The sequence below is a fragment of the Dreissena polymorpha genome, chromosome 4 (genome assembly GCF_020536995.1).
Source record: "Dreissena polymorpha isolate Duluth1 chromosome 4, UMN_Dpol_1.0, whole genome shotgun sequence".
Lineage (NCBI taxonomy): Eukaryota > Metazoa > Mollusca > Bivalvia > Myida > Dreissenidae > Dreissena > Dreissena polymorpha.
In genome coordinates, this window is record NC_068358.1 from 35,912,304 (window position 1) to 36,056,482 (window position 144,179).

Genomic DNA, 144,179 nt, shown 5'->3' on the forward strand with positions numbered 1-144,179 from the left:
GGTTGAGGAGTCGGCCTGGTGCCTTGCTGGATATGATTTATGAGTTTGGCAATTATTGTATCAGACAGTTGAGATTGTCGCCAATCTTTCGAACTCAAAGCATATGCTTGCATGACGTCGTCCGGAACAGTTGATTCTTGTTCAAGTTTGGCTATCACATAAGGATAAGCTATACTTAAACATAAAGGTGTTTCTTCGACGGTAGCCATCACAGCTGTAGCCAATGCAGTTATAACATCTGTATCCACGGTTATTCTGCTGAGTCCATCCGCAAGGGCATTCTGACGTCCGGCGCGATAGCGCGGTGTAAACTCGTTATTAGCCAATGCTGCCATCCAACGCTGACCAGTGGCGTCCAACTTAGCAGTAGTGGTGACATAAATGAGAGGGTTATTGTCAGTAACCACTTCAAACTTGGTTCCATATAGATAGTCATGGAATTTTCCGATATCGCCCACTTCAAAGCGAGGAATTCCAGTTTATGGGCTGGATAATTCTTTTCAGCTGGACTCAGAGAGCGACTGGCATACGCAATCACCCTTTCCTTCCCATCTTGCTTTTGATAGAGGATTGCGCCAAGACCTTGTGAAGAAGCATCAGTGTGCACAACGAACGGAAGTTCATAGTTTGCATAGGCAAGAATTGGAGGATTAACCAACTGCCTTTTTAACTCATCAAAAGCCGATTGCTGCTCTTCAGTCCAGACAAACGGAACTTTCTTGGATGATGCACGTGGTTTTTGTTTGTCCCTGGGTTTGTTAGTGTGACCAATCAACAGGTTGTTGAGAGGTCTTGCAATCTTTGAAAAGTTTTTAATGAACGCCTGTAATATCCCACAACCCTAGGAATTTCCGGACGTCCTTCACATTACAAGGAATGGGCAAATTCTTCACCGTTTCAATTTTTTCTGGGTCGGTACTTATTCCCTCTTTGGACGCAACATGGCCGAGATAAGTTATTTTGCTTTTGAAAAAATCACATTTGGATGGCTAAATTGTAAGATTATAGGAAGCTAATCTGGAGAAAACCTTATCCAACCGCTGGATATGACTTTGAATATCGTTGGAAAAAATGACGATGTCATCCAAGTAGATGAGCAGTCTCGGAGATAAAGATCTCCCATGCAACGTTCCATCAATCGTTGGAAGATTGCGGGGGCATTGCATAACGCAAAGTGCATACGGTTGCACTCATAAAATCCAAGGCCTCACACCTGAAACGCAGTCTTCTCCTTATCTTCGTCCTGAAGTTCTACCTGCCAATATCCGGCTTTTAAGTCTAATTTAGAAAAATATTTGGACCCTGATAACAAGTGTAAGGTGTCTTCAATTCGTGGTAAAGCATAACTGGGTTTCTTCGTTCTTTCATTAAGTTTCCTGAAGTCGATGAAAAATCGAATTGTACCATTTTTCATTGTCACAATTACACAGTTTGAAGACCAAGGACTTGTTGATTCTCGAACTGCTCCAATGTCCAGCATTTCTTTCAGGTGTTATCTGACTTCATTAAATACTCCAGGTGGGATTCTTCAGTATGGCTCTTTAAAAGGAGTATTATTGTTTAATTTGATAGAGAGCTTTACGGTTGAGGTGTGTCCAAGATCCGGGGGATGTTTGGTACATATTGCATCATATTTTTGGAACAGCTTGTATACTTGATTTTTCTCATCATCGGTCAAATCGGTTTGTTCTAAATTTACTCCATATTGATCTTTAATATTTCCATCTTCAGCTTTTCTTTTCTTTTCAGTTGCTGTTTTAGTCTGTATCGCTGCAGTCAATGGCTCGAAAACGGGTGCTTCTCGTAATACGTGTACTTCGTTTAATTGGCATAGGCTCTGTCTTGCCTTAATCTTAATTGGTCTTGCTGTCACGTTGCAGATTCTTACAGGTATTCGTGCGTTTCGACCGGCGTTATTTACAGTGACCACGCGTGGACAAACAATAACACTATGAGAGTGTTCATCTTCCAATGCCTCTGTAATTGTTGCGTCAGTATTTTTTATCTTTCTTACAAATCCGGTAACCGTTCTGGTTTCCATTGGATGTAAGGTTATGAGTTTCGTTGCTGTCACTCTACCGATATACGGATTGATGAACATCATGACTGCTTCCCATATATCAGGTTAGTTATATGTATTTCTGCATTGTTGAATATTACGAATTAAATTCGTTCCTAGCAGAACTGGAGCTACACCATGATACTGTGAAACCGGGATAACCAATAAAACGGTAAGTATTGGTGTAGAGGTAAGTTCTGTTTCTATAGATGTTTCGATGTACCCAGTATATGGAACCTTCATGCCATCTGCTCCTTTTAGATCTAGCTGAAAATCATCCATAGAATTTAATTCATGTTTGTGATCCATGTTATTATAAAAGTCTTCAGTGATTGAGCTAATCTGTGAGCCACTGTCAATCAAAGCTTTAACTGGAATTCCGTTTATTTTGATGTCCGTTAAATTAGGTTCTCCAATCATCCTATCCAGTATTGTTTCTGTAGCATGATGTTTATCTTGAAATTTGTCGGGGCATATGTTGTTCCTGCCGCTCTCATCAGCCCCCGCGATCAGAGCCTCTGTTGGTTTAAATGTGGTGTTTAAGGTTGTTGTTCTGTCGGATCTTGTCTAAAGTACCCTCGAGTTGGATATTGACCTCGATAACTTTTAAACCCCCTTCCTCTGTTCATGTTTCTGTAACGACCTATAGTACCTCGTCTGTAATTTGGTTGGTCGGAAGTTCGATGTTCACCACGTGACTCGGTTCTGTCATGTGATGGTTCTCTCTTGACAGAGAACTGTGGGACATTAGGCTTTATGACAAAAGGCACTTTAGGTTCACGTACTGCTTTTGTGCCAGTGTCCAAATCATCTGCACAAAACTCTCCCTCTAGAGAACTTAAAGTGCTTTGTTTGTCCAACAGACTCTCTTCTAACTCTTGCTTTTGCTGCAATAGTCGTCTTATTTGTTGTTGCTTGAGCTTTCTCTTAGCCGCTTTTAATTTGTTTTATTTCTACTTTCAATTTCATTCGTCATTTGTATTTCTCTCTGTTTCATGGCTTCTATCTCCTTCTTTAATAGTTGTACTACTTCACTTTCAATAATATACTCGTTATCTGAGTTCGTGTCATCACAATCTGTATTATATGTAACTCCCTCCTTTTTAATTCTGGCCTCAGAATTTAATCTGTATATTTGATCCACATTTTTATGTATCTTTCTATGTGATATTTTCAATTTGCTTTTTCCTCTATCTTCATAGTCATCATGATTATTATGTATGTTCGGTAGTTCATAACCACATTTGTCGGTAGTGTAGTCTCTCTCAACTTTCAACCTGTTACGATCAGGTATAACATGCTCCTTGGCGTTGGTGTCCAGCCATTTCAATTCCTTGCCAATGGTGTCTGTGGTACTCTCTGAACAAGTCTCTGAACGTTCCGATTCACTTTCATGGTACCTAATGCCCTACTGATACTGCTGATATCATCTATATGTCCATACTCATCTACCGTTATTATAGATCTGCTCATGTTAGCGTTGTCTTTATATCTCACGTCATCTCTTTAATATTCATATGTGTTTATGTCCTTAAACTGTGTATCATAACCACATGCTCCTTCTTGTTCCATGCTATCATCAGCATCTTCCAACGCATCAAATCCTTCAATTTCTGGAATCTGGTTTTCCAACTGCCTTCTTTTTTCTTTCATCATTTCAATCTCTTTGTCTTTACGTTTAATTCTGATTTCTTCACATTTGCGTTTTTGTAGATATTCTTTTTCTTGTCGAGCCTTTTGTCGCATTTCAACCACTCTCTTTCTCTGTTTTTGCAATTCTGCTAATTGTTCCTCTTCAATCTCTTTTTCTCTTTGTTTAATGCTTGCGAGCTTTGTTCTTTTCTGATAATGTCTCCTTTTATTATCAATATCTAATTTCAATTGTTCCCTTCGCATCAACCTTTTGTCTCTTTCAGATGAAGGATTATCCATGATTTGGCTCCTTTACAGCCAAGTATCACTAAATATTTAGAAACTTTAATTTAATTTAACTTCACTTGACTTCAACACAACACTTCACTTGTACACTTCACTTGTACACTTCAATCGAACACTTCATTTGAACTCTTCACTTCACTTAAACATTTCACTCCATTTGAACAATTTACTTCATTTGAACAATTCAGTTCACTTAAACAATTCACTACACTTCTCTTGAACACTTCACTTCAATTATACACTTCAATTCAATTAAGAACTCACAATTCAATTCGCAATTCAATTCACAATCCAATTCACAATCCAATTCACAATTCAAATCACAATTCAATTCACAATTCAAATCACAATTCCATTCACAGTTCCATTCACAATTCCATTCACAATTCCATTCACAATTCAATTCAATTAATTTAATTTAACATAACCTAATTTAATTTAATTAAATTCAACTTAACTTAACCTAATAAAATTTAATTCAATTCAATTCGATTTAATTAAATTTAATTTAATTCAATTCAATTCATTTCAATTCATTTAATTTAATTTAGTTTAATTTAATTTAAATTAACTTAACTTAACTGAACGTAATATATTTAATTAATTTAAGCACTCAAATTTATCAAGCTCAATAAATTTATTTTATTTTAAAACCTACTGAAATCTGATTGTATAATCAGATTTGAATGAAATCAAATCAAAGAAATTTATTTTAACCAAATTTAATTAAAAGTATCTAAATTATATTTTAGGTTAAAATGTTTTCAATATAATTTTAATCAAGATGCTTAAGTACAATTCAAAATCTTGAAGTCTTATAATAGATTATTTAAGTGGCAATTGTTAATTATTTTTGTATTTAAATTATTGTTTTGTGATAAACTAAATGAGTTAATTTAATTTAAAATTAGTTTTATTTGTTCAATGTAAATTCTGTTTATGTATCACATGTTTTAAGTTAAACCTATATTTTAAATCATAGGCCGCTAATGTTTGTTCAATCTAACCAAACATATGGCACACTACTCCAATTTCAACATTGTACACACACTAATAAGAAGTGCACATATACGTAACAATATAAAATATACTAGGTATATTTTACGCAACGCAAACGGTTTAAAATATAGTGCACTATGATCACAGCCATGAAAAGATCAATGCAAAGCACAGGTTAGGGCTAGCAAAATATTACGCTTGGTAGAAAAAAAATGCTCGCCTAAAACGTGATTCATTGAAATGTCTTTGAAAATGTGGTGTATGCCTAGCTATATTGAACAAAGATGCGTGTTACTTATAGTTCAAGATACTTAATATTAGGAAAGAAAACCCATTGTTTTGGTAAAAAGTTATTTTGACAGAAATAATTAAGTACTGTAAGAACATATTTGGCGAGAAATTAAAAAAACCTTTACATTACATGTACATGTACTCTGGTACTTAGCCTTCCGATGCATGATTCCAATAGGTAAGGCAATACCGATAAATAACTACACAATATATTTTGTGATGCCTCCTCTACCTCACACTGTTTCATTAAGTCCAATCCAATCTCTGAACCTGTTCAATTGATAAAGAATTGAGCCATCAACACACGTGTGCGTTACTGCAGGAGACTAGACAATCAAAAACAATTATATTGATAAAGACTTGAATCCATCACAACACGAGGAGCTAATGAACATTCTTGAGTTGCATATATACATATTTTCAACATAATAGACAGACATAACAAGTTGTGTCATCGATATCGTGAACCACATAATATACCTGACCAAAGAAACCCATTCAAATAAAGATATAGACGTATTCCACCATTAGAATAAGTTAGACAACATTTAGTAAATTTGTTAAGTAGTGGCGTCATTAGAATATCAAAGTCCCCATGGGCATCTGCTGTGGTAATTTGAAGAAAACGTTCTGAGCTATTCGAATGTGCATCATGGGGTTCCCACCGTTGATCGCTATTGGTTCCACAACATTCTTGCGACACATTTTCTTAAATGGCTACTTTTCGAAAATCCACTTCTTTCGTTATTATTTCCTAACCATGACAAAACGCTCTGTTTACCCGACGCTTTACGGCAGTCGTTATGCTATTGTTTTCCATGATGTAAGCGATACTGCTGTAATACATGGAGCGTGGTATCGGCCGAAAAGTGGTATGTAATGGTTGTAATAGCGATTATTTATGGTGTTTTTACAAGTTATCTTTATTGGTCGTCAATTTTATGGCTTCAGAGTTAAGAAAACCTTTAAATAGACCGACTTTGCGCTTAATTGCGAAGTGTTTGTCACAATAAACGAAGTAGGCTGTTAGATTTACAACAGTGGCAACCAAAAGGTAAGTATCGATGGTTCTTAGCACAATCGGTGTGTGTTAAAACAATAATTAAACAATTTATATGGATTGGTGTTATATAAACGTGACATAATATTCCCTGTTTCTCAAAATGACAAATTAAGAGTGTATTATCCTTTATCAAAAGCAAACTTTAGAATCAGATGATGTGTAAACTCCTTCAAAAATGCAAAAACAATTAAATCACCAACTAACAGAATTTCAAAGACCGTTAAAAATAAGAATTTCCGTTCCATAGATATTGTACAAACACAAAATCTTTGCTGTGTTAACTCTTTATTTCTTCAATACTTAATATTTTATTTACTACAGGATGTACTGTTTTTTAAACGGCGAACATTGTAAAGCACATGCCAACTAAATATTAGATTTACTGTACACAAATGCATAACTTATTTAAATGTGTTTTGTTCTGGACACTATGAAGAAGGTCATTTCCTTTTGAATTTTCAGAAAACCAGATAGCTGCTGAAGCATTTAAACTCCAGCAACATATGCAGGCTACTCAGGATGTGTCAATCAACGAGACTTATAACTTATTAAATGCCCTGTTATTGAATAAACTCATAACATTGATGTTAGTAAATAAACGTATTTAACGTTCTGTAATTAAATATACTAATTAAACATACTGTAAAGTATATAGTTTGTGTTTGCATTATTATACTATGATCTTATGCCCCGATGTTGCCCAAGTTTTGCGTCCACTTTTCGAAGTTGGCGGAGGTTAGTGGCGGCAACTTTTTAAAGCCCAGAGGGAACACTGTGCGTGAACTGTCGGAAATGTAATGCATATTTATTATACATGTATTATACAATAAATAAGTATCAGCGTCAGTTGGCTCACAATTAAGCCGCTTTTTTTTAAACATTGTACAGCTAAATTATTGCTTCATATGTTAACCTTCATCAAACATAAAGCAAATTAACTCAACATTAATCCGCACATAACTATAGTAACGTGTTAAGTGTTAAGTGTCCTTGTTTGTTGTTTTCTCGACATTAGATATTTAAAAGCTTCTTTAACAAATAACATACTCAAGCATTAGTTAAAGTAAATATACATGATATGCAACCTTTCAGAGTACTTTTAGCCTCAACATATGGAAGATATCTGCTTGCTCGTTTTAATTAACAACAAATTCTAACCGCTTGAAGTAAATGTGTGAACAAACGGCATCAGCAAGAGATTCCGTTCCTTAAGCCCTTTATAGTAGTAAAATATTAATAACACCTATTAGAACGTTCGCAAAATACTGGATCAACGCCATTATTCCTGAACTATTGCAAATTATGCAATGCCACCGAGTGTCAGTTCATACACATATAGCAAAATTATATTCGACTCAGCGTGTAAAGCTTTTAATGGTAAAGATAGGCAGAGATTCACGGCTGAAAAATACACATGCATAATTTTGTTATAATTTACTTAACGTACTATCAGTGATTTGGATGGAGGTTTAAAGGTAAGCAACAACTTAGCACCATTATTGTCCCAACGTCTTAGTATCAGTGTTGTTCTAGTATTAACGTTTTGTTATAGTTATGTTTGATCAGGCATGGTTAACGGAAGTTACGTTAAAGACAACATGTGAAAATATATCGCAGTGAAACCTCTCCAACCCCAAAGACTGTAGAAACCCGATCGTTATACGAACCAAACATCTGTGTCGGTCTGGGTTCGCCCTATCTTATTAAGCTCAAATATTTCAGCAAAACTGCACAAAACGCATAATCAAAAAAGTGTTGTCCTACTATATACTTAAATATATTACACCAATGTCTCGACTACGGCATAACATCGTTCTCTTGAAAGAACTGTCAGTTCATATTTGAATGTTAAACTCCGTCATTAAAGTTTTTTTAAATAAATAATGACTAAATAGTCATTTAAATGTATGATCGGGGATGACAAAGAACTGTGGTTAAAAGGGGCATCATAGGTTTTTTAACTAACGTGTTCGCATCGAACAAAATTCACGAAACTACGCATGCAACTTATCGGGGTTTAAACATGATGGGTTGTGTTTCAAAATCAGGAATTGTATTTTTTATTCTAGATGACAGTCTGGTCATTAATCAAAACAATTATGTCCCATACGGACGAATAGATTTTTTTATATAGACGACTTGACGATTTCTATCGAGGTTACCAATCTATTGGACGTGGGTTCATAATCGGTTTGAGAAAAGTTTGAAAACTATGTTTATGGAATGTTCTTGATCACAGCTTATTCCATAATATTTCAAACTAAACGGTTATGTTACTCAAACATATAATGAGATGATTTCTCGAAAAGAAAACAGCTCCCTTAAATAAAAATGTTATCTATGCGATATTAGGTTCGAATGTATTAATATGTTCAATATAATATCAGTTAACTGCGGCTTAAAACAATCGTGTGTAGCACATATGTAATCATTTTTATTCCTCTCGCATTATTTATTTCTCCTATATGTACTCCATTTGAGCAGCTGGATTTCATAACGTCGCGTTTTATATATCTAGTTACATTTTCTTGAAATGGAAAGACCACACTTTCACAATTTTTCATATCTTGGTAATTGTGTTCAGGCGGCTCTGTATGACACTTGAAATCAATCATTATGAACTCATTTTGTAAGGCGTCTTTGGTAATTGAATTGCGTCTCGGATAACAAAAGGAATGATTAATTTCGTTTTTATTTCCGGAAAGATAAGTTATTGAATTGTTTCTTCCGTTGTAAGGTCTATCTTGCAAAAGATGCAAACTCCGCAATGACCAGTATGCATAAAAGAAACTAAAGTGTGTACAGTTGACTGCATATAAATCGAAGTCTCGGGGATCGAAACAAGCACTTGGAGCCCAAATATTTCTTATACACAATTTTGTGAAACAGAACGGAATCTCCAGAAGAAGAGTATTCATGCTGTCTTCTCTCTTAACTATATTGTCAAAGTTAATGCGCCTGTAATTCCTAACAATTTCGGACTCAAATATCATTTTATGACGTGGTCACTGACTCTAAAATATACTATACACTTTGACCGTATCGGTGACTGTCGTACCTATTCGGCCCATGCTTTCTTATAGCGCATACTATAATTTTAGATTATCGTGAATGACTAGAAATGTCAGTGTTCTAGTTGTTTTGCAGAGAAATACAATAAATAATTCGTATATTATTGACAGTGTTCAATGTTTTAATATAAAACTCATGGTGTTGGTTATCAAGTGAATCTAGCAACGAATATGAATCGGACTTATAACACATTTTTGGAAGTATTCATTTCAACGAATCTACGCTGTAATGTGCTACTTACTTGAGTCAATTTCCTTTTCTATCAATAGCTTTAGAACATTCATCGAAATACGTATTGTTCTTTTATTAATGGTTTAATGTGCTGCGATAATGAAACACTTTCATATATGTTACTACGTAGGACATCCCAACACTCGTTTTGTAGTTTACGTGTAATCTACCGAGGAATATAAACGTGATAATTCAAAATAATGGTACTTAAAAATAGCCCTACTCGCCTGTATATGCACGACCGTATAAATGACAAATAAGTTCTTTTGTCGACTGTTGCAAACTCCACCCATACAGTTACACGATTTTACAGGACACATAACTTAACTTAAAAAGCAATATGTTTTGTCATACAGTTCAAACAAACCTCAACATTGTAATATTTTACAAGACATAATTAAATAATAAACGAGTATATTCACCTTCCTATAGTGTGATGCGGTAAGTCATACCATCTGCCCTTAGAAACAAATATTGCATAATGCGTGCATGTAATGCCTTAAACTCGATCGTGTTATCATCTAGTAAAATCTAAATGCTTTGACTCAAACAATTATTTAGTGAAATGGTAAAAAGCTTTCATCAAAAATAGAAGAGTACTGTTGCTATGGTATTGTATTTTAACAATTTTATCTGAATATACCAATACTCCGACACTGCTGAATGGTGATTTATATAAAACATCGGTTTCCCAAACAGAACATAATAATTGGACGTAATTTTGTTCAATAACAGGTTAGCGGATTTGCTACCACTGCGCCACGCAAACTTTTAATTTTCGTAGCGAAACATATCTCTAAATGAGGGTGAAGTAACTTTCTTGATAATATTGCTTAAAAGTGAGCGGCATTTGAACAATTAAAACAAGTAATGCAGGGTATGAAACGGTGAAAAACCTTCCTCGGCATAGACGTCGCTTTCTTGACTATCACGTGATTACCCCCTCTGTAGAGTAAACGTTGAAGCAATTTGCTGATAAAATTAGTTAAGTCCATTGGCAAGTCAATGGATTAAAATCTAGTGTAATCGTATTATTGACGGAATATCAATGGTATGATTGAATACATAAATATATCAGCGAAACAATATGCCAGATGAACAGCGAAATAACCTAAATCAACCGTGCTTTTGTCCAAGTAATATAATGTTGAAAGGCGTCATATTTCTCCAGCCATGTTATGCTCCAACTGCATCGTATTAACATACGTTTCTAGAATGTGCACTATCGGACTGGAATCGTCTTCCAGGAGTGTTCAGAATGCTTGAATCGAGTCATTTACACAAAAATACAAAACATATTTATCGACTGATTTAAAATCAATTGGTTTCTTATTGAGAGAGAGCGCTCTCACTTTGTACACACACGAAGTACTAAAATTGTAGTGCGCTTAATGAACATCTTGTCATGCGAAACCAAGTGTCCTTGCCTTTTTGCCGATGCGGAATAGTGGGAGACACCATTTCATAATTCCCTTGAGTGCCAGCTCTTCATTTATATTCACGCAGAACTTCGCGATTGGAAATTCAGAGTAGATAGGTAATCTACATTGTAATTGTACAATCGTGTGATATTTTTTGTAAGCCTGTATTACGCGATTTTATAGTATCTTTACCACTTGGTAAAATCAGTTTACAATAAACGGGACGATCAATACTGTAGGCTTTATCTAGTACAGACGATTTTAAGTTCAACATTTTGTTTATTAAATGTATAACAAGCGTGGGAATATTGACGGGAATATTTAATTAAATTAAATTAAGAATCTTTTATCAACCAAATATTGTTTACTGTATTGAAATTCATTACGACCACAAATAGAACCAGACACTAAATTCACGCGTTGTTAAAGCACTGGTCATTTTATTTGTGGGCCTAAATACGCTTCGAACCACCTAGTCTATATTTAAACATAACAAGCTAGTCCAGGATTAAACATCAAAACACACGCCTTAATAAAACTAAATCTTGTAGCGTTGCGTATGTATTCATATTAAATTAAAGTACAACCTGATGTTTATTCAATTTAAATAAAAGTGTTATGGTATTATATTTATATTCACAAAGTATATACAGTAAGACTATCGGTTAATTGGCATATGCCATGTTTTTGTGTATAATCATCTTTATGATAATTCAACGTTTCACTTTAATTATATTAGTTGAACAACTATATTGTGTAGATCATTGCTTAAAATTCCAAAAATGTGTTTAATATAGCGAGACATATATTCATATGGATAAGCGACTTCATGATGTTTAAGGAAAATCAGGTCAAGTTCAAACCACATGCAGTGGTCTCATTTGAAAATGTCGAAAAATCAACACATTCTACACCTTCCACACAACCTATTAAATGACCAAGTGTATCTTGTATATCCTGTAAAAATTGATACATGCTTGGACCAATGTTCTATTGTGATATATAAACAGAAGACGATTAAAACTATAAATCCTCCTTCTTATCGATTGTATAACCTAACCTAAGCTTTTGCAGCTTTCAACAAAATAAAATCACTGTGGTTGGACAGGGATTTGAAATAACAATAACAACATTTTTTAGCACATAAATGTATAACTAAAAGTAAAACATATCAATTGTGCTACTCTTCATACCTGCGTGCAACTCCAAAACACAAATAAACATAACGTGATACAGAGAAAATAACAGGATACTGCCTGATCTTTTTGTAATATATCAGGCAAGGCAAAGAATAATATAACGGCAAGGCTTGCCGAGATATATTACAAAAAGATTAAGCAGCAACCTGTTTTTCTGTTTATCATACATCTACGTCCCCGATTTTAAAGAAATAATGAAAAAATCTAGCGGGAAAGAATATGACCTTTGTCGTTTGACGTGTTACCAATGACGTCATGAGCACGCGCGCTTAAAATTTGTAAAAAAATGTTTTTTGCTGTTTTTGTTGCATTTTGCGTTTAACATATATAAAATCTTGATATCAAATTGTTTGTTTTGTTAAATCTGATTCGATTTTACTAAAAATTATTACTTTATATTTGATTCCGAGTAATATGAACATCCTCTACACATGAATGTTATAAGAACTTCCGGTTTACCATGATATACACAAATAAATCAGACAACGTTATATCAGGCAGATAACAATGCGGTGGTATGATAAATATTAGTATGGTGTACACAAGTGCATACATGAATTGCCATATCGAAATAGACAATGTAAAGCCTCGCCTAATGTGTTGACGTTAGGGCTACGGATAGTCTCTAGCCTTTTTGAAAGGTTTCGTTGTGGAAACATCTTTAACATAAAGTAAATATAAATTCCAAGCAAGATATATATATATATATATATATATATATATATATATATATATATATATCGAGAAGGACATTAAAAAATATCGTACGTATAATATTTGACCTATTCATACAATAATTTTAGAGTAACTTATTAAGCATGTACATATAACTTCACATATATATGTACTCATTACATCACACTGGTCTTATTTATTATGTGGACCATGCGCTGTGTAAGGGGGTTGGATTATGCATGTGCGTTAAGTGTCGTCGCAGATTTGCATGTGCAGTTCGCATAGGCTTATCAGGGACGACACTTTCCGCCTAAACTGGACTTTTGCTAAAAAGAGACTTTCTTCAAACTAAAATATCATATTAGGAGGACTGCCCAGGCTAATCTGGGACGACACTTTACGCACATGCCGTTAACCCGTTTTCACAGAGCGAGGCTCGGATGTATCATCTGAACCTAAAGTTTATTTATGGTTGAAAAGCTATACATTAAACATTGTTAACGCTGACTATAATACGTTCATATGAAGGCTAAAGCATACTATTAATTATTTGGTAATTGTTTGTTTAACATGCGCTAGAACGTAAATCTCATTTACAAGATAACACACTTTTAACTGACCGAGGCGAATATATAAGAGTACCTTTTACGTCTTAACACATGTAAAGTCCGTTGTGATAACAGTCCGCTCTTCTATTCCAAACGTATATGAAAACAAGCAAAGATGTAATGTATATCCTTGTATCACGCAAGCGTCTACTTAGAGCTTTGACAATCGCTATATTACATTTGATTGTATTATTTGTTTGGACAGTGTTTGGTGTATTACGATTTTGTTGATATTCAAAATAAAAAAGAAGAGAAAAAAACATGAAGTACGTTACCTTACTTCAACAGAATACAACATATGTTTCTCTCAGGCATAGATACATGTACTTGTATTCCGTATAAAAGTACCAGAAGATAAGATGAATTAAATGTTGTATATGTTTATGAACTGCAATTCACGATTCACTTGTCAATTACTATAGTGAAATATTTGGCGAGCTTTTTAAAGGTACGTACTCATTCCTTGAAGACTAAAATGCCAATGATATCGTCTTGTGTTCACATAATTAACGTTTGCGATTTGCAAGTACAGCCAATGAAAAAGGATAACAGTTATGTCTTACACATGTTTTCAGCAAGAAGTATTTGTAATGGCTTAAACACATTAAAATTAAATACACCTCAATTTTAAGTTGTTTTCTTTTATAGAGAAGTCTGAAACAGTCATTTTAATATAAGAGAAGAAAATGAAGATTTGTGATGATTTATTTATATGAATTTTTATTTTTCCATTCTGTTTAAATACACTTTAAAATACAATGAATACTGTACATGTTTTATATGACGCTTAGCAAATATACAACATACCAGTAGAAAGTCCATAGTGCTTCTCTTTGCTACTAACCTTTATTATGCCACCCCCATATGTTTAATACCATTACGACGGATTTGTGTTCCGTACTTGAATCGATACAAAACATACTAATACGTCGGATGATAACTTAAGTGGCATAATACGCATTGGATTTACGAAACATTCTTGCGCAAGTTTGTATTTTCTGTCTGAATCCAGAACTTCGCTTATATCGTTTTATTCTATATTCAGTAGCTTAACTTGAAAGTATAATTCGTATATATGTAAATCATTCAATCAAGATATGCAAAATGTTGGAGTGTGGACAAATATTCGTGGCGTTTTCCTTAAACTTAAAGCGACACGAGCCAAGTGAGTTTCAGTAAGCGTTTTACACTTAGAGAACGTTTGTTTTAATTTACAGTTGCTTGCAAAATTAACGAATCATGGGGATACATGTATTATGTAATCTTTACGCTATAAATCAAGTTATTATTGACATAGAATAGTTTGAGACTCGGCGTGCCGTTAAGCTATGTTTAACACCCAAAGCGTTTGGATTACTGACGTTAAAAGCATTACTTTAATGATAACGTGTATGGAGATACATTACTACTATATCATAGAGTGTTTGTTTGCGATCAAATAATATAACACACAATAAATGAATTGAACCTTGTGCAGCCATATCAGTGCTTCATAATTGCCCCAATACTATAAATAAACAGAAACTGTCTATGAACTTGGACTATACTTCTATATGTCGGTGTGTGGTCTGTTTGTTAGTTCGCCGAAGACTATTTGCCAACCAAAATAATACAAAACCTATTTGTTTAAGGGAACCATGCATGAAATTGCATGAAATTTCATCCACAAATCTCATCTTAAGCAAGACATAGCTGTTGTCTCGATGTATTGTTCCAGTTATGTGTATTTACATACACTAACTGAACACTGCTGCCTTCAAGTAATTGTATTAACTCGACCACAAAATAATCTGCATTAGCGTTAAATAAAGGTCTAAAAAATAAAAGGTGTGGTTCAGTGTCTGCTTCGATAACGTATTCATCTTCAGCCGACTTCGACACTAACCCCCGATCACTGGGGTTTAATTTGTCTGTTTACATATGGCGCCGAAGGCAGCCACGGCACATTGACTTATTCCCTCACAGGTACCCATTTATACACCTGGGTGGAGAGGAGCAAGCGTGGGAGTACAATGTAGCTAAGACTAACCCTTAATAATTGTTAACACAACATATTAACTTTTCTAAATATCTTCTAAAATGCCAAAACAATTGACTTGGAAAGGTATTGTAGATTACTGAAATAATTCACGACTAACAGTAATAAATCGCACACGTTATTGACATAATCAATGCATTCGTGTAGTATGCAGTTTTAATGCCACTTTAATGCCTTTAAGGCCACTGTTTCTACTGACGCAAAATTAATCCCCACAGATATAACAACTGACTTATGACGAAATTATCTTGTAAATTGTACTGTTAACTTATGTAAGACTTTTGCTAAAAATTCAATATTCAAATATATTAAAACGTTTAATATTAAATTTTAATGACACTTTAAAAAATGTTTAGCTTAATAAATGACAAAATGTCTTGACTTTGCATTAACGCTCTTTTTCTCGACAAACGCATATTTGCAATATTTGCTTTTAAGTTGTACTTCGTCTGTATGAATGAATACAATTTACCTACAAAATTGATTGTTTAAGTTCAATTTATATCGGAATTGGGACCATATTCCAATCTCAAAAGCATGACGACTTGACAAGTTTTTATAATCATAAACATATGCATTATTTTATATATAACAGTGTCATTTTGATATTTGTAAACATGTTAAATATAAAATAATATAGAAGTGCAAACGAGTTAAATATAAACAAACAGTGAAGATGGCGTCCAAAAGGTTTGCCAGAATGTATTAAGCTGCTAAAAAATTGCTCCTATAACCAAGATCATACTCAATTGTTCTGATTAGAATAATGATTACGAAACAATAAGACAATTATGTAGCAACTAGTGTTTAATAAATGCTCGATTACATGAACTCCAAAAGTGCATATGCAGAGAATAGTATTACTAGAATATATCGACCAAATTGAATCCTGACAATTGGAGAAAGGTAAATTATCTGTGTGTACAGTAACAGCAACTTCGTCTATGGTATGATTTGCGTTATGAAAATACACCGCTGTCATAAATGTTAAAAACCATATTCTATATCAATTGAAACACCATAATACGTATAATTTAACATTTGTTCACCAAGGTTATGATAAGGTCACATTTGTCAAACATCATGGTATAAAGTAGGTTGTATACTTGTTTAGCTTATGAATGTATTTGGAGTCGTTGTCTAGCATAGGATGGTATTCTTATGTGAATATAAGTTCAGTCCCCATGTTTGTCTTTCGTACCAACAATTACATAACGCAATACACTATTATTCTCCATCTTTCCTTTCTCATCGACAAAGAAATTTATCCAAATGCCATGTTAAGTCTGATAATTGGAACATTGTATGATGTCTACATGAACCTGTTGACAAGCGCTAAAGAATGGACATGGTAGTCGCGCATGATTACATTAGCATCCAATTTGTCGAACATGGGCCACCACTTATACATACACATTATATCATTTTTAGCAGTAGAGCGTAAGACAAATTTGACGCTTATGTAATGGGTAAAAGGGTGTTAATCACATTAATGCAAATCTGAGGGTTCTACATCTTATGCTTGATTATATATGCACGCCTGTATAGGAACACGTTTCACATTTGCATATTATGCTTCCGTGGTTGGCGGTTAGCTTGCTAGCGATTACGTAGCATTAACCGACTTTCCTTCCCTAGTTGTCGAAATGGTTTTTCTTGTAATATACATTTCCTCTGGTTCAAGATTTCCGAAGCATGCTGAACAAATCAGATTGTTTCCTTCAAAACTACTTATATACAAGCTGCCTTATTGCCTTACAGTCTGCTGGAGTTACCTACGTTAAGCATTTCGATAAATGTTCCCTTACCGGTACCAAAATATCCAGCCAAAGTGTTGCATCCACAGATAGCGTTAGTCGGTCGCGATATTTCTATATTGGTGGCAGTTTTGCGAAGCTCTTGTACAGCTCTATCTTTCAATTATGAGTTCATAATGACCAATACTTTGTTTCAGGACAAACAAACAGACGGCTGTATCATTAGCTACCACAGAAATGCCAGTTTGTTCTACTTCTACAGCATCAACCATTTACCTTTTTTAACTGACTAAAGTCATTTGGATTGTTTTTAAGTCAGCTCGATGGAATACGACCTTTATATATTTTAGTGGGCGTATCATGATCTTCTGTAACAACCAACCTCTGATTTTGAGTACACAATAGGTAAAATTATTTATCCATGCACAAAGCTCAACAAACCAGAGCGATCAGCTGTTGTTTGTTCTCAGTTACACCTTGTTTAACATTCTGAGGTGGTTCAAACATGTCACCCGTTAGTTCGACACCCTTGACAAATTGGATTGTCTACCTTACCTCGCGACACTATTGGTGCCAAACTCAAAGTATCATCAAAACATTACGTAGCAATCACATTTATTCAGATTTTGTCTTATATAAGACTTAAAGTTATCAATATTATCATGTGCCTTTCCATCTTACGGCCAGTGAATGACGCACTTGACAACAGATCTATCTATTACTGAACATGGCTATCAAACGCTCAGACACTGCTACTTTAAATTACTTCCTTACCACCTATTTAGGATTTCCTATTCTGAATTCCCCTGCTGTAAACACAGCAGTAGGTACTAGAGTAAGTACGTCGTTTAGAATATGGTTAATGTCATTTCCCTAGAACTAGCTTGTAAGCAAATCACTCTTGGATTAATCAGATCGATGTCATACACTTTGGTGTCTGCAACACTAATGTGCTTTCTTGACACAGCCTGGATGTCGACTTTTTTAGAGTAACCCATACACAATGTGCGGCAATACGTTTTCACATTTTCACATTCCATCATTTGGGTTTTCCCAAATGTGAGTGCTATTGTTCTAGTCATATTGTTCACAAGACTGTGTGAATGCTTTGACGGACTATTACATTCTGTCAACTTTTTCAGAATACAAGCTTTATCATAAGCATATGTATTTATCCTCGCCCGCTATTCTTCTGTGTGTTATACATCAGTGTCCACCATATTGGCACTGCTCTTTCTCTCAGATCTGTTTGCATCATGTTGCAAATAAGAAGAATCAATTTTAGAACATTGAGAGTTTCAGGTTTTAGAGTTGAACCTATAATTCCCTTCTTGCTTTGGCTATATCTGATAAAAGTTTTTTCTAAGAACATGTTGCTCCATATGGCATTCCATACCCCTGGAACATGTCTCATGACATGATTACCCTTTGAGAACTTGTCCTGTGCGCTTTAGGCATTAGATAATAGAGGCTTTGCTGATGTCAAGTGCAGCAGTCAATCACATTCTCTTTATGCTCGAACAAACATCATTATAAGAAATAATGCCTTTATAAAACAATCAACACACAATTTAGTAGACGTACCAGTGACAGATACTTTGCTGCTAACATACATGTCTAGATCATCAAATGTCTGAAAAGTATTCTTAGTGAACACCTTGCGCATCAATTCCTCTGTCACTATTCGTAATGCCCGTACAGTTTGTGGATATTTCTCCCATTTAGGATTTTGGAAATTCCAGCAAATGTTCACTCAAACAGCTCGTCAACCACACTATTTGAAATAAGCGTTCACACTGACAAAAAGTCATCTCAAACACGTTTCACTAAACTAATGGAAGTAACTTTTGTGAACTGCTATTTAATGTATTTGGAACATAATTGATAATAGATATTAATTTATTTTCGTAGCAAATGCTTAGCCGATGTAAATCAAACGGGTGTAAATCATTTGTGCTTAACAAATACGCGAACATGATGTTCGCACCTACATGTAGTGTATTATGCAGTATTTTTGTATGTTAATTTTGCCTTCTTAGTTTTCTTGTCTATTATCTCTTCTTGTTTATGTAAAACAATACATTTAAGGGCTTTTAGTCGGTAATGTTGAATGGTCTTTAAAAACTACCAATCCGAAATAAAATTTGTTCAGTTTGTATGGCATGATATTTCGATTCAATGTATTTAAATGGAATTTATATCTGCAATTTTTTGAATAACCGATCATATTGGCAGCAATCTTGTGTATAATCTGGAATTTTATTTCCATTGATTCACCTTTCCCCATCACAACTTCATTCTATTTCAGGCTGAAACGATCTAAAATAATGGATAAAGTCATGATTATATCACCACATACGTTAAAATGCTTGAAACGGCGGCCATCTTGGACGCCATCATGGAGGTCTCAGAACTCCCAAAGATACCAGCCCGGCATCATTTGGATTCTTCATCAGCATCATGTTCCCTAACAAAAAACATAACATTTACTATACACCATAATGTCGTGTATATGTCATTATCTATTAAACTTCAATATATACATACAATAAGAAACCATTATCAAATGACCGAGAGATGACAATCATTTAATATTTATTTTCGGTGCGAGAGGTTTAAAAATGTTTCGCACGTGAAATTAGATTTAAACTAGGCATTCGATGGATGTTCAAGACAAACGCATACATATGAAACTTAAACTTAACGCTTAGGGAGAGTCTTTCATAGTTTTGCTATACGAGGGTTAGGGAGAGTTGATAATTCATTAGGTTAGCACTATAGTCACACAAACAAAATATCGATTTTTTTATGGGAGTTTATCACTTGAACTTGGCTGAATCACATAGCGTGTGTAGCGCTCTGATAATACAAAAAGGGCATTAAATGTAATATTTATCAGTGCTCTTGTTTTTATTATCTTGAAAACTACTCTAAGCGTTACTGTTGTTTTATTGAAATCAGTTAATGACATGTTTATTTTCTCTAACAAATTCCTTTGAACAAAAGTTTTCCTTTGTAAAATTTAGCTCAAATGCTTAAATTAGAAAAACAATTACCGGTTCTGATGCATTTTTGTAAACTGTGTTTTGAAACAAGATTTAACTTTTAAATTCAATTTATTGAAAACGCATTTGAAATCCTTTGAACTCATATAAGCAGTTGGATTTCAAAACTGTTTGCTTTATACATCTAATTTAATTTGCGAGATATTTAAAAGCACAATATTTATGTAATGTCAATTTTTTGAAAATTGCGTTACCGTGGCTCTACATGACATTACAAATAAATCATAAATCCTTTTTAGACGTCTTCAGTAATTGAATTGCGTCTAACATTACATCAGAACTGATTGAATAATATTTGGTTCGCCGAAAAAATAAGTGGTTGCTGTGTTACGTCCGTGTTATCATTTTTGCATACAAGAGATGACAGTTTCGTAATTCCCAGTATCATTCATTTTGTTAAACAGCATTATGTTACAAGCGACTCCCGATTGTTTGATATTGCGGGAACCGACAACAAATCCTGTAGCTATCCGAAGTTCAAGTGACACGTTTGCTAATGTAATGTGTTTACTTACATTTATTTCCAACAGATTCGAGTCTACGGTGGAAGATAATTCATTATGCACAATCCTTGAAAAAAAATCAAAGTCAATATGCCGACAAAAACGATATTGCCGACAGTATTAGCATGGTATTTCCTTATCCCGAAAATACATTAAACATTTACATTTGCGATATGTAAATTATCTGTTTAAGACAGGATTATTTTCAGATTTGTTCTCCCTAGTTCAAGTATATACAACGAATAATCAATAGCTTCATTTTATTTAATGTCAATACATTGTGATTTATACGTAAGATATTAAAAGTGATTGGTAGTCATCAATTCACGTATGTATGGGGCAGGGTGGAAGATACCGATCCAGACATTAATTTTGAAGAAAGAGGACAACATTCATTTCATTCTGAGTGTAAACATCGGCCACCAGGATTCGCGCTATATTTCCCAAAGGGGATCTGAACTATTTAGAGAACTAGTATTACATTAGCACGGCATCATATAATTAAATTAATCCTACCTGGTACTCAAACGGTCCTTTAACACGATTGTATGTTAGTATGTTTTAAAGTACAAGGGCCCTTTTTCTTAATGTATTAATTGCTTTCCTGATGTTAGGCTGTACTTTGGGTTTAAACCAAAATGGAACCAAACGGGAATAACTGAACGCTCAATAACAAACACATTGTAATATACATGTTTGACAATAAAAGAGTTTGTTTTTCTCAATGTCTACAATAATTGCTTAGTTCTGTCTTTGCTATTTCAATGATTATTAGTTTTGTGACATATTGATTCTTTAAAAATTAATAATTTATATCAAAAGCGTGTACGTTTCGGTATTAATGTAACTTTACATCATTTAAACAAATAAATGTTTACCTGTGCTAAACAATCACGTACATTGAGACTCTCAATTAATGTGTTGAGGAAAGACGAACGATCTTATTACGAAACATGCCATCTAGTTCCTTTAAGTTTGACATGTGACTACTACTACTACAGTAACTACTACTACTACTACTACTACTACTACTACTACTACTACTACTACTACAACTACTACTACTACTACTACTACTACTACTACTACTACTACTACTACTACTACTACTACTACTACTACTACTACTACTACTACTACTACTACTACTACTACTTCTACTACTACTACTACTACTACTACTACTACTTCTACTACAACTACTACTGCTACTACTACTACAACTACTACTACTACTACTACTACTACTACTACTACTACTACTACTACCACTACTACTACTACTTTTACTATTATTACTTCTTCTACTTACACTACTTCTAATGTTATTTACACTTCTACTACTACTGCTGCTGCTGCCGCCGCCGATGCTGCTGTTACTACTACTGCTGTTACTACTACTACTACTACTACTACTAATGCTGCTACTACCACTACAACAACTACTTCTACTACTTCTACAACTTTTATTATTACTACTTCTACTACTACTTCTACGACTGCTACTACTACTACTACGACTACTACTACTACTACTACTACTACTACTAGTAGTAGTAGTTACACTACTTCTACTGTTACTTACACTTCTACTCCTACTGCTGCTGCTGCCGCCGCTGATGCTGCTGCTGCTACTACTACTACTGCTGCTGCTGCTACTACTATTGATGCTTCTGCTACTACAGCTACAACTACACAAACGCTGATATAAGCATCAATATGCTAACAATGGCCACTCGTTTTTGTCAGAGAAAAAAACAACACGAACAAACAACCCTAATCAGATGATTTTATTATACGTTCCACAATTGTCTTGTCCTCGCATTTCAACTCGCAGACTGCGCAGGCTAATCTGGGACGACAATTAACGCACATGCATTTAATCCCCTTTACACACAGCACGGCCAATATGTTCGTATTCTAAAAGACGAATATTGTTTAATTTCTTCACAAGAAAGCTATATGTGGAATCTCATGAATCGTATCAAGTAGCGTTAACTCGATTCTCACTATGCACACTTTGAAATATTATTAGCATCGTTTTAGGAAAACAAATCTTGATGAATTTTTATGAATTGACATCCTAAAGTAATCAATAGGTCCGCACATGATAATCTGGGATGACGCTTTCCGCCTTAACTGGATTTTCGCCTAGAAGAAACAATATTAAAACCAAACATAGCATACAAGCGGAAAGTGTCGTACCTTATAAGCCTGTGGGGACTGCACAGACTAATCCGGGACAAGACTTTTCGCGTATGCATTAAATTCAGGTTCCTAGATATAAGATATATATTTGAAAGATTTATCATATTGTTTAATTATGTATTTAAGAACGGGCTACATATATGTCCTATTCTTCTTCTCGCGGGTACAAACTGGTCATAGCGACGTCGTACCTTCACTTCCCGTTTCGAAAAGTGGAATGCTTTACGATTAAACACTCACTTTACGGAAGCAAGTAAACTCCGCAGACGATGGAAAAAATGACGTTCAATAGAATCCGCAATTTCGCATGACAATGTGTTATTAGTTTATGTTTTTGTGGCATTATGCACTTTCTTGTTGATTGTATAATAATACACAAGATAATTGCAAGCGGCAACAGGTCAGTGTAGCATAATTTTGCGACGTGACAAGAATTCAGTTTAAGTCCTTCTTGAAACTTTATTAGCATTTACGAAATCGATCCAAACTACGGGGAATCGATGGTTATAGTTCGCATCATATATCGAATATGAAACTTATATTGCCAAAACAAATTGTTACTCCCAAAAATATGTATTGCTCTTTACAGAGTATGATTTAATAAAAATATATGTGATTTAATACGAGACTTCAAAAATTTCATGGTTGTAACTAAATTAAAAATTCATGTCAACGTAACCCTTCGCATTGCGGTTTGTTAATTGTGAGGACCTAATTCGAATCAGTCGATTTAATGGCTTATACTTGATGAGTGCATAATTGAAGAAAGCGTCCAATCAACTTAAACTTAATGATACTTTGAATACAAATTCAAATGTTTACCCGTCTAATTTTTCTTGTAATTATTCAAGACCAATGCAATTAGTTCGGCTATAAGGACATATCTGCAGATGTGAGAACATGTACGATGAATCAAAGTGTCCTATGAGATTTTGTAAGCCTTTGATCGGGAAAAATATTTAAAAAATATGAATGTAAAGAGTGTTTTAATGCTTTTTGCATAGCATGGAATATATACCAAGTAATCAATTGTATGAGGTATATTACTGCATGTCTACATATTACCTCTACGTTTATGTAGGTCTTCAAGGAGATCCCCTTCTCTAATTAAACGCAATTGGCTTGTCTCAATTGTCTAAATTCCGAGCGTAATAGATTCCTATTATATTTTAACGGTGTTATAACGCCCATGCAAAAGTGCAGATAAAATTAAAAAAAAGACACCTCCCCTATGTCCTACCGTAGTATGCCATTTGACATCTCTTGTATTGATGGATGCTGTTATCCAAATAATACCTTAAACACGTTAAACGTCTGCACTTAATCAAACATACGACTGTGTACGCTTGTCTTTGCTAAAACAGAATATTTGAATAAAAATATTACTCCGAGTTCGATCCCTAAACTATTCCGTAATATTGTTTGCTTTCAAAATCTTTAAAACTTGTATTTTCTAGCATTATTGTTTATGTGGTTTAGAAATATACTGTTTATTTGTTTCAGTAGGGAAAAGGTCAATTTCAGGGAGACACATGCATATCAATTGCTTCCGATGTGCTAAATATCTAAACAAACATTTGCATTTAATTATTGATTATTTTATTTAAAGACCCCTTTAGATTTTGAGAAAAGTATCTCGAATGGCATATCCTGTGTAACTTTCATATTTTAATTTATGTTTAATCGGTTTGAAGACCGCCATAAAGTAGCAGATACAGGTGTAAAATGTGCAGGCCAGGGCATCATTTATATACATCGCCTCTGCAAAGCCTCACATAACTTCCGTGCACACTTACTTTTTTATTTAATAACTGACAAAAGTGTTGACAAATTCCATCAGATGAGATCCTTTTTATCCAGTGTAATTATTAATGGATACTATTAGATATAGTTTAGTTTTGAGTGCTTCATCACCAAGTAAAAGGGAAGACATACAATACTTTCAAATTGATACAAAAATCTAGTGTGAATGTATTTTAACTTTTATATACAACTTCTGAAGATACTTTTGAGAACAGTAAAAAATCTAGTTATCGAACCATGCACATCTTGGTATTTTAATATTTGCACTTTTATTGTATATAAACCAACGACTTTGATCGGAAGAGACCAATACAGAACATGAGGTATTAAGCCGAGATAATGCCTACGAATTGAATACCACAGGAACAGATTATACTTCATGTATATGTCCAGTACGTTTGTCAAAAGATCAAGTTTATGGATGATATACATATTCAACGAGAAAAAAAAAAAAAAAAATTGACGTTGATATTTGATCCTAAATTACATTACGCGTTTTATTACACGGCGCGTCGGATTAATCACATACCTATTTACATGTCGTCTTGCACAGTGCCGCTAATAAGATATCCAAATCTAATCATGTTCTTGTTCTTCTGGCTATATTCGAATATAACTAGACATAACTTAAGTTCAGAAAAGAAAAAAAAGAAAGTTCAGCTTTATTTTTGTTTTGCACATCGTGTCCATTATTGCCGATATAAAGTCTTTTTTATGTCACACACGGGCAGACGCCAGGCATCACGGGTATTCATATAGCTCACCATGAGCAAGTTTTACATGTAACCAGGTGATCTCAAAACTAAAACAGCATTTTACAATTGAACGGAAACGATATAGCGGGAGACATGTGTATCATCATTATCTTAAGTCTATGGAGAAGCATTGTTTTGAAGGTACTTCTGTGACACCAATGGCCGATGAAGGTCAGATAAACATATTTCAAACTGTAAAATAAGTATGATTTTAATAGCTCTGCGAGAGCATCATTCATTGAGAGGCACTTATAACTAGCACTATTTTTTAAATGCAGTCCGCACAGGCTAATTAGGGACAACACTTTCCGTCTTAACAAGATTTTCAGTAAGAAGGGACTTCCTTTAAACAAAAATACCATTCCAGCGGAAAGTGTCGTCCCTGATTAGTCTGTGCGGACTGCACAGGCTAATCTGGGACAACACTTTACGCACCTGCATTATGCCCAGTTTCTCAGAGTGCGACACATATTATTTCAAAGTTCAATAGCATAGTTTGGCTTATATTAAGTGATATAAACATTTGTGTCATTCTGTCATTATTCTGTGTGAATTTATAAAAAGTTACATGACAATTATTTGTAGGACCCATATTCATCATGTGTGGAAGAGCTAGATGTCTTTGAAGAAATGTCCTGTGAACAGTCGCCTGTTCGGATCAGTGATCCTGAATCACATTTTGATAATGTGTATTCGCAGTCATCACAGACATCTGAGGTTCGTAATAATGTAAATTAATAATAAGTTTGTTTAACAATCTCCAAACAATGTCAATTATTAATAAGTGTTTTTAATTATTTCCAAACAGCCTGTTTTTTATGTGATAGGAGTTACATATTTACATTGGCTTGAAAAAAATTCCTCAATTCTTGTGATATAGTTTTTATTCTTTATTTTCTGTTTCTATACATGGGGAAACTTTCTATTTTTTTATGCTCCCAAAGGGTTGCATATAGTTTTTGAACTGTCCATTAGTTCGTCTGTCTGTCAGTCTGTTAGTCCGTCCGAAAACTTTAAAATTGGTCATAACTTAAGCAATATTGAAGATAGCAACTTGATAATTGGCATGCATGTGTATCTTACGTAGCTGCAAATATTGAGTGGTGAAAGGTCAAGGTCAAGGCTATCCTTCAAGGTCAAATGTCAAATATATGCTTCAAAGTGGCGCAGCAGGGGGCATTGTGTTTTTCTGAAAAATGCAAAATGCTCATCATTTCAGACGGTTGTATTTCGGCCAACAGAACATAAGGGATTCACCGTCAAACCACAGGGAAAGGACAAAAGTGTTGGGGCCATGCCAGTGATGTCAGATGTGGGGACAGACCCTACCTGTTTTGAGTCGGAGTCATCAGATACTGAAGATGATGAGATGAATGATGCATATGTTGCTGATGACGCTGATGATGATCCTGACTGGGAGCCAGAAGACGATGCCGATGAGGAATATGAATCAGGCGATGAAGAACACGTTTGGTAAGTATTTTTAAAAATGCCATAAGTAGAGTGAAAACTTATGTTTAATATATATGTACCCATATAATGATTATTAAGTTGTTATTCTTATTTGACGATGAATATTTTCAATACGATACTTTTATTTTTATATTCCTAAGAAGATATGACACAGTCAATATGTTTGTCTATCTGTTTTCGTGAAACTTCATGCCTCAGTCATCAGGTTGCAATGTGTTGACTGATTTTGAAGTAACATGGTACAAACACTAAATATCATAACTTAAGGCAAGGTTTTGTTCACACTTAGAGGTCAAAGGTCATATATGAATGGAGTCCTGCAAAACTGGAATGTTCGCCATCCGTGCCCAATACATTGAATAAATGAAACAGGATTCTTTTTCTGGAGAAGTACAATGTTTAAAAAAAAATCTCATCGTAAGGTATTTTACTTTTCATGTCTAGTATTTTCAGATTGAGTTCAGTTATATTTTATCAACATTTTATATTTTGTATTTCTTTGGTATTTCATTGACATCATTTATTCCTGGTCAAAATGACATCAACCTATTATAATATCAACTGCTTGTGTAAAAAGAAATAATGAAGTTGGACCTAGTAACTAGTGAATAACAATAGTATAGTGCATGTGGTGTATACATGTATCTCTAAGAAGTATTATCTGTAAACTAAGTTATTAATTACATTTACATTGTCTTAACCATAATAATGTAGAATGTTTTTTCAGGGTAGACTGCAGTGAGCCGACTTACAGGCCATACTTAGTGTATGAAAGCTGTCTGCTGCCACTACTGTTGATGTGCTCTGTGTGTGGCGACAGATGCACCATCACCAAGAAGTCGACCAGAGGAGGCCAGCTAAGAGTGACAACTATATGTGGCACTGGACATTGGAGAACATGGGACAGTTTACCCAACATATGTGGAACACCACTAATAAACCTGGTAGTGGCAGGGGCCATGTTTTTAGTGGTGTCTGCCTGAGGAAATTCGTGAACTGTTTAAGTTTTATAAAAGTTCCCATTCTGTCATACAGGACGTATAAGCGTCTTCAATCCATTTACATATTGCCAGCGGTTGACAATGTGTGGAAAAAGACTCAAGCACGCCTTTTTGAGATGCGCACTGGTAAATCGCTACGGCTGGGTGGGGACGCTCGGTGTTGCTCACCTGGGCACACGGCAAAGTTCGGCTCGTACACTCTCATGGATCTTGAGACTAACCATGTCCTGGATGTACAGCTTGTACAGGTACTTATACTCTATTTTTTTTGGCTTTGTAGTTTTTCTTTAAAAATGAGCCTACTCATTCTAGTCAACTTGTACTATATGTATTGAAGCCTTGGTATGTATTATCTGTGGCAACAACAACAACTCTAGATTGGATATTTCATATTATTATGCCTTTTTGTCACATTCCAATACATTTATACAAATGCTGCAAAATGCAAATGATATTATTGTGGGTGTTTTGACTAATTTTTTGAGCTGTTGTATAAAGAAATTAAAAATAAATCTTAATTATTAATATATTATAATTACAATGTATTTTAGAGTAACGAAGTTAAAAACTCCAATGCTATGGAACTGGAAGGGTTGAAGCGTGGACTAAGGAACTTGGCGACCAACCACATGAAGGTTACTGATCTTACGACTGACAGACATGTAAAAGTTCGCTGGTTCATGCGCGAAGAAATGGAAAATATTTGCCACTGGTTTGATGTATGGCACATGGCAAAGGGTATGTATACATGCATGATATATTGCATTGATAAAGTAATTATTTTGGTGTGTGTATTCAGACCATTTGCAAAGAATTATTTCTTGAAAATGAAATTTTCATTTAAGACAACTAGACAGGCTCTAATAGTATGACGCTGCTCTATGTATTATTTGACTACTTATTATAAATATGTTGTTGACATGGTTTGCCTTTTGGTTATTTATTGCCTTCCAGACAACTTAGACTTAAATGTTGTGTTAAAGGTGTTAAAAACAAACTGCTGACCCTGGGGAAGAAGAAAGGATGTGAAGCAGTTGGAAATTGGGCGCAGTCAATCGCCAACCACCTCTACTATCGTGCTGCCTCTAGTGAGGGAAACGGTGACTTGGTTGTTGCAAAGTGGCTTTCAATTGGGAACCATGTTGTGAATCGTCATGATGGCCATGGTGACTTGTTTCAGAGATGTCTTCATGGACCGATAGACAGAAACAAAAAATGGATAAAGGCTGGTACGGCAAAGTTAAATTTGTTAAAGACATTGTAAAATACAAAATAGATCAACACCTAATTACCAGTAGCTACTTTTTCAATTTCTTCCTATACACATGCACAACTAGTAAAGTTACACGTTCCTGAAATAGCAGGGCCTTATTTGTTATATAAGCCCCTTGTGTATTTCCCTTTCTTCTTGATTATTTCTGAAATAACAGTGATCATAGGTGTGTTAGAATTTCATTGCAGAGAAGAAATAATTAATTTTTACTTTCAGATTCAAAGGCCCATAAAGAGCCCCTCTTAATAACGGAACGAAAGCGTTTCGTGGCAGATATTCGGATGCTGTCACCCACTGAGCAGACATCAGCCTTGGAGGCGCAGCACAAGGTGGTGTGTCAGTTTGCCCCAAAGTTCCTCAGCTTCTCCTATGCAGCAATGAAACAAAGGTAGGAAGGCTCCACATCCGCAAAATGAATATACTGGAATCACCATATAAGTCCATCCGACAACAAAAATGTGTCAAAAGGGCGATATTTATTTTTTTAATTTTCAATTAAGGACACTTGATGGCATTGGTCCTTGTGATATGAAGTTATACATGTGCATTACATTTCATCATACATTGAAAAAGTCAAATGTTGTGTTTCTTTTCAAGTTCGACTTTCTGTAACATTAAGCCACACAGTACCCCATGCTGTGTCTGGTGAAATTCTGTCACTATTCTTACAAACTCTATAATCTATCAGATACAATATGTAAAAATAAACTTATAGGTTTTTGTAAGCTTTTATTGCAACAAATACCTGGTATATAGCTCATTGTATCATTACAAGTGTACATTTTACTCACTGATCCTGCCCCATACCTACATAATATGGTTCTCCTTGGCTTGTGGAAACTGTTACTTCAAAATTTATATTGTATTTATATTGACCATAGTTTAATTCTAGTGATATATATCTGACAAAGTAATTGAAATAATCCTTGATGCTGTACTCAATCAAACCTCTGTTGTGTGTCTCAGTTCATATTGTAATTCATTTAAATAATGTTACTTTTAAATTGCAGACTACATCTTGCTGCTTTGCATTCCTTGGCAAATGCAAACCGCAAGCAGGCTGAGACCAGACAGGGGGAAAAAAGATACAGACTCTCCTATCCTAAGTACAATGCTGGACACCATGTGGTTAAAGCAGTTAAAGAGAATTGCACTTATGGTAATGTATTCATAATGAAGTTTATTGTATAAATAATAACCACAGATAGCAATATTGAATTATCTTGTTGAAGAATTTTGTTTTTGCACATAAAAAAAATACATTACCGCTTACAGAAATCACCTGAACTTGTCCAATATGTTGAAACAAATTTTAGAAATTATGATTCTGAAATCTGGTGATTATTCTGAATGTAAAACAACATTAAATGTATTTGCATGTTGAACTTGTTGAGTTTTTAGAATAATCTTGATACAAGTCTCTTTTTCTGAACAGATAGTGAAATTATCTAAAATATCAAAATAAATACATAAGTTTACATGCAATCTTTTATCAAAATGTTTGGTTTCTTAAAGCAATAGATTTCTGTAATACATGGTTGAAGACAACAATACAAAAAACATTCATTGTTTATTATTCTCTAATAAGAAGGAACAATTTATAAATAATTATAATTTATTTTAATATAACTTTCAGACTATGTTGATGAAGTAATGGCAGAGCTGCTTAGGATGAAAGAGGAGTACAAGAGCGATGCCAATGCAAGGGCTGCCTCTGGCAACATTCTGTTTTCACCGCCACCCCTGTCTTCATCTGCAAACAGAATCCTGAAGTCAGAGGCTGTGCAGAACCATCGTTCGCGATTTAATTAGCGAACAGGGATGGAAATTAGTGGTTGCCCGTTTTGTTGTATAGTTATCTATTACTTTTAAAGAAAGTATTGGTTACACATGACACTACATGTACATAGTACTGGGCGTGTAAAGGCTTACGATGGGAAACCAAAAAACTATAGATGGTTGTCCATGTGGGCAACCAACTGTAAAACGTTAGTTTCCATCCCTGGCGAAGCAAAATCCAATGTATGAGTCGGACGAAAATCTCTGGCGAATGGCTGCCACAGCGCATGACGGAAGAGGTCGTCGGTCCTTCTTGCTCAGACGGTGCCAAATCCAACGAGCCAGTCTTCTATATGCAATGTATCTGTATACTCTGAAGTTATAAATGTATAAGGATACCATTATGATAAATATTAGTATGTTTAGTAAAATAAAGGTGCTTTTCAACTTGACAATTACACAAGCCATGCTGTAGCAGATTCTTACTTTAGTTTACAGTTTAACAAACTTATTCAGCTTGAATATAATATTATATAATATATAGTTTACTGAAAATATGTCAGAAATCAGATTTTGTAAGCAACTTCACATCATGTTGTAGCAGGTTGTTATTGTAGTGTACCTTTGAAAAAAATAAACAGCTTGTATTTATATTTTTATTTCAAATGTTGAAAAATAATAATGAACTGGCATTTGTAAGTAACCAAAAATCATTGTGTAGCAAATTGATACTTCATTTTACAATTAGATAACCCAGTCATCTTGTATACACGCGTATTTTAATGTTGATTAAAACTGTTGTCTTTTTTATGTTATTTGTATTATTTGTATCAAAACATATTTACAGTATGAAATACAAATGACAAGTTCACTCAAAACATTGTGTTATTTAATGTCTACAGTGTTTTTTCTTTACAAACAATCTGTCCTGGTTTCATAAACATTTTTAATAATTAATGACAACTTACTCATGTATTAGTCTTTATCACCGAAGGGACCATTTACATCAAGGAACTCATAAAACGAAACTTCAATGACATCTGGATGGAGACAGTTAGCTTTGAAGCCAGTGTGCTCAGTTATGCACTTTACCCCTGCCTCGTCCATCCTTTCCATCAGCTCTGGGTATTATGTGCAGCATTTGCACTCAATCTGCACACGATATGGTGTGCAACATGAACATGCACACCTGAAAATAAAAGAAATACGTCGAATTGCAATACAAACATTCCTTCCTAATCAGAACAGGTTCAAGTATCCGTTCTAATTTATAATAATTAGACCATACAACCTAGTCATATTCAACAAGCTTGTACTGTAGAATAACAATCAAAGACTTATTATTTTATTTTTTTGCCGACACCTGCATGTAACAAAATTATATATTTACCAATCCGTATTCCCAACACGATGGTCGTCTTGGGCATCGGCAAAATTTTCCTCGCTGTCCGAGTCAGAATCAGAAAAATCTGATTGACTGTCACTAAATTCTGGCTCATACATATACGGTTGAACAGAAAACTCATCGTAATCGCTATCATCTTCCATTTTTCAACAATTTTTTAACTAAAGTTGCAAGATATAATCCATCCGAAGCCATTTATAATGCCAGCTCGTAATTGAGTCGTTATTGAGTGCCTGTGACGTCACTTCCGGTTTGAATGAAAATGGCGAGAACATCGGAATGTGTGAAAAATCGCGACTTTGTTCTATTCGTTCTCGCTAATAACACCGTATTTGAAATGAAGTGAGGTGCGAAATAGTTTAGATATGCACTAAATTCGATAAATAAAGGTGTTTTACGGGTTTTTAAAACCGCGGCAGGTGAACTTTAAATTCGCAGCAAGGTGCTCTGCGCATATTTTCCAAAACATGTTTGATTAAATTGAAAAAAAAGGTGTGTCGTTGGACAGATGTTTCCATGAGCTTTAATGTGTCAAATTGAATACATGAATGTGGAAACCGTTACACATGTAGCACATTTATAAACGTACAATAATACGCTTACATGAATGAACTCACAGAATATTACCTAGTTCCACTATATTCAAATGCATAACTAACAGCGCATTATAGTCATATCTATTGTTATTATACATGATTATATTCAATAATATAAAACATAACTGACAGGACCATGGTCGTCGATTGATATAAAATATAACAAGAATACCAGCGCTAGAGTAAAGTGTGATTGTGTTATACGTTGTCTAACCGTTTTGCTATTGGTTCCTAGCTATAAAAAGGAACGCCTTGCATAATACGGATTTTCTCTTCTGCTGTTCATGCTGCAGTTTCACTATGTGCGTTTCTGATAGATGCACCTGAATCATCAAGTTCACATACAACACATGTACAGCTCGTTACATCACATGTCAGTTAAAAGTTATGAAAATATCCCTTCGTCAATAACATTTGCCTGCAGACGTTGAATACTCCAATAAGTTAGCAAAGGGTGATACTTACTTGCAATATCATTATTGTGAGACGATTTGGAAAAGGGCGGCGCTGGCAACTAAAAACTGTAACCAATGTTATGCATATTTGTAATTTGATACGCCGTTTTTTTACAGATTCATGTAAACTTTTTTTATCGATAGCCAATAAATTAGCTATGCGTCTGGTTTCTGCTTTTTATGTTCGGCGTGGCTGTTAAATGAATTATTTATTACATTTCGTTCCATATAAAACCCAATCACCGGTAAATGCCGATTGACGATATTAACTATATCATGTCACTGAAGTAACGAGTAATCTCAGACGCTTCATATTGTTGAACATAAGGCCACGACTTTTATATTTCTTGGTTTACAAAACCGCCGACCCTAATTTTTGGAAAATGGGAAAAAAAATAAAATCGGAAAATCGTCTTTTTTATATATATATTATTCCCGACCGCACTGAAAAACGAGCGAAACGAGAAAAAAAACGATCCGGTTTGAGTACGGTTGCGAATAAAATCAAGTAAGTACAATCAACGATTGGTTTACATATATTACAGAGATCGGGATATTTTTCAATGTAACACAGTACGACCAGTCCTTTTATGGGCACTTCTCAAAAATTATTTAATTACAGACAATAGGAAAATCAGCGTCAGTAAAATGTCGACCGCATCAAAATTTATTTCCGAGTCTGTGACGCAACTATATTGTTTAACATGTTTATTATATTAAACAAACCCGATATTATAGTAGATAAAAAAGTATTACCTTGCAATTTGATAATTAGTATAAATAATCCAATAAAACACTGCCATTATTTACGATATGTGTTTAGGAATTTTGTAAACACGTCCGCCATAGTTTATAGGAACTGTACAGAAAGTTTGGAAATCGGAACAAATCGGTATATCTCGGAAAATCATTGATAAATGTATTTGTCGTTTTAATGCTTAGGGCCGAGTAATTTCGGCAAATCGGAACTCAACTTGCGTAAAATACTAGCTCAATTAACCGTTAAACTCCGCCTCCGTTCTCTGCAAAAGATTCGAAGGCGGAGCTATGCACGTGCTATAATTATAATTAAATTGGAGGATTGCAATTGAGAAACAAACGCACGATTGGTTCGGCATGTTGATTGCTAGACAAAGGAAGCCAATTTTGTCGGCGCGAAATTTGTCGCTTTATTGCTTCAGACAGCAAGCGGCTTTCCTTTGATGACGTCAAACTGTCAATTCACACAGACTGCACATTTTCGTAAGACTTTAACTGGCTCCTTGTTTACAATTCCAGTAAAAACACTTGCTAACATTAAACTTTGGATTAAATTATCAAAATAAAGCAAAAGCCAAGTTGACAAATATGATTGTATTAATTCGCGTCAGTTCAAATAAGACGTTTTGCTTTGTAAATCAACGAGTTTTCATGACAACAACAACTTTACCGCGACGACGCGGGGATCGATCTACCTCGATTTTTTTTCATTGACGATGTCATAAGTCCAATAAGAGCAAACACATACTTTGTGTATGAGTAGTTTATCTTATATAAGATTTATGCAACGGGCATCGCATTGCGTAATTGTGCGCATCGAATTACGGAAATGAAGCGCAGTTTTTCGTTTTAATGGGAGAAGAACGCATGTCATTTAATGGAGTGTTTAAAATTGCCTGATGTTACAAAAGGTGCTTTTAGGTGACTCATTTCATTTGAAGATATAGATGTGTTTCATTGCATAATTTGATTTTTCGTCTCTGTGTTAAGGTTATAAAAGATATGATGTCTTTGTTCTGATGTTATTAGTATTAACTTATTTTTCCAATGTTTTTTTTTTTTTTTTTTTTTTTCGACCGCCCGATGGACCATTTTCAAAATAATTTTTGTAAACCAATAAAAAAAAAAGTCGTGGCCTAAAATCTAAAGCATGTTTTATCATATACATAACACGATTACTCTCGCTGAGAAATTAGGTCGTTAACAGCGTTACATGGATATTTGTTTGTGAATATTCTCAGAAAAACAAAGTACATATGAAAAGGAGCAATACACATATAGAAAGCGGAAATACAGGAGCGTTTGGGGAACCTTTAAAATTCAAAACTTTAAAAAATAATTCACTGTAGACGACGCAAAAATACTCTTTTATCCGGCATTAATATGTTGACATGTGCATGGCCGTTTGCCCATTGGGTCATGTGAAATTTGAGTTACAATAATAATAATTTATAATAATAATATACTTTCAAATCAAAGTCTTACTAATGATTTGCCTTTTTTTTATATTTATAGTTAGGACACAGAAGTTATATCACTGTCCATCGAACACTTTATCGAGCAAATTGTCAATTTCAATACTTTCATCATTGTCATCCTCATCCTGATTGGTTTTATCCTCTGTCCATCGAACACTTTATCGAGCAAATTGTCAATTTCAATACTTTCATCATTGTCGTCCTCATCCTGATTGGTTTTATCCTCTTGCAACTTTGTACAGAGTATTTCCACTAGCTCACTGGGGACAATGTCACTATCAGTCCAAACATATTATATTTCATGTACACCAAGTTTCCAGCCACTCTGTTGAACATCAGGCATGCAGGGATCCCCTTCATGGGCGTGTAACCAAATATATGTTTGGTAATAAGCACGTCTGGTGTTCATGTAAGTGTTGCTTTACATGAAGGTAGAACACTATTGTCAATAGAGTTGCCTGAGTTCAGAGTATTACCTTTGATCTCCCTTCTCTAACAGAATGTATCAAACCGGACTTTATTAACATTTGAGTAATTGGCTTTCCTTTAAACATAAAAAATCTCATTTTTCACAAACAAGTCATCATCACTTTACTCCTGTCTTTCACCCAACTTGATAAAGATTCTCTTTAAACCTGTTTGTTTCTCTAGAAGCTTTACTGGACAAACTTTCCCCCACGCAACCAGTAAAGTATTGAATTGCGGGTAACACTGAACAACAGTCATTTCGCTTTGCTTTTACAATCTTTTCTTTGTCGATGATCTTCGTTTGTTTCCAGTTCCCATGTCAGAAAGGATTGAACACCCAATGACATGTGTATCGGGTGATCTCACAGTTATGGTTTTGGGTGTCATGCTTAAATTCTTTTATGTTAATGGAGTGGAAAAACATGTTTGTATCTGCTTCCTCTTGAGACGAAAACAGAGATTCATCTGGAACTACCTCAGTTATCAGCCCGTCATGGCTTGCAAGCAGACAGCATCGTTCATCATGAACACAATTAATTTGGCAATCCTAAAGTTGTTCTGCATTTATTGTCAGTGCTCCATTGTTCTAATAGTAATTTTAGAAGCTGTGTTTTGCTACAATCATGTGAAAAAATACGTTTCTAGTCCCTGGGCTATTTGGTTTTTGCACCTGACAATAGCAATGTTTGCGATGTATCTTTAACGACGTTTTTAATGATTTGACTGAAGTTTCATGATAGGTATCGGTGACAAAATCACGACCACACTTTAGAAGGTTACCAAAAACCATCTTGGCTTCTTCGTCAAAGGTATCACGCACTGATATTAGGCTGTGAAATACTGCGTTGCCATCAATGATACGGGATATATCATCATTTGGACTAAATGATGTTGGTTAAATTAGTCTCAATATAATGTAAAAGCTTTGCTTTATCTGTTTTCACTGGTATTCTTTCAGCTATTTCCAAAGACTAAGGTACTGGAGACAGTAAATAAGAAAATGTCTATTCACGATCAATACCATTCTGACTTGAAAGAAGGATCGATTGTGGAATTATATTGCCTTGATTAGCTTTAACTTTTGCCAGTTTGTTACTAAAACTTCGTATTGTCTTACTTACTTGTGATGTGGCAAATGTTTGTTTGTTTCGCGTGATAGTATCATGTAACAATACATTCTTTTCAATGAGACAATCGGTGATAAAGTCTACGATAGCAGCACGACCAATATTTACTGCCTTAAGAATGCTGGCTGCATCAGGTTAAGCAGGAACACCATATGATAAAAAATACAACTCGTTCGATCCTCCACATCATATGGGTTTCGACAATGTGTTGACAGTACGTCTTTAAGTTTAAAGGTTTTATATGTTTCATTGTATGCAGAAGGGTGGTGTTCGAGAACGTAGCTAAGGTATCTTTCCTTCATCATCGTGTGCCGTTTCACATTATGTTCAAGTACAATATGTTCTTCAACATAATTGCATATGTACTTGAAAGCTTCAGTGTGCATTGATTGGTTAATGCTTGCTTCTGAGTCTTCATGACTTCCATGGCGAGTCCCAGATCGTGTATAATTTCTGAACGCATTATGGTAAATTGCTTCACGGGAAATAACGTCTTGATCCTGAACTTTACAAAGCATCCGTTTGTCACACTTTTAAATCTCTACTAGCTTAATTGATTCGTCTGCACATTTTGTAACACGTTTAGTTAAATTTTGCTTGCAGCCCTTAATTTTGATAAAAAGTGTCACACAAAATGCACCGATCAACTGGAAACAGAAAAGAACTACTGGTAGCATCTAAGGATTTACGCCTGAACTTTCATGTAGAGGGCTGTCATCATAATCATCAGGTAATGAACATGACTTAGATTGGGTAACATTGTCTGTGTATTCCATGTTGTTTTTTTAAATCCAATAGTTCGGGCAGATTAATAGTAAAGTGGTCTGGTCTATGTTTTAAAGATGTGTCGACCATGTTTTTGCTACATCGTTAAGTTGTAGGAAACTATAATCAGTCAGTGAATGCACTTCTTCCTTTACTGTGCTTTCGAAATTAACAAAACATATTTCCCCTTATATATATTTTGGCTATGTTTTAAGTTTATGATTGTTTTAGGTTAATAGCCTTTCCATAAAGTTTCTGAAAATAGACAATTGATATAATTTCTACAACTTTACAGGCACTAGTGTTTTTCAAATACTATTACACTTCTTTTTTAAAAGACACAATTTACCTAGAAACATAGATTTCTTTTATCGAACTTTTTCTGAATTAAAAGACATTATAAAGAATAAATAGAACATGTAGCGAGGATTTCATTTATTCTAGTAGAATTTCTCTTCTGACTGTTTATATTTACTCACAAGATTAATTATATATAGAAAACAAATCTTTAATTATGTTAGTGAACAATTTAAGTAGTCTTTTATTTTAATAATTTCGCAAAAGACTAACGGTATTGACCAAATTAAACTGTGTTTCCTTTTGCACATAATATTTTGTTCCTCCCTTATGTACAGTCTAAGTTCAAATGAAAAGTGCTTTGGAATCTGTTCTCTGTACTATATCAAGGAGATACATCAATGACATTTTCTTCAATAAGCAGAGAGAGCTATATAAATGGGAACATAATAATAACACTAGGAACAAATAAATAGAGCGAATTGAGCAAATTTATCAACACCAGCCTGAAATGTGATAACTTTACTCGCATTCCTAGCAGTACACACCCTGCAGTATGCAAACCTTACTAGTTGATAAATCGTCATATTTCGGCTTAATTATAACTCATTTTTGACAAATACATTTAGATGTATTTATGACTTACCAAAACAGATCTAATAGACACATACTTTAGAAATAAATTTCACTTAACTTTTTTTGGACGTTTTGAAAGTCCAATCTTTTGCTTTATTTGTAGAAATTCTATTTGTAGAAATTCAAGAAAATGAACGGATCAAACGGGACGTGACCATTTGTAAAAATAGCTGATATTTACAATTTATGTGCATCAACGATACACTATGTAGGTAGATTTGTCATTCACAATGTCTTAATTCGACCGAACAGTCTGGGACACCAGTTATTTAGCAACAATATTGCTTCTAAAGAGTAAAAAGCAGCAGTATTGCAAATTGAAAAAAAAAGTAAAACAGGCAAAGTAAGAAGTAGGCTTTTCAAAGTCCCATAATTCTGTAACGCCCGTACAGAATTGTGAAAACTTTTGCAAGGGAATGCCCACTATCTAGAGCGTTAGCGAAAACATAACCTTGAACATTCCCCATGAGGGGGGAGTAGGGTAATATGCAGCTCAATGTCTACTAACATTTGACATTTTCAATTTAAACTTATAATTGACACATCCATATACGCATTTTGTGTAATATAATAAGCCTGCGGTATCAGGTTATAATATACGCGACTATACATACTGTAGGCTTTTCGTTGTATAGACGATTTAAATGTTAACATCTTATTTCCTGAATGTAAAGCAAAAGTTTGAATTTTAAGTTTATTTAATGTACCATCTTTTCATTGCAACAATTAAATATTGTGCACTTGCACTGTATTGCAATTCATAACGGTAAGATTTTCGCCGATAACTGCATGTTTAAACGAACCAAACACTCTATAGACAAGTGGTAAAAACTGGATAATTGTAGTGGTGGGCCTAAAGATGCGTCGATCCACTTAGTCCAGGATTACCGGTAAACATTCAAAGATGTTCCTGGATTATAAAAAACAACACACGCGTTTTATATAAAACTCAAATCATTGCTATTCATATTCTATTAAAATACAAAAATATGTATATATAGTTTTAATACAATTTCACGACGAGTGGTATTAATATTTCCAAAGTAAAGACGGTAAGAATTACTTTGAATATTCCTATGTCATGTATTTTTGTCTAAGTATGTGTATATTAATTAAAAGTTTCACTTTATATTAGTCCAAATTATTGTTGTATATGGATCATTTCTAAAATTGCATGTGTCATATAGTGTCAAAATAGTCTCAAAAGACATATATCCATATAGATTAGCGTCCTCATTATGTTTATGTTATATCTGATCACGCGTACACCACATGCAGTAGCATCATAAGAAACTGTCGAAATAATTTTGTTCTACCTCCTCTTAATGACCATTTCCTCGCTTTTCTATATAACCTATGCACTAGGATATCTTGTATGCCTTTTTTAATTTGATACCGGTTTGTCTTATGATGATATTGACAAGAAATAACGATATCAACAATAAATCATTCTTCATATTGATTATTTAACATAACCTAAATTCAACTTAAGGTTAGCTTATATTGTTTTTCTTTAGTGTTTCGTTTATTTCGAGGTTTTGTATGAGCAGAATTTTCATATTCCTTTAAACACAGGAACAAATGTGGTTTAGAAATTAAAATATTTATTTATATCTCATTGCTTATTATATTTTAACCGTTTCTATCGGCAACTATCTGTTATACATATTTTATGCATATGTGCTATGTTAAGCCTAAATGCGTTTGTATAGGGTTCTTGTTTCATTATTGACAAGATTTAGTATCATTAAATTGAATTCGTTTTACTTCACATGAGTATAATGTTATACTTACTCTTCAGAAGGTGAAGGCAGTATATTATATTTTCCTTATTGTTCACCTCATGTTACGTTGTTTGGTCGAATAAGACGAACACGACTTGAGTACGTTTTGCTTTTCCTTATATGATGTCGATTTCCTCGATACTTTAAAGTCCGCATTATATTGTAGTAAACAAACGAAACATACGTGTACGCCGAAACTGTTAGCACAAATCCGATGTGTCCTGCTCTCTGAATATGGGCTGGAATAAAACACTACTAATACAGAATAAGACTTGCTATACGCAACGAAAAACCAGACGAACGTAGGTCGGATGTTGAGCAAAAACAATCCCGGTTACGAGAAAACACTTATAAACAGGAAATTGTTACGGTTATTTTACGCCGTTCATATGTACAAATTATGTGGTTATGACAAATTTAAAGCAAAATATCATTGACATTAAACATGAAGCGAACAGGAAAAGGCTCTTTTACACATGTAAGTGGTGCAGATTGGAATCAATTCACCATAAGCAACGTGCTATATAATGTATTGGGTGGTTGTGTAAATTGTAAATTGTTGTCACATTTTAGTATGCATCTACGCCTCACACATACATGCGACTTATCCCGGCAATTAATGCTTTGACAGTGTAATTTTACTTATATTACTTGATTTCGTTATAATAACTGAGATACATAATATATCATTTAAAAAATGAACATCACGTTCAGCAGTCTCGATATATTGACATGATTTCAATAAGAAATATTTTTTACCGTTTGTTCTATCCTAAAATAACAAACAAACTAGGCCTTGATAATTACATTTCCTATAAACCGCGTACCATTTTGTTCAACATATGTGGTAAGTCTGTGAAGCCTATGTGGATTAATATGCGGTAACCGTCTAGAGCCATGCTAACAAAACTCATGAATAATTACAGTGCTGTTATCAGCAAAGTGGTGATAAGATGACATTGTGATTGGATACAGACGAATAACTGTGTAGACATCCGAATTTAACATCAAACGCGTTGTGCGTTTTGTTAGTTTTCCTCGCCACTTATCTCTTTATGACTGAAATACACGTTCGACATCTACATATAATTAACGTGTAATATTATTTTTAATTCTAAATAAAAATAATAATTTAAAGGTAAGTTATATTGAATATATCGGTGATTTCATGAAGTACTGAACGGCAATCCCACAGTATACTTGTTATCATGATTAAAGTTGACCTATCCATATTGACATTTTCCTAAACGTGTCTTTTCATAAAACATATGATGGCGTTTATCATATTGTTGTTCTGCCCAAGGTGTATATTACCATCGAAACAAAAATGCAATGGCTTTCAATGTATCTGACCGATATCGTTTAAGGAGATTGCACACCAGATAATAGATTGGTATAGTAGGTTTTAGAGGAAATGAATGTTGACTTGCACAATCACTAAATATTGTTTTCTGTTTTCTTAGTAACTCTTTAGTTGATTCAAATTAATTGTCTAAATAATATAAGATGACATGTGTAGATATAAAGGCCTTGCTCCGTTTATTGCGAGTACAACATTATTAACAGTACGTAATCAGTTCCGGTTTTCCAAAGCAGTTTGATTTAAGTATTCGACTTTTGATCGCGTAAAACACTTTGAATTTAAGTTTAAACAAATAAACTTCAGATGTGTTAATTAAATAGATTATCTATAAAGGGTAATAAATCATAGACAATAGTAATAACCCCGCCAGTGGTAAATTATTATATATTATATATTAGTTATACTCTTTTCATTGTTTACGATTCAAGTGGTTTCTAAAGCACGATTATTTCACGGTTCGTTGTTACCTTTGCACCATACACGTATTGCGCTGTTGACTTACGAGGTTCTTCGCAACAAACAAAAGAAAACGTTTCAAACAAATGCTCTTAAAAGTGTTTATAATTGGAATATTGTATTGACTGATGATTTTTGCTAATGCATAAGTTTCGTTTGCGAAAGAAGAAAATTAAATAAGAGTATTGTTTTGAAATAGCTTACTTACTCGCAAGGTAGGTTAGTAATTGGCCGTAAACGCGCATATTTACCACATGGTAAAGTGTTTACATAACAGTGCGAATTGAGCTATTCTGCACTTTCTCTATCTAACAACATAGATAACAACAACAGTCGATGGTATGAGGAGTTATTTGTCTGCATGATGTCTGAATCATTACCAATCTAATACTCATAGTGCTGACAGACCAGCGGGGTCATATGGTTTTAGTGACGTGTCAGTATGCAGATATCCCATAAAGACGAATCAACACGACGAACCTTTATTAATAGTATATTATAAAAGTGTTGGACGGGTCGAACACCCTTTCGTTATTTCTTCGCGTTTTTATTTTTTAACGCGAGTATTTTTTTAACCTATGACATATCTACATAAAATATACAATGTGAGGTAACGCAAATCTTACATGACCCCAAGGGCGAACGGCCATGCACATGTAAACATATTTGTGCCGGGTAAAATACTATGTTTGCGTCGTCTACGGTATAACTTTTTAATTTTTGAGAAGTGACAGTTTACCAAACGATCCTGTATTTCAGCTATCTAACGCTAGTATACTGGACATGTTCCTATGTTTTTTATTTTCTGAGAATATTTACAAACAAATATCCATTTAACGCCGTAAACGACACATTTGTATTTAAATGTGGCTGTTTAGCTTATTAATAATTGATTTCTCAGCGAGAGTAATCGTGTTATGTATATGAGAAGAGATGCTTCAGATTTTATGTTTAACGATATGCAGCGTCGGAGATTACTCGTTACTTCTGTGACAGGAAATAGTTAATATCGTCAATTGACCTTAACGGGAGTTTGGTTTTAATATAGAACGAAATGTAATACTTAATTCATTTAACAGCCACGCCGAACATTAAAAGCTGAAACCAGACCCAAAGCTAATATATTTGCTATCGATTATCAATAAGTTAACATGAATCTGTAAATACACGGCGTACCAACATTAAAATATGCCCAAAATTTGTTTCATATTTGTCCATATATATTTCTTAAATTTAACACATAAAAACTCACGGAATCATCCACGACAAAACTTTTGTTAGATTTAATCAAACATGTATCGGGAAATATGCGCAGAATACTTTGCTTAGAAAAAGGTGCTAGTTATAAGTGCCTCCCAATAAAAAGTGCTTTTGCAGAGCTTTTAAAATCACACTTATTTTACAGTTTGAAATATTTTTATCTGACCTTCATCGGACAATGGTGTAACAGAAATAAAGTACCTTCAAAACAATGCTTATCTATAGATTTAAGATAATGAGGATATAAACATTCCTTCCGCTATATCGTTTCCGTTCATAACATTAAATTATAAAATGCTGGTTTGGTTTTTATATGACCTTGTCACAAAATGCTCATGGTGAGCTATATTAATACCCGTGATGTCTGTCGCCTGTCCGTGATTGACATAAAAGACTTATTGTATACAGAGCGATACAAATTGTTGTCTTCAACTGCGTGTTGCAACAATCTGCACTGTTAAACAAAGATCATTTAAAACGTACATTACAAACGTCTCAAAGTAATACCTAGTTTATAAATAACAGCATTCAATGAGCTTGTAATTGCTCATTACTGCTGGGTAAATATGATTATGAACATAACTAAATTTATATCGGCAAAAATGGAAACGATGTGGTTAACAAACATAAAGCTGTTGTTTCTGTTATCTTCTTTGCACTTTAGCTCTGTCTAGATGTATTCGACTATAGTCGGAAGAACAACAAAATGATAAGATTTAGATATCTTATAAGCGCCCTTATTCAAGACGAACAGTAAATAGAAACATGATTAATCCGACGCGCCAAGTAATAGAACAGGTAATGTAATTTAGGATCAAATATCAACGTCAATTTGGTTTGTTTTGTTCTCGCTGAATATTTCTATCGTCCATGAACTTGATCTTTTGGCAAACGTACGGGACATATATACGAAGCATAAGCCTTTCCTGTCATATTTCATTCTTTAGCATTATCTCGGCTTGATACCTCATGCTCGTACTTCGTATTGGTCTCTTCCGATCAAAGTCGTTAGTTTATACAACATAGTAGTTAAAATTTCAAAATACCAGATCGGATGTGCATGGTTTGATTACTAGATTCTATACTGCTCTCAAAGATAGCTTCAGCAGTTGTTTCATAAAGTACAAATATATTAACACTTGAATTTTGTATCAAATCGAAAGTAGTGTATGTCATTCATTTTACTTGATGATGTTTCACGCAAAAGAAAACTAGATCTTGCAGTATCCATTAATAACTACAACGAAAAAGAATCGCCTCATCAGACGGAATGTGTCAATACTTTGGTCAATCCGTAAGTAAAAAGGAAAGTGTGCACGGAAGTGATGTGAGATTTTGCAAAGGAACTTGTATATAAATGATGTCCTGGCCTTTTCATTTGACACTTTAATCTGCTAAGTTATGACGGTCTTCATACCGATCAAACATACATTAAAATATGAAATTTAAACGAGATATGGCATTCGACATACTATTCTCAAAATCTTAAGGGGTTTGTTAACAAAATAATCCACGATCAAACGTAAATGGTTGTAAAGATATTAAGCACATCGGAAACAATTGATTTCACGTGTCTCCCTGATGTTGACATTTTGCCTACTGAACCAAAAACAAGCAGATTTCTACACCACATAAACAATAATGCTAGACAATACAAGTTTTAAAGATATTGAAAGAAAACACTAATACCCAATAGTTTAGGGATCAAAATGGCTCTGAATATTCTTATTCATTCCACATATAATTTATGTTTTATGCAAAGACAATTCCAAAAAGCGTACAAAGTCACACGTTTGATTAAGTACAGACGTTTAACGTGTTTAAGGTATTATTTGGATAAGGATAACAGCATCCGTCAATACAAGAGATGTCAATTGGCATACTGCATACGGGTAGTGTCTTTTTTAATTTTATCTGCACGTTTGCACGGTTGTTAAAAAACCGTGAAAATATAATATGAATCTATATCGTCTCAGAATTTGTACAATGGAGACAGGCCAATTGCGTTTAATTAGAGAATGGGATCTCCTTGTTGACATACATAAACAAAGATGTAATATGTAGGCATGCAGTGCCTCATACGACTGATTACTTTGTATACATTCCATGCTACGCAAAAGTATTAATACACACTTTCCATTCATATTGTCTAAATAGTTTTCCCGATCAAAGGCTTACATAAGCTCATATGGAACTGTAATTCATCGTACATGTTCTCACATCTGCAGATATGTCATTATAGCCGAACTAATTGCATTGGTCTTGAATGATTACAATAAAACAAATTGACGGGTACACATTTGACTTTTTATTTAAAGTATCATTACGTTCAAGTTGATTGGACACTTTCTTCAACTATGAACTCATCAAGTATAACGCATTAAATCGACTGAATCGAATAAGGTCCACAAAAATTAACAAACCACAACTTGAACGGTTACGTTGACAAGAATTCTTTATTTAGTTACAACCATGAAATGTTTCAAGTCTCTTATAAACTCATTTATTTTCTTATTAAATCATACTCTGTAAAGAAGCAATACATATTTTGGAGGTAACAATATCTATTGACAATATTAGTTTAATATTCGATATATGATGACAACTACTACAATCGATTCCCCGCAGTTTTGATCTATTTGGTCTATCCTAATAAAGTTTCAAGAAAGATTTAAACAGCATTCTTGACACGTCGCAAAATGATGTTACATTGACCGATTTCCGCTAGCTATTCTCTTGGGTATTTTTATACAATTAACAAGAAAACGCATAAAAACAAAAATAAATAACAAATTGTCATTAGAAATTGCGGATTCTATTGAAAATCCTTTTATTATGTCGTTTGCGGAGTTTACTTGCTTCTGTAAATTGAGTGTCCAATCATAAAGCATTTCATGTACGTGTTATTGTTACATTACCATATTGTCACAAACGGTTCCGAAGCAGAAAGTTTTGTGTTCCTCATTTGTATCGATGCCATGTTCGATATTATTTCTTGAAAGGAGTGTGTATACAGATTTGGGAAATCATGAGAATTACTCTTCGAAACGGGAACTGAAGGTACGACGTCGCCATGACCAGTTTGTACCCGCGAGAAGTAAAATAAGACATATATGTATCCCGTTCTTACATACATTATTAAACAATATGAGAAACCTTTCAAATAAAGTTTCAAGAAAGATTTAAACAGCATTCTTGACACGTCGCAAAATGATGTTACATTGACCGATTGCCGCTAGCTATTCTCTTGGGTATTTTTATACAATTAACAAGAAAACGCATAAAAACATAAATAAATAACAAATTGTCATTAAAAATTGCGGATTCTATTGAAAATCCTTTTATTATGTCGTTTGCGGAGTTTACTTGCTTCTGTAAATTGAGTGCCCAATCATAAAGCATTTCATGTATGTGTTATTGTTACATTACCATATTGTCACAAACGGTTCCGAAGCAGAAAGTTTTGTGTTCCTCATTTGTATCGATGCCATGTTCGATATTATTTCTTGAAAGGAGTGTGTATACAGATTTGGGAAATCATGAGAATTACTCTTCGAAACGGGAACTGAAGGTACGACGTCGCCATGACCAGTTTGTACCCGCGAGAAGTAAAATAAGACATATATGTATCCCGTTCTTACATACATTATTAAACAATATGAGAAACCTTTCAAATATATATATTATATCTTGGAACCTGGATTTAATGCATATGCGAAAGTCTTGTCCCAGATTAGTCTGTGCAGTCTCCACAGGCTTATAAGGTACGACACTTTCTGCTTGTATGTTATGTTTGGTTTCAATAGTGTCTCTTCTAGGCGAAAATCCAGTTTAGGCGGAAAGGGTCCTCCCAGATTATCCTATGGGGACTTATTGGCTAATCTAGGATGTCAATTAACGAACATTAAATAAGCTATGTTTTCCTAAAACGACGCTTATAATGTTTCAAAGTGTGCATTGTGAGAATCGATTCATCGCTATTTGGTTAGATTAATGAGATTCTACATATAGTTATCTTGTGAAGTATACGATTCGTCTTTTAGAAGACGAACATATGGGTCGTGCTGTGTGTAAACGAGATTGAGTGCATGTGCGTAAAGTGTCGTCGCAGATTACAGTGATTTTTTTTTGGCTTTTTTTTGTTACAGCCTGTGACATTTGGATTGGGAAAATTAGCGCGATAAACCATGAAATTGGGGAAAATAGCGCGATAAACCATGAAATTGGGAAACATTATAAAGATGATTATAAGAACAGAATAAAAATTGCTAAGTTCATCTTTGACAGCATTTTTATATTATAAAGTGTTGCTTTCATGTCTTCTTACAACGTTTAGTTAATATCCTTCCACATGCATATTAAACTTGCAATAATATATAGATTCTTCAATATACATGTACCAGTATGATTTAATCATAATCTCTTTAAGAGTATGAATTTGATTCAGGATGTTTTTTATAATAAAATATGATATGGTGAAAACATTAACAAATATTAACTAACATGCTTTTGTGTTCTTGCTGCGTTAATGTTGTATTAAATGGAGCTAAAATTTCATTTGCTTACCTTTAAATATCTTGCACAATTGTCATCCTCAGTTCAATTCTATTTTACCAAACTATACAGCGTGACAAACATAATAAAGCAGAATATGCATATGAATCTGAATATACACGGATCCACTAACATATAAATCAAATCATGTTTGTCTCTTTCCATTTTCGAACGGTTCTCGTCTTAAATGCTCCAATTTCCCAACACAGATTTCCGTGACGCACATTCACTGTGAACATTTCTAATAAATATTTGTTGTTGTTCATCTCAAAATAGTATTTTGCGTTTATTGACACACACATTAAATTATCTCCTAATAACCATGTGATATCCGCTGTTAATTTTAGTGTTATTTATCATTTTCGCTGCTCATCGCAAACTTCTCGTCTGCTTGCCGCCATCTTGGACGTGTGTAAAAACAGGCGTTAACAATTGTGATACATCGTCTATCGTCGGTATCCTCCGCAATATAGAGAGATATGTGTGGATAGCAACGTAAAATCGTATTCGGCTACATTCGTGAACATTCGTTGTCATTCGGCGAAGACTCGACAAGCTCGATCGGCACTCGTTCTACGAAATTAACGCTTAATGACATTGTAATCTTATTGGCTTAATTGGGAATATTTGGTCATTTTTTTTGGAAATTTTGGTGAAATTTTTGGGAAAAAGCGTCATTGTTTGCAATTGGGAAGCGGCCGAATATCGGCGGTAATTTTGGGCAAAAAAATCACTGGATTAGCCTGTGCAGTCCGCACATGCTTATCAGGGACGACACTATCCGCTTTAATGATATTTTTCGTTAAAAGAAAGTCTCCTCTTAGCAAAAATCCACATAAAATGGAAAGAGTTGTCATTGATTAGCCTGTGCGGACTACGCTGGCTTATCTGGTACGACACTTCACGCCCATGCATTTTACCCCTTCTCACAGAGTGCTGCTTATATACATTATTAAATTCTACATTCAAGTTGGATGAAATAACTTTAAACACACAGACAGGATATAATCCTATTAACACATCTAATGGCTAACAAGCTACATTTTAATAGAAGTTATTATTGGTTTTTACTTTAGAATTGTGGCATTTATCAAAATAACATACTAACATGCTTAGCCATTTGATGTACATGCCTTCACAAACATCAACGTACAATATACAGCCGGATATGAAACCATGAGCTTAACGGACTTCGAAACAATTCAAAAAAAATAATTGCTTATCGTAACCATAACGGTTTGATCGTTGTAATGAATAATAATTGTCCATGTGGTTTTATGTATTATATATTGTAAAAGTGTGCGATTTTAATGCGCTGGTCATTATCCGAATGAAGTTGAAATGCGAGAAAACAGAAAATTGTGGAACATATAATACTATCATCTGATAAGTGTTGTTGTTCGTGTTGTTGTTTTTTTTTATCGAACAAAACACGAATGGCCATCGTTAGAATATTGATGTTTATATGAGCCTTTGTGTAGTTGTAGCTGAAGTAGCAGAAGCAGCAGTTTAAGTAGTAGCAGTAGTGGTGTTAGTAGTAGTAGTAGTAGTAGTAGTAGTAGTAGCAGTCGTAGAAGAAGTAGAAGTAGAAGAAGTAGTAGTATTATGTATGTATGCATTCCTTTTGACATTGCAGACAAGGATAACCCATGAAAGTGTAAGCACTTATTTGCAATGGGGTCCTTTGGTTTTTGCTGAAGAGACAGCAAGCAGACGAGACAGTATTGAGATACAGTAGTAGTAGTAATAGTAGTAGTAGTAGTAGTAGTAGTAGTAGTAGTAGTAGTAGTAGTAGTAGTAGTAGAAGTAGTAGTAGTAGTAGTAGTAGTAGTAGAATTAGTAGTAGTAGTAGTAGTAGTAGTAGTAGTAGTAGTAGTAGTAGTAGTAGTAGTAGTAGTAGTAGTAGTAGTAGTAGTAGTAGTAGTAGTAGTAGTAGTAGTAGTAGTAGTAGTAGTAGCAGTGGAAGAAGAAAAAGTAGTAGTAGCAGCAGCAGCAGTAGCAGCAGTACCAGTAGAGAAGAAGTTATAGTAGTAGTAGTAGTAGTAGAAGACGTATTAGTAGTAGGAGTATGTGGAGCAGGAGAAGTAGGAGAAGTAGTAGTAGTTATAGTAGAAATAGTAGTAGAAGTAGTAGAAGTAATAGTAATTGTAAATATGGGTTTAATTGGTGTTAAAATCAGCTTAATTGCATGTCAAACTTAAAGGAACTTAACAGCATTCAAATAGCAAGGACAGAAATAATCAATTATTTTAGATATTGAGAAAAAGGCACACTCCTTTTTATTTGCTAGCATGTATATTACAATGTTTTTTTCATGAGCGTTCAATTATTCCTGTTTGCTTTCATCAGGAAAGTTATAAATGCGTTAAAAAGAGTCCTTGTACTTTACAAACATACAGTCGTGTGAAAGGACCGTTTGAGTAGAATTAATTTAATTAAATGATTTCATGCTAATGTAACCCAAATTCTCTAAATAGTTCAGATCCCCTTTGGGAAATTTAACGCGAATCCTGGTTTCCGATGTTCACATGCAAATGATAACTTGCAGAATGAAATGAATGTTGTCCTCTTTCTTGAAAATTAATGTCGAGATCGGTATCTTTCCCCATGCTGCATTCATACGTGAATTGGTGGCTACCAATCACGTTTAATATCTTACATATAAATCACAATTTATTGACATAGAATAGAATGAAGCCATTTAATATTCGTTGTATATACTTGAACATGGGAGAAAAATTCCAAAAATAAGCCTGCCTTGAAAAGATACTCCGACTTTGAAAGTGCTTTTCATATCGCAAGTGTAAATGGATATGCTAATTGATGAAGACTTTCTTTTCTCTGAGAATAAAGGTAATGCTTGAGTTATTTGTGAAAACAAAAACTCCAGCAGCTTAAAACTCCAAAACAAACCATGAGGCAATACCACTGATTACTCCCCCACACCACAAACGCTAAATAACAGTTATATGAAGACCAAAAAAAACACACATATAAAACATATTTTTGAACTTGTGTTTTGTTGATGGTGCAGTTTGAATGTTTTAATCAGCAAGTTAATTGAACAGATTAACAGCTAAAACACTTTATTTCAGTACATTTTCGTAATAACATATAGGAAATGTAGGAGAAGTCAGAAATGTGACATGAACATTCCCGGTAATGCTGACATGGCAAAATAAATACAAATGTTGTATATCATAGTTGATATAGCACTGTTTAAGTATATCATGTGTCTAATAATACGTGTACGTTCTAAGGCGGATTTTAGACACATACATCATATTCATGAGCTATCAATATATTGATTCATTTTGAAATAAGAAAGACATTTTACCCTTTGGTTCTTTTTTCGAGCACGGAGCACTACACAATTAAATAATCGGACGAATTTCACTAATTGATAATTGCTGGTAAACGCTTAAACGGCTAAACACTACTGCACATCTTCTTCAGAGCATGTTATGAATTCACTTTTGCAATCTTATCAATGCGTCCTAACACGTATGGTTATTTGCAAAATCATTTAAGATTTCATTTATTATTCTTCTGATTACCAATTGTTTGCGTGAAATGCTATTTTCATCCTTCAGTGACTGCTTCAAATCAAAAGGTATACAATCTCATTGTCAATGTATAAAGCGGGTTACAAACAAGACCTAGATGGTACACGTAGATAGGTAAATGGTAAAAACCTGCTTACCAAATTTTATATTCCACCAAATAATGATATTGTTTCATTGGTGTAAATACCGTATGTGAGTAACAATACTAAATTCATTCAAACAATTCAAAGAACTCAGCACATCGAAGGCTTCATTGAAATAAAAATATACAAATTATAATTGAAAACTAGTAGTCCTTATATTTGTCAGTATCAAAAATAACATTATACACGTGACACATGGATAGAATGATAACAACTGTATAACTATAATGTGTATTCAAATGACGAATAAGAATGATTTTATATAGTTCTGCTTTTCTCTGATGTGTTCACGATTGACATCAACGTTCTGTATTGTACATTCATGTGTGTATGTTTTACCGCCTCGTGATATTACTACACTAACTACCATTATATTTGGTAACAATCATCTGAAAACTACTATATAATTATATAAAACAATCATGATAAAGTGATTATTTCAACAATTGACTGCAGGGACTCTAAATTGAACACACTTCCTTTTGGAGACATTTCAATATCAGCATTAAACTTTGAATGCTGTATACAAATGATACACACAACCAAACGTAATTTAAACAATATAATTTAGACTTTCTGTTTGTTTTAAGACAAAATAAATAATGCAGAGGTTATGTAGTTTGTCTCCTAACACACAACATCTATTTAAAATACAAAAACTGATTTTCACAGAAATGTCCCTACTATTTCGTACGGCTATTTGCATTATAATTGGTTTTCCAACACGAGCTATTAACACATACCAAAAATACTGAACAAAATATTGATTTAGAAACGTACACATACATGATATGCAAAACATCTTGAACACGATTCGTTGTTGGACAAATAATTGATTGTAACAGACCGATTAAGTGTGAAATAAATACTCAAGATTATCAAGATACAAACACAATCTTGTTTTATTTCGTTTAAAACTCGTACTTATTTGCAATTATAATACTGAAACGTATTATCAAAGCATCAATTTATATTGCAAACAGAAAACACAAACATGCGGTCAAAAATCCGTTCAATGGGGATCGTGTTAGCTCTATTATACTGTATTTATCATATTTTCCAACCAGTATTAGTCGCTTCGCTATAAATCTGAAATATATTGCTTATATTAATATAAGGTATTGCTCGCTGCTTAAGGAAAATAGTGTCATTATCAGCTAACTAGTATGTTTCCTTTTGCGTTTTAAACACTTAACACATGGAAAAAGTAAAGTACATCGCCATTGACTTGTTCAGGCTATCAACGAAATATATATTCTGTGTTGCTATGATATAATTTTTTAATGCAACACTCGTAATCGGTGTATACTCATATTTATTGTATGAGTGATGAAATAAATCATTATTTTAGCATTAAGATATATGAGCACTTTATATGTCCAACATACTTTTCTAGTAGCGAAATGACTAAACTATTATAAGGTTTATTGTGCTTTTCGTCTTCTTTTTAATTTCTCTGTAAACATTAATATCGAGGTAAAATCGGAAACCTCTTTTGTACTCTATTAGTTTTATTTTGATTTTATTATTTTGTTTTGCCATCCGATTTTAGCATCGGTTCGTAATACATATTGTAACTATAAATAGTAACATATTGAAGTCGCGAATGGGATGTTATTCGCATCGAGCGGACCAACATGATCATTTTGGCCCAATGGCCGATGTTTAATATCTGGAAAGAATCGGATCGCGAAGCTTCAACTGACCAATATTGCGTCCATATTTAGTCTTAGCAAACGACGATGCACCATATTAAGCCACAAATCAACGAAAGAATCGGTCGTAATGGTTGTTATAAATTTTAACAACATTTTTTTTGTAAATGTTGGTATCGAATATTCTGATCATAAACACGATTTATGAAATCGAAGACTGGTCTGACAGCTTTATATTATTGCTGTGGGAGTTTGTTATGCATGACATACACAAAATACCAAATACGTTACTGGTTAATAAACCACGCATCCGAATCGGTGTCCCTAAAATCCTGAAAGATTAGCCTAACATGTGTTTCTTCACAGAAATCACCTCACATGAGATACATTATCAATTGCGCAATCAATGTAATGAAATTAAAAGGACGGAAAGCTTGTTTTTTTATATAAATTTTAGTGAAGGAACAAAACGGAATGATATGTTATATAAACGATAATACACGGCAGAGCTTGAGCTGACGTTTATAATCGGCCTTATCACTCGTGCCGTGTTGACGGCAATCGGCCGTGTATAGACGTCCGACACAGCTCTGCCGTCTGTTAGTGTCCATTTTATACAAACTTGTATCTTTCCAATTAGAGTGTGTATATATGTTTGCACAATTCACGCATAACAAAATGTGTCTTCGTATTATTATAGTATATGGAAATCGTAAAGTGAGTATTGCTTCAGATTATAAATGTTCTATATTTGGTATACTTAACATGTATCGAGATGTTTCAGCTTTATTCCATGTTAAGAGCATATATAACGTGTGTGTGAAACATCGCTCTGATCGAAATGTCTATTTGCTGAAGTTGAATTATCCCCAAACGTATTGATTAACAGCACTATATTAAGCGTACCTTTATGTTCAACCAATAACATCTTAAAAGTTTCGTATTGGTTAAAAATATCAGTATCATATAATCAATACAAAATATGTATTGTCAGATTTGTAATACACACAATAATAAATTCTCATAACGGAGAGCAGACCTTAAATTGAAAATAGCATGGCGTATGATACACACAAGTGTGTGACGTAAATGGAAAGCTTACATATTTCTTGTATTCAAAACGACGCATATCATGATAATACAATTGAACAATAAAATCAACATACGTCTTCTGTATTTATCATAATACATATGCAACACTGTCGGTTTAAAGCGCGATAGTCTAATAGTTTGAATTATATCATTGTAATTTCATGTGGTAGTTAATAATAAATGCATTTATATCACGAATCTGTTTTGGAAATCACTGTGTTAGCAGAGAGTAAATTAAATTTATCGCCGGTAACTCCGTTGACGAGATACCAGTTGTGATAATAGCGTTAATAACCAGAATGTTGTTTAAACATTTTGAAATCGAATGCTGATTTGGTTTTTCATCATTCAAATGTAAGTCACTATTGAACCTGTCAAAAAATCCATTCAAATCAAAGATGCTAGTTTCTAGTGCAAACAGTTATATAATTTATTTATTTTTTATCGCACCTCACGGCTAATAGTCTAAAAAAATATAAGAGCAATATCAATTAAAACAAACTCAAGCAAACATATAAAATCGAATCAAAGTTTAAAACTGAAAAACAAACATTTTGCACATACAATAATGTGACAAATCACTTAATTAACAAAATTAAAAAAGATTGAAAATAAAAGCAAGTACTGCAGTTGTATATCAAATACAGTAAGTTAAACTATTTTTGCACGAATATAACGCATTGAACAATTCCATGCATGACCATGTGTGGGTGAATAGTGCATTATGTGAGGTTGGATATTACAATGCAATTATGTGGCAGATGGCCTCTCTCTTTACCATATGTTGCCCACCATTGTAAACGTTTATATTGTTGATGTCGGTTGCACCAAGGTACGTGTGTTTGTAACTGGTGCAAACAACAACCAAAGGACTAATGCTTAATTAAGTTGCTACCTCCGAAGACGTATTATTATGCAGCTGATAAAGGACCTCCTTAAAAATGTTTTCATCTTGAAGTACAGATGGTGGTTATTTGATAAAAAAAATAGATATAATACAATTATCAAGACTGGATGCTGTTGAATTTACTTGATGATAAACTTAGCTCAGTGCTGAGACTATGTAATAATATTTTCCTCTCTGCGTCGACTTGAATAACTCCTGATTGAGGACCCTGACTGATATTCCATCATCGCATGATATGTCTAGCCTGAAAATCCAACACGAACAAGGGCGGAAAAAGATTTCGCTAGTATTCAGTGATTTCATTACCTGCTACATCTTAAGCTTAGAGATTTTTCAGGATTATAACAAAAGTCAATCTTCGGCTACTTCACACATCGCTTTTTACGAAGTTGACGACAAAATGCTATACGTCTTAAATTAAATGTGTTTTTTTTTATTATTTAAATCCAAACCAATTATTCGAAAGTTAAATGATTCAGTTCATCCATAACAATGCAAAATGAACTTATTTTGGAAAATCAATATTAAAATTAAAAAGCGCACATACGTATCTCATGCGAAATCGCAAATATAAAACATGACATAGAATATAATTTGTCATTTATAATTGTTATTAGGACAATGGAATAACCATTTGTAAACTTGATGCTTTTTGTTCAGTTAAAATTGATAAACACATAATTTAGAGTGTTGATACCGGCCTTTGCTGTTTCACACATGAGCAATACATCTTAAAACAGTTATATAAATACGGGTATCTAACTTATGAACTCCCGGTAATAAAGCGTTTGGTACTTTTTCAATGAGTTTCTGGGTCTCCAAACAGCTCGCTACCCAACCTCAGAGCAGAGATTCGGCTGGAACCAGTATAATTAGATCAAATCAAATCCCTGCCTTCATAACCAACCACGTGATGATAGCCTAGAAAATTAGTACAATACTTGTCCCGTTGTTTTTCTTTTCTTGATTTATTTAGGCATTTTTCTTTGTGTAACCTAAGCGTATACACTGTTTTAAAAATATAAAAGAATACGGTCTACGTTTCAAAGTATAATAATACTTAAACAAAAATAATAACATCCTACCAAATCGATAAGATCTGTAAAAGTAAGTATATATATATATATATATATATATATATATATATATATATATATATATATATATATATATATATATATATATATATATATATATATATAATAAATTTATTTTAAATCACTGGCATGTTAGGTTATTCCTTTTTCCGACTTTTGCATTACGTTACATGATCAATCAGCAGCGTTTCTTTCTTCAACAATCGAAGGTTTCCATTGATATGACGCTTAACATATGACGTTCAACCTGATGTTGTTTTATGACGTCGTTCCCTATTTTTAAGTCATTTTTCATCTATAGAGAGTTGCTTTCGCGTTATTAACTTAAAGCTATACATTAAATGGTATGTTCAAATAGAAGTTAAGGTGGTGTGTTCCACTATCACATGTTTGTCACATGTTAATTGAGTGTATTTAGTTAAGATTGTTGTATGCATGTTAATATGTTCTTGAATCTCGTCTTACTGATAGTTCAAAACATTCACTGTATCAAAAATAATATTTTTAAATGTAACATGTGATATCTTAACGTTATTGACCTTTCGACGATAGTTTACTAACAGTGTTTTTAGTAAATCAGATGTAGATAAATGGCTCAAGTACATCAAAGAACATAGTGGTATAAATAATATCAGCCTGTTGTGTCGTCAATAAAACAAAACTCTCAAACAAAAGATATGTAAGATTTTAAAACGTTCAATTTCGCCATCACTGGACTCCAACTCTTCCATACTTCATTAACTTGTTTGACAAAGTATCGACATTGCTAAATGGCGAATGAGTCAATGTTTGATGTGATATCCGTATAAAGTTAATGATGCGTAAACGGTTATACTATTCTTAATTGCCAAATAACATTCGTTTACAATAAACATTCTTAGCGGACTTATTTTTATTTAAGGAACAAACAGAATTTAGTTATTTTACGAACACATATCATAATACTTATATTGTTGTTTTTTTCTCCAAAAACACGTCGCCTAGTATAAATGATAAATCAAATCGAATGGAATGGAATTGCAAAAAAAAACAACAGTTTTTCTTCACATTACAATTTCTTTGCATACTTGCATTTCCTGTAAGCAAAATATTCGATAAGGTTAAGTTCTTAAGATTAAGTTAAAACTTTCGATTCAGAAAAATAAGATATAAAACAAAATTAAATGAACACAACAATATGGCTTACTAGCGCATTAAACAGAGCATAACACGATGTTCACATAATTGTTACGAAATTAAAGATGTCGCATTGTTGAGACTTTTGGCATTAGGTTCATGGCAATAAACATGATCGTTTCTTCGACTTATAGCGTTATGCAGTATAATTACAATTATTCGTATATTGTTCGCAATAGCGTTGTGATGTCTTCTAATATAATGTAATTACCATACGTTAACTATAATCTCACGACCCTTGAGGACACCAAATTAAATTATTGTTTACCTTTGGGGAGCTAACCAACTGTAAGTTTTTAAATAATGAACATGTTGAATAAAACTCGTTAAAGGTTTTTGCGTCATATATTCACCAGTGTTCGGATAAAAGATTTCGCTGTGTAGTGTAATACTACATAAAACAAAAGCCCATATACGTTAAGATAGTTATGTTGCTTGAATTGCCCTGTATTTTGTAGGCTTCTGGCCATTTCTCTTTAACACAGGACTCGCGGATGATTACACCAATCGCTCTCAATATTGTGTTGCCAAGTTCATTTTTTAGTTTTCATACATTACTGTGTTATGTTCTGGTCTGGTGAACTATATTATATTTAGGTCTGTTCAGTTTACTTGTTATGAATTGTTTCATAACACCAATGTTGGTTTGACATACATGTGTTTTAGATCATGGGTTGTTTTGTACTTATTATTAAACTGGTATGGTTATGGAAAGCTTTTAGAATCATGACACAGATTGACACTTTTCTTAATATATTTAATGCATTTTTATTGCTTCTTCGTTACCGATTAGTCAAAGAAAGTGCTCGAATGTTCATAGGACGTTATACAAAATTATGTTTTTAATGTTTCTTGTACAAGTTCGATTAATTGTCTGCCTTCCACCATTGATCGTCTTTGTCGAGTATTATACAGGAGTATTGAATTAATATAAATGGCGATGTTTGTCCATAATATATACCGTTGTATAATAAACATGCATGAAGCATATAGTCTGGAATATACAACTTGATGCAATTGTAATTTATCTATAAGAAATGTGGCTGCAATGTTTGTGCTTGTTTTTGTATACAAATATAAAAAAATATTTCTGTATTTTGCTGATAACATGACTGCAATAGCCATATAGTATTCATGTGAATATAACGTAAACTGTATGTTATAAAATGTTTGTATTGTATACCTTACAATGCTCATAACACAAATACAGCTCACACATGAAACTCACTTTCTCTTGGAATATTTTAGCAAAGTCCGTTACTACCTACCCGACTATACATGTGTTTGGGATTCAATTCAGAGCGTTTCTTCACAACAGTGAATTGATCGAAATTGTGCGGGAAACATCTTCACTGTACATTTTGTAGAGAATACATGTATTGTATATGCATGAAATGGGTACATCAATATGCAAAGCAAAAGGATAAGTATTGTATGTTTTTTCTGTATTCAGTAAATGTTCATTAAAATCATCATAAGTTTAACCGATACGTTTTGATTTTCAAATAAGTTTCAAAACAGTTCCCACGCATTATCGAACATTAATGTTAATTTATCTGGAAGCTTAATACTAATGCGGTCGCTATTTGACAACTGGTAAGTAATCCAATAATTATAACTATAACATTACAACGATATGCACATCCATTTTATTTTCTTACATCCCATTATCTAAATGGATTTTTTAAACACTGTTTTGAAAAGGTTTGCATCGAATGTTAATCATTCTGATCATACACACGATTTATGAAATCGAATAACAGGTCTGCCAGCTGTCTGTTATTATTATGAAAGTAATCAATTATGCATGACAAACCCACACTCCGAAGTACGTTTTGGTTTGTTTAAAATAATACTAATGGTGAATTAACCACTTCATCCGAAGTGTTGCCCATATAATACATATATTTTAGCTTAAACTGGTGTGTTTCGTCAAAGAAATTACCTCACACAAGGTGCATCATCAATTTCTTAATAAAAGTATTAAATGTAATGAAAATTAAAGTACGGAAAGCTGGCTCTGCGATAAATGTTAGTGAACGAACAAAACAGGATGATATGTTATATAAACAATAACAAAAGGCATAGCTCGGTCGGACGAGTACAAACGGCCTTAGCATGCGGGCCGTTTTGTCGGCAATGGGCCGAGTATAGACATCCGAAACAGCTCTGCCGTGTGCTATTTTCTAGAGGTTGTATACGGAAACGTATGATATTCTCACGAAACTGTACATTATGACTAATTGTCAGTTACCAATTTAATAAGCACTCACATTAGGGCGCATTAAACTCTACATTTACCGAAACGTTCTCACACATACGTTTTCTTTTTAATTTATTTTCGCACAGGTCAATATCAAGGCAAACAGTTTCTTAAATTATGTATACATAACTGACAATCGGCGAAATAATTGTAAAACGTCACGTAGCCTTATATGAAAGTTAACGCGATCGTAAGCGTCGTTTAGGTTCTAGACAAACATTTTCAGTTTATTGTCTTCAATCGAAAGAATAATAATTTCATTTTTGGCATCAAGTAATATATTGCTGCCATGGTGCAATCAGGGGATATTTAATTATTGTATGATCTTTGTCAAATTGAGCAAAATGAACCATTCTTATACAATATTTTCTGATATCTTTCCAATTAGTGATTTTACATATGCTTGAAATATTCATGCATAACAAAATGTGTCTGCATATTATAATAATTAATGGACATCGTCAAGTTAAGCGTCGAGACAGACATTTGACAAAACAACCAGCACCGTGTTCGGACAAAGTAAAATAAGTTGCAAAAATATGTGTTTATAAACTTTTCGTTTGGTTTAGATATGATATTCTCTATTTTTGTATTCGAAACGTTTACCCAAGATGCCTCAGTTTTATTCTCCGTCAAGAGCATCCGTATTATGTGTGAACCAACGCACTTATCGGAATGTCGAAATGCTGAAGTGGATTTTTTGTAAATATAGTATATTATGCGTAATTTTATTTGCGGCTTTTTATATCTGTACTTTCTTATAGTTTAAATACATCGGTATCAATTTAAAATATGTGTTTCCAGATGTGTAAAATACACAATTATACATTCTCATCACGGAGAGATGACATTTTATTTGAAAGAGCATGACATATGTTCAATGAATTGTCCGTTTGTGATTTGTAGTATAACATGCGCACATGCGTAGCGCTATTTAGGCTTAACACAAGCTTCTTGCTTAAAAAGAAGTTGGTATATTGTTCCAATATGCGTACAATGATGCGTCTATATATGGAGTCTTAGTTTGTGAAAACTTGTTTTCGTAATTACTTGTTCTGTGTGGTCGCGATGTAAAGGTTATTTTTCCAACAATATACCAACAAACAATAAATAAGAACTCACATCTTCCATAAGAGTATGATGTTTTTATATATTGACGAGGCAAGACTACCCAATGGTGAAGGTATTTACTGCAAGAGTGCAAGGGCTTCGATTCATCAAGCACGCAATTCTATAATTGCATCTCAATCAGGAAAGTTTTTGAATGAACTACATCGAGTTCAGAATAAATTATTATTTAATATATAAATGTTGAATTTCATGTCATAAAACAGCAGAGAATACCAGTGAATACCGCTCGATCGTCTCTCACTCTCGAGTCAATTAAGGTTTTAACATTTCAATTTGGCTAGATGACAAGACTTAATGAATAATTTAAAACAACATGCACATAAAATACTCGTGAGTGAAATGAGAAATGTTCAACAAATAAATTAACAGATTCGGAATCATGTTAGGTCATATTTATTACTTGATGATACACGAAATTTTGTGACATAAATGCAAAGCTTACAAATTTCTTATATTCAAAGCCATTCATATCATTAAAATAAGATCTAACACTAAACTCAACAGTCATCTTCTATATTATATATTCATTATTATCCATAAGCAAATTCAAACTGGGTTGAAGGCTTGATGGTCTAAGAGTTTAATTAATAACATTATTATTATTTCAAATGGTATTTAGTAATAAATGATTGATTATCACAAATCAGTTTTGGAAATCACTGTGTTAGCAAAGAGTAAATTTGATGAGTTTAACGGCGTGATGAGATACCGGTTGTGAACAGAACAGAACAGAACAATACTTTATTACTCCCAGGTATACATAGATACAACATGGGGAACATATAATATACACAGTACAAAATACATTGTTTGTTTCCGGTTCAAGTGCGGGACATTTTGGTATAGGGGGAAGTCATATTTATATAAGCAGTTTGAATCACTTAACAGTTTTAACAGTTACATTGATTGTTTGTTAGTTTTAAATTAAGTTCGCAAAATGGGAGAGATAAAAATTAACATTGGTTTTCAATAATAGCATTTGTGCTTAAACAATAATTTAGTAATAATAATAGTAATTAAATAATAATAATAATAATAATAATAATAATAGTAATAATAATAGTAATAATAATAATAATAATAGTAATGATAATAATAATAGTAGTAGTAATAATAATAATAATAATAAATATTATTATGATAAAAAAAAAAATAATAATGATATTGATAATAATACGCATAAGAATCATGCATGCACAGAATAACCCTATACATTATCATCATTTACATGAAACGATTTCATAATCAAGATATTCATATTCACAATCTCGTGTATTTTAAGCAGTGTCATAGTCATTGGTAATATACATCAACATAATGTTAGGAATAATTTAACAATAGATAATGTAAGTATACATACATAAATGCTATTCATTGTTCATCAGAGAAGAAACATCACACAATTATTAACGTGATAAATAACAGTGTTTTATTTACTGGTGTATGGTACGTCTACATAGATTATAATTGTAAGTGTTTATAGAGTCGATGCGGATCATTTCGTGGAATAGCCTCATTTGCGGACTATAGTAAATCACAGGTGACGTCACTGCACTACTGCAGTATTTAACATACGGGTCTTTGCGACCTAGTTTGAGACCGTGTACAGTTAAAAGTTATGGATCACCTCGTGTGATTATTATCGGTTTAGACAGACGCGTGTTTTTAACAGATGTCGGTGCAAAATTAATTGGATATCACCCGCGAATTGAGGTAAGCCATTTAATAGTTGGAGAGTAAGTAATATATCATGCTTTAAAGTTATACAGTAGGCGTTCGATAAACTTGCATCGTGAATAATTAAAGCAAGTGAGTTCGGAGGCATTGGCGTTTTGTTGTTGTTGTTTTTCGAAGATATAAAACTCAATGCAATAGTCTAATGCCTGATAAATTTCTTCATTATAATTCTGCTAAATTTCGAAAGCTCTTTCATTTCTAATATTGATGACGGCGTCATGATTTCGTTAAATGTTGCATGCCTTTCTATTTGGTTTCCTAAATATCGATGCCGTTCGTTATCAAAGTAAGGGCATGTCATTAAATAGTGTTTTTCAGTAGCTATTTCGTGTGTGTTACATAGGTTGCAAAGACGATCATGGAATGGAATGCCTTCATAGCGGCCAGTTTCTACAGGGAGGAGGTGGTTGGCAGTGCGGAATCTAAAGATACTTTGGGACTCATCGGGATGAATTTTAATCAGGTAAGGCTCAAACTCATGGTTACTTTTATAACTGCTGTAGATGCGCCCTTTGTTGCTTATTTGTAGTTCAGCGTTCCATGATTGCTTAAATTGATCAATTAGTGTTTGTTTTATTTGTATGTGGATGTTGTTTTGTGTAATTTGTGTTTGGTTTTGCCAGATGTCTGGTCTTCCAACAGATGTAAGGATTTCTTTAATTTTATTTAACCATTTGAAATTTAAATTTGGTTGTGACAACATATGTTGGTAAGTTAGTAAAGATATTTTGCTTTCTTTGCCTGTTATAAGTCTATTCCAAAAGGAGATCATTTTTGTTTTAATATTAATGCTTAAAGGGTAGCGTCCTAGTTCACCATATAGAAAGTTGATTGGTGTTGACCGACGGGCTTTTGTGATTTTTCTCATGAAATCTTTGTGAACCTGTTCTAATATTTCTAAATTTTCATATCCAAATATTTCTGAGCCATAGGTAAGAATGGGTAGAACAGTATGATCAAAGAGTTTAAAAGCTAAGTCGATAGGTAAATTTGCATTGTTAACACGAGTCCAAAGAAGGTGCATGGCTTTTGAGGCTTGTTCTTTTACATGTTTGCGGGCGTTTAAGAAGGATCCATTACTAGAGAATGTGACGCCAAGATAGTGATAAGTTTTTGTTATTTCAATTGTGTTATTTCCACATTTAAATTTAAAGTTCCTTGTTTGTCTAGCGCCAAAGATAATAACTTTTGTTTTTGTAATATTAATATTTAGGTACCAGTTTTTGCAATAATTATGAAACGTGTTAAGGCTGTTTTGCAGGTCAGAGGCACTACTTGAGACAATGACGGTGTCATCTGCATACAATAGGACCAGAAGCTTAAGCCACAATATTGCAGTATCTGGGTTGATAAGTTCAACCCCAACAGATCCATTTATATGCAGGTATGAATGAAGGTCATTTAAGAAAAGCGAGAAAAGTACTGGTGATAAATTTTCTCCTTGCCTTACTCCTATTTCTGACAAAAAGTACTGGGAGCATTCTCCATTTAGGGAAACGCATGATTTTATGTTACTGTACATATTTAAAAGGACTCTGAAAAAGTTGCCATTAATTTGCGTGCCTAGTACTTTATGCCAGAGGCCAGCTCTCCACACTTTATCGAACGCCTGCGAAAAATCAATGAAGGCGCAGAAAAGTTTTTGTTTGCGTTTTTTAATTATCTCTATTAATGCATGAAGGGTGAAAATATGGTCTGCGCAAGAGTAACCCTTACGGAAGCCAGCTTGATTTTCCTCTAAAATGTTATTTAATTCAAGAAAAGTGTTTAGTCTTTGGTTCAAAATTGAGGTAAACAATTTGCCCATACAGCTGAGCAGTGTTATGGGCCTATAATTGCTCGGTTCAGTTGGGCTCCCTTTGTTTTTAAAAATTGGGATTATAGTGCCTTCAAGCCAGGATAGTGGGATGATACCTGTTTGTAGGACACAGTTGAACAATTTAGTGTAGAAAGGGAGCAAGATATCTTTTGTTGATTTGATGTATTCATTTAATATGTGATCGGAAGGACTAGGTGCTTTTGAATTTTTCAGTTTTAGTATACATTTGCAAATTTCATCCTGGCTTATTTCCATATTTAAAAATTCATTTGTGTTGGGTATATCTTCTATATCATTGTTGAAACGGTTATCGTCTATTGAATTTTTATTTATCTCTTTGAAGTGTTCGTGAAAAGATTCAAGTGGTGGAGAGCTGGATTCTTTTGTTTTTGGTTTGAGACCCCTAATGAACTTCCAGTATTTTTTAGGGTTTTTGTCATTCATTTCACGTAATTTAGCACTGGTGCTTAGTTTTTCTTTATTAACATAAAATTTGATAGTCCTTTTATAATGATTGCTGGCATGTTTCAGACTTAATTTATTATCACAATTTTTATTAATATTGTATTTGGCTTTTGCTTCATGATATTGATTTCTTGATTGGTGACATTTGGACCCAAACCATGGTTTATTGTTGGGATAATTGTTTCTATAATTTAGATTTTGGTTTATAAATGTTTTTGAGGAGGCATTTTCAAAGATGTTTTGCAATTCATGTGTGATATAGTCCAATGTTTGTTGTGATTGAGGGTATGTATTTAGGCTCAGATATAACTCCTCTAATTGGGGTTTGTTAATGTTAATTATAAATTGGTCTTTTTGGTCTTGTTTCCAGGTAGGGCAGCTAGAATTGTTAGTGTTTACTGGTTTTTTGCTTTGGGGTTGTACGGTAGAGATGTCCCATGATAGCACATTGTGACCATCTGAGAATAAAGGGTCAGTTTCTATAATTTCGAAGTCTGTTATATAATTGAAGCTCTCTGCAGTTGCCAACACATAATCAATGACTGATTTGTCCCTGAAAGTAAACGCGCCAATTGTTTCATCCTTAAATAATCTGCCATTTATGATGAACATATTATTGTTTTTACACATATCAAGCAGTAGGAAACCATGAGTGTTTGTACGTTTGTCCAAAGAGTTTCTATTTAGGGGGACAGAAAAGTTTTCAAGTAAAGTATGTTTGTACAGGTCATTTTCGAGGTCAACATCTATTCCAAAAAGTTTATTAGTGTGGGGATCAGGAAGAATGAAATCTTTAAGTGTCCCTACTCTACTGTTCGCATCTCCAGCTAGGAATACATATTTATTATTAGTACAATATGAGGACAGTTCTTCTTCAAGTATATTCAATTCATCGGGAGAGTAAAAACGCGAATTTTCAGGAGGTATATAAATCGATCCTAGTATAAGGTCTTGGTCAAATCCAGTAATTGTATTATCAATTTTTACCCATAGAACATAATTTGTGGAATTTGGTAAGACATTTACATGTGAAGAAATACTTTCTCTTACATAAACGCCAATGCCTCCGGATTTTCTTTTATATTCTTTAGAGCGGTGCTTATGAAAGAAGATAAAATTTTGAATGTCCAGAATGTCGGTTTCATCAGCATGAGTTTCAGAGACACAAAATAAATCATAATTGTTAATAAAGTTTTGAAATTCAGGTATAAACAGTCTTTTTCCCAGTCCACTAACGTTTAAGCAACCAAATTTAATGTTACTGTTTTTCAGGATAGAGGCACAGTGTCTTCCCCCGGGGTCCTAGTGAGCTCCGCCCCGGTTTGGTGTGTTCCTGGATCCAGAAGTGTCCCATGGGCGCTGTATCGGTTGTTGAGGCTGCGATGAGCCAAGCTGTTGAGCCGTTTCCGGCTGGCGGTTTGGGGAATCCCTGCGAGGTGCATGTTGGGCCATTTCCGACTGGCGGTTTGGGGGATCCCTGCGGGTTGCGTGTTTGGCCGTTTCCGACTGGCAGTTTGGGTGGTCCCTGCTAGGTGCGTGTGGGCGAGGATTCCTCCTCCGGGAAGGCGATGGCGATTGTTGCTTTCGTGGAGTCCTGCGCTCAAGCACAGGGGAAGCATCGCGCTGGCTACGCTCCTGCGACACAGTCTTGTTCGAGTCGTTGGACTGGGCACGAGAAGCCTGTGACATGGCTGGCTGTGTGTGGGATCTGTTTACATTTTTAGCTGGAGCATACTGTGTGTTTGTGAAAAAATTGTTGTGCTTTGTAACACGGCTGCCTTGCATGATGATGTGAGAGTAGCGTTAATCAGAATACAGTTAATTCATTATGTACGTGAATGCTGATTGGGTTTTATTATCACCAACCTGCAATATAAAGAAGTGAAACTCCAGCTGCTGGAGCAGTATTAAATTTTCATTAAAAACAATTAGCTGCAAGTCACAATTCAACAAGTCAACAAATCAAACCAAATCAAAGGAGCTCGCGTCTAGAGCTAAAGGTAATAAAGTTTTATTTTATCGCACGAAAGAAAACTTTAACATTTCTGGGCATGTCAATGTGAGGATGAATAGCGCATTATGTGATATGGGGTAACGACATTGACATTATGTGTCAGATTGATCTTTCAGATTACCTCTCTCTTTACCATATGTTGCCCAGAATTTTGAAATTGTATTTTGTTGATTGTGTTTTGCAATATGGTTCTTGTATGCAATAAGCTATTAAAGGACTAATTCTTCAGTTGCTACTTCTGAGACTGCATATTGTGCAGTAGCAAAAGGACCTCAACAAATATATTTTCATCTTGCAGTAAAGATGGCGGTTGTTGATCAAAAATATTTTTAATAGGTTGATCATAACTAGATGATGTTCAACTTGTGGTTGCTTCACTTTGCTCAGTGCTGAGTCTATCTAATATATCGCGCTTGTTTTCCTCCCTGAGTCTACTTTACACCCCCGATACACCGACTCCGTTCGAAGTACGTTCTGAAAAATGTGACTAAACGGGCTCGAACTGTGTGAGAACGGAGTGATCGTAGTAGCAACGTGTTACGAACTGTCTTCGAACTTTGTGGACGGCCTGGAACGGAGTTGAATGGGAGAGGTGTTTCAGAACTTTGATCCTACTCAAAATGTTCTTCCGATCATCCCGTTCTACAATTAAACGTAGTAACAACGTACTGGAAACGGAATGGACGTACTAAGAACGGATAGGTCGTACTAAGGTCAGGTTAGGAACGTGCCAGAACGTAGTGCGATCGGACCGAAATTACCTGCATGATGCCACACCGATCGAGTCCGTTTCTAGTCCGTCCAATCCGTTCTCAGACAGACCGACCCCGTTCGCACTACGTCTTAAGTACGATCTTGTTTCGTGTAAATAAAAAGAAACTAAAAGATAAGTTCTTACAACGTTTGCAACACGTTCTATAAATTCTCAGTAAGTTCTCAGTACGTTGTACTCGTTTTAAGGAGTTCGCAGTAGGTTCCAAGTACGTTGTACTCGTTCAATGCAGTTGTTACAACGTTCAAACCGTAAATACAATACATTCAGAAAATGAGCATATAAATAGGGATCGTTGTCTCAAAATTCATCATTTGTGATTGGCGTCGCACTGAAGTGCGGCGACTAGTATGTAATACGTTGTTTTTTCGCTTAGGGGAGGAAAAGTTATTTTACGGATCAATGTATATATTTTTGTTGAAAGAATATATTGCATAGTGGTGATTGTTTGTGTAAATTAGTGTAAATAAGTACTGCATTTGTGCCTATTACATTTACTACAACATGTATTGCCAATAATGCAAAGCAAATTCTTTTAATTAATAACTGATCACGGGGACTGGGCAATAATAAAAGATCACAGGGACTAGGCAAATACGCGAACCGGTGAAACTTTCTAGTTTTGTATTAAAACAAAACTTCTTTGTTTCACTATCCTAACAACCACCTAGTTACTAATAAAGGCCCTATAGAGCGCGAAGCGCGACATGTATTATTAATTGTAATAATGAGTCTTGATAAGCAGCCGCTTATCAATGAGGAGCACCATGACAGCACCCCAGTCTCATTACTATCAAGTCCTCCTACAGGTTTTTTTTAAGAACCACATATAGAAGGCCGCAGGCCTGACCCGTATCTTGCCAGTGGTATGGACCCTTTGGTATGGACCTTTAACCCCGCTCACTATCCAGCGTTTAAACTTCCGGGTTCACATTAAAACCGGCTATTAATAGCTTATTAATATCTTAGTTAGAAGGTGATTTTTCTAGCGGTTCCGTAGTGTAGTTTTTACACGCTCGCTTTACATGTGAGAGGCCCAAGGTTCGAGTCCCAGTAGAATCAAATTATTTTATTTGTGTTCTATGTTAACTTTTTGGTTTGATTTAGACATTTTATTTTAAATAAATATGCTGTTTTATTGTAATCATTTTTTGTTTGTATTATGCCTATGAAATATATGTGTGAGAGAGTGGGGGGCTCGTAAACACATTAAAACTTTTACAGTGTTTTCATATCAATGAGTACTCAACCCCTATCGTAAATGAGCAACGTAAGAATAAGTTCAGAATCATCTCCCCTTGAAGTTGAGAAAAATATGAAATTACGCTTACAAGATGAAGCAGATTTTTTTAAAACCTACATAGTTCTGTTCCATTAATGAAAACAGCACACGGATGCCAGTAATAAAGGAAACCAATGTAAATAAAATGAACTATGAAATATTTGAGAGTTACAACACAAATTCATAGATACTGGTTTATTGGTAGCTATAACACAACATCATAGATAATGGTTATTTGAGGGTTATAACACAAAATCATAGATAATGGTTATACCAGTATCTTTTTCTATTTTGTTTAAAATAATCGGCCAATATATTAATACATTAATATTGACAGTAGAAAAAAAATCGTTCCATGTAACTTCATTGAGTGCCTTTTACACTAAAATTCCCGACGCCCTTTGATGCTTTGCATCAATACTTATCTTGTATTAAGTTGTAACAGGGACAATATTGGAGCTGTTAATTTTTTAAATGTTGGCTTCGTGCAAATTTATGTTAGAAGCAGAGCAGCAATAAAATGTATTGTTGGGCCGAGAAAGAATGCGGAGACGACACAGTACTTATTGGTTGTGAAATTGTTACGTCTTGTCGGCTCAAAGCGTGAAACATAAATGAGAACTGGCAGGAACGTAGTCGGTTTTATAATTGCCGTGCAGAACGTGGCTGAAACTACTTCTTAATCTTACTAAGAACGTAGTTGGACGGAGTGAGAACTGCCTTTGAACGAGTTACCTCTTCACAGCGAATAAAGAAGAACTGCGTACGAACGTGATCGAACTGGCTGAGGGCGGGCTCGGTCTGACTGGAAACGGTATACCAATGGGAACAATGGACAAATTGACCCGATTTGAACTGGATTAAGACGGACTGGCAACGGGATATGCCGGGATAGGAACGAGCTGCACGTAGCGCGAATTGTGAATGCACGTCATTCAATCATGTTGTAGATTTTTTTCTGACCAAAACTACACGTTCAAGCAAGTTCACGTCCCGTTCTGCATTTTCTTCAGAACGTGGTCGAACTGTCTAAGAACGTGCTTGGTGTATGGGCTCCTTTAATAACTCCTGTTTTAGGAGCCTGACTTATATTCCATCCTCGCATGATATGCCGAGCCTGAAAATCGATCAAGGTCGCTTGAAGGTGTCGCTCTAATGCAGTGATTCCTTTACCTGTTACATCTGAAAATAAAGCTGTATACTGCCTTTTAAGTTTTATCCAAATGGTACCAGCTATCAGCAAACGCGAAATAGTTCTCTAGCAGTTTTTTCCGAAAGGACTCCAACTCTTGGTTTAGGTTCTAAAGATATAATTCAAATGCCTGGGCTGGACAGCCGCAATTTTCTTTATGCTCACACATTTTGTGCTCGAGGACATCAGGTATCGATCTTAAAGTATACATGTATGCTAATTGAGTAATTGAGTTTCTCAATGTAACAGAGGCCAACAGTGGGCTCTTCATATTCGATATATTTTAGAATTTAACGACCAAATACCAAATGAAAATAAATCATTCAATGCTAATGACGAGTGAAGGTTATTGTAGCACATCGATTGACCAAGTGAAAATATCCTTCCTCGTAAAATAAAATAAAGAAAACGACGCCATATTGTTACAACTGTGCCCGAAATCAGCGCCTCTATGCGCTTCCCCTTCCTTCACCCTGCATTTGCATAAAACAAAAACGTACTTATTGCGTAAACGAATCACAAAAACATCTTGCTGAACATTGTTTAAAAAAAGTTGAATCGACGAAAGCATCGTAAATACAATACGGTATTGTTAAAATTTTCAAATCTCCGTCTTTTCCGGTGTTTACGTTTTCCTATTTAGCTCCACTTGATGTTGATTTTACAGTAGCGGAAAACTATTGCAAAAATTAAATGTACCTATATTAATAGCGTAGTTTGAAAGTGAATTTGTATGGAGAAAATTTTTTGTATGAGTTAAAATAAATCAAACTAGTTTCCGCTGAATGTGTATATGAGTTCTAAAGAAAAAATAATTACGTTATGTATAATAATAATATAAACACAATTAAAGGGTAACTATTTCATATACACGTGTCAATGTGGAAATTTAACTTGCTTTATCAGATAAACCTCATTTATAAAACATGTTCATCCAGATTACTGAATGAATTGTTTTAACCTCTTCTACGAGAAATTTGTTAAACATGTAACATATTGTTAAGCTCGGCCGTTTGCTTTCTGATCAATACGTGTATTGTTGTTTACATAATTTCAGCAAACATGCGATATGATATCTGGTAAGGTAAGTGCTTTTGCATTCAACGCATTTTTACTTTATGAGCAGATTTATCAAAGCAAAATGCAGAACATAATTAACTACGTCAATCTCTCCGTCTTATAATTCTAATAACGGGCCTTGAAGACTTTTGTCAATGACTTCATTCTTATCTACACACTTGTTACTTTCATGTATAATGTTTTACAATTGTTTTGCAATTATTCAATTCGTGTTGGTCTTGTCGGTGGGTTATGTTCTCTTAAAATTTAAATTCTACCTCACTTATTAAACATTGACACAAAGCCTCATCAACCTCAACCTCATTACGAGGAAATGAGAGGTATTATACGTTTTCAATGTTGACTTTCCCGTATTTGCCGTTAATATTTTGATTTTTTACAAGCCAGTCACCGGTTGTAACATCCACTTGTTTGAGTTCACCTGTTTAACGACCCCAGACTTGATCATTTTATATGTAGTGAACTGTTGTGTTGTATTAATTGTTATGTATTGTATAGCAAATATGATACTAATTTTGGATTTTCAATATTTTTGTTTTGTGTTAAAGGCATACACAGATATTTCTTAAAATGATCATCTAGTTATCTTTATCATGAAAAACAGATCATGAATTCGCCGATACTTCATGCTTCAGAAAATATGTCAATATTCGAGAAACTACTGAATTATTTAATATTGTTGAACATGTATGTTATGAACTGTGGAGAATCTGAAATTCAATAACGGGCAAAACAATGAGCATTGGGTTGCTTCATTTTTATTAACAGCTATTATAATTTATGATTATTAATTGACTTCCAGTAGAATGCAGTGTGAAATTAGTTCCAGTTTAAAATTTCGTGTCTAAAAACAAAACAAACATGAAATTATCATATCATCGCAAGAAACAAAAATTTAAGTTCCTGAATAATACAAACAATACATACATATTTGACAAGGTTACATTAATGTTTGCGTTTGCACTATATTCATGACAATTATACCAGCTAGGAAAAATGTTTACTTGGAATGCTGTTAGATTTCATTGATTGCGATATATTTTACATATTACAACGTTTTTTAAAATATATGTGTGAAATAAAATTGCTGCAAATCAATTATATGATTTCAAACTTTATTTAGTTGAAGTCAAGTTTGCAGTTTGTAATTCAAGCGAAGACTGCCATCTCATTAATGTTTTAAATGTAAAGTTATTGGTACACGGATCATTCGTAATATGCAAAAACGTTTTGTTAAGATATTTTCCAAACAAACTGATTGTATGTTTAATGAGTCGGTTATCCATAACAAAGCAAAATGTTTTAATGGTGGAAAATCAATACAGCAATTAAAAAGCGCACACACGTTTACCATGCTTGAACTCACAAATTTGAAACATTACATAACATATAATTTATATTTCTATCAGGAAAGTTGTATAACCATTCGTTAACTAAATTCTGTGTGTTTATTTTAAGTTGATTAACACATTATTGTGCGGGTTTATAACGGCCGATGTTGTTTCACGCATAAGCAATGACCCTAAAAAATGGACAAATAATTACGCGTATCTAACTTATGAGCTTTCGGTAATAAATGTTTCGTTTGGTTCTATTTCGACGTGTTTCTAGGGAACCAAACAGCTCCCTACCATGTGCATAATCACCGGCAACCACACGTACCTTCGCAGCCACTAGTTTCATCAATCAACTGTAACATTGCAGATCAATGTGGAAGCACATACTGAATAATTTATTATCGGTTTACGGGTTTGTTGTGAACATTAAATTAAATTACCGTCAAATACCTAATTAGATTACAATTGATTTCGCTTAATTTATATCAACGCGCAAACTTGTGTTAGGAAAACAATCGATGTTCATGAATGAATTTCCTTGAACGTGAATGATTTAGCATTTGTGCATATTTGCAAATATCTTGTTTCTTCTTCTTTAACATTAATTTGGAAAAAAACACATACATAAATGCATATTCATTGTGTAATTGTCAGTGTATGCATATGTCATTAAGCTTAATTCCTTTTTATAAACGATATCTTGTCAAATTACATCTACAAATTATTAACTCATTTTAAATTGCTGGCACGTAAAATACTACCTTTTCGATTATTGCATAATGTTACATGATCAATTATTATATTATCGGCGTTTCTTTCAACAAATGCAGCAAATTCACCATTCGTATGACGCTTAGCATATGAAGTTCAACTTGATGTTGTTTCATGACGTTGTTCCCTCTTTTTGGAGTCATTTAATATCTAAAGAGAGTTGCGTTCGCGTTATTAACTTAAAGCTATGATTCACTTAATACATTAATGGTATATGAAAATCAAAACAGAAGTGGCGTGTTCCACTTTCACATGTTTGGTACGCGTTAATGGAGAGAATCAACTTTGTAGTGTTTTATGCGTGGTAATTTGTTGTCAAATATCGTCATTCTGATAATTGACTGTGTCGCAAATACTATTTCAAAACGTAACATGCGATATCTTGACGTTATTAACCTTTGGGCGATATTTGATTAACACTGTTTTGAGTAAATCATTAGATTAGTTTAAACCAATTTATTTTAGCTCGATTGCATCGCAAGTCTTACGCAATGCCCTAGAGTCCGTTTCCTGGGACTAAGATCCAGTACTTGGCGTCTTTTGGGAAGATCGACAGAACAACCACACGATGGGGATCGAACTCGTGACCTTCCCGTCGCTAGGCAGACACCATATCTGCTCAACCACGGCGACTTTAAATAATAAATGTTAAATCATAAGTAGATATATCGCTAAAGAACATCAAAGGGCACACTAGTATAAGTATTATTGACCATTGGTGTCGTCGATAATCACTGGACTACAACTCAACAGCACTTAATGTACTTGTTTAACGAAGTATCGTCACTGCTAAATGGCGAAAATGACAATATGGGTTGTGGTAGTTTAAAGCAAATGATGCATAAAATGATATACTATTTTAAATACCCAAAATAGCATTCGTTTACAATAAACATTATTTACCGGCATACATTACATTTAAGGAACAAATCGAATGAAGTTATTTTGCTAAAACTTATAACAAACACTCATTTTGGTATAGAATTCTTCTAAAAACACTTACTTTGCATCATGTAAATGATTATTCAAATTGAATGCAATAGCCACATCAGTTAACCGTCACAATACTATATCTTGGCGAACTTGAATTTCCTTCAAGCAACATTTACACTGAAGTTAAATCCCTAAGAAGTAATAAAAATTATAATAAAATAATAAATAATAATAATAAATAATAATAAAAATCAATTCGGTAAAATAAGTTAAAATACAAAAACCAAATGCACAAAACATCATGGTTTATGTAACAGAGCGCATTAAAGATAGCATAACATTATGTTTTCATAATTAACGGATACATATTTTTTATTTAATAAACACATATCTATGTTTTGGAATGTTGTTGAAGCTATATCAGCAAAAGTACATTTATCAATCATATTCATCAACTTAAATGAATAAATTGTTTTCTATGCTGCTACTAGTTATTTAATAAATAAAAAAGTTTGATTCTCAAAGCATTTACGTTACATGATTTTGTTTAAGTTTGAACTTCTATTTATCTCGGTGATTTCATAAAGATCAGTACGTGTATAGATGTTTTCCCTTATTTGACTAAATATTAGTAATTACCAATTACATTTGCACGTGCATGTTTATGTGCAGTTAATTAAAGTCATATACGGTTAATTATACATTGTGTACGTCTCTTCGTTCGGTCAGACGCCTTATCCTGTTACGAAATAAAAGATTTCGCATGGGTAAGACTTTTGACATTATTTCCATAGCAATGTACATAATTGCCACTTCGACTTACATCTTTATGCAATATAAATACAATTATTCGTATATTGAACGCAATAACGTTGTTATGTCTACTCATATAATATAATTAACATATGTAAACTATAATCACACGACCCTTATGGTGCCATAACAATTATGTTCTGCCTTTGAAGGGCTAACAAACTGTACGTTTGTCAAAAATGCAGGTGTTTAATACAATTTGTTTAAAGCTATTGTGTTGAATTGTGCGTCCATTAGTCAACATTGTTTCAATAAAATATGTTATTATGTGTTATAGTACTATATTAAATAAAGACCCATAGATTTTACAATTAAAACCCATTAGCCTTTTCACCGGTTTTGCCAAAAGTGTTGGTTTTGACCGCTCCAAGGTTGTTATGCTAGCCTTAATCCTCGTAATATTGAGTGTTATAACGTTTGTATTGACCTGTACTTGCGGGCTGTTAAAGTGTAAAATACTTCCATTTAACAAAAAAAATACTCGCGGATAATTTTACACGAATTGATTTCAATGTTATGTTTACGAGCTCATGTTTTTGTTAGCATACACTATTTTCTGATTGTCTCATAACACCAATTTAGGTACGAAAAACCTATAGTTTAGATCGTGGGTTGTTTTTATAGTTTTAATGCCAAAGGCATGCTTGTGGAAAGCTTATGGAATCATGACTCTGAAACTTGTTCATATATAAGTTGTTCATTTACTGCTTCGTAAAAAAGTAGATTTCGTTAAAACTAAATGATGTTATCCAATTATCCTTGACCTTTTCATGTATTGATACAATCTCTGAAAACTTATACAATTCCATATTGATCACATGTCCTGCCTTTTTATATCTTACTAGGTCTGAACATGCATTCTCATGGTTGTATTTCTATTGTTTATTGAATAAACCATTTACATTGAACATGTAAGTAAGGTCACAACAATATATTATATGTACGACGATATTCCCATACTTGCAAAGCATAAAACTAAATTTTCTTGCACCTTCAGTGTCATTTGTTTTAACCGCGCCCGATATAAGTTTCACCAAAGGAATATTGTTCAAGTCCTTTAGTCTAGCCCATATTAGCCTCGCTCTGTAAAAAGGGGTTTTAATGCATGTGCGTAAAGTGTTGTCCCAGATTAGCCTGTGCAGTCCGCATATGCTAATCATGGACGACACTTAACGCTTGAAATATATTGTGCGTTTAAAGAAAGCCTCTTCTTAGCAATAATCCAGTTTAGGCGGAAAGAATCATATCTGAATAACCTGTGCAGACTGCACATGGTAATCTGGGACGACACTTTACGAACATGCCTTAAACCTCCTTTTCACAGATCACAGCCCATATATTTTACTTCTTTGACTGTTTATTGTGTATCATACTGTTGTACGTACGAAATTGCATATTTAAGCTATTTGGCCTTGCCTTAAAGATGTGTAAATGTTCCTTTAATTGTTCTTAATCAGCCTGCACATATTTTTGCAGATTTATTTCAGTGGCTACTGCTTTTAGTATGCAATGCCGCCCAAATGATTACAGTGGTATAAAATATGAGATTTTAGTTGGGGTTTTGAGGAAGTAAAAAGCATGAACTGTAAAAACAAAGTTAAAATTTATTACCGATCCTTTATACTACTTAGGTTATATTAAATGGGCTACACAAACGGGCGGTCGTTATGGGCTCACTATTTCAGGGATAAGCTTATTAAAGCTGCAAAAAATGGAAAAAACAGTTTGCAGAACTGTATACTGCCCTTTTTTAATCATCCATGATTGTCATTAGATACAAACTATTAACGTAAGTTTAGGGTAATCTGTTTAGACCGAGTTGTTGATACGCAATAGGAAATGAACTGTTTTAACTGTTATTAATACTCATCCACGTTTAATTAAAACACGCTTAGACAACGTATACTCAGTCAAACTTGTCGCTTGAACATTTAGTATATATACTTCAAATGTGTTTTTTTTTGGCTTTTTATGAATAAATATATTTATAAATATTTATTTTGTGCCTCGAGAGCGACACAAAATTAAATTGTCATTAACATTATGTTTCTATAAAAAAATAGGAGCATGTATACGGTTTCTTAAACATTATAATCGAAGTTGCACATTACTTTCAAGCAAATCCCATGCTTTGTGAGTTGAAATTGGTGGCGCTTCGTTGTCTCTAATTGAATATGCATGAGTTAAGGTATAGAACGCACAGCATGCTATCCGCTTGGGAATGACAACATTCTCTGGATTAGACAGCATGGCTGGCATGAGTGTTTAATGTCCGATATAACCAATCAAGTTGTAAACTTATATTGAAAAGTATGGCATATATAGCGTCGTGCTTAAATGCATAGTGCATCCATTGCAGATAAGTTATCCCAAAATAGAAGTTTTGATCGTATGTTTGTAGATTATCCGTTCAATATCGAAACATCTAATTTACCACAGTGTTAAGAAGTAACTACGTGTATTATATTTTTATTGTACATAAACTTTTTTCAGTCGACGCAAGACGGCTGCAATGATAGAAAATAAATGACTCATCAATAATGTAATACGGACACAAAATTAGAGGCAGCTCGTAATTTGGAGGTATGTATTGACAATATGACAATTTCATTGATATTCATTAACACGCAATTGCATGATAACATTGCTAACATCGTTGCTTTGAACAAATATATGTTCAGGAACATGTTTAATAGATTTAGGATAAGATTGCTACGTACGCTTATGACAACATTCTACAATTAAGTGTATGAAACATGATTATTTGTTTTAGCATAGTTCAGTGTATTCCCAAAATTAGTTAAGTCAATACTATCTCCGGCTGCATTCGATAAAGAGAACTGCTATTAAATGAAACTTATTTTTATATGGCTCGTGTAAAATCGCAGAAACGTCTGACACAGCATACCATTATTAAACACAGCACAAAACAAAAGGCAAACCCAAACCAAAACTAATTCCATTATTGTCCGATTCCATGAACAGGTCAATGTAAATCAATAGTGTTAACTGTTGTTTTGTTTTTTTGTGTTTGTTGTTTTTTTGTTGTTTTTGTTGTTGTTGTTTTTGTTTGTTTTGTTTGTTTTTTTTTGGGGGGGGGGGGTAGCGAGGGCTAAATAACGTACACATGGCCCAGATTTAGTAAAAAAAACATACACGAATGAATACCCGATGACATATCCAGTGTTTTAAACGTAAGCATTACAAGCGATCATTATACAAATAAAAAAGACAAGAGAAATGATATATGCTCGATTTGTTTTTAAGTCATTACAACTATAAATATATTGGTAACAGTACAGCAGCCGGTAACAGTACAGCAGCCGGTACAGTCAGTTTATTTTTATTGAAATAACATACTATATATTTATTAAGTAAGGATAACTAACAGACATTAATGATTAAGTAAACATGGACATCATTTTACATGATCAACAGTTGCATTCAATAACACACCTTCGTTTCTAATTTAACATGCTTGTATTTCGTGATTAATGCACAGTTTATGTAGGACAGACAAGCTTTTTTTGGCTTGGCTTGGCTTTGAGGTACATGTAGATAAAGCGGATTTTACACGTAAGTCTTAATTTTAAAGGCTCTATTAAAGTGACAAATCCAATTATTATGCATATCAACTGGTCAAATTTTTATCGGATTTCATTTACTCTTGCATAAAAACTGCTAATAACACAGCTAAGGTACAACGTTGCCAAGAATTTTGGAAGATATACCCGTTTCATAATTGGAAGAAATGTTTACATTTTTGCAACTAACGTGATGTGTAGCCTCAGAGCGGTGACATATGCTAAAAATAGCCAAAAGAAAATTCAATTTTCATTCTATTTTAAACAACTTTTTACAAGCAGAAAGTATTTTATTAGTTCACTACAAACGTTCTAACCATTTAGAAAAGACCTACTTTGTGAGTAATACCGGAAAACGTTAAAAATCATCGATATACTTTTGGTGACCTGAGTCACTTTCACTTTCTCTTTCCCGAGTAAACAGCGATGTAAATAAACGGATTGTTTGTAAACACAATTGACTTGGAGGACACTTTATTTTGAGCTCAAAACAAGTTGTATTGCTCATATTTTATTGTAATGTCCAATATCATATATATATATTGTTTTTTGATAACCTTTATAAATAAAATATGAAAATAATATTTTAAAATCGGTAAATAATTACGGATCTTCACCTTTATAGAGCCTTTAAGACAAATATAGGTAATACTCGATTTGTTTGATACGGATGTTCGTCATTTGAAACTGTAAACAAAATTAAACTTATCTTTGCATTTTTCCTCTCAATAATTAACAACATGCATTTGCTTTGTTTGATAATACTATACAAGTTTTCTTGAAAATGCAGTACAATTGGGCACGTCTACGGTTCTTCTAAACAAAGCGTAGTGTCATTCAGTTGGCAAATGTATTGTAATACAGTCCCAATCAATTATCAGCTGTCGTCTCTTTCTGTAGCTTCATGTGAATGAGAGACAAATGCATTGATAAAAATCAAGAGGTGGCCCAGTTTAAGCATGTATATGCGAATCAGATCATGTATAGTAATCGTCATCTGGATGAATTTATTCACGGGGGACATTGTCATTGGCAATCAGCCAACACTCATTTGCATGTTTTCTCTCACAACATAGAATTAGTTGTTTGGAAAAGATAAATTGCTTTTTAAAACATGTTTATCTTTTGTATCGAAGAAGGTTAAAAATTCACAATACAGAATATTAATTTAATTAGAAATTCCTTAAAGGGGAAATGCTCATGCGTTAATACTAAGATATATTAAATGATTTTTCGAAAGTGCAGTTACACATTATTTTTACCTTAAACATAGAATCATTTAGAGGACCTGAGCATGACAGTCAAATCAATGGATAAACGAATAATATTAAAGTTAGTAAAAATTAATAATTTTTTGGTAGCTATCAAAAATATTGTCAGTTTCAAATTTTATCATCAAATGTTTAGTTAATATAATAGAACACGTGAACATTACCGAGAGGCGTTTTGTGTTAATTTATTTTCCAGAGCATATTTTGTAATATATTTCGCTTTCTAAAATCACATCATTTAGAATGCAGCTTATGCAAAATAACGATGCAGAAGCTAATGAAATAGTTGTATATGTTATTAAACCAATTACGGGTTGCACATGTATAGAGGATATTTGTTCATGTCAGTGTAAGATCGTTTGTTATTTCACGATTGAAAATATTATTTTTCAATGATCACGAGTGAAATGACAAACGATCTTACACCGACATGAGCACATTTTCTGTTTCTTTTATGCCCCATGGTTCAAGAAAATACTTAACTGTTGTTTCCCTTTCGCTGAAAATTTACCATTTCTCCCGAGGCGTGCCTCACTACATTTAAAAACACAAATTGACATCATAAGTGTGACGAAATGACGTCATTATATCAGCAGAATTTTCTAGTTAAACTCTTTTACAATGTAAATAAACGGTGAAAAATCTTAAAAGAAAAAGAAAATTTGTTGGATTCGGTGGAATGTCGATTTTAATTCACTCGTGATCATAGAAAATATATCTATAATAATTTATGATATTTCAAATCTAGAAAAATGAGTTAAGAAAATTTGTTATTTTCTTCGCTGAAAAAAACAATTTGTTTATTTTCACTGCCTTATTTCACTGCAGAAATATCATATTTTATCATTAGGTATAAAAGAAACACATATCTCCTTTACTTTGACATCATGTCACTTACCGAAAGCACTATTTTAGCCGCTCTCGAAATTGAGATAATCATGCTCCTCTGAAATGTTTGATTGTTATTTAACCACACATACTTCTTGGGAAGTGTTTGTAGAAATGTCGCTTAAAGTACACTTGATTGAGAGGGCGTACAAAACATAAAAGCAGTTCATGAATGAGGGATGATTGGAACAGTCTGGTTGAGAAAGTAAGCAAATTATAAAAAATTAACATACACGCAACAGTAATTTTGAATGAAAAAAGTATTTAACATACAACTAAAAAATCATCTTATTTGCATTTACCATTTCGCTATCTTGATTTAACTATAACTTCCGTACCCGGAAATTAAACAGCTTGTATGTAAATTATGTCATTTATTATCTTTTTGAAGAAAAATATATTGAGATTGATTTAAAGCTATGCCATTTACATTATGCATACAAAAGTATAATACTTTTGTATGCGAAACTTCTCTTGAGACATCCGTTCCATACTTTAAAACATCAGTTAATGGTGTGAATAGTAAAATGTTCACATGTGCATTTGTTTTATCGCAAAACAATTAATATGATCTTAAACTATTTCGCATGTTCAATACATATTGACCGATGTTAACGTCAGCAGGCGTCTTCATTTCGCATATTGTGAAATTTCAATTCCTAAACATTTCATAATTCTTATAATAAATGTTTGGAATCTATATTTTGAAAAAAAAATTAGAAATAAGTGGCGGAAAAAATGAAATATTGTCCATGTCGTTTATTGTCATGCGATATTAGCCTCGACAAGCCTCGCCTGTTCCTACTTAATTTACGAATTATCTTTATGCCTATTCGGATCATTCTTTTTTTTGAACGAAAGCCAACACCCTAATATGTATATCATAAGTTAGAGCAGCGCAACATTCGTTCATATAAATACATATTTCCTAATCAATATGTAAGTGCGAGTCGAGGGAATCCCGCTCCGAGCCGTAAATAGAATAGTATACGTATGTACGTACATATATTCGTGTATTCTTTCCTATGTTCATTCGACTTCACAGAAACGTAACTCAGTTTACACATGTGTATGAACATGTTTGTATGAAGAAAAAATATGTCTTAGGCGCCTGTCTGATTTTAAAATCTCTAAATAATTATTCTAACAGATGGTTTATGAAATTTCAAAATTAACCAAATTATTATAAAAAGAACTCGTGTCATAGGTTTGCAATTCATTCTGAATTATAAAAAAATGGTACAATGTTATAATGTTAAAAAAAATTAATGTAAATAAGAATGTTTATATTTTCCGAGATAGAGATAGGTCGACGTCGAGGCCGTCAGAGGAAAGGCTGGATGGATAGGGGTAAAGAATAGACATCCTTTCCCATGGATGAATTACTCTCAGCAGCACTTAACAGACCTGACTGGAGGAGGATTTCTGGAAAAATGGAAATACCGAAATTTTCATAAATATCGTATCCAGTAAAAGTTGCTCGTCGATTGTATATTGAATGTCTTGTCTGAAATCAAATCAAAGTTATCGGGGATGTAAACACAAAACGTGTAGTGTTATTGTTGTTTTTTTTCATTGCTTTTTATGGTGTGTATGTAATTTATACCGCGAAAGAGCCTATAATAGAGTTTCAACAACCCTTTGCAGTATGTATACGTATTCAATCTTAAATGTGTCTGAACAATCATATTGTTAACTATTTTGAAATTTGCTATTAGTATTTCCGACACAAAAATATCGGGTCGGGGTTGCATTTGTTTTTCGCCAAGAAAAGCGTCGATACATGTTTCTAGAAGGAAAAGTCATGTCGCTATCTTATATATGGCGTCATACTTAACATCGACGTTTTATCCCAATAATTTTCTAACAGACTATTGATAAAAGCGGTAATTACGTGTTTGACGATTAGATTTACACATTTTTAACACTATTTGAACATTTATAAAGCGTCAACAGTTATAATGTGTATATAAAATGAACGATTTTTAGAAACAACACAGTCATGTGTTTTTGCAAAACGTGTTTGGCAAAACTGATTTATGTGTAACACAAGACCTATACCTATTTGTGTTAAAGGTATGAAAAACTGTTTATTGCACCTTGTCTGTAAATTTATGATCTATGAATAGCAATTTATTTCTTACGTCGTTTATTAATCGCAGTACAAAGCTTTAATATTATATTTACAATTGTTTTTAGTTTGTGTTCTCATTTTTCATGTCATTTTTTATGTCCCCTTGGGTTAAAAGGTATATTGAGCCTCTCTATATTGTAATAATTTCTGATTGCCTTTATTTAAAGTAAGTAGCGTACCACATATGTTTGTTATAAATGGTGAGTGAAAAGTTCCATGTTTATTTAATGTAATCCAAAAGTGTAAAAAACATCTTATATTTTTGAATATTTTATTTAATATATTTGATTCGAAAACATCATGATTTTACATTTTCCAGTTCAAAGCGGCGATCCAGAATGCAAAACACATTATGCTCATTAATTGTGGTGGATTGTGGATTTGATAATTGTTCAATGTGTACTTTTATGGTGATAACTTATGTTTGTTGCTTGCCTGAATGTTGTATATATTAAGCCTTTAAAAACGGTTCAAAACATTGTTGACTTTTAGAATTGAATTTAGAATTGACTTTACCTTTGTTAGGGTTTTTGTGTCGGCAAATTATCCAAGCGTAAAACGTTGTGCAGAGTTGACGTTCTGCCTCCTTAACATAATATGCTTTGCCTATAATGACAATTGCGGACCATTTGTCAGCTGATTTCAGTACAATGAATTGTTGTCATGCAGAGGCTTTGGTCCAGAAATGTAAGACCGAAGTCTAAGTTTTCTGCTAAATAGTTTAGAGTCTTCAGTCAACTACCCTCTGTCAATATTCGAAGGGTTTGAGCAAAAGTCTGACCCTTTTGAGATCGATTGATATTCTCGGTATGTGATCGTTTTACTTGATTAAATAACGACAATGTTTGTCTTGATATTATCTCTGGTTTAAAACTGCCAACGCTCGTAAATACGATTTAAACGTGTTTCCATTCATGTGGCTCGTGAACGTTTAACTTTAAAAATTAAGTGTATGCTTGTTGTATTTTTGGCACATGGTGTTTGTTTTGTAGCGAGTATTTACGACATTAGAGGCAAGTCCAGAACTGATTCAGGTTCTACAGCTTCCAGCAGAGAGCCGGGAACAGCGTGTCAACCAAGACTTTTTTCAATTGACTTGCTGCCAAAATTGATCATCATGATTTTCACCATAGGTCTGTTAAGCGATTAACAAGTTTATAACCACAATTTTAAAAATGGTTCATATAAATATTCTTATACCACTAACCATGTATTAAACAGTTTATATAACGGCGTTTTATAATATTCCATATTGGTTACCGGTTTATTATCATTAATTAAAAAAATGTTCCATATTACCAATTCCATACAAACAAGCACATACTTAGTGTAGAGTACCCCAGAAAATATCCTTAGCCATTGTTTAAGTCTAAAAGTACAGATAATGGCGTCCTAGCGTATAATTATGTGTTTCTATTTAATACTGGAATCAGTCAGCGGGAATCAAAGAATATTAACACCCCCATCTTTTATAGTTTTGCTGAATATAACGGATTTTTTTTTAAACAAGTATAATATTAGCTTATTATTGCCAATCTACCATGTTGATAGTTCAGGTCTTCCAACCGATTATAATAATATATTTCGGTGTCGTCCCGATTGTCCGACATTCGGAAGTCCAATGCGACGTTCAAGTAGGTGTGAAGGGGGGTAAGAAGGGTCAAGTTATAGGTCGGTTCACCAATCGCATTCCACGAGTATTGGACAAACATGCATGCGCTATAAATATAATAAAAGTATTAAAAAGATCATAACTGTATGCTTCTTAGATAAGATATTCATAACGCTTTTCTTTTTACTGAATGCATGTTGCATTAACTGTTATTTTAACATGTTCCCTTATCAATATTATTATCCTTGTTTAATCATAAAACGTATTTCTTTGTTTCGACCGTACATGATTTGCATTAACTTGACTTGAATAACTTGGATCTTTTCCTTACTAATAGAGCAAGCAATGGTCAAAGCGGATGTATGTCCAATAACGTAAAAAAAAAAACTTCTTTAATGCGTATTTTACTTCGATTGCATAATAGAGCCCCATTACTGAACACACAGAAGAATCTTAAACATAAGTGTAATTACGCATTTTGATTCGTGGCACCTTTCTTTGAACTGCATTTTCCAAGTTGATCAAGTTGGCCAAGTATTACATGATTTTGGTCGAATGATTACTAATAAATAATTGAAAGCAAGTGCGTTTTCTTTTCTTTAAATGTCATAAAGTTCGTACGTAAAATATTTCCAGTCAACAGTTCAGATTCGCAGTGTTATAAAGCCTATTGTTATGCAATTTTCGAATGACGTCAGCAAACCAGTTGTCATGGATATCCTTGGGATACATGTACAATTGCTTAGAAGTAAGTTCATAACAGAACGACGTTTTTATTAAATTAGAGCATTAAGAGATTTGTATCTAAGGATTATACAAGTTAAGTATTGATGCAAAGCATCAAAGGGCGTCGGAAATTTCAATGTAAAAGGCACTAAATGAAGTTACATGGAACGATTTTTTTGTTCTACTGTAAATATTAATATATTTGCCGATATTTTAAAAGAAATAGAAAAAGATACTGGTATAACCATTATCTATGATTTTGTGTTATAACCCACAAATAACCATTATCTATGATGTTGTGTTATAACCCCGTAATAACCATTATCTATGATTTTGTGTTGTAAACCCCAAATATTTCATAGTTCATTTATTTACACTGGTTTCCTTTTTTTACTGGCATCCGTGTGCAGTTTTCATTATCGGAACAAAACTGTGTAGGTTTTAAAAAATCTGCTTCATCTTGTAAGCGTTATTTCATATTTTTCTCAACTTCAAGGCGAGATGATTTTGAACTTATTCTTACGTTGCTCATATACGATAGGGGTTGAGTGCTCATTGATATGAAAACACTGTAAAAGATTTAATGTGTTTACGAACCCCACCCCATCCTCTCATACATATATTTCATGGGCATAATAAAAACAAAAAATGGTTACAATAAAAACAACATATTTATTTAAACTAAAATGTCTACGTCAAAACAAAAAGTTAACATATATCACAAATAAAATAATTTGATTCTACTGGGGCTCGAACCTTGGGCCTCTTACATGTGAAGCGAGCGTGTAACCACTATACTACGGAACCGCTAGCAAAATTACCTTCTAACTAAAATATTAATAAGCTATTAATAGTCGGTTTAAATGTTAACCCGGAAGTTTAAACGCTGGATAGTGAGCGGGGTTAAAGGTCAATACCAAAGGGTCCATACCACTTGCAAGCTACGGTCCAGGCCTGCGGCCTTCTATATGTGGTTCTTAAAAAAAACCTGTAGGAGGACTTGATAAAATGAGACTGGGGTGCTGTGATGGTCCTCCTCATTGATAAACGGCTGCTTCCTTTATCAAGACTCATTATTACAATTAATAATACGTGTCGCGCTTCGCTCTCTAGAGCGCCTTTATTAGTAACTAGGTAGTTGCTAGGATAGTGGAACAAAGAAGTTTTGTTTTTATACAAAACCAGAAAGTTTCACCGGTTCGCGTATTTGCCCAGTCCCTGTGATCTTTCCCCTGTGATCAGTTGTGGATCAGTTATTAATTAAAAGAATTAGCTTTGCATTATTGGCAATAAATGTTTTAGTAAATGTAATAGGCACAAATGCAGTACTTATTTACACTAATTTACACAAAAAAATCACCACTATGCAATATATTCTGAGAACAAAAATTTATACATTGATCTGTAAACTAACTTCTCCTACCATAAGCCAAAAAAAAACGTATTACATACTAGTCGCCGCACTTCAGTGCGACGCCAATCAGCATGTTAATACAGTAAAACGTGTCGAGCGCTTAACTCAGAGAAGGTAATAACGAGCCAAACAAGATTGCTTATATGCCGCTCACTTTCCGGCACAAAAGTTATTATTTTTTATTGCGTATTAATATTCGCTTTTATCACGCCCTTTCTCGCCGTAAAATCTCATAGCAGGAGCTGTAATTACCAGCTAAAAAATTTCGCAGCGAGTAAAGTCGAAATATAGAGCGAGTAATGACTGTTGAAAGGGCTGCAAAGTGAGCGGACTTAAAATAAAAGTAATAATGGTATAAAATGGCGAACAATACCTCTCTCAGCACTGACATCGCAAACTTATCTATCACGTGGTTATCCCCTCTGTAACTGTTCGATCAAAAGAGCCTATGTTTATTTCTTCTTCGTGAATATTCCTTGGTACAAATATCTAACGCTCTCTATTTTCTTTTTTTTGTTTTGTCTCTGAAAACTTTCCACATCTAATGTCTAACTAACAAATCGATTTTTGTTTTGTATTATAAACATATGTCTACAGATAAAATATTAAATATAGTGTGCTTGCACGTACATTTGGTAACTAAGAATATGTATACAACATTATATTAATGAATTTTTTTATATTCAGCATGAAAAACAGAAAAAAACACCCACAATGAACTGTTTTATCGATTATTCAAAACTGAAGATTCAAATTGCAAAAGAAATAGCCCGTCCTTATTATTAACTATTCTGTTTTTTTTTCTTTTTTTAAACACCTTTCACAAACAACCAAAGAAAAAATACATATTAACCTTTTTTAACCAAAAGTAAACCACAAGGTCAAATATATATATTAGAATATCTTGTATATCATGTTTTGAACATTATTGCTGCTACATTTTATCACTTTGTTTTAATGATTATATACATGTATACATTGTATGTTTTATATTGAATAACAAAGGATATCTAAAGGAGAAGAAAAGATATAAGAATATACAATTTCGCTGTAATCATATTAATATTAGCAATCCAATATTATGTTTGTAATTTTATCTAGCATGAAGTTATGTATATGTTTGTAAAACACAGGCGTTCTCCTAATTTTGTCAACGTGCCATATTCAAACTTGCAGGTAATGTTTCTAATAATATGAATCCTTGCACAAGCGATTTTAAACATCTTACATGAACAATTACGATTTGTATGCCACTTTTTTACTCGGACATTATTTTACCAATCGGTTGTCATGTTTTATACTTGGTGTGTACCATCGGTCAGCTTTCTCCTTGTAAGTGTTGTTACTTTGCTCTGACCACATAAGGTCAGCGTGGACATATGAAGCACAATCGCTTTAAATATTTCCTCTGAAACAAAAAAACAACAACAACACAGAAACGTTAACTGCTAAGCAGTTAACATGGTACGGCGATCTTCTATTTCGAATCACGATCATAGGTTCAAACGTTGCCAGACCCCGTAGGTCACTTTAATTATATTGGACTATATAGTAACATGTAATTATAATGTGTGGGTTATACGATGCGATATTCATATTATATTTTAAAGGCAACCTACATTTTTTAAATCTCTAAAACAATGTGTCTGACAGCAAAAAGAAATGAGACGAAAATTAGTTTTCAATGCTAATGTGTTATATAGTACGGCATAGATACGAATATGCCTAAACAGTGTAACATATAAATATATAAAGAGAATATTACATGTACACATATTTTCGATGAATATTAATTGTGTACATTAAACGTAACATTATTATACAGAGCAATCCAAGGCGTCTTTAAACACGGTTTTCAGCTTGTTTTCAATTTTCTTTTATTTCAGTGCAATAACCTCAGGACCGGCGTAAGTTCTAACGACGTCTAAAATATACAAATATTTAAATCAATAGAATTCACAAGCATCTCTCTCCAAAGGGATTTTGTCGGTAACACGAAATACGCATGAATTACTTGAGAACGAATCGCTGAGTGATTCTTGATTTGAGAGTTTTGCATACGAAGCAGCAATTATGGTTTCGTTGGAAGGCACACACAAACTTGAAACAACTTTCACAATAAAACAATAATTAATTCAAAACACAGCATTCAAATCTTTGCGTGAGACCAACATATCCTTCAGAAAATACATAACACATTAATAGTTATTTTTCAATCAGTAAAGCATGTATGAAGTATTTGAACAATTTTAAAAGTACCTTACATACGAGTTGTGTGTTGATATATAATATAAAAGAAAACATGTGAAACATACGCGTACTGTTATAGTTATAACTCCTATTATTCTATGTAATATAAACATAGTGTGATTATACGAGAAGCATACTAGTGTTATCAGATATCGTTGTGATTATGTTATAATACAAATTAAATATCGCAGCGTTTAATGTTATCAATCAAAACGTTTCTTTGTAACAATTGTACAAAGTAACATCTATTGCTGTTATAAACATTTTTATCCATTTTGAATTATAAACACTATTTAAAAACACCGATCAAAGCTCATACTTTGTGTTTACAAGAAATATAAATGTATGTAAGGTCTAGAGCTACTTATTCCATTAAACCGTTGCAATTTCACGATTCCATTACCGCCGTTCAAACACGAACTCATTGTAATGCTGCCACTTCGCCTCTTCTGTGTCCATGCCTGGTTTGATTTCGCCGGCGTTATTTGTTCCCGACGCACAGGAAGCCACCAGCTGGAAACCTTCCTCCTGTAGCATGTCAAACGCTTGCTCCAAAAAAGAATGCTTCAAAAAGAACCGGCTGGAATACCGGTCTGAGCTACCCCTATCCGGATCACGGCTCTCGTTCAGAGTGTCCTTAAAGACCTCGCGACATAGTGACACGCGACCGCAAATAATGATGCGACTCAGCTTCCGGAACTTTACATCAGCAAGACCGTCTCGACCGAACGCAAATGTCCCGCGGTAGCCAAGAGTGATTAAACCGCACGCTTTGCCATTTTCGTTTACAGGACTGCCGACGGAATTGCTCCTCTGAACGGGTTCATGAGCTGTGTTGTTCGTTAAAGGATTCAGGTACCCATCGCGAGAAATAACAGATAAATATTTTGACATATCTGTTAAGTAAAAAAAGTCAGCTTCTTGTCGAAGACGCTCGCGTTCATGAAAATTCTCTGGAAGAACAAGTTTCTCGTTACGTAAATAATCCAAAACATATCTAAACAACACTCCGTCCCTGTCAATAAAATATTTACCTTTAGCATCTTTAATTAGTGTGCTCCCTTGTTTACCTAAGAATGTTTCTCCAAGGACGGACTCTTTCATTTTGACTAACGTTGCAAGCGTTGTTGTGTAAAATACTCCACCCACATTCAACTCTACAATGTCTGGAAAAATAGCTTTCTGACCACCGTTTGTAGACATGTTTAGATTTTGAAGAATATGTTATTATAAGCTAAATATTAAGAATGTCATTTCAGTCCATCTTCTAAACAAATTCCTAAAAGTTCAAACATCTGATATTAAATATGATACCTTATCATAATGTAATTACTCTGATACTTCAAAATATTTCGTTATCGAACAAATCCGTCGTTCCGATGTACAGCTTAGATTAACTGCACTCAAATATCACAGCGAGCTGGTGTGTATCTGACATCGGGAACTGCTTTGGAAGATGTGCCTCGCTTTTATCGATACAATGCGCGAATACGGGTTTTAAGCTACGTCAACTCAAACAATATCGCCTTCATTAACAAAGCACACTGCGGTTGTGCTTTTCCAAATCGTTGGATAAGACCAACACACAAAAACACACGTTTTATCGCTAGAAATACGTTTATTCTATTATGTATGATATTTGTAATTAAAATCGCGCGATGTGTATTCCCCGAACAATATGTGACAATATATGTGATAGACCGGCTTTATAATATCCGTATTTAATTAAATTCCCAATGCGCTCACAGCTCCTTTTGAATTCAATAAAAAGAACAGCGGATATTGATGCGTATGGCTTTGTATATATGTGATCGACTTAGCAACATGACTATATCAATCAGTACTTTATTCAGTTTACCTTTTTTGCAATTTTAAAATAATTAATAACAATGTGTGTCGTTCTTGTTTAAGGGGAACTGCATTAATGAATATAATAAAAACTGGATTGATTGCATCTCCCATACCAAATCCTTCGGATTAGTTCTGCTTGTGATGTATTTGGCTGTTAAATATCCTTAACAAGATAATCTCCATAAGAAAGACCGCATCTCAAATATTATCGTTATCATAGACACGATGCCGGCAAATAGCACTTATATCGATTTAGAATTGTAATACCGTAAGAAAATATGTATAGTAAGCAATAATAGAATCAATCACACAGCCAAAAAGCTTTTTTTTTCGTTGCTGTTCTTTCAAAAGGTCTTGTTTTAGATGATTTATGATTTTTTATGAGGTTTCTCAAGCTACAACCAAGTGATTCATGATTCAGGTGTCCGAGCATTTTTGATAAGCCAACACTTATTTTACTTTTAAGTACAATGGTAAAATGTGCTCTTTCTGTATGTCGTCACCAAGACTTAGTAACTCGATCCCACGACATATTTACTTGTATGAACGAGACATCTAACTCGGTTTCATGGCTAAGTAAGTCGAGTTAACGAAATACTTTATTGGAGAAACATTCTAGTTAATCGTGGTCCAACTTGGTTACTCATGGGTACGACGTACTTCACTTGTGGTAGCGACTTGTTAAACCGATCAGAATACAGGCATACTGTAAAGCATTTAAACATCAAATTTAGTTGTTTTATGTTTAAAACAGACATACGCCTTCGTTGCCTAAAGTCTTATTTAATAGGCGCATTGCTCTTTGAAATGGGGGTTTAACGCATGTGCGTAAAGTGTCGTCCCAGATTAGAAATGGATATACGTTCAGCCTCGATCTGGAATTCTGCAAGTCACGGGACTTCGCCCACTTATCAATTTTGACAGATTGTGAAAGAGTCTATTGTAAAGAAGAAGGACAAACTAAGTTTTAAGTTGACGTTTGAATTTGAAAATGAAAAACACAAAAATCGAATTTCAAATTGAATGAGTTTTGCCCTAAATTAAGATTCTATCTACCTATGTTGAAACCGGAAAAAGAATTCGTTGTGAAGGTATTAAGCTTCGTTCCTTTTTCAACAATACATCATTTACAACATTCGACACTTCAACAAATGACAAAAATGACGACTTAGTGCAGATAATTTTATAAGCTATTTATTGACTGGATATTTCGTTCTTTAGTATGTATGCATAATATTGTAGAAGGTTCTAAAATGGGAAATAACAACACATGTGTCCACGCGCACTGTTACGGCTGATGCACATGTAATTATAGTACGTTGTATCATTTGTCCATATTTACGATTATTATAATGCCTTTTATTTGTTAATAATAACAAACCGGTCTCTATACACGCAACGGGTAAATGAACGATGATGTCCACTCTACAACTATATGCATGTTGTGCATTTTTTTGCATGCGGTGTTTTATCAGTCGATAAGTTGGTTTCGCAATGTTGTTTAATTATTTATACTTCTGTCTGTCAGTTTCAGTACGAGATTGAAACCCCGTTGCCATCCAATTAAGAAGAATAGTAATTAATAGATTTAGTTTTTGCGAGATGGCTCTGATTTATTACAAAAGTCACGATTTAATAAAGCATAAAGCTTATCGATAAATGAAAAGTATAAAGTTAACTATACATTTATTTAAAGGGGCCTTTTCACAGATTTTGGCATTTTTTTTAACTTATTCATTAAATGCTTTATATTGATAAATGTAAACATTGGATCATAAAAACCTCCAGTAAAAAATCAAGAAAAAAATTAAAAAAAGGAAAAGAACATTGCCCGGAGCAGGTTTCGAACCAGTGACCCCTGAAGTCCTGCCAGAGTCCTGAAGTAAAAACGCTTTAGCCTACTGAGCTATTCCGCCGAGTACACATTCTTGACGTATTTTATACCTTATATAAGCAATCTTCGTAGTTTCACAAAATTTAACGACAAAAACAGAACTCTCCAAATTATTCAATCGTTTCGCGTTGCAACGCTTTATAATTTTAAGGTTTTAAAATCGTCAAATGATGCATATAATGGCTATATTAGAGCATGGTTAATGTTCAGTATTACTGTTTCCTCACAAATATCATAACTAAAACGAAAACTTACGAATCTGAAACAACTTTTTTCAATTTTGTCAATTTACCAAAGCGTGAAAAGATCCCTTTAAGCCTATGAGTTTTCTTGTCTAAGAGCATAACATATGATTCAGAACCTTTCTTCTCACCTTCTCTCGCCATAATGAATTATCGCGTTTTGATTTACGAGCAATCGTAGTTTTGTTATGTGTTTTCATTTGAAGGGGTTTATTTGTTTCGTACGAGTCATAACAGTATGTGTTATTCCATCAAATGGTATGTTAATGGCTTGTTAAGTAATTAAATATGAACGTGAATGCTTTTTCAAAATTCATACCGCAGTTATACCGATGCTTAACAACCTAATTTGTCTTTGAACATTTACCCATGATGAACAACTGGGAGATTCAATAATATGATTATCATAATCGCTATTTAATATCAGGCAATATAACCACATATAAACAAATACACATTTATTAGTTATACAACATATTTCATTTGCATTGAAATAACATTTTTTTCTGTTAATTTTTTATCCTAAGCAATACATGCACATAGAAAGCATTCCTTTGACAATACAGACAAAAGTGTCGACCGATTATTACACGCCTTATTGTGTGTGTTAAATAATGTTTAGCTAAATGTACCCATTATATTTATCATTTACAAATCGAGTCTGTTATTATATTGATCAGCACGACAAATCAGTTGTTCATGTTCATGACAAAACCTTCATGCATGTCATTAATGTTCCATTACGGCAGTTACAATTCATATTTCTCTTGGCTGACATTGTCACATTGATTTACTTCGCTGTCATGCAATTGTGCGTATGCATTGAGTATTGTTAGCCTGATTTCCAGTACATTATCGGGCATACATGCATAGGGGTTTATAATTATGGAACTTGACATAATTTCGTTTTGTTTTCGGGTTTATACAAGATAAAAGCGGATAAGAAATGTAGTGTGTGTTTATTTTTCATTTACAAGCATTGTTTGCAATTTAGTTTTGCTTTAACGATTCAATCTTCTTAATGCAAAATTTAATATAATGTAGAAGAGATTTAAATAGTGCTGTATAATTCGAGGTTGTGGTAGTAACTTTATAATATGCCTGTGAAACAATGTTAACGTTGTCATAAGCAATTTGGGAACAATATGAATCAGTATTTCATATTTAAGTAGTTACAATTGTTCTGATAACGTATGGGGTTATTATGTGTATTAAGTTTAACTGAATATGCTATAAAACTACTAAAAAGGCACAACAATACACGTTTTGGTGAAGTACTTTCAATTTGGTTATTTTCAGATTAATGCATTTGTGAAAAAAGAACAACACAATGAAATCCACTGCACCTTGATGAATTCAATTAGTTGTTTAATGGGCGTGAAAGCTCGGAAATGTCAAGTTACATAATGAGCGTCGCTGACTACTTGATTTGTTGTATCTATCTAATTGAAAAATGTTTCATCTGGATAGAGATATCTGACTTATTACAAATTGGGTCCAAATGTTAAGCGTGTACCTTATGTATGTAGCTTTATGCCTTTTCATTATAAACCTTACCATCTTTTAAAATTAGAAAATAATAATTTGTATAACATAAAAACGTAACATTTTACATTCGAATTTATCTGGGAACAATAAATAGCTGTGAGTTGATAAACTTGTGAATAAGTAAGCGACGTGTTTGAAATGTTAAGTTACGTATGCAGTCCGCACAGCCTAATCAGGAACGACATTTTCCGCTTTTATGGTATTTTTAGTTTCAAGGAAGTTCCATCTTACCGAAAATCAAGTTTAGGCGGAAAGTGTCGTTCCTGAGGAGCCTGTGCAGATAGCACAGGCTAATCTGGGACGACACTTTACGCACATGAATTAAGCCCAGTATTCTCAGAACAAGGCTCATATTATACTTATTCTGAATTTCAGATTTAATGTGGAGACCACTGTGTCTCTGTTTTATGCCGCGTATATATTTGTTTATATAAAGCAGGCAATTTGATTTGTTATATGATAAAATAAAATAAAAATACAAAGATTCCAAAGTAAGAAAGATTGTTGATCATTTACATTGATATTATTGAATAAACAAAAATATTTGATGTGATGGTTTGGCAAACACAGTTGATGATATATAGTTGATAAAGCAGATATTAAAATGGCCAGATCAGTAGCAGAACTGTTAACTTCAATTTGTTCGTCAACTATGATAGACAGAAGAAAAACACATAAGGAAAAGACATGGGTATTGTATTTGGATAATGTCATGAGACGTATTTTGGCATAATGTTTTTGTATGTTATATTAAACGCATACAGTATTGACTCAATATCATTTGGACAACGTATGATCAGACATAGCTATTTCAATTATTATTAGTATCCATACTTTGTTTGTTTGTGACTTTATGTTTGCATCAAATTATTTACTATCTATAGTATTGTGTTTGAAAAGCGCCACAAAATTCGACAGAGCATGCTCTATGCTGAGGCTTGAGAAGCATTATACCATGGCATGATTGCGAAGTTAATTATCGATGAAGTCGGTCAATATTAAACATGTTTGCCGAGGTTTCAAACGCCATTGGGAATGATTTTTTTTAAACTCGTTTCTTTGAGAAAAAAAACTATCTTAATCGACAACATTTATAATCGACCGTTTTATTTTCCAAATAATCATTTAGTTTTGAGTACTTATGTACCGTGTAGCATTACAGGAGTGTTTTCCACGTCTGTGTTGTCCATTCGGCTGCCAACCTGAGACACAATTAGGTAGAGTATTGCACTTTTAAAGACCGACGCGTTATATTCTATCACTTGCTTTGCAATCGGATGCATTTTACCATTTAAGCAGTAGCCTCTGTTGCAAAAAAAACATAATGTACGATTTAATTGTTATGTCAACCATACCTTTTATAATTTAAATTACTGTAATGACTTATGTACTGTATTGTTGATGCAATTGGTCACCCACTTTAAGTAAATGATAAGCGGATTAAAAGAAGAAACATCATTTCTTTAGTTTGAATGTTTCTTACGTTTGATTATACCTACATTTATTCAATCCATCGTGCAAAACTGTGTGCATGATGATTGACTTGGAAAATCCCGTCCCTATCGTGGACGCCCTTATTAGTGTGATGGGTTAACCTTGTATGAAGATAATCGATACGTTTGTATTAGACGATTAAAGTTGGTGAGCATAAACATTTAGTTGAATGGAAGTGTATAGCATACGTGTCGCATCAAATGTATTCTTACAAGGTCATAATTAATTATTTTTGTCTTGGCTTTTTCCCAAGGTGTTGAGATTATTTATTGAGTTTAAATTAAAGCGTGCATGGCTGTTCTGTATGTCTTGTTAAGGTGACAGTAGAATACCAGGACATCTTATAAATTAAGATTATCCTATCATGTCCTATTAGTAGAAACTGGTAGTCACAAAAACATTCCAATAAATGAAAGAATTTGAAAAAGTGTCTACACTTAATGATATTAAAGATGAATACCGTCTTGTTTTGATATGCCCTGTATATGATACTTTTTGAAATACACTTATACCTGATGTTTACAGAAGAAGACCAAGTATGTTTAAATTTTTACAATTACTGAATGTGACAAGACAATCTATACTGATATGTCTTGCTAATTTATGTATTAAAACATGTACACTTAGAGCCCAAAATATAGAGAATATTTGTTCCTCAGAATTGAAATTGTGTAAATGATATCTAACTGCATACTGTTTTTCTCAATCGATTACGGGTTTTGATCATCCACTTAACTTATTTAAAAGAAATAGTAAAGAGCCTGCCCTTACATATTACATTCTAACAAAAACCATATATAAGTAAAATGCATAAACAAAATTGTTGTTATTTGACGCATGTGTATTTATTATTGCTGTATTGTTATTTTGAAGATTAACTGCATATAGTTAAGTCGTAAATAAACTATCGATCTAACTTATAAAAAAAAGATAAATAATTAGGGTGCGGATACTATTAAAGCACACGATTTTGAAATGTGCATGAGATACACTTACGATACATATTAAAATAAACAACAATCTTATTTTCCTCGAAGAATTATATTATGATAAACATCTGGGGAAAATAATTTAATATCATCGATTAACGGTTCATTATTATTTATAGCAATTGCTATATTGCTTCCAATAGTCTCAATTATTGCAACATGATTCTCGCAAGTATTTTTTATTCACAACGAAAGCAAACATTATCAGTTTCAAATATTATTCATTATATAGGTATACGACGTGCGTAGCTCTTCCTTAGACTACCAACTTCTATACGAAAGCAATTAGATTAGCATACCTATAAGTGAATGATCACATAAAAGGCTAACGCATTCCCTTGGTCTTTACTCGAACAAACGACATCAACAGTCGGAGAAGCGCGTTAAAAAAGAAAGACGATGTTTGTTATGCAGTCCAATGCATGTTTATGTATCACAGTTAATACTCTGCCAGGCTAAACGGCCCATGAGCCGGGGTCGAATGTTAACGGTTATTTGTATTTAAACGTACATTATGACACTCTTTATCGGAACATATTCTCTGTTAATGTTGTAGCAAACTCGTATAATAACAGATTTACATTAAAATTATAGTATAGTGATACACAACTAGTTGTATAAACATGTTTATAAAATTCATAGACAACAATAATGCATGCTTATATCCCACCCATAACAGTATACACACATCACAAAGTTGACATTTGTGACTTGGTCACTTACATCAACTGATTGAAAAGAAGAGGTAATTGATTTTGAAGCAGACTCTGGGTTCTGTGTGGAAAAAGGACCGGGATTAGGGTGGATGTCACCACATAATAATATGATAAGTAGGAACATGAAGGCAACAGCTCACCCGAATGAAGAAATCAGGAATTTTAGTAACATGCACGTCAAATTAATCTTTAAATCGGTGACTTTCCGAGATTGTGATCTTTGAATGGGTATACGGTGTTAATGGTCGTGCACCCGTGATGGTCTGCAGATGATGTAGGATAGAGTACATCTCCACAGGAAAGAGGACCATGGTGTAAAAGAAAAAAATACAAGACGCCATTAATATTTAAGTCGTATGTTTCTCGTGCCAAAACAACACTTACTAGACATCATGTTATTCCTGGGCTGAATAATTCACTGACGTTAGGCACGTGAGACAACAATGAAACCATCGGCAGTTTTGATAAGTATTCGAAATGGTACCAGACTCCATGAGGTGCTTCAAGAAGTATATTGTAGGGGGACAGGAACAGAAAACAGGAAAACAGAAGAGAGAAGCGAAGAGGCATGTCTTGCATTTCTCGATTAAAGTAAGAGTGTGCGGGTATTAGGAATGGTGATGTGTCTAAGTTTTGGCATCAAGCGTTCTACTAAGAGTAAGATACCGAAAGTCAGTCAAGTTGGGTTGAGTAGGCATATGGATTATTAGGACCAGTTTTATAAGAGAAGTGCCGTTTACCTTGTGTAATTTGTTGGTCCTTTTGATATTAGACCCGCATCATGGCAGCTCTAGTACGAAAGCGAACAACTATGGCAAATTACGGGTTTAAGTGGTGTGCTAATGTATGCGTGCTTGTTTACCTGTGTATGTGTGTGCGTGGGTGCGTGAGCATCAAACAGGAGATTTGAACGGATAGTTCTAAGATGTTCATTGATGTAAATGCCTTTAAACTTGTCAACCATGACCTTCAGTCTAGAGCGGATAGAGTAGAGTTTCTGTCTGACTCTGTATGTTGAGAATTTCCCCCAGAATATCTCTTGAACCCTTTTGTGCCTTGTTCTACCAAGACGGTGGCTTCTATCGATGTCGGCGACAATTATGATTGTTTGAAGGGCCTCACAAACTCCTAGTACCAAGTCGTCGGTGTTTTCACTTTCGGATTCTGGTATGCCGGAAATCCGCAAACAGTTGCGCTTGCTGTACTGCTCAGCTGCGTCGGACCGGAGTTCTAGGTCGTGAACACGTTTTCTAAGGGTTTCGTTAGAGGCTTTAAGGCTGCTGTTTTCATCTTCAAGTTTGTTAACGTTTGATTGCAGACCAGAAATCACTCCCTCGACTATAGTTTGAATTGAATTCTGAAGCATTTCCTCAATGTTGCTCGTATGGTTTCTTTTAGCGCATCGGCGATTGCTTCAATAGCGTCCTGGTCAAGGGATATATTCGTTGCCATTGCTATGTTCCGAGTATTCGTGTCGCAGGCTTCAGGGGATAGGTGAAATTTATGGTAACGATAAGTCCCTCTTTTTAGTATTTTGAATTGGCGTCGATGTATTGAACATGATACGAGGAGTACAATGGGTGAAGCGTTATCTTTGGCGAGAAGTATACTTTGCAAAATTGAATAACCAGTCCGATAAACACTAGTCTGATAATCACGAGTATAACATGGATCAACACTTGAATAACGGTATTTCAATGTCCTCAGTTGTACTAAAAGTTGTAATGCACATGCTTGTTTTATACTTTTATTAACATTTTTAATGACAACAATTTAAATCAACGACTGAAAAACTTGAACGTGAACGCTTTAATACCTCTAGATCCTTAGGCTTAATATCCCATTCCTAAATCACCGAGTTAGCCACTAAAACATCGCATTAAGCTTGCATGAAAATACAAACAAACTTCGCGCCATATTACCGAAATATGCATTTAAATATAGTTAACCTAAAACTAACCACTTCGTTTATGCATTTCAAAGTAAGTATGTTAATATGTTATTGATTGGGAACGTTTCGAATATTGTCAGCCAAAATATAATGGAAAGCAATTGCTGTTCGGCGTGCAAACGTTTTGTGGCTTTAAGACGTTTAACTAAATTCTTTTCTTCGTGCTTTTCTTACAGCTTTTGCTTATAAAGAAAATAAAAATACACCTCATACGGGTGATGAGAAATAATGTCGTTTTCGTCTTAAACCGGTTTTGTCGAATGGCTGCTTCATTGTTGTAGCAAAAATAAACCTAGCGTGAAACAGAAATAATATTACATGCTGTTGTGTTATTTATGGATGGCGTTGTGGCTTATATAATTTATGAGAATAAAGCGAGACAAAAATGGAAACAAGAGGCAATTCGATCTAACACCAGCTGCTTCACATTTATTTAGCCAACTGAACATTTCTAAAAATACGTCTGCTGTTTCAATAAAGATTCTCAATTTGAAAAAGCAACCCATGATACGTTGTATACAAAATATGTTATTTTTTTCCCAAAGAAATTGATGATATTTATCATAAGCAATAAACGTGCTATATTTATCATTATTTTATATTAAAGTAATGAATTGTTATGAAGAAGTAAAGGACAAACACAGTTTTAAGATTAAATTTGTATGCTTTAAAACAACCACAATCAGCCATAACAACAAAACACGTGTTGGTTACATTTTCTGTTGGTTTCCTGACGTATGAATTTGCAAATAAAAACACGAAAATTGACTTTCAAATTCATTGCGGTTTTCCATTAATTTAAATTCTATGTATATATGTTTAAAACGAAAATAGATTTGTGAAATCTGACATAATTGCAAATTCGTTTAAGTTGTGAAGACTGAAGGTATTAAGCTTCGTGCATTTTTCAACAATATATCATTTGCAACGTTCGACAATTAAAAAAATGACCGACTTGGTGCTGATAATATTAGTAGCTATTTATTGACTGTACATTTCGTTTTTTTTGTATGTATTTATAACATTTAGAAGTTACTAAAATGGAAAATAAAACCACACGTGTCCTCGCAAACTGTTACAGCTGATGCACAAGTATTTATAGAACGTTGTATCATTAGTCCTTATTCGCGATTGTTAATATGCCGATTCCTTGTTTTAAGCCTCTATAGCGCTCAAAACCAACGAAAATTTCGTAAAGTATTTCGTAAAATAAAGTTAACACCTTAACAATCGGTGTTCTTTATAGCAAGAGCCACAGTTGCAACGCTAGATGTGGTATGATTACATAGACTTTTGTAAATACAAAATGCTCGTTTTTATTTATTTGTGACATAATTAATTCAATTTTCCGCGAATATATCTATTTATACGTCACACAAACACCATGTAAGTGTTCATGTGTCGTATGAATAGATATCGTTGCGGGAAATTAAAATGGAATTAAATATGCAAAACAATATTAAAAACGAGCATTGTGTATCTACATTGTGTATTCCCATAAATAACACTGATTTTAATTGGTTACGTTTATTTTACGAACAATTGTACGAAACGTTTGATGATTTTTAGTAGTAATGTTACTTTAATAATAACAAAGCGGTCTCTATACATGCACCGGGTTAATGAACGATGATGTCCACTCTACAACTATATACATGTTTGGGCATTTTTTTGCATGAGGTGTTTTATCGGTCAATGAATTGATCTCACAATATAGTTAAATTATTTATACCTCTTGTCTGCCAAGTTCAGTACCGGATTTAAACCCCGTTGCCATCCAATTCAGAAAAATAGTAATTAATTGATTAAGCTTTGCGAGCTGGCTCTGATTATTTAATAAGTGATGAATTAATGAATTATAACGCTAATCGAATACTGGAAAGTATAAAATAAAATATACATTTTATTTAAGACTAAGAGTTTGATTGTTTAAGATTTAAGAACACGTTTCAGAACCTTTCTTGTCACCTTGTCTAGCCATAATGAATTATCGCGTTTTGATTAACGAACAATCGTAGTATTTTCATGTATTTTCATTTGAATTGGTTTTATTTGTTTCGTATGAGTTAAAACAGCATTTGTTATTCCATCAAGTGGTATGTTAATGGTATGTTACGTAATTAAATAGGTACGTTGATGTCGTTTCAGATTTCATTCCGCAGTTGTAACGGTGCTTAACAGCCTAATTAGTCTTTGAACATTTACCCCTGATGAACAACTGGGGGATTTAATAAATGTGATTATCATAATCGCTATTTAATATCAGGCAATAACACTACTTTGATCTTTACCCAGAATTAATAAGAAGTATTGAACAAAATGTGTTCATTTGCGTTTGCAAATGTTTGCGATAAATGGTAAAATTGAAGATTGCAAGTTAAGTTTACACATGTATAATTTGGTCTGTGTATTTTCAGTCTTATAACCAGAGGACCGGCGTAAGTTGTACTAATACCAATATTTAATTCATAACGATTGGCGCGTATCTTTCTCTTAAGATGTCGATAATAAGGCATACCCTGGAGGACTCGATAAGGCATATTCATATTATTAATGTGCAAGATTTGCATACCGAGCAGCAATTAATTTCTGGTTTGAAATCACGCATAAACTTTGAGCGGCTTTCGCAAAAAAATGCATTTCTTTAAACAAAACATAGCGTGCCTATGTTCGTATGAAACCCTCACTTGTTTATGTATTGCTTAAGATATGTTTATTCCATACTCTGCAACTTAAATTGCCATGTGAACTAAACGTACTCGTCGCGATAGGTCCAACACCGGCACTGTGCCAACCGGTATTGAAGTTGTGCTCTTTTCCAAATGTGCTTATGATTTTAACAAAATGAGCTACGATAATATGTCGTTGTTTATTAATATTTATGAAAACAAGAAATAAATATTCCCGTTGTATTGACAAAACTATTTTTTGAACTAGATCATCAGGCTTAGTTTAATTAGAAAATCATGAATAACCTTAGTATTCCTGTTAACAGCTGACGATATGTTAGCGTTTAAGAGGCACACAATTACTGAATATTAAAAAGGTCTGAGGTCCGCACAGGCTAATCAGGGACGAGACTTTCCGCCTGTATGGTATTTTTCGTTAAAAAAAGCCTCTTCATCACAGGCTTATAGTTGACGACAATTTACGCACATGCATTAAAACCTCTTTTCTCAGAGCACGGCCCAAGTATATTCCTGTCTAAAGCTTGGTTGTAGCGCGTTAAATACAGTGCAATTCTTGAAGTTGTGTTAAGATAAATCGGGGACAAAAATGTAAAGAAAGGAACTCTACGACAAAAAAGACTGTCTGATTTACTACCTGTTTGTCTACCCGTTTCTCTCACCATAATCAAACTGTCCTCACAGGCTTCCTCATAAATATTGAACAGTAGAGCATCAAACTCGAAGGCATTTTACTTAACCCTTTGCATGCCGGGAAATTTGTCTGCTAAAATGTCGTCTGCTGAATTTCTACAATTAGGATTTTCTTCGATTTTTTTCAAAGAATACTATCAGAATAGCAAACAGTTTGGATCCTGATGAGACGCCACGTTCTGTGGCGTCTCATCTGGATCCAAACTGTTTGCAAAGGCCTTCAAAATTCGGTTTTCGCACTGAAAGAGTTAAATTTGTAAATATGAACATGCTGTTTATTTCGTAATTCGTTAAAAAGTAATTTCCCCTTTAAAACCTATTAAATGAAATGATTTCATTTTTTTAACATATCTAAGAAAGATCACTTTATTATTTGGTATATCGCATTGTTAAGTGGTCATCTATACGCTTTAACAATACCCCTGTCGTTGTAATTCAACATCTCTGTGGTAACTTTTTGTTTGGACTTACTACATGGTACGATATGCGGTATTGGGTGGAATCTTCGTCATTACTGTGTGATGCTCTTGAAACAAAGTCCAAATATATACTTATTTATTTATTTATATTGGTAAAAGCATTATATACAACAAAAACACATACAGTAGTAATAAAACTTATTACATTTGCATTAAAATAACCTTTTTCTAGTAATTATTCCTCCTAAGCAATACATAGACATCATTCCTTTGACAATACAGAAAAGTGTCGACCGATAATTTTAAGCCTTACCTTGTGTGTTACATAATGGTAAGCTAAAAGTATTCATTTCATTCATCATTTACAAATCGAGTCTGTTATTATATTGATCAGCACGACAAATCAGTTGTTGATGTTCATGACAAAACCTTTATGCATGTCATTAATGTTCCATTACGGCAGTTACAATTCATATTTCTCTTGGCTGACATTGTCACATTGATTTACTTCGCTGTCATGCAAATGTTCGTATGTATTGAGTATTGTAAGCCTCATTTCCAGTACATTATTGAACATAACTAAAGTCCAGCATGAATGGGGGTTTATAATAATGGAACTAAACATAATTTCGTTTTGTTTTCTGGTTTATACAGGATAAATGCGGATACGAAATGAAGTGTCTGCTTATTTGTTCATTTACAAGCATAGCCTGACAAAAGTGTTTTGCCTAAACGCTTCAATCTACTGGAAGCAAAATTTAATATAATGTAGAACAGAGTAACATAGTGTTGTATAATTTGTGTTTGTGGTTGTAACTTAATAATAATATGCCGAAGTGTCTGTGACCAGAGCTCATTGGCAAATAGCCCTACTTCTCGATACCAACGTCTTCTCTACATTTCTTACCCAACTTGAAACAAGACTAAACGATATCACAAATACCACGAAAGACATGATGTTCCAATTCAAACGTAATGATCTACTTTTACAAACAGACGCATTTGAACAATCATTAGCACAACTCCATACGGAAATCGAATACATCCGTTCTGACCATGACAACGTACTTGACAGCTATCTAGATTATAAAACGCTCAGTCATACCCAAAAACGCTCATTGTTACCCCTAGGCGGATTCTTTAAATTTCTTTTCGGCACAGCTGACGATTCTGACATCCGTAATATTCAAACACACGTTAATCAACTTCAAGAAAGCCAAAAAACTATTATCCATGTGTTACAAAATAGTTTATCCATTCTCAATGTTACCCAACAACACATAACTGAGAATCGTCACTCCATTAACACTCTGATATCTACCCTCAGACAACTTGACGACAAAATCATGCACACACATGAACGTTTACAGGCAATGACCCATGCTGTTCAAGATTATACGGTTAATTACAACTCCCTTAAGATCATGATTGATGAATTACGTCAGGCTGTTTTCCACGCATCACTATATCTAGAAACTTTTAAAGGACAACTTAATATGCTCAGCACTGGCAAACTTTTTCCATCTCTTATTTCACCTATTCACCTGAAAGACGTACTATTAGACATTGCGACAAAAGTGCCTAATAATTTACAACTACCAGCTAATCCCAAGACCGACCTATGGCATTATTACCAATCTACCTCAACGACCGTCGTAATGTCACCTACTACTATTATCATTACAATGGACATCCCTCTCCTCGAGATAGGAGCTTCTTTCGAGGTATATGAAGTATTCAATTTCGATATGCCCTACTCACCCATTAACGAAACTATCAATGACAATAAGATCCACTATAACATGTCCGCTAGATACGAACTGGAAACTAAGGGCTTCTTGATTGATCAAGCGCGAAATCACTACTGCCTATTGACAAATAACGAACTGAAAACTTGTCAAGCGCGACGTACATGTGACGTACAATCCCCATTCTACCAAGTAGACATGTCTAAATTATGCGTCATAGCCATTATGATTAACAACACTCAGCACATAAAGGATTATTGCAAGGTGATCATACACCCTAACACCGTCTTACCTGATGCCAAATATTTAGGATCTGGTAACTGGGCGATAGTCTCAAAACAAGACCTACGCCTCGTGACGATATGTCAAGATCATTCCCAAAATAAAATATCCGCTCGCGCTATCGCTCCCATAGACATTGTTAATGTACCCATGAACTGTCGCGCATACAATGAATACTTTACATTAAATGCCTGGTACATTAACTCCAGTCAAACCCGGCTTCAGACCGACAAACTCGACATACCTACCTTTAAGGGTTCTTCCATTTGGAAACCATTCCATACCTCTCTCGTTAATTTCACTAAAACCGAAATGCCTCATGAACTATCAAACATCAAAGAAATACCTATGGAAGCTTTAATAACAAAACTGCAGAGTATCAGACAATTAAATGACATTGACACGACATCAGGTGACTTCCCATTATGGGGTTACATTATCATAGGTGTAGCGACCGCTCTGAGTTCTGGTGCAGCACTCCTTATTTACTGTAAATGTAAACGTATGACCCGATCTAATCGTCCCATAATTACCCAATTCCGATCTGCCAACGATGATATGCACCTGGGAGAAATCAGTCCCCCGGGTTATGTGGGCGTGGCTTCCTGTGATGTGGCGCACGAACCTCTCGTGTCTGAGGTCAAAAAGCCCTCGGCACCCCCACAACGACCGAGAACACTGTCATCCCTATACCCGTCTCTACGAGGGTAACAAATCCTTCCAGACGACGACACCAGGATGATCCTTGGCGATAACAACTTGTCAACAACCAAGTTGTGAACCATAAACAGCACCATGGGCTGTTTACTGGATATTACCTACTATCGTCAATAATGAACAGAACGATATACTTGAAAACTAAAATCTACGAACAATTGTTTAGTGCACTACTACATCGATCGATATATCACCCGTATTCATCTATTGTGACTGTATATATGTGTTGAACACTCGTATAATCTTCAAAGAATGTTTGGAACATGTATTATTCGGCTGTTGTCTATAGTTAACCAAGATGCGTTGAACACTCGTATAATCTGCAACGAACGTTTGAAATATGTGTTATTGCCACATTGTATATAATTTACCAAGACTAATGTCAACACCATGAACTGTATCTAACGATGATTTTGATTCCACGAGTTATTCTACCGCAGAGTCAAACCAACAACTACAAGAACTCTACCGGACGCTGCCGCCCAATCTACCAGAAACCCATCATCCGCGGGCGCCAACTCTACAAGACCAACATCGTTCACTGACACCAAACTTCACAAACTTTATCGTCTGCCGACACCCAGTCTGCAGGAGCTCCATCGTCCAATATCACCCACTTTATCGTCTGCCGACACCCAGTCTGCAGGAGCTCCATCGTCCAATATCACCCAGTCTACAAGACCTACATCAACCGCTGACGCCAACTCTACAAGAACAACATTGTTCGCTGACGCCCAGCTACACTAACTTTATTGTCCACTAAAACAACATACAAGAACTGTGTTGTCCTCTGACGAAACGGATATAAACATTTCCTTATTTTTATAACTATATATTTCATTTATTAACCATGTACCTCGTTGACCTCTTTGTACACATTACTTTTTGGATCACTAATTCGATTTTCTTTCAATCATTTTTTAGATTTTACAAAGAATTTAATTTTCAATTGCCAGTTTCCATTACTTTACCCATTGAAGAAACTCAATTAGAAGAAATACATTATTTTATAACTACGTTTGAAAAAATGTCCACCCTTGAACAAGAACATAATGTTTCAATTTTTACTTATATGATGAGATCTGGCGAAATTCAAGTGGATACATTGATTTTCTTGATTACGTATTTCAACATACCTCTTCTTCATCAACAGATGCTCAATCATTTAACAAATGAACAACACATTCTCAATTACCAAATTTGCAAAGCAATATTCACGTACTACGGCATTGACTCTTTCGAATCACTACAAACATTCCGTCGATTAAAATATTCAACATCCATCCCAAACAAAATACGCAACATGTCAATCAACACATTCGCTCAAACAGATAACACTCAATTGCATAACCGCATCCAACAATATTTCACTCAAGGTCACCAACGTCAAAGACGTTATCAATTTTTATCAAAACTTTTATGTAAGTTCTGTTCAAAACATAGTATAGCAGCAGTACAAACACCTTGTTGTAAACTTAGATATCATCCAACATGTGGCACACCATACAGAACTTTCAACAACACCCGTGTATGTACATTTTGTTTCACACAGTTGACATTACCAGATATAGCCCTCATTCATGCATCACATCAGTTACCACACATACAGAGATACAAACAAATACTACTAGAACGCAAACGACGTAAACTTAGTAATAGACATCACCAAGTTTGGTAAACAAAAAAAAAAAAAAAAAAAAAAAAAAAAAAAAAAATCATTATTTCATAACAGGAAATATTTTTAGAATCTCGTTGGTTCAGAGTTATACAGTATTTTATCTTCGTACAGATCTCATGCTTAAATTGTTGACATCATCGTAATTTTTTCATATCATGAAATAAGAAAAAATTCATTTGAAAGAACACGTGTCACGTAATCGGATGTACTTTAGTGAAGATAAAACAAGTCTCTGATGTCTAAAATATTTCTTTTATTTTGCTCTATTCTCTAACACCAAAATTGTACTATAATAATTTCAAAGTCAAAGTAAATAACATAACGTGAATAATTCCTAAGAGAAAGTGAGGCTTTTGTCTGCCTATTTTGAGGGTCATTTATACTGATCCCCGTTGTGTATTCGCTTAATTCGTGACCCACGCCTGTCAACAAGTAATGGACGTCAACGTGTGTATCTTGACGTATATAGACAGATGATGTATGATCCCTATAGATTTTACACCGCCTGTAATCGCGGGCCCCTATGTAATTTGACAAGCCAATTTGTGTTCACAGGTGTATCCACACCTGGAACACGCATCGGAACGTCAGTCCTCCCGCTCAACGTATTTACCAACCATTTATATGCATTTTACGAGTCACGAATCTTGCTTAATGTATTCACTAATTGCTTATATGCATTTTGCGAGTCACGACCCCCATGTTTTCCGTTAGTTACATCTCGCTGAAATATTTCTATTGACTTCTCATAAAGTAATATATTCATTATAACCCATTACATTACACATCTACATAATCAATTTTCAAATTTCATTACACCCTACCCGAAGGTTCTATTTCCTAAATTAGTTTGTTTATACAACAATAACACGACAATAACAACACAATAATGTACAATGAGATAAATTCTATTATTATATATATTATATGTATACCCTACCCGAAAGTTCTATGACGTTACACAACTCACTCTTTCAAATGATTTTTTTCTATTATTATATATATTATATGTATACTCTACCCGAAGGTTCTATGAGATAAATTCTATTATTATATATATTATATGTACATTACGTTACACTGTAAAACAACGTTATCTTTGTCGTAATCAATTAGTGAACAATATGATCAGTATTTCATAAGAAGTTACAATTGTTCTGATAACGCCAGGGATTATTATGTGTATTAAGTTTAACTTAATATGCTACAAAACTACTAACATCAGCAACAGCAATACACGTTTTGGTGAAATATTTTGGTTATTTCCAGATTCATGCATTTGTAAAATAAGAACAATACAATAAAATTCACTCCACCTAATTAATTCAGTTAGTTGTCTTATGGGCGCGTCACTTTCGCAACTCGGAAATGTCAAGTTATATACATATATTGAAATTCGCCGCCTAATTGATTTGTATCTATCTAATCGATATATGTATGCTGCATCAGGAAAGAGACTGGTGATATCAGACTAAATTGCAAATTAGATTCAAATATTAAGCGTGTACCTTATGTATAACATTATTTTGTGTGTTATTTTTACGTTTGTAGGTTTTATCCTGGAGAGTAAAATCGCATTAGGCCAGAATATTTTTAAAGTAACTTTTTTACAAAATACATTATAGAACGTTACATCATATTTTGAAGCATAATGTATGTTCAGATACATCCTATAGACGATAAATGCCTAAGCGCAAATTTTACGCGTCAGAACCTTTTTGTTATCCTCAACAGCCCTACTTTTTGACAGCGTTTTTATTTGCAGGACAATTAAAATATTGTCACGTATATTACTGTCATGTTCATAACAGCATTACTGCCTAAACCCTATATTTTATTCCATGAAAGGGACATGCGCTTGTCTTTCCGAATTCAAACGCAGAAATACACTTGCTTTACAGCCTAACTTATATGGAACCAATAACTCACAATGTTCAACTAGAAGACTCAATAATGTAACTAGCACGGTTGCTATTTTATATAAGAAAATACAACAACTTTGATCTTTTCCGGAATTGATTATAATAACTGACAAGAATCGTTAAACAAAATGTTAAAGTGAAAATTAAAACTTAAGTATGAAATATAACCACAAAAATAGTTTGGTATTTGGGCAATGATTTGCACACGCTCTATTTTTTTTTTATTCAGTTCAATTACCACAGGACCGGCGTCAGTTCTTAACACATTCAGTAGAAGTAAGACCAATATTAAATTAATAACGACCTGCGTTTATGTGTTTCAGAAAAGAGACTATCGATAATAAGAAATACTCCATAAAGAATCGCGGAACGAATTGCTGCATATTAACATTCTTCATTTATGATTCTTGCATACCAATCAGGAACGATTAGTTTGTTTGAAAGCGCGGATAAATGTTGCAGTGCTTTCACGAAATCTTAAAAAAATATATAACTACTTTTTCCATAAAAAGCCACACTTAGTTTTTGAACAATATAACAAATAATCTGCTATCGGGTATTTGTTTATGTTTGAATGTGACAGATGTTGCAGAAATAAAAAGATGATGTTGTGTGATATAGAAAACAATTTAACAAATAATCTTCAATTGTTAAATAATCAATATACATATGAGATACATGTTTAAAGAATGAAAGATAGTTTTGTGTCATTTCGCATCCCCTTATGAATAATTCGAGATTAAATATATAATAACACAGACATGATGTTCAATCGTGTCTTGTTCTGATAAAACTGGGCACAATACATGTGCGTAAAGTGTCGTCCCAGATTAGCCTGTGCAGTCCGCACAGGCTAATCAGGGACGACACTTTCCGCCTAAACTTGATTTTCGGTAAGGAGGGACTTTCTTGAAACTAAAATACCATAAAAGCGGAACGTGTCGTCCCTGATTAACCTGTGCGGACTGCACAGGCTAATCTGGGACGACTCTTTACGCACATGAATTAAGCCCAGTTTTCTCAGAACAAGACACAATCAGTTTAAGCATGTGTATTTATTTCATTCAGCAACAATAAATAGTGTAAGTTATGGTATTGATCGGCACAGCAAACCAGTGATGGATGGTCATGACAAAAACTCCACGCTTGTCATTAATATTCCATTACTGCAGTTACAATTCATTTTTCCCCCTGCTGACATTCTTACATTGCTTTACTCACTTGGAATGCCAATGTTAGAATGTATTGAGTATTCTCAGTCTTATTTCCAAAGAAAATTTTAATAAAATGACTGGTCAGCATGCATAGGGTTTTACAAATATGGAAAATTAAAATGTTGTTCTTTTGTCTATACAGCTGATTTCAACGATATAAATACAGAGTACAAACGGGTTTATACAAGTTATGTGAATAGCAATACAGCTGTTGATCTTCTTTTATCATTTGCAAAGCATTGTGTGCAAGGAAGAATTTTTTATAAAGGAGAATATAGTTATATATTGTTGTAAAATTCGCTGATGCAGTTAAAAATTCTCAAGATTGTCCTGTGAAAGAAAATGGTGTACGTTCTCAGCAATAACTATAGTTATCAGTATTTATATTAATGTAGTTAAGTGTGTTGAATGAAATCAGGATACACATGTATATTAAGATTTATTATGTATCGTCTGAAACTACCACCATCAGCGACAACAACAAAACATATGGTAATAACATATGCTGGTTTATTCTATTGATAAGCATTTATAAACCAAAACAAAATCCAATGCGCTTATATGATTTCAATTATCGATTGTTTAAATGCAATTTCCTTTTAAAATACATTTTTATGATTTCATAAAGTGTTTTATCAGTCAGTCAATAGGTCGCGAAGTGAAAATGGATCTTTTTACCTGGTTCAGTACCACATTAAAAGCCCGTTGCCATCCATTTAAGTAACAATTAATTATTTAAGTTTACTAAGCAGCAGAGAACTGATAATTTCAATTAGTGATGACTTTAGACAGTATGAAGCTTATTGATTTACGATAATTATAAAATAACGGAAACGCGTTTTAACGCTTAGCGACGATATTAGACTAAGAACATGAAACACGTTTCAGAACATTTTTTCATCTTTCGTTCACATAATTAGTGATTACACTTATTGTTTTCAACGCATTTGTATCACGAAAAAGAAATTATACCACGAATATTTATTATTTTAATGAGAACGACTAGTATTCATGTTTGGCGCTGTTCTTTATAAGTATAAAATATTCCCCTTAGGGATATCTATAAAGTATCTTAACAAGTATGCACGATATTCCAAATTCCAAACGAAACTTATACACTTGCTAAGCTTCTTTATTTCTCTGGGTACATAAACTCTTGATGATCATCTGGCAGTAGAATAACTGTTTCAAATGAATAAGCGAAATGTCTCACAATTTCACTTTAAAATATTTGCTTTATGACATCATTTATCACAAAAAGAGTTAATTTTAAGTTGAAACCATATAGAAAGTTTGGTCTTTGGTCGCTGTTTTACCTGTATTGGCAATCGTGTTTTTATTCAGTTAAATAACCACAGGATAGGCGTCGGTTCTACCTCAATCTAAATTAGACCAATATCTAAATCAATACAATCGACCTGCATCTCTCTCCGAAAGGAGACTATCGATTATAACAACATACCCCAGGAGAACTCGAAGACGCATCGTTGCATATTGTCAGTTCTTTATTGGTTAGATTTGCAAACCACACAGCGAATAGTATTGAAGACACCCTAAAACGTGGAACGGCTTTTCCAAATGCAATTCTCAAAACGAAACATAGCATTCCTCTATTTTCATAACAGCCACATATCGAAAAACAATCACATACCATATATAAACTGTTCTTTTTTAAATAGTAAATATTTTATGTAATAGCTGATTGCAAAAAATATGTTTGTTTTTCATTTTTTAAAACTACTTACGTAAGCTTTGTGATATGATTAATAATACAACAGATATGTGAAACATACGCTAACTGTGGCTATAGAAAACTAATAGTATTCTAAGTGAACGAAAGAAAAAAAACATTCTAGGTGATCAATAGCGTAATCGGTAATTGTCTATCTGATGTCCAGCACATTACATCTCCAAACAAGTCATCAATTCAAAACCGTTTCTGATGTCTGTAATAAAAAAATCACATGTATCGGTATCATACAAATGTGTATCCATAATGCGAAAAACACACACTCTTATCAAAACCAATCAAACAACATACTTTGTAGATGTGTAAAATACATTTTACTATGAGTAAGATCTATCGCCTCGTAAAACCATTGCAATACCAATGTGCGTTTATCTGCGTTCAAACACAAATTCATTGTAATGTTGCCACTTCGCCTCTTCTGTGTCCATGCCTGGTTTGATTTCGCCGGCGTTATTTGTTCCAGACGCACAGGAAGCCACCAGCTGGAAACCTTCCTCTTGTAGCATGTCAAACGCTTGCTCCAAAAAAGAGTGCTTCAAAAAGAACCGACTCGTATACCGGTCTGAGCTGCCCCTATCCGGATCACGGCTCTCGTTCAGGGTGTCTTTAAAGACCTCGCGACATAGTGCCACGCGACCGCAAATAATTATTCGACTGAGCTTTCGGAACTTAACGTCAGCAAGACCGTCTCGACCGAACGCAAATGTTCCGCGGTAACCAAGAGTTATGAAACCACACGATTTGCCATCTGCGTTGACCGGACTGCCGACGGAAGTGCTCCTCTGGGCAGGTTCATGAGATTTAAAGTTTGGACTTAAGCGTCCAGAGAGTGAAATCGAGGAAATGCATTTTGCCATGTCTGATAGTTTAAAATAGTCAGCTTCGTGTCGCAGGCGTTCGCGTTCATGGAAGTTAGCTGGTAGAACCAATGTCTCGTTACGTAAATAATCCAAAATATATCTAAACAGAACTCCGTCCCTATCAATGAAATATTTACCTTTAGCATCCTTAATTGGTGCATTTTCGTTTCCACCCAAAAACATTTGTCCAAGAACCGAATCTTTCAATTTAACTAAGGTTGATAGCGTCGTTGTGTAGAACACTCCCCCTACATTTAACTCCACTATATCCGGGAAAACATTTTTCTGTCCACCGTTTGCAGACATGGTTCAAGTCTTAATATTATTGATATAAGATGGTTACAAATTTAAAAGTTCATTTCAGCCCAGTCGCAAAACGATCAATCTCTTTCCAAGCACACTTAATAATTTCACAATTACATTACTCTGATATTTAGCATCATCGCATAACCTTACAAATCCAACCTTCCGAGTAGAGCTAATATTTATGCTACGCTTATTTCCAATATCACAGCGAAGTGGTTTGTATCTGACAAAAGAAACTAGGCTCGGAGCTGATTCTTGCTTTTATCGATACAATACTACACCGGTGAATTTTGCTGCATCCTCGAAGCAAATAATATCGCCTTAATGAATCGATACGTACAAAGCTATTGCTTCTAAATTTTTCTTTAAATCACACAAAAATCAAATATCAAACGTTACTTATAACTATAAAACCCTTTTCATCTTTTGCTGTCTAATTGCAATTCACCGTATATTAGTGGTCTTTCTATTTGATAGACTGGTACAGTGATGTCGGTATTCAACTTCTATCCGCAATGCCACGCAGCTCTTTTTGTGGTGTGACATATGAAACAAAGTATTCCGGCATCTTTATATAAACCCACATGAGGTTATTGTGAATATTCTGGTAACATTGGCAACACAAATCTTCAAACAAATATTATACCATTGTACATCGAAATTTGAAACAAACAAATACCACGTTTTTATTGGTAATTTTCTAACTCGCTGACTAACGACGTGGTTTAATGGAACGCTCAACTATTTACTGGGCTAGTGGTGACAATATTTTGGTGTTTCTCTGTGCGCGCGGCTTATTTGGATGTGTATTAACCATGGCGTAAACAATTTTTCAAAAAGGAACGCTTCTCGATTTCTGTTCTAATAATATCACTGTCTGCACTGTTGTTTAGTACCAAGATAATTGCTTGCAACACGACGAGACGTTAGAAACAGAAACAGCAGAAAAAACAATGTCTATATCTCTGGTTTACATTTATGTTAGGTAAAGTGTGGTTATTGATAGAATAGGACAAATTCACTCAAATCATTGTAACAATGATAGCATTGTCAGATTTATAGTAATGTTGTTTGTGCTTTGATCACATCACCGTTGTAAATAAATACAAAAGAGAATTATAAAATAGTTAACGTTACATTTGAAAATTCATATAAACTGATTGTATTCGCAATTGTTTATTTTTTCATGAACCTATCGACTTGTGTCGTGTAAATGTTTTATTTTGTTCTTTTGTCTTGTAACGTGCTGTACTGTGCTATTGTTTGAAATGATAACTAGCCTCACATCAAGGTTTTTGATGGTATCGACAAACGTATCGATTCCATTCCGCAATCTTGTATCCGTAGGACATAAATAGTCGATGTGAATACTGATTGACAAACTAACGCATTGTAACATCATTAATAAACCTGATGTTATATAAATATTGCTTGCAATTGTAAAAGTGAATTTAATTTGAATTTTAGAGTGACTATACTTTTCGTGTACGTTCTCATATGCGTTTCACAAAGCTTATCCCAGTACATGTAAAGGAAAAATTGAATACATATTAATTCAGTTGAATAGTCAAAATACATTAGTTTGAACATAAAGCCTCGACGAAGGAATTTCTTTGTAGCCTCAATATTTTTAATTGTACACACGGCTAAAGGAAAATTTGAAACCAAAATAACAAGTGTGTGATATGTTACATGTTAGTAGCATAGAATACGAACACTTGTTAACGGAAGTACTTCTGGCAAATCTTTTCCAGCAAATAGTGTAATCAAAAACAATTCAGTCAAATATTGACCTACGTCTACGAATGATGACACATTGAAATATCGTCCTTTTGTCAATCCGCTGTTCTTATTTGGCCATATTCCAAGCGTCTTCAAATTAGTTTCCTTTTATACAAATCTTCTTGGGCAGCAACTCTCCTTTTGAAAGTCTGTGGAACTAATAAGTACTCATTTTAGCAGCTTGACAGGCGAATTCGTGTTGATGTCGATGACTATAAAAATAATATAGTAAGATATGAAAAGGTGCTTTACATCATTTAGCAAACGCCATATCGAAATGAAAATATAAAACTATGAGCTTCCATGGAAGCAAAACAGTTAAATGTATATAATACATACCTTACTATATATAGTAACAAATTTGTACAGTTGTTCATACCATTATCACCATTGCGGGGTCATTATAAATATTCGGCCCTAGGGCCGATTATTTATATTCGGCCCTCAGAATGTGTGCGCGTGACGTTGAACTGGAAAAAATGGCGTCCACATCCAGTCTTAGCCATAAAAAGTAAAACATCTAGGTTATTGTTCTACTCACCGAAGTTGTGTAATATCCATGTTTATTTTCGTAAAGTTTAATTTGCTTCCATGACGAGTTAAAATTTTGGACACATTTCTTCATCGCCATCCACCTTTTCCATTTTAAAGCACTGGATGTAAGCAGGCAATTCTTTGTGGATAGAAATTCTTTGATCGACTGACAAAAGAACGACTTATTCATCAAAGAAATTACCCTTTTAATCCAACATCGATTTATTTCGAACAGTTTAAGAACAATTCACTTACACTTTTCTTAAATTTAATCAATCAATTATTCAACAAAACATCGCGTTATTCGACATTTTAACGAAATCGAAAATGCAGTCTCACCAGTTTCATTCCAGTTTTATATCCCAACACTGTTATTCACATTCATAAAAGTATAATAATCCATCGTAAACAGGCACACACACTAATCGTTCAATGCTTAAACAATATTTAACGGTTAAATAAAAACCCTCTAAGTCCGATTTGTTGTTGTCCTTAAATCCAAAGCGTCTAGCTAGTTTCGTCATTTAAATTACGTCACATGAGATACGTCATAAATTGCGTAATCAATTCAATGAAAATATAAGTACGGAAAGCTGGTTCTTCATAAATTTTAGTGAAGGACCAAAATAGTATGATTTTATGACTCAAAACCTGTGCCTATCTATAATTTAGTATAAAAGAAAGATATATATTATAGACGTTAATACACGGCTGAGCCGGGCCGGGCAGTGATAATCGGCCCCAGGCCGCAAACGGCCCTCGGGCCGTTATGCTCCCTGCGGGCCGATTATCACTGCCCGGCCCAGCTCAGCCGTGTATTATCCTCTAAATATATAACGGCGGTTTATTATTTTAAATAGTGTCTACTTTCTATTGCATCGTCCGTTCTGAGACGATGACCAAACATTTGTGTATGTGCGTGCTTGTACTGTATATTGTGTTGAATGTTCTGACGTGTATCGACAGTGGCTGTTTGACTCGTCTCTAACAAGTAATGTTTATGTTGTTGCTTCATACAACTAACGTCGGGTTAGCCCGGATTTTACAAAAGTTATTAATAAAACAATGATTAATGCATATAATTTGCGGGTCTAGTTTATTTAATGAAATGAGTATTAAACTGAGTTAAATTAAATGAAGGATCTACGCAACCAAGAACCTTCCTCTTCGACCCAACTACTCGTCCAGTTTGTATTGCATGTTTAGCATTTAAAAGAAAACGGCTCTTGCCTCTTTTTATCATTGAATCGTTTATCTGTAAAACGTTCATGAATATTAATTTATTTAAATAAATAATATATTCTGGGGAAAAACAACTTAAGATTCAAATCGAGAATAAGCCAATACTCGGAATAGCTACTAAACATTGGTATCATGATATTTAAACACAAATACTGACTTACCTAAAATTTCGATTGCAAACAAACAACTAATTGAATTTATTATTTGTCAAATGCTAATATTAACCACCACTTATTGTTAAATCAGATGTTTTCTCATTCAAACGCGCGGACACTCTCAATTGCCGGACAATTGGAATTACTTAAGACTTGGTACCGTTTTCATTGTCCTTGAATAAATCAGTTGGTTGCTATATCCTAAAATGTAAATGTATCTTGTAAGTTTAATAGTTACTTTAATGATACATTTTGGCACGTCAATCACGGAAATATGTTATGTATATCAATAATATAGTTTCATTTTGTTTTGATCAACGATGACAATATCAGTATACGTTTGTTGTTACTCAATCCGTTGAAAATAGCTCTGTTTTAGATATGAACCGTGTGTTAAAGTCAACATTTTTATACGAAAATTATTTAGATTTATTACCTAAATCACTAAGACATTATGTCGCAAAGCTTCGATCTTCCAGCCTGCCACTGAGAATTCAAACTGGAAGATATGCTGGTCAAAATATACCACGAACTTAACGTTTTTGCCTTTGTTGTAACGAATTAGATATTGAAGATGAGTACTATTTTGTCTGTAAATGTCCATTATACGTTGATATTAGAAAAAACTATTTAAAGAAATGTTATTACAATAGGCCTTCTGTTTATAAATTCCACCAGTTGCTAAATACAACGAATAAATTTGAACTTATTAAGTTAGCCAAATTTGTAAAAGAAGCTCTGATTTTAAGAAATAATATTAATGTTGTTAATTAATTTATATAGCAATTCTCCATATATTACCTTGCCTTTTCGTAACCGTAAACGATGCTGCTTATGTTATTGTTACTACTATGTTTATCTATGTTTATCCCTGTAACTTTTCTTAAACGTATACGATGCTCCTTATGTTTATATTATTACTATGTTGATATCTGTGACATAATTGTATGTGAAATATCTAGTGTTTAGACGATGTACACTGTGCAAGTCTGAATAAATATTTGTCTTGTCTTGTCTTGGTTATACAACATACTTTTTCGCAGTCAAGAAATGACAGTTTAAGTTATAATATTGAAAATTAGAGCTCATCTTACAAACGATTGATACATATGCTTAACATTTGTATAAACCAAATACGTTAACGACAACGAACTAATCAATGAAATAAACCTCTTTTTATGAGCATTTTTCATGAATGAAACCGGTGGCTTTCATGTTGCAATCTGAGCACTTCCGGTAATATTTAAACATTAACATTCTATTGATTTTCGAACATGATTATATTAATGTGGGAACATTGATAGGAGTGAAAATATACCTGGTTATTGCGGTGAAGGAAAATGTTTATCCGATTATGTTTTTAATAGGGCCTGCTTTGGTGAACTCCGTTGAGTTGTTATTTCAGTTATTTAAGTCGATGTTCACACAAGCTCGCCGGTGTTTTTATCATCGCAAAGTGAGCCGCGCTCTGGAAAATTGAGGTTTAATGCATCTGCGCTAGGTAAAGTCAGCACAGCCTAATCACTTTTCGATTATTATTTTAGCGAACAACCAGTTTAATGGACAGTGTGGTCACTGATAAGCCTGTGTGAACCCCTCTTTACGCACATGCATTTAGCCCCATTAAGGCTCGCATGCAATTTGTTAGTATATTCAAGTTTCTAGTTGTATATTCAAAACTGGTATTGGAGACTGTAGTTCATCAGTGTGAGAACATCGTTGGTAAATTAATTGATGTAAACTTACGAACCATTCAGTTGTAATTAATTTAAATAAAAATGTTTAAAGGAAATAAAGTTTAGGCATTCATTCTGAAACGCTTTATCAAACAAAGCATAACCAAACAAGCTGCGTTTATATTAGGTGTTTCGATATGTAAAACCTTCAAAAAGAAGTAGAATATATACAGCGTGTTCAATTGTGACATGTGTATATATTTACCACTGCTCTTCATTCAATATAGATATCACAGTCACCGCATGATATGTTCAAGGACACTCGGGCGATGTATTTTAACCCATTTAAGCATGGTGGACCTACCCATCCTTCTAAATTGGGTCAATGTATTTTCAAAATTAGGGATGTCTTATTAGTGTCTAGTATATTTATTTCTATATTTAGAATATGTTTTACAGAAATTCCTTTAAGCAAACAGCGCAGACCCCGATGAGACGCCTCATCATGTTGCGTCTCATCTGGGTCTACGTTGTTTGCCAAGGCCTTTTTTCTACACGCTAGGCATACATGGGTTAAGAGTCTGCGATGTAATTATATCATGTGAATACTTACTTGTCAGGTAAATACGATAATAAATGTTAGTATTAAGCTATGCTTATCAAATAATAGGGTTTGCTGAAAAAAGGAAATTGTGCGATTTGATGATAATTGTGTTTTGTCTTTTTGCCATATAAAAGCATGCAGATACACGTTTACAAACACTCCATTTGTTTAACGTAGGTTCACTTACAAGACATATCCAGAAGCCATTTATTTCCACGTATACTTTAGCAAATGCAAATATTTGCATCTGTTTGCATATAAAAAGAACCTGGATGGGTTCTCAATACAATGCAAATAAGTGTAGGAACATATTTCAATTGGAAGAGAGTAAGTCTGATTAATAAAAGAGTGATTTCCTTTTTTCGCGCAAACAAAACAAGCTAAATACACATAAAGCTCTTTTCAATATTTGAATCGCCGGTCATCACCAGGAGACGTAAATTACACCAACCAATAATTTTTGGTTCCGATCATATTCACGATTTATCGGAGAAAATATTTCCAAACTGGAGCAGCCACAAGTGAAAATATGTATTTTATAACTATCCATAGCTTCTTTCCCATGTTCGGCCACGCCCGCGCGTGCTTTCCGTCCTAAATTAATATTAAATGATCGAGTTTCGCCTGTGAAACACATGTGTGTAGGCTAAGAAATTCTCATCAACGTCTTATGTCCTACTCTAAACGAAGGTACTTTATTGTAATAAAAAAAAACAATGACGTTTTTAAACACGCACTTCCCCGAATAACTTCTGTGATAAAATATCAGTATTCACGTGTACATGTTGTTTTTGTACTTTTTTTACTCAAATTTAGAATTTGTGTTTTTCGATACAAAATGAATAGGGAATTCGCGATGCAAAAATAATATGTTTAATTAATGACCTAAACTATGAAAAAGGGGAGGATTAAATATAATTTGTGTTCACAAATTTGGTACAACAGAAGGTCCTCTCAGTGGTTAACGTTAACCGTTTCCATCCAATATCCAATCTTAAATGTAAGCATGGTGTGGTCTCACGATGTTTTAAATATAAACAAAGCCAACTCCATTTTGCATTAAACGGACATAATTCTCATGATCATGATTGTGTCATTGATTCAAGAAGTGTTAACATACACAACATTCGGTACACGACAGCATCCCACTCGAAACTGACTAACGGGGGTCACCGCATTGGAACGTTCAAACAAACTCATTGAATTGGGGTTCAAACCAATTTCTCGGTCACAAACTATCGGAAACCTGAAAATCACATAACATTTCTATTGCAAATATTATATGCGTTTTCTGTTGTTATTTTGTTTCTGTAGTTCATTATTGTTTTCAGTATTTTCATAACATATTCTTTTAATCATGGTACTAAAGCGTGTTGCCATAAATTGGTCACTTGCTGTTTATCCACCCCAAAACATAAATTCTAATTTGACGTGAAATATCAATCTAGGAAAAAAACTCCAAACTGAGTTTGCTGTTAAAGAATTGGTTTCCGTAACACATATTCGTTTTCCCTCTGGCAATTACATAGACCAGTCCCATAATTCATATATATATGAATACATAGAAAGTTATTTATGTTTATTCACATATTTTTTCAGAACTCCTGGAATTGTGTACTGTTTTCATAGATATATCGACATGTGGTCATACTTAATTGTTTAAGGTATGTACTGACCTAAAAGAAGCAAGTTTATCAGCACAATAAACACTTGGATCTTTATAATCAGCGTTGATTTATTACACACATCAGTTTTTCATCAACAACGTCATTAATGGTACTGGAAGTCATCACTATATATCTGAATTCATTATCGATGTAGAGCTTAATATGTGCTTGTCAGGGCGCTGATATTTATGGATGAGTACTCTAATGGCATTGTACATGATACTGAACTTGACGGAGTGTATGTCAATCCTTGAAATATTGTGTACGGATTCACACATAATAATAATGTTGTCAAAGATATACTTCACAGAGTGTCAATTCATCATTTAAACCAGACCGAATAATCCGTTTACGGCAGCTATATTAAAATTATAAACGATTCGTAAGGCCGCACTTAACTTGCCGTAGAAGTACCGTTCCAATTGTTTTGAAGTCGACAGAAATTTTTAGAAGGCTCCACCCGCACCTACGAAAATATGAGCGGAGCACTTAAACTCGAAATTGAAAGTCAACTTAGGAATATTATTAAGTTGTGTGTTGTATAGTGCTAAGTTGTTATTGTCGTTGCCCTAAGGAACATATTTCACTATCTATGTATAAAGATATAAATATATGTTGATTTATTCTTATCGTTATATGTAACTGAAAGATTTTACTGCTTAGTATGGACTTGATATTGTATTTTTAGGGAATGAACATTTAAAAGATATCAATATTGTAACTAATGAATTGGTTCTCACAAACAATACTATAATTATATTCTAGTATATCTAATCACAATAGAAAGTGATGTTGTCATCATCGAGTAAGTGTTGTTTTCCTACTCGATATAATGCATGAATGCGCTCGCAGCTATGTTTGTAGAATAACAACTCTTTTAATTAACCCGGATGGGGATATTGTAAATATTTTGGTCACCTGGACAACCCCCCATCTTAAAACAAATATCGTACGTGTCCCTCATATTTAGCGCCTTCTGATATTAAGCGTTTTGTTTACATTAAAAACGAGGCTTTCGTAATGACGCAACACGAATATGCTCATAGAATTTGGCTTATCTAACATCACTTCGTTTGAAAACAAATATTAACACAATCAACATGAGGAAAACACAGGAATTATTGCATTTCAAAATCTGACTTCAACTAAAAAATCCAAATGTATCCATAGTTCATACATTTGAATGGTCCTCTTCATAAAATTGTCACATTCTTTGCAAAGTTCACCAAACGTATGTCCTAGTATAAACACAAAACTTTTATTTACATACAGCCCTTTTTATCTAGTATTTGATTTATTTTTTAAAACATACTTCCATTTTTGCCCGATCCGAAAAAAATGTTTCATAAAAAAAGCTAGCATATGAACTGTACGTATACATCGCGTTAGATGATATACATATGTTTAGTGGGAATACCTCGTCCCAAATGAACGTTATTTTAGGCAATCTGTTAAAAGTAGCATGGATGCAAACATGTATTTGAAAAAATGTCGAACAGTTGTGCTTATGAAATTCTTGATCACATTTATATGCCTTTGTTGCTCTTAAACAAAGAATGACCGATAGAGGACACTTGTTAAATTGTAACTTAAAATTTATCAAACAGTCAATTACTGTGTAAGTTTATATAAAATATGTTCAGTGAATTAAAGTTCAGTTGGCCTTATTCTTATTACAATCGAGTACTCTCCCTTTCCGGTGTGACATCTCGATACGAGGTCACCACGCGCGTAGTGAATGCAATTGCAGGTGTGTATTGAACTATCAGCTTTGCGTGGTTAAACATGCTGTTAATTAACAATTTTGACTTGATTTAACGGGATTTAAATCAATCGTTGACGGTTTCTCGTTAATTGTTGCATTGTTTAAGAATTGTTCTCGGAATTTTAAACGATAAAAGGTGCCTGTTCACAGATTTTGGAATTTTTTGTCATCATATGCTTTGTATTGATAAATGTAAACATTATATAATAAAAGCTCCAGTAACAAAAACAAGAATAAAATGAAAGAATGAAAAAAGGAACTCTCAACAGGGCTGGAACCATTGACCCCTGGAGTAAAATCTATCACTTAGACCAATCGGCCATCCGTTCTTAAACAATTAGACTAAGTGATGAATTTTATACTTTAAAAAAGCAATCATCACAGCATCACAAAATATTACGACAACAGCAGAAATCTTCAAATTATTCATTCGTTTTGCGTTGCAATGCTTTATAAGTTTCAGGTTTTTAAATCGTCAAAAGATGCATATAATGGATATTTTAGAGCATGGTAAATGTTTAGTAGTACTGTTTACTCACAAATATCATAACTACAACGAGCAGTTGCAAATCTGAAACATTTGTTTTAAATTTTGTTAATTTACCAAAACGTGAAAATGCCCCTTAAATACTCCTGTTTTGATTAGTAGATGTATTTATTGTCGACGTAACGCGTTGATTTTGGAAAACACGATGATCGGATGTAATAAAAACGGGATTCAATTTATTTCCTGCGGCAAGTTTCCCGATTTAATTCAGATGCTTATGTGCGGCTTATATGGCTGTGTATCACCCTTGTGAAACCAATCTTCCTTAATAACAACCTTTTTTTAATTATGTCATGTAACAAGTCATAGGAACGAAAACAACGCTGGTATATGCTTACGATCTGTTGTCTTTGAGTAATAGAGATGCGTACAAGATAAGTATTGATGCAAAGCATCAAAGGGCGTCGCGAATTTAAGTGTAAAAGGCACTCAATGAAGTTATATGGAACGATTTGTTTTCTACTGTAAATATTAATATATTGGCCGATTATTTTAAACAAAATAGAACAAGATACTGGTATAACAATTATCTATGATTTTGTGTTATAACCCCAAAATAACCATTATCTATGATATTTTGTTCTAACCCCCAAATAACCATTATCTATGATTTTGTGTTGTAACTCCCAAATATTTCATAGTTCATTTTATTTACTTTAATTTTCCTTTTTTACTTGCATCCGTGTGCAGTTTTCATTAATGGAACAGAACTGTGTAGGTTTTGAAAAATCTGCTTCATCTTGTAAGCGTCATTTCATATTTTTCTCAACTTCAAGGGGAGATGATTCTGAACTTATTCTTACGTTGCTCATTTACGATACATATATGTCATGGGCATACTAAAAACAAAAATGGTTACAATAAAACAGCATATTTATTTAAACTAAAATGTCTACATCAAAACAAAAAGTTAACATAGAACACAAATAAAATAATTTGAATCTACTGGGGCTCGAACCTTGGGCCTCTCACATGTGAAGCGAGCGTGTAACCACTGCACTACGGAACCGCTTGAAAAATCACCTTCTTACTAAGGTTTAATAAGTGACTGTAGTGTAACGGTTAACAATTAAGCAATAAACCGTGTAATCGCTGTCTTCTTTTAAAATAGAAGAAAATACGCGTTAACCAAAATTGGAACAGCAAAAGTCTGCGCTATTGTTAGAAAAACCACAAAATAAATATATTTTGTTTTTATACAAAACCAGAAAGTTTCACCGGTTCGCGTATTTGCCCAGTCCCTGTGAACTTTTATTATTGCCCAGTCCCTGTTATCAGTTATTAATCAAAAGAATTAGCTTTGCATTATTGGCAATAAATGTTGTAGTAAATTTAATAGGCACAAATGCAGTACTTATTTACGCTAATTTACACAAAAAATCACCACTATGCAAGATATTCTGACAACAAAAAAATATACATTGATTCGTAAAATAACTTCTCCTCCCATAAGCGAAAAATACGTATTACATACGAGTCGCCGCACTTCAGTGAGACGCCAACGATACGACGCGCCGCAGAAAACGCCAATGTATATGGCCCGTGCTCTGTGAAAATGGGGTTCAATGCATATGCGTAAAGTGTCGTCCCATATTAGCCTGTGCAAGGACGCCACTTTCCGCTTAAATGATATTGTTTGCTTTACGAAAGTCTCTTGTGAGTAAAATTCCAGTTTAGGCGAAAAGTACCTGACGAGCCTTTGTGAACAGCACAGGTTTATCTGGGACGACACTTTACGCACATGCATTTAACCCCCATTTTAGTATTTATTGGGATTTGTTTCTGTTATATAATGTGTGGATATTTAGGGTGGGACTAATTAAATGATCAGCGGTTTGGATTTTGGTTTTAAATTAACGTTGTCAGTAAATATAATAATGACATTAAATGTGTTACGTTAAATTTGACTCAAAGCCAACGTCGTTTGTTATGTTCATGAAAATGTTTTCTGTTTGTCTCTCTTATTTTTATACGTGCTGTTCTGTGTTACATAAAAAATACTTGCCCCACACCAGGTATTTATATTTATTCCGGTGTGTATGTGACATGGGCATTGTTTGTTTAACTCGTTGTTATCGACACACGTATTGCTTCCACTTGGCAATCTTTTATGTGTCGGATTTGTATGTTCGATGTGAATACTGATAGACGAGCTAAAAGTAATACAACTTAATAACTAAACCTGATTTGATATTCAGACAACTTGTTTTTGTAAAAATGCAATTATAATGTGCTTATACTATTCGTTCATTTCCATCGTTTAAAAATACACATACATGATGTTTATGATATTATCTAAGCTCATTCGTTTTTGCGCTGTAATTTTTATTTCGAAATAACGAATGCATATAAGTGCAGTTTATTTTGCTAAACCACATGAACTGAAACCTTAAGCCTCTGCGAATTTTCGATCTGAAAAAGATGCTTTGCTATTTTTGTTGTTATAGATTACCCATTATATGCGTCGTGTTCTGAGAAAACTGGACATAATGCATGTGCGTAAAGTGTCTTCCCAGATTAGCCTGTGCAGTCCGTGCAGGTTAATCAGGGACGACACTTTCCGCTTTTATGACATTGTTCGTTTAAAAGAAGTCTCTTCTTAGCAAAAATCCAATTTAGGCGGAAAGTGTCGTCCCTGATTAGCCTGTGCGGATTGCACAGGCTAATCTGGGACGGCACTTTACGCACATGCATTATTCCCAGTTTTCTCAGAACACGACACATACTATTGGATTGAATAAACACTAGAAACACGTTCATGAAAAATTAAAAATAACACAACAAAATCAATGACGTAAGGAAAAACAAACAAAAATGCGTCACGACCAATGATGCTGTTATGCTGCATGTGTTTATTAACCCATTTATGCCTAGTGGAGTCTCCCATCCACCTAACTTGGATCAATTTATTTCCAAAATTAGGGATGTCTAGTATATTTATTTCTATATTTAGAATATTTCTTACAGAAATTCCTTTAAGCAAACAGCGCAGACCCTGATGAGACGCCGCATCATGCGGCGTCTTATATGTGTCTACGCTGTTTAACAAGGCATATTTTCTAGACGCTAGGCATACATTGGTTAAGATGGTTTAAACTATAGATATAAGTGTTTAATGTCTGCACATATATACATAAAAGTGTACAATGAATGTTAGATGTTTACATTTACTATATAGATATCCTTTAAGGCGATACACTTTGTATGACAATATTTTCCTATACCGGACGCATATCGAAATCAATTATTCGTAATCACTTAATTGCAAGGAATTGGAAGTTTATTCTTCGTCTCAAAATGTATTCATTGTGTACATAGCCTAATTTATATTTAAACCCAACGTTAACACTGTGTGCTACTATATCACAGTATTTTTAGGAAGTGAGTTACAGTTTAGTAGCATACAATATGAACACTTTCAAAATGAATATATTACTAACAAATATATTCCAGCACATACTGGTTTCAAACTGTAATAATTTGGGAAGATATTAACACACGTCTTCCAATGATGACACATGGAAATTCGCCCTTTTGTCAACCCACAGTTCTCATTTTATCGGTTTTCATGTGTCTATAAATGAGTTGTTTTTTATTAAAAGCTTCCTGGACAGCGACTAATTTATCAGCGTTCCTCTTTTCAGCATATTGGCGGGCGATTTCTTTTCACGTCGATTTCTACTAGAAATTTTGTTTTAATATAGAAATGAGATTTTGTCACAGTTTGCAAGCCCTCAACATATTAAAATGAAAGAAAGGAACGCTTTCATAGCGCATTACATAACATTGATCATCCTGATCAATAACTTTATTAACATTAGTTTGTTCGTGTGAACGTACTTGTTTTCCTCGTTTTTATTCTTGTCTATTTAATTGATAAATATAGATTTTTTTTTTCATTGGCCATTCGGAGACGATTTTCAAAATATGTTCATATGTGTGTATGACAATGTATCTTGACAGATTGTACCTCTGCCCTATTTTTAAGAGATTATTTTAATGGAGTGAATAGTTTCATCACCTTTGCAACATTAATCTTCCATTAATCGTCCAAAAATAATTAACAGTCTTTTCTCGACATTTGAAACGAATAAATAAACCGTTTTATTGTTAGTTTTCTAACAAGCTGGCGAACCTCGTTGTTTTATGGAACACGTGATTATTGAATGGAATAAAAACGGGATTGAATGTATGTCCTACGGTACGTTATTTCAAGTTAGTTCCTGATGTTTCTGAACTGCTTATGGCTTATTTGGATTTGCAAAAACCTTGCAAAAGCAATCTTCCTATATACGAACGCTTCCCGAATTCTTATCTTAAATAAAAACAACGTCAGCAGATGTTTCTGCACTTATGTCTTGCACTACAATGGTGGATACACTACGACGAGACATACGAAGCAGAAGCAGCAAACAAGCCACTGTTTATATATTTGGCTAAGGTTTCTGTTATGTTATGTATGGTTATTTATTAGGATTGGACTTATTAAATGAGTCGTGTTCTGAGAAAACAGGGCATAATGCATGTGCGTAAAGTGTCGTCCCAGATTAGCCTGTGCAGTCCGCACAGGCTAAACAGGGACGACACTTACCGCTTTTTGACATTTGTTGTATAAATGAAGTCTCTTCTTAGCAAAAATCCAATTTAGGCGGAAAGTGGCGTCCTTGATTAGCCTGTGCGGATTGCACAGGCTTATCTGGGACAAGATTTTACGCACATGCATTACGCCCAGTTTTCTCAGAACGCTACTCAAATGATGTCGTTGTGGTGCTAGCGGTGTTAGCATTGTAAGCGTTGTGGTATTGTTATTTTTACGTCAGTTAATTAGATTTTAGTTCACACAAGCACGCACGCACGCGCGCACGCGCGCACGCACGCACGCATAAATAAAATTACCGTTCTTATTGAAACACATATGTGTCGTTTAATTCATAAATCTCATTTATGAATGACATTGATCGTGCTGTTATGTTGTAATATTGTGTCAATAATTACTAGCATCAATTATTTCTATTTTGCTGATTTTATATGGCAAGTCCGTGGTTGCTTGAACTCATTTGCATCGATATACGAATTGATTCCGCTTGGTTATCTTATATAAGTCGAATGATATAATGATCGACGTGAATAATGAACTAAACCCATTGCAACATTCGTTTTACTAAATTGAATGTGAATTAAAGATAACTTGCAGTTTTCCAAATGTACCTAGATTGTGTTTATATTCATGTTGTTGTTTTACTCGGCTTATCAAAATATACATCAATGCGTACATTAAATTATTTAAGCATATTGGTTTCTCCACTTTTATTCAAATGTCGAACATATTCGCTTTATGAGAGGCTTCCGTCTTGATTTCATGCAAATGAAAAATCAAGTACATACGTATTTAGTTATTGTGTACAAATACATTCACTGGAACTTCGAATTATTCGGGTTTTGATCCGAGGGAATAAATGTTGTTTCTTGTATCGCATAATAAAATTTTCTTCGAATTGACCCTAGGCAAAAGTATAACAAAATGACACCAAAAGCATACATGGTGTAACGAAAAGCAATGTAAATTAAACTTCATCTACAAGTGCGGTTATGTCTGCACATATAAAAATTAACGCGTGAAATAAATGCTATAAATTGCTAAAATATGTGTGATTGATGCGCTACAAATAAATCGGCAGCATAATCCGTATTCGTAAAAACTGTACTGCAATGCACGCAAATAGAAGCTTCTTTATTATTTGAATATGTATTAATATTTTACATGGCGGTGGGAAAATTAAAAACCACCATCATAACTGTGTGATACTATTAAACAAACACAATATGTGCCCGTAAGTATTGTTTATAACCATTTATTAGCATACAATATACACACTTTAAACAGGGAGTAGATATTTGCCCACGTATACAAATGATGACACATGGAAATATCATCCTTTTTCAGTCAGCAGTTCTTATTTTTCCTGTTTTCATGCGGCTATAAAAAGGTTTTCTTTAACACAAAACGTCAGAAGCAGCCAATGGCCGTCTCAACGTCTGTAAAACGATTAACTCTTTTCCGCAGCTTTACAGGCGTTTTCATTGATGTCGATTTCTACAGTAAATCTTGTTTTTAATAACGCATCAAGGTTTTGTCACATTTAGGAAGCTATCGGCATATCGTCAAGCTGTCAAGTCTGTATGACATTCAAGAAACAAATTATCATTAGAATTGCCTGTTTCAAAAACGTTATATGTACGCGTGTATGCATGAGAAGTTGTAATGGTTAAACAAACTATATTGCCGATAAACGTTTTTCACATTAAACTTGACATTTGTTTAGACTGACTTAAACCCGCAATCTTTTGTTTTGTTCATGACCCTTTCACACTAATGTTTCCTTTTTCTGTATTCACACTTTTTGCGTTATGAATTATGTTTGTGTTTGTAAAAGCACTCATAGTCTTAGATCAAGTATTTCTGTTATGCTGGTGTTTATGTGACATGTTCGGGGGTTCTTTAAGTCGTTGTTATCTTGTATCCGCCGGATATAAATGGCCGATTTGAATGCTATGAAAAGTAAACGCTTTGTAATATAATGTATAACTAATAAACCTGAGGTGATGTAAAGATAGCTTGTAATTTTAAACTTGCAATAATAGTGTGAATTAAACATTTGTAGAATTTCTCATATGTGTGTCACTCAGCGTATTAATGTTGTTCATTTATTATCTTTGATAATTGGTTTCTGCTCTACAATTTAGATAAACGATACATAACGATTTGCCGTGTTGATTTAATGCAAAAGAACAATCGCATAAATAATTAATCAGAATGTGTCAGTACATGTATACATCAATATGAACACCGAGTCTCGACTGAACATGAACACCGCGTCTCGACTGAATATGAACACCGAGTCTCGACTGAATATGAACACCGAGTCTCGACTGAATATGAACACCGAGTCTCGACTGAATATGAACACCGAGTCTCGACCAAATATGAACACCGAGTCTCGACCGAATATAAACACCGCGTCTCGACTGAATATGAACACCGAGTCTCAACTGAATATGAACACCGCGTCTCGACTGAATATGAACACCTAGTCTCGACTGAATATGAAAACCGAGTCTCGACTGAATATGAACACCGAGTCTCGACCGAATATGAACACCGAGTCTCTACCGAATATGAACACCGAGTCTCGACCGAATATGAACACCGAGTCTCGACTGAATATGAACACCGAGTCTCGACTTATATGAACACCGAGTCTCGACTGAATATGAACACCGAGTCTCGACTGAATATGAACACCGAGTCTCGACTGAATATGAACACCGAGTCACGACTGAATATGAGCACCGAGTCTCGACTGACTATGAACACCGAGACTCGACTGAATATGAACACCGAGTCTCGACTGATTATGAACACCAAGTCTCGACTGAGTATGAACACCGAGTCTCGACTGATTATGAACACCGAGTCTCCACTGAATATGAACACCGAGTCTCGACTGAATATGAAAACAGAGTTTCGACTGAATATGAATACCGAGTCTCGACTGAATATGAACACCGAGTCTCGACTGAATATGAACACCGAGTCTCGACCGAATATGAACACCAAGTCTCGACTGAAAATGAACACCGAGTCTCGACTGAATATGAACACCGAGTGTCGACTGAATATGAACACCGATTCTCGACTGAATATGAACACCGGGTCTCGACTGAATATGAACACCGAGTCTCGACTGAATATGAACACCGAGTCTAGACTGAATATGAACACCGAGTCTCGACTGAATATGAACACCGAGTCTCCACTGAATATGAACACCGAGTCTCCACTGAATATGAACACCGAGTCTCGACTGAATATTAACACCGAGTCTCGACTGAATATAAACACCGAGTCTCGACTGAATTTGAACATCGAGTCTCGACTGAATATGAACACCGAGTCTCGACCGAAAATGAACACCGAGTCTCGACCGAATATGAACACCGAGTCTCGACCGAATATGAACACCGAGTCTTGACTGACCATTGCATGATTATTCTTGTACTTTCTATATCCTCTAAAACATGGGTTATACTATAAATATGAGCGTATTTATGTATGCACGTATAAACATGAAAGTGTAAAATTGAATGTTTACAATAGAATCTTAAACAATATGTGTTATTTGAAACATTACACATTGATCAGCAATATATTGCTATACACGACGAAATTCGAAATTTATTATTAGTTAAAACCTTACTGTACATACATTAATGTGCCTTGATTGCCTCACTTTGTATTGATTGAATATATCGCCAAAGGAAAACCAACATTTTAACTGTGTTATACTATAACAAAAATGTATGGCATTTAGTAACATTTAAAAAGCATACACTATGAACACTTTTAAAACGAAGTACTACTATTAACACATCTATTTCAGCACATAGTATTTTTTGTAACGAACACTTTCAGAAAATATTCACCCACGTCTACCAAGAATGACGAATGGTAATGTCGTCCGTTTGTCAACAGCACTCCCATTTGGCAACATTTCATGAATCAACAAATGAGGTTTTTTTTATAAAAGCTTCCTGGGCAGCGAATCTCCATTTCTTTGTCTGTGACACTTATAATGTGTACATGTACTCCTTTCATAAGCTTGGCAAGCGATTTCATCTGATGTCAATTTCTATACAAAATCCTCTTTTAAATATACAAAAGGAGTTGTGTATCTTTTTAGCAAGCCAACACCATATCATATCGAAATGAAAATAATATGTCTAATGAGCTGCAATACTATTCGAGAAAGTTGTCAGTGCGTATTGACAAGCCATAATATATCATTTTTGATTGCTTTTTGAATGAAAATAACATTACTGTGTACGTATGAATGCATGTATTTCGTCCTCGTTGATGTTAAGTGTTTATATAATGGCAGTTTATTATTATAGGTATCGTTTTCCTAATAATATATATAGAGTCCCGACACGATGACTCAAAATATATTTAGATAGTTCTTGAATATATCGATGATTTTTCAAACACTCAAAGAGCCTTTTAATTTCGTAATCAATACATTGATTGAGGACTTTTAACACATTTTATCCGAATGAGTTACATGAGCCGCGAAATGGATTGTATGGCCAGCGTTACTCCGCGTTAGTCTGCGCATCCGCGCATTCTGTTCAGGAGCTTTGCTGTCCGTTATACAATCACACACGGTTGCTTTGTCTTATAAGCGGATAGGTTAGCTCCTAACCAGTCTGCGCAAATTCACTGGATGTGCTGGAGCTACGCTTGTGCCTTTTTTATTTCAGTGGCGTGGCTGTTTTTTTATTGGACTGATATACTTGAACGAATCAAACAAATGACGCCATGGTGAAAGATTTAAACCCTGTCTATTGGGGGAAACCAACGTTCACCGGTTAAAAATTACACATAACGTCATGTTGTAGCACCGCCTGTTACCACTACGTCACTGCTCCGAATGTTTAAAATGCCATTCTTTATATCCTTTAAACTATATTATTTATACAAATATGATATCGTAGTGGGAATAGACTAGGTCAGCTTCTAAAGGAGCCGTCTTTCGTGTCTTCGTCTCAAGGATTAAACCAATCATGCACATTATTCGCAAATGGATCATTCGTCGCGAATGTATCGAAATCAATCGGTATTGAAGCTTAACCATTTTTCGTCATTTGTGTTTTTTTTTCTCATCCTCGCCGAACAGTCATGTATGTCATTCTGCTTCCAAAAAGCATCATATTAACTCCGTTTTAAATTTAAATATTAAAATATATAATATTTGGGTCTTATTTAATGAACTGTTTCCTAAACCTAGATAAGTGTAATTACGGATCGAAACGGCCAAGAAAACTCCCACACCCAAACACGAGTGTTCATATCAAATTGGGCATTTTTTGAATTTAAGTCTCTATAACAAATATGAATTTTATTACCTATAGTAAAAAAGGTAGCTACATGTACATGTGCTATGTCTTGAGCGCGAAAAGTATCACATGTATATTGCTTGTTTCACGTCTCCGGTAATAAAAGCAACTCTTAATTATTACTTTGTATCGTTTAATCTAATTTAAATAATCTTCTATGCAGAAAAACGGCCTATGAACATGAATATATTATTAAAACAATAAAATGTGAAAAACACAAACAATTGCAACATGATATAAAACACAAAATACAGGCAGACCGGTAATTGCGTTTGAGAAAACAACATCACAAATATAAACGAAAATAATGTCCTTCCTGAGCATCCAATGCTAATATTTACCAGAACTTATTGTTGAAACAGATGATGTTTCCCAACCCGTAAACGCGGAAATTTTCAATTATCGGTAAATGGAATTACTTAAGGCTTGGTACCGTTAGTTTTTTCCATGCATGAAATAGTTGGTCGCTATAGACTGATGTGTAAAAATTCCTCTCACTTTTAAGATTTAATTCAATACATGCTCCTAATGTTTTGATTTAAGATATATTGTATGGTTCAAACATTTACTGTTGTTTTCTTTTCCATATGTTTTGTTAAGTAAGGAATTGGTATAATCAAACCATGTCATGTATTAGATTTTAGACTACAGGATGTAACAACAAAGTTGGGCGGAAAAATCCCTTTTAAGGTAATATAAGGTAAAATGTAAGAAAACTGTTAATATTACCATTTGTCAAGTTCTTGCTTGCTTTAAACATGACATACCTTTTTTGGTTAAATCAATTCAGTTAAAGCGGAACTGCACGATTTTTATATGTGTTAAATTGTAATATATTGATAAAAATATGTTACAATAACACAAAATAGGCAAGACAAATTATTTAAGACGAATTTCATAAAATGCAGCAATGACACATTAGAGCCCCTAGCATTGTGACGAAGATAGTTCGTACATATTTTCCTAAAATAACCGAAGCATTCGTTTTTTTATTGGGATCGGAGTGAGTGATCGTGTGTCGTATGAATAGATATCGTTGCAGGAAATTAAATTAATGATCCGTAAAACTTAATTTAGATTCACATCGTACATGCAAGATGTACATGCTGGCGAATTTGACATTTTCGATTTCAGAATTAAATACCTGACTTATTTCGCATTTTTGTTCCATGTTCTTCTTACATTTTATTTTAATTTTTATTGAAATTTATGTATACTAAGTTTTTTTATACATTTTATATAAATTCATAAATATTTGGTAAAATCGTGCAGTCCCGCTTGAAGTAACGGATTTGGTCTGTCACGATTAAACATTAAAACGCAGACATACTATTGGTACCTGTTTCAATGTAGATAATAGAACTTTGTCGTTCAAATAATCTATGTAAATTATGTTAATAAACACTAACTAGTTAAATTATGTACATACGTACCACTTTATTTTATTATGTACATACGTACCACTTTATTTTATTATGTACATACGTACCACTTTATTTTGTGTTTTAATATGTGGAATATACTGCTTTATGTTATAAAAATACATCCATCGTGTCTGAAGTCTTTTAGGGTCATCATATCGAGCATATTGAACATTTGATGTGGGGACTAATGTGACACATCATCAAATGTAGCCTCAGTGTAGGGTATTCACACCTGTATGACATTAAGAAAATACATTTTAAACGCATCTTAACATGCGCGTTTAAGCGTTTTACAAGCTCATATTGTGTTCAAGGTAAAACACTCAACATGCAGTATTATCCCATTTGCCCATTAATCGAAAGCGTCCGCATGTTTTGTCTGCGAAAATAGCATCTTGTTTAACAAAGTGAATGTAAATATTGATATTTGGTAACATAATCTAATTGCTTTTAACTGAGTATTTTCTTTCGTAAATATCTTTAACGTATGTTTCGGTCGGCACCAATTATTGTGATAACACGTAATTAATATTTGGAGATTTCCGTGCTTACCCTTAATCTGGAGTTATGTATTGACTTTAATTAAATTATAAACAACGTTAACACTTTGCCAAACAGTCGCGCAGTACAAATAGTTGTTTAATTAATACAAGATTCAAACATATGTAACATTGGCTGAATAAACACGTGCTTAAGCAATAAGAAATAATTATAAAACAAACGAAATCAATGAAACACTCGATATGGGACATTCTTACATAAAAGGAGATATCGATCAATATTAAAGTAACATTACTACTCAAAATCACCACAAATTTCGTACAATATTTCGTAAAAGCTAAACAATTAAAACTCATTGTTCTTTATTGCCATTGTCAAAATTTCAACGCCAGATGTGGTCTTGTAAAATAGATGTTTGTGGATACAAAATGCTCGTTTTTATTTTGGTTTTAACATGGTACCATTTTAATGTTCGTGTGTCGTATTAAAGGGGTCTTTTCACAGATTTTGGCATGTTTTGAAGTTTGTCATTAAATGCTTTATATTGATAAATGTAAACATTGAATCTAAAAAGGTGCAGTACAAAATCAAGAATAAAATTAAAAAAAGAAAAAAAGTAACCCTCGACAGGGCTCGAACCACTGACCCCTGGAGTTCTGTAGTAAAAGAAAACCCACTAAGACCACTCGACCATCCATCCACACGCAATGAAGAATGTATTTTATACTTAATATAAGCAATCCTCGTAGTTTCACAAAATATAACGACATCAACAAAACTTTCAAAATTATTCAATCGTTTCGCGTTGCAACGCTTTATAATTTTCAGGTTTTTAAATCGTCAAAAGATGCATATAATGGCGTCAAAAGATGCATATATTTTAGAGCTTTGTAAATGTCCAGTATTACTGTTTTCTCACAAATATCATAACTAAAACGAAAATTTGCGAATCTGAAGCATTTTTTTTAAATTTTGTCAATTTACCAAAACGTGAAAAGGCCCCTTTACTAGATATATTCGCAGGAAATTAACATGGAATTAATTGTGGTCACAAATAAACAAAAAACGAGCATTTTGTATCTGCAAAAATCTATGTAATCATACAACATCTAGCGTTGAAATCGTGGCTATTGCTATAAGGAACACTGACTGTTTAGGTGTTAATTTTATTTTATTTTACGAAATACTATACCATATTAAAATATCTCTATTAAAATATATTGGCACATTATATGACAAGGCCGTAATAACATTAGAAAAAAATATTAATTTTGTGAGATATGAACTAATATTGTTGTCGGTATGTTTATATAAACGCTTGTATTTGAGTAAATTTAACTACCAATACTAAACGGAAAACTTCGTCGGAAAATTATACATGTATCCGTAGAATGGTGTCAAAATAATGGTAGAATTTTGTCAGCATAATAACAGTATCTCCAGGAGTTTTATTAACTTTCCCCTTCGTAATTTACAGTTATTAAAGGGTGCATAGTTAAGATTAAAATTGTTTGTGTGTGCATGGCAACCACAAAATATAGGTCTGAAACCAATCGTACAAACAAATAACTCTCTTTTTACCCGCCACATCTCATCAGTTCAGCTTATGCACTGTTTGAGTTATTCCTGGAATATCACGGACCGACGGACAGATGAACAAACATAAAATAATATTGGTATTATTAAAGGGGTCCTCTATCTACTTACTCAGTTACATCAACCTTGTTAATTTTTTTTTTAGTTATCGCAAGTTCCAGATTTTTGATTGGACGGACGAACTTTCGGACAGGGAGTCAATCACACATACTTATGCAAATTCCACATATGACCCTTTATTCGAAGCTATATGTTTCTAGTTAACGTTCTGTTTAATAAGTTTTGAAACCATGTACTATACAACCATAGCTGCTTCAACGGTTGTCTGTGAAATAACGTGCATGTCAATCATACAACAATATATAACACGTTTTATCCACCTAGCTTTAGTACATGTAAAAACTTGTTTTAAATTGATCCCGTTACCCAGCATTTACGTTTTTATAGAATATAGTAAAATCATGTGCATATTTTTTTTTATTGCCCTGTATGAACATTCAATGCCTGTCATCTGAGCTTCAGTTATTTGTGAGTTTCAAAACGATATGAATTCAGACGGGCAGACGGACGTATTTAACCATAGGCACACTAGCGGATTGTGACTGAACGTCGCCGCCGTTTAAAACATCAGTGGACTTCACGGTACTATGACAAAAGCTGTTAACGATGATTTTCAACATATTTTAGAGAGTTGAACTTATTCTGAACTGCGGGAAAAAATGGATTACTTTGTACAAAAGACACATGTTCATATAACAATATTATGGCAGTGTCAGACGGAAGGAAATTGCCTTCACTTACACGACAAAAGCAATAAACATTGCAGGAAATAATAGCAAATGTCCTGCAGAGAAAATAATGGCAACGTTCCGAATATTGCTTCCAAACGGCTTATTCTAAGTCACCTTTTGTGACTATTTAGTAGGCATTTCGCCCCAAAGTACAAGTCGATACAGTTGATTTGTAAAGTTGAGTTATTCTTGAATGACAAATTCTATGCAATCAATCATATACGCTTAACATGACCACCACTGTTTTTAAATGATAATGATTCACGTGACTTATTGGGGTTTCCATTTGTAAAATTATACTGTGCTTTTTTCGCTTTAACAAAAAAGTATATTAAGTGCTCGAGCCATTATACATACAGTCCTAATAAACTGTTTAATATAAACCAAGTTAAATCGTGTTTTATCAGCTGGAGATGTTCTTATGATAATTATAACGAGGTTCTGTGTTAAGGAGAACTACCAACTCCTCTGCAAGATACCCGCATGCCTGACTACCTTCCACCAATGCTGCCAGCCTCCCTACCTTCCTGCCTTCCTTCCTGTCTGCTTGTCTTTCTGCCTTTGTTCCTGCCTGCCTTTCTGTCTGTCTTCTTGCCTGTCTTCCTTCCTCCCTGCCTGCCGGTCTGCCTGTCTGATGCATGTCTACCTTCCTGTCTGTCTGCATGCCAGCAAGGTTACCTGCCTCTCTGCATGCATACCTGACTTTAAGGGGATGTAATGTCGTTGTGTCACCAGGGGATACAGACGTTGATATTGTAATATCGACATTTGAACTATCCCGTCATAGCATCACAACGTTAATCGGCGAGGATACATATTTGCTGATCTTGCTCCTCCATTTCTCCGAAAAGGACAATATGACCATATATGTCCGCTTTGAAAAAAAAAGTCAAAGGAATACAAAATGTAAAATTTTACCCTGATAAAAGAACTGCTAGGAGACGAAGTTTGCAATTAGTGTCACTGTGTTCATGCTTACTTATGCTGAGATTCAACTTTAAAGATTTGCGCCATCGGTAAAAAGTCAGTTTTGTGGAAATTAATAAAACCTTTTTCTGTCGTTTAATCATGTAAAAGTTCATTCCTCCTTCCAAACAAGTATCATAAAGAAATATCAAATCTTGACAAATGCTTGCTGATGGATCTGTTTGGTGTCCGATCACTCCTTAGAGTCGCTGCGCAATAAATTGTACACAGAAATCGGCAACTGCGGAAACAATCGTCACTCCCGAGAGATTAACCCCAACATCACATGCAACAGTATTTCATAGCCAACGCGTATACTATCAAATCATGGTATGGATGCTGATGGCAAATACTATCTTACCCATTTAATGTCGAAAGAGACAGGAAAACGACACATTAATTCCAATCCTGACCCAAAGCAATGCTGCACCTGAAGAACTATTGAACATCATGCATTGTAATTGTTCTGTAGGATGAACATGTTCGTGATGCAGATTAAGACACTATGGACTAACCTGCACTGTTGTATTTAGCCCTTGATAAATTGAAAATGGTGGCAATACAATCAATTTACAAGAGGTCTGTACTGAATACGTGGAGGACGACAGGTTAACGATCTGAGACAAATGTTATGATAGTGTATCAGATGATCGTAAACAGCTGAATGTCATTTATTTGATTTTGATGATTATTCAATTGCTTAGTGAGGTCACCAATTTAATCGAAACTATGGCGTTTGGCATACTAATCATCACCCTTTTGTCAAACGTTTAAAACTTATTGTCCTTTTTAATTTGGCGGTGGCTATTTTTGAATACCATGTTGGATTTTTGTGTAACATAATAACATTACACTTTGTCTGATGATCTAAAAGTGTTACTTTAATCCCAAAACCTGGGTATTGACACCAACATCATCATATTTGAGTGGATAGTTACATAGTTATGATCAAAAAATATTTGTGCGGCCATCTTGGCGACCTTTTTGGCGGACATTTTGAAAAAGCTTTTCGGAGGTCCGATTTCGGTAAACGTTTGATATGTTCTAAAGTACCCTCTACTCTAACATGATTAGTCAAAATACCATGTTTAGAAATTTTTGGGGGTCAGAGTGCATATTGACCTGACTACTTGGTCAGTAACCCCTCACAACTGCAATGAAAACACATTGTAGTATACACATTGGAATGGAGATGGCGTATGTTTACCTTAACCAGAGTAAACGCAGACGTTTGGGTGAGTAACATAGCTATGAATAAATGGTGAATAAATGAGTTTAAAAACTATCCTAACTGGTGTTCGTCTTAAAAATGTCTATTCACAACAATATTGATTTAAATCTGTGTCAAATAAAGTATCTTGTGTTAACCCTTAAGGCAAACACCTATTGTTGAAGTCATATGCAATGAATAAACAAAACAAAACATAATAACAAATTGCAACAGCTGCATAAATATAGATATCCATTTCTGTTGCGTAAAATGTTTCGGTGACCGTTTCTAACCGTGTTTTACTAATTATTTCTAAACTTTGCATGATACACGGGAGTTGTTGTACGTTTGGGGTGAGAGAACCGAAAAAAAAGTCGTTGTCATAGAATATACTAGAAATTTAAAATGTGAGCAAGTGAATAAACAACAAAACAACTTGTGTTTCTTAATTATGACTATATCAATTTAACTGTTCCAAATGCTATATAAATGTTTTCTAGTTGTTCATCAAAGAAAAAAATGACAATAAACTTATTTAGTAATAATAGCCCATGGGCTATAAAATTGCAAATAAAAATGTCACATAAAGCTTAAAACGTGTAGGTTTTCAGGTCATATATTGATAAACATATGCTCTTTATCAAATGTAAGGTAATCGTTGTTTTAAAGGATAGTGTAAAATAAGCTACAATATTGTAGAATGATCACCTAAGAATGAACCAGAATGTCTTTATTTTCAGCTGTATTCAATACTCTCAATACTTGTTACATTACAAAAACAATTTACACAAGTATTAAATTCATAAACAAGTAGAATTAACTTCTTATACGGATGAGATAATGCCCTCTGCACATTTCAACATGTCCCATAATTTTGGCGCCTGAAAAATATGAATTTATAATACTAATAAAACCATTCATCATCAAAACAAAAAAGTTTAAAATAAACTGAAAGTATTTTATAACAAAATCCGGTCTAGCAGCCTGGTAGTATACTTCCCTCGTTATATTCTTGTTGGTAATACGTGACCCATTAATACTGTGATTCACAAACAAATTATTTTTAGCATGTAGGTTAACATTCAAGATATACTTTTTCTCCTTCAGCTGTAGTTGCATGGTGTTTAAAAACCCTTATAGTGGTAACTCTTACCCTCATTGGAAGTTTTTGCGTACTGCCTGTCGCCATTTGCTACTTTTCAATAATACGCTTGATTTATTTATTCAATTATATAATCGAAGTTTTAATCGACTTAAAGGAACAGTTTCGGTCATCTCGAACAGGATGGTAATTCTTTAAAAAGCTTTCGCAATCAATTATCATGGAAACGATATCTTGTCGGTGTGAACGATTTTATTAATGAAACAATTGAACTGAATTATTAATTTTAAGTACTTACTTTTGTAGTCTGCAAACATAACATATTGTTACCTGTATTTCTTCACAAAATAGCTTCCCACTTTGTCGCTATTTTTTTAACCCACAATAAATTGCTACCCATCTGCTTATCTCATGGTCATGAAATGAAGAAGGATGACGCCTTCAAGAAAAAAGATTCTTTGTTAAATGGTGAAGAAACACATACAGGTAAACGATACAAATGCTGCAAAATTTTTAATTCAGAGCATTATAAATCAATGTGTGACACCATTCATAGCCCGCCGCCTAAAAATGCGTGTATATAATAATGAACTGTGAATATGCGACTTCAGGTATTAACATCTTCCTTTATTTAGTTACAAATATCGTGTGTAAGTAGAATAAAGTGGTGGAAACTGCAAGAAAACAAAATCAACAACAGCAGCAGGACATTATATATCACACGAGTTTACAGTAAACGTCAATTTCGAGTTATAATGCTCCGCACCTAGAAACTTATCATCAAACGATTTTATAGTTGTGGACAGAGCCCATCAATAAAACATTGGTTATTTTATTCAAGATTGGAGCACTGATTCGAATAACAAAGCCTTCAGTTTAGTGTGGCCTTATTTAAATGTTTGAACATGTCATACAACTGTAATTATAATTATCAAATAATGCTGTTTGCTTTTGATGTTGTTTTTTTAAATATATAATATAATATCGTTTGAAGCATTAACATTATGGTTGAATGCAAACAAAGCATTAAAACACACTCCGTCGAGTTCAATATCTTCTATATCAATTAAGTACGAGTCCATAAATGTCAGCGCTCCGACAAGTTGATATTAACCTGCCCATCGATAATGAGTTCAGGTATATTGTGATGACTGCCACTCCACTTAATGCCGTTGTCGATGAGGATCTGGTGTTTGCAATAATTTTAAGTGCGGTTAGTGTACTGATAATAAATGTAACGTGAAATATACATCTGAACACATTCATTTGAATATCATTTTAATTCGCGTGCTTTTCATAGAGAACATTTTCATGTACGTTGGCATATTATACACACTTTTACGGCTTCAATATACAATAATTAAAACAAAAAGCTTAATTTCACTGTATTCAGATATATAAACACCGTCGAACGCTTTAGTGTAATATTAAGAAGAAATGCGAGCATGCGTTACTGAGACAAAATGGTAAACAGTTAATTTTTATAAAGAATTTTAAAATCACAATTCTAACTTTTCGAACTCGAATTTAAAGAAAACGTGTTGGTTGGAAAACACATCTGTAAATGCATAACCGTTTTTACGCCATTTTTAATGAATGTATGTGAAAATAATTTACACTTTTCATAAAATACAAAAACAAAACAGCAACACAAATGTACAAGAATATTTCAACATTCTGTTGAGAAATGATGTATTATTACCATTGTTATAGTAATGATGTTGATGCGTTAACATTCTGTCTTAAGTATCATTCCCCGCGTGTTATTGACCTTGTCATGTTGGTGACCAAAGTGGATTTATTTGATTTGAGATGTTCTCGAGTGTGCTACTGTCCTATAGGTATTAACATGTCTTGAATAAAGGACATAATCATTATGATAATAATCGATTCCCGTTGGTGCAACTACAGTTTTGCGGTTTGTGTATTAAAAACATACTGAGTCCGCAAAATAAAAAAATATT

General features: G+C 33.9%; 3 protein-coding genes across 3 annotated transcripts; 2 read left to right on the plus strand and 1 right to left on the minus strand.

Annotated features, from left to right (window-relative positions):
* Positions 1-27,894: 27,894 nt before the first annotated feature.
* LOC127878348 (uncharacterized) lies at positions 27,895-66,971 on the plus strand. Its single transcript, XM_052424875.1, has 10 exons — positions 27,895-28,407; positions 28,711-28,897; positions 29,143-29,388; positions 29,649-29,820; positions 30,443-30,591; positions 31,069-31,214; positions 63,725-63,844; positions 64,691-64,765; positions 66,036-66,052; positions 66,938-66,971. The coding sequence occupies exons 1-10, from the start codon at positions 27,979-27,981 to the stop codon at positions 66,969-66,971; spliced, it is 1,575 nt and encodes a 524-aa protein (XP_052280835.1). The 5' UTR covers positions 27,895-27,978.
* A 22,717-nt stretch (positions 66,972-89,688) lies between these two features.
* On the minus strand, positions 89,689-115,269 carry LOC127878349 (uncharacterized). Its single transcript, XM_052424876.1, has 5 exons — positions 113,910-115,269; positions 107,587-107,675; positions 106,878-107,010; positions 99,335-99,810; positions 89,689-90,950 (listed from the first exon to the last, which is right to left on the minus strand). The coding sequence occupies exons 1-5, from the start codon at positions 114,697-114,699 to the stop codon at positions 90,138-90,140; spliced, it is 2,301 nt and encodes a 766-aa protein (XP_052280836.1). The 5' UTR covers positions 114,700-115,269; the 3' UTR covers positions 89,689-90,137.
* A 16,649-nt stretch (positions 115,270-131,918) lies between these two features.
* Positions 131,919-132,704, plus strand: LOC127878350 (phospholipase D C-like). The gene has a single exon (XM_052424878.1). It carries the CDS (start codon positions 131,919-131,921, stop codon positions 132,702-132,704), a length of 786 nt encoding a protein of 261 aa, XP_052280838.1.
* Positions 132,705-144,179: the final 11,475 nt, after the last annotated feature.

Coding starts and splice junctions, on each gene's coding strand:
- LOC127878348 (XM_052424875.1), top strand. CDS start 27,979: ATGCACCATCACCAAGAAGTCGACCAGAGGAGGCCAGCTAAGAGTGAC. Junction 28,408..28,710: donor TGGATGTACAGCTTGTACAG/GTACTTATACTC, acceptor AATGTATTTTAG/AGTAACGAAGTTAAAAACTC. Junction 29,821..30,442: donor TATGCAGCAATGAAACAAAG/GTAGGAAGGCTC, acceptor TTTAAATTGCAG/ACTACATCTTGCTGCTTTGC.
- LOC127878349 (XM_052424876.1), bottom strand. CDS start 114,699: ATGTCTGCAAACGGTGGACAGAAAAATGTTTTCCCGGATATAGTGGAG. Junction 107,011..107,586: donor GGGTGTCGGCAGACGATAAA/GTGGGTGATATT, acceptor GTTGTTGACAAG/TTGTTATCGCCAAGGATCAT. Junction 99,811..106,877: donor TTTGACCTCAGACACGAGAG/GTTCGTGCGCCA, acceptor TTCAAACTATAG/TCGAGGGAGTGATTTCTGGT.
- LOC127878350 (XM_052424878.1), top strand. CDS start 131,919: ATGAACACCGAGTCTCGACTGAATATGAACACCGAGTCTCGACTGAAT.